The sequence below is a fragment of the Cucumis sativus genome, chromosome 5, assembly GCF_000004075.3.
Source record: "Cucumis sativus cultivar 9930 chromosome 5, Cucumber_9930_V3, whole genome shotgun sequence".
In the NCBI taxonomy this organism is placed as follows: Eukaryota; Viridiplantae; Streptophyta; class Magnoliopsida; order Cucurbitales; family Cucurbitaceae; genus Cucumis; species Cucumis sativus.
Window position 1 is genome coordinate 4,049,922 of NC_026659.2, and position 142,734 is coordinate 4,192,655.

The following is a 142,734-nucleotide window of genomic DNA, read 5'->3' on the forward strand; positions in this document are numbered from 1 at the left end:
TTTAATAAAAATCAATTTCGAATTACTAAACATAGAACTAAAATTGGACATCTGAGAGTATGGAAATGAAAATAAAACGTATCCCTAAAATATGGTGGCCGTTTGCATTGAAACTATACCCTATTTTATGACTTTCAATTGTAAACATGGAGCTCAGATTCAGCTTTGAAAGTCGATAAAAAAATAATAATGATATTATTTTATAAATTTGAGAATTTAATTATTATCATTTCAAGATTTGAAAGTTTAGTTTGTAGAAAACTAATTTAAATTTTATGGTTGATAATAATGGAATGGTAGTTTGTAGCCTTAATTGTAAAAAGACATAATTGGGAAGGGTATAGTTGTAAAAATAAGAGAAAAATAAAATAACTATCGTCATCGTCATCAACGTCCAAACAAGGACCGTGCAAGCTTTTCATTATGCAGATCATATTAATTTGTAAAGTTTTGTGAAAAATCTGATGAAATTTCTTCATTTTCACTTGAACAAGTCCGAAATGGAAGAATCTCATCGCTATAAATTCAACCCAACATTCTTCAAATTCCTACAACAATCAACCCACTTCAATCTCCGTTCATCCTCCCGACAAATCCAATGGCCCAAATTTTCTACTCCGACGAAGCGGCTTCAAGAAACCACGGAAGCAGAAACAAGTCTAACCAACCGATTTCTCACTCACCGGAGTTCATGTCGCTTCATTCAACCACCCGCTCCACTGTCTGTAAGTTCTCTGCATCTCAAACCGATCTTATTGCTCGAGAGTTCGCTCACTCTCTTATAGCTTGGGTCGTTGGAAAGGAAATCCGTCCATTGAAACTCGCCCGTCACCTTTACCGTCATCTTCGTCTTACTAAACTTCCCGATGTCTTCGAGCTAGGTCTTGGCTATTTCGTGCTTAAATTCTGTGAGACTGATTTTCTTGCAATTGAAGACAATCCGTGGCCAATCCCTAATCTCTGCATCTATGCCTTCCCGTGGACTCCCAATTTCAAACCCTCCGAGGCCATGGATTCTGCTATTGATTGCTGGATTCGACTCAAAGAGCTCCCCATCGAGTATTACAAGGAAGATATTTTACGAGATATTGGAAAGACCGTTGGTGAAGGTCTTGTGAAAATTGATCCGATAACCAAAGATCGTAAGAAATGTAAGTACGCTCGGATCTGTGTTAGAATCAATGTGTATGAGCCACTTCCTTCTTCGATTAGAATCGGTAAAATTCTCCAGGAAATTGAGTATGAGGGTTTTGATCTGTTGTGCCCTCGCTGTGAATGTGTTGTTCATCTCAAGCATGATTGTTTGAACTCTTCTGGTTCTTCTAGTAGTTTTGAATCCCATCATCCCAGGGATGGCTCTAATTCAAAGCAGCCATTGGTTTCTTCTGAATCTTCAGTGGCATGGGGTTCTAGATATGAAGTTCCTGGAACAGAATCGAAGTCCTCATTGCAGAATTTGAAAGCTTTGTCAACCCCTTCAATGGGAGGCTCTGAAAAAGCAGCTACAAGAATAAGCTCAAGCTCTCTTCTACCTCAATTATCTGGATTGTTAACTGAACCACTTGAAAAGCAGAAGGAGAAATGTGGAGGTTCATTTGAAACATTTCCCAACTTGCCTAAAGAAGACCTGCCTCGAGCCCTCTCCATTTCCTCAAACCTTGAAGAATCATCTTCATCAACCATTTCAGTTCCTGTGTTGGAACACAAGAATTTGAATCTGTCAATGGTTTTAGCCCCTCTACCTGCTGAAAATCCTTTCACACCAGCAGAAACCAGATGCTCCACCAAGCTTGAAGTTTACAACAACCAACCACAACCATCATCATCCCCATTGGCTGCAAGCGTTTCAACCCAACCACCATCTCCTTCTTCAAAGACCATCCCCACGTTCTGTTCAAGTGGGATCGCACGCTCAATTCTTAAGAAAAACATAACCAGCACGTCATCTCAGGGATTCGGTATCAATCGACGCCCAATTTTTTACACGATCCCTGAATCTATCAAGAGCTTTGAAGTTGGTCTTTCAGAAAATCCTGACTCTGCTCCGAAACAAAACCAGTTTTCTATCAGCTTTGTGTCGACTCCAAGAAGTGGAACGAAGGTCATATCAGCATTGGACTCTAAGAAAATGCTGGGCTGGAATTTTCGTGGGATGGACAATGTCAATCTAATAGAAGGATTAAACTACATGGTTCAAAAGTATGAGCCATCCATTGTAGTGATCTTTGGCACCAGAATCACTGATAATGTTGTGGAGGAGGTCGTGGACAAGCTCGCTTTCCCTGGTTCATATATTAAGAAGTTTGATAACTATCATGGCGGTGTTTGGCTGTTTATGTTCCGAGAAGATGTGCAAACTGAAGTCTTTGAAGTTAACTCATACAGCACAAAACAGGTTTCGGCATCAACATATTTTCAATTGGAAATCGATGAACCAATGGCTAGGCATTCATATCCAGATATGATCAAGACATCATTGCAAACATGGGGACTGGATTCATTCCACGACGCAACGTATTCGAGGGGCAATGCATTGGCATACTGATGAGGTAATGTTAAAGAAATATAAGAACCATCTACTTAGATCTTAACCACAAAGTTTTGTAACCTTTCTGTTGTATGATTTGCTGAGAATGGCTTCTGAAGTCTATGCATCTTGTTAGTGTGGAATGAAATGTTGGTGTGATCTGGAAACTTTGTTTATGCTATAATGGATTATGGAAAGTGGTATAGCCATTTACTGCTGAACCACTTGAAAATCATGTGCTCAATTGGTCTTCTCTTCTCTGAGCTCTCTTGTTCTAACTCTATTATATTGAGAGGGTGTGGTTTGATTGTGATTTTATAGGTGATTTCAACATATATCTATCACTTTGTAAATATGGGACATTATAAGGTTGAAAATTGGATTTCAAACTTCAATCACTTGATTTGTTACTCCAAAATAAGTAATGATGAAATAAACTAAATTATAACGCGCAGCCTCACCTCAAATGAAAATAACACGTAAAAAATGTATGAAATAAGTTGTTATTTAGCTAAATTAGAGTTGTCTCAATCAAGTTACGACCAAAACTATAATCTTCAAGAAAGAAAAAAAGATCACTTCTGACCATTTTCTTAATCATTTTATTAGGTGGAATACACTCTAAAAATTTAATTATATATTAAATATTTTTCTTCTCGCTTTTCTCATTTTTTTTTTCAATTCAATCATAAATATTGCAATCAATCAATTTACTTCCATCTTTGAACATAATTGATTTATTGTCTTTTATTGACAAAAAACGAAAAAGGAAAGGCATATTACATTAATTTCTTTTTCTTCAATCTAATACATTTTGGAGGAGAAAAAATTACAAAGACATCACAAACAGCCAGCATCTCGTAAGCTATTTAACTCAAATGTATATCTTTAATAATGGTTTGAGAGGAGAAACTAATTTTTATTGATAAATTAAAATCAACAATGGTGGCTATTTCACTTTCTACACTAATTACCGAAAATTAATAATGTAACCATTTTTAATGTTTATTTATCTTTCCTATTTTTAATCTTCAAACTTTGTTAAATTAATCAAAACTTTTAATTTTATCAAAATATAAAATATGAGTATGATAAAATCTGAAATTTTAGAAATATTAGGTTTCCAAATTTTGATATTTGATATTTTTTTAATAAAAAAAGTGTAGAAGTTTGAAAGATGGTTTAGAACAATGAAACAAAATAATTATTTGTTAAACAATGTGTTATTTATTTTGTTTATGATTAATATTATTTAGATTTATTTTTGTTTAATTCATTGGGTGTGGTGTGGAGTAGAGTAGTGTAAGTGGAAATTTCTTACAAATTTATCTTTTGAAAAGGTCAATAAATGGAAATTTTCCATTTCTTCATCTTCAAGTTTCGGTGTTTCACTTTCAATCCCCTTCCTCCAACGTTCATCGTCACTTCCTCATCCAACAATGGCGTTTCAATCCGGTCACCCACCCACCGGCGCCGGCGACGACGAAGCGGCTGCCAGAAACTATCTCAGCAGGAAGAAGCCCAAAGTACCACCCCCGATTCCTCCCTCATCGGACTTCCATTCTCGCCGTTCAACCACCATCGCTACTGTCTGTAACTGTAACCTCACTCCCTCTGAAACCACTCGTATTACTCAACAGTTCGTTCACTCTCTCATAGCTCGGGTTGTCGGAAAGGACACCCGTCCAGGTCAACTCGCCGCTCGCCTTCGCCATCATCTTCGTCTAACCCAAGATGTGAAGGTCTTCCAGCTAGGTCTCGGCTATTTCGTTCTTAAATTCTCTGAAACTGATTATTTAGCTCTAGAAGACCTTCCTTGGTCAATTCCTAATCTCTGTATCCACGCCTTTCCGTGGACTCCCGATTTCAAACCCTCTGAAGCCATCAATTCTTCCGTTAATGTTTGGATCCGTCTCCCTGAGCTTTCCATCGAGTATTACGACGTGGGAATTCTGAAACGGATTGCGGACGCCATTGGTGATCCTCTTGTTAAGATCGACCCTGTTACTAGAGATCGCTGGAAATGCAAGTTTGCTCGCTTTTGTATTTCGGTAAATTTGTGCGATCCTCTTCCATCGATGATCGAACTTGGTAGAGTTCGACAAAGGATTGAGTATGAGGGTTTTGAGTTGTGTGCTAAGTGTAATCGTGTTGGTGATTTGAGACATGATTGTTCGAGTTTGAATAATCCGAGTCTGAATAATCCGAGTTTGAACAATCCTTCTGGTTCTTATGGATTCAATCCCCATGGAGATGAACCCCATCACTCTGTAACTCGAGATTTTAAGGAAATTGGGTCAACTTCAAATTCAAAGCAGCCATTGATTCCTGAATCTTCACCAGTATCAGCTTGGGAATCTTCTAGATTCATTGAAAAGAACCCACCGCTAGATTTGAAGTTGATTGATTGGCCTAACCTTCCAAAGAGGGAATCTGGAAAAGCAGGTAGTGGTGTAAGAATAAGTTCTCCACGTGTCCATGTGAAGGATAAAGAAATTCCAAAGAAAAAGGAGAAATGTGAAATCTCTGTTCAACGGTTGCCCAACTTGCCAAAACAATGTTCAACGATAACCATTAAAGCTCCTGAGTTAAAACGTGTAGTCCCTTCTGTTGTTGAGGATCGGTTAAAGGATACAAAAACCATCAACTCCACCATGATTGCAGACCATAATAGCCAACCACCATCACCAACCGCAAGCATTCCGTTCCTACAACCATCTCCTGCTTCCGAGGCTACTCTCAAGTTCCTTTCGGATGCAATCCTATGCTTGACAAGAAAGGAAGAGATATGCAACTCGCCATCTAAAGTGATCAACGACAGCAGTTTCCCCACTGTTTACACGATCGACCCAAAGAAGATCACAAGCCTTAACATTGCTTTGTCTGAAGTGCAAACAATCGAGTTAGTTCCAACTATGAAAGGTGGAGATGAGGGTGGAGTTGGTTCGGAGGTGGAGTCAGGATCAGAACCATGTGCTAAGAAGATATTGGTCTGGAAGTTTCATGTGATGGACAATGCCAAGCTAATGCGAGCATTGAAGGATTTGATTCAGCTACATGAGCCATCCATTGTGCTGATCTTTGGCAACAAGATCAGTGGTGTTGATACGGATAAGGTCATGCGGGAACTTGCCTTCTGCGGCTCTTACAGCAGCAAGCCTGATGGCTACAATGGTGGTGTTTGGTTGTTATTGTCTAAGCAAGATGTGCAAACTAAAGTTAACTCATTTAGCTCACAGCAGGTTTCTGCATCAGTAACTTTTCATTCTGAAACCAATGTACAACCTTTTAGTCCTTCAAATGCAGATACCAAAACATCTTCCGGACCGTGGGGATCGACTTTCTTCTATACTTCAACGAACTGGATGACTTCATTGGCATATTGATGAAGTAAAGTAGGAAAGTAAATAAGTATTAGATATCATCTTCTTGGAGATCTATAATCTCAAGAACTGTATTGCTTGTTGATAATATGCTAAGAATGGCTGGAAAGACAGGCATCAATGTGTGAGGGGGTATATTATGTTGTGATCTTGTAACTTTGTTGTTGATATAATGGATTTATTTTGAGGTGGACGTAGGCATTTATTGCTGAACCACGGTAAATCTTGTGCCCATTTGTTCTTCTCTCTTCCTCCTTTATCTTTGCAGTTTGACTTGGTTTTTGATATTCAGAAGAGAAATTATTCCATTGCGATGGCCATTTTTGCATGATTGATGTAGCAGTAAAAGGGTAAAAGCACCTCAACTTTGTGGATGAAAAAGACCAATATGTCATTTTGACACAAAAATTATGTATGACGGTATGTAAGTTGCATTGCTCTAATCACTTCCTTAAATAATTTATTTTTAAAAGAAGATTAGGCAAGAAAAGAAAATTTTGACACAAAAATTCTATCATTAGTTAAAAAATATTTACTTTTTTATATACTTCAAGCCATTAATTTTGACTAACTCATCCACATAAAACGGTTGTGTTTGGTATCCAATTAAGCTTTCTGTTTTTTTCGATTAAATTCTAAAAGTGAACATCTTGTCAAAGTGTTTGCTAATTATCTTTTCAACTATCTATCCTTTCATCCATTATGTTAGTAAAGTCTATTACAGCTTTAAGAACCATTTCTTTGTTGTACCCCCTTGCTCTAGTGGTCACTATACCTATCTCAACTTCCAATCTCGTTTTATCCTTGGGCCTGCATTTTTTCTTTTAGCATTTTACGAGTTTCCAAATTTTTGTTCTCGTTTTTCACTTTATTAGCAATTTTTTTCTGTCTTCGATTCAAATTTTCTAGTATTCTTTTTTTATGTTTATTTCTCATTTCAAACAATGTAAATTATTGAGTTTAGGAGAAAAATAAAACATTAATTATAGAACTAACTTTTTTCCACCTATAATTTTCTCTTATAAAAAATGAAACTATTTTGTCAAAATATATATAAATTATTTAATAATTTAAATGAACATTTTCAAATTTATTATATTTTATAAATAGTTTCAATTTTTTTTGGACTTAAAATTCCTTAATTTTTACATGCAAAATTGTAACCTATAACCCTGCAATAAACGCAAGTGGCGAAACTAAATGTTTCTCTCCATATTGCCGCTAGATGGTGTGACACCGTTTGGATCATAATTCAAGATTTATTTTTAAAAACAAAGGAATTAAGAAACAAAAATTTTTTAAAAAAAATCTGATTTTCATTGTATTAAAAAACATGTTTGGTTTTAGTTTAAAATTTTGAATTGAATTTTTTTTGTTTTGGTGTGAATCTGAAAATGCAAAAATATCTCATGTTTGCAATTTCTAAAAATGAAATCTAAAAATAAGTAAAACGATAATTTATTATTTTTAAAATAGACTAGTTCGAGGGTTGTTTTTTAAAATCGTTTTTAAAAACAAGTGCATAAATGTTTTCTTTGTATTTTTTAAGAAAGAGGCAACGTTATTACATTTTATTTTCTTTCTAAATTTAGATTTTTTTTTTTAAAAAAAAAAGGAAGAGTAACGGATAGTGCAAAAAAATAACTAAAAACCCAAATTGAACCAAATGAATCAGTTTGGTTTGGTTTTCAAAATGAAAATAAACATCTTGGTTTTTTATTTGACAAGTCTTTTATTATTTTAATTATTTGGGGCATATATATATTTACCATTTAGAAAAATGTGAATTAAAAAATAAAAATGACCAATTTGGATGAATATAATTCAAAGCAAAAGGGAAAAGAAAGAGATCTCTTGATTTTATTTGTTTGTTTATTGATTATTGGAAATTGGTTTAGTTTTTCTTTTTTTTTCTTTTATAGATTAATGAATTGGTTCGGTTTGATTTTTGATCGGCTTCCAAAACTGATAAGAAAAACCAAAGCGAACCGTCGACCAATTTATTTCGCGGGTGGTTCGTAAAGATGGCGTCTACTACTTAAGCTCACGCCACTTTATAAGAAACCATCTTCTTCAAATCTCTCTGCAATTTCTGATCCAGAACTTCTACGAATTTCTTCTGTACTCAAATGGAAGAATTAGGGTTTCTTATCTTCTTAAATCTCCCCTTCCGTTGCTTCCATCGCTACCCTCTTCTCCTCCCAATTCCAATCCCCTGTTCATGGCGCCGGTTCAGTCCAAATCCTCCCTTTCCGTCCACCAATCCTTCTTCAACGACCAACCCACCTCCACTATCAGGAAGAAGTACAATATACCGGTCTCTTCCTCTCCAAACTCCAAAACCCATCATCCAACCATCAACCTTAACCTTACTCCCTCACAAACAGCTCGTAACAATGACGAATTCCGTCACTCTCTCATAGCCCGTGTCATCGGCAAGAACATCCATCATGAGAATCTCACCTTTCGCCTTCGTCGTCATCTTCCTCTCACTGGAGATTTGAACGTCGTCCCTCTAGGGCTTGGCTTTTTTGCTCTCAATTTCTCCAACCCTTTCGACTACTATGAAGCCCTCAAAGAGCGTCCATGGTTGATTCCTCACCTTTGCATCCATGCGTCTCCATGGATTCCCAATTTCAAACCATCGAAAGCCTTCATTTCTTTTGTTGATGTCTGGATTCGTCTCCCGGAGCTCGGTATGGAGCACTACAACAGGGAGATGTTCGAGAATATTGCGAAAGCCATCGGAGTCGATCTCGTGAAAATCGATCCGGTAACTGAAAGAAAACAGAAATGTATGTTTGCACGAATCTGCATTACGATTACTTTAAGCAATCCCCTTATTCATTATATCCACATAGAGGGAAGTCGACAGAACATTGTATATGAAGGTTTAGATTCTTTGTGCTCTGTTTGTGGATGTGTGGATAGTCTAAAGCATGATTGTTTGAATCAGAATATCCCTTCTGCTTCTTCTGGGTATGATCCCCATCAACAAAACCCATGTCCATTGCAGGCATTTGACCCGAGTGTTAGTTCAAGTTCAAGTTCAGGTTCAAGTTCAGGTTCAGGTTCAGGTTCAAGTTCAAGTTCGGGTTCCGGTTTAGATTCTTTGTGCTCCGTTTGTGGATGTGTTTATGATCTAAAACATGATTGTTTGAATAAGAATAACCCTTCTGGTTCTTCTGGGCATGAGCTCCATCAACAAAACCCATGTCCATGGCAGGCAATTGACTCGAGATATAGTTCGGGTTTGGGTTTAGATTCGAAGAAGCCATTGATTCATTCTCTACCTTCATTAGAATCATCATCGAGATCCAAATCCCAAGAAAAGGACCCATTTCCTGAGTTGAATTTGAAGAACTATGCAAAGCTTAAAATGGGTGAAGTAGTTGAAAATGAAAAGAAAACTTTGCCCAACCTTCCAAGAGAATCTGCAAAAGCCAGCTGCCCCACAAAGCTTGCACTTCATAACAATGGATCACGTTCACCGTCTGCTGTCGAGGCTGGGCTCACTCTCTTTTCGACTGCGATGCAACGATTAACAACAGTGAAAGAGATGATCAACACACCATTTGGAGAAGTCGATGTTGTTGATAGTTGGCCGACTGTTTATACGATTAATCCTACGACCATGAGCCTTGGAATTGAATTTTCAGAAGTCCCAACAATGACAGGATCAAACCAAACCCAGTATGCTATCAGCTTTGTGCTGAATTCAGGAAGGGAAAACGATAATGAAGTTGATTCTAAGGCTGCATCATCAGTGCCTCCATGGTGTTCTAAGACAATGTTATGCTGCAATTTTGATTGGAAGGACGCTGAACTGCAAATAAGAGCATTGAAAGATCTGATTGGACTACACAAGCCATCCATTGTGCTGATCTTTGGCTCCAAGATTAGCAGTTCTGATGCGGATGAGGTTGTGCGAGAGTTTGCTTTCAATGGTTTCTATTGTAGAAAGCCGGATGGCAACAATGGTGGTGTTTGGTTGATGTTGTCACGGAAAGATGTGCAAATTGAAGGGAATGCCGACAGCCCACAAAAGGTTTTTGCATCAGTGCATTTCCATTGTACACTCAACGAACCAGAGCTGTGGGGAGATACTTTCTTCTATGCTTCAACAAGGTTGATGGATATCATGATGGCATACTGTGGAGATAACGTAAACAAGCATTAGACACCATCTTCTTAGTGATTTAAAATACAATTAATTTAGAGCTTTTGTTTCATGTTTTGTTGATATTAAATTGCACAGGTGGTGGTGGTGGTGTGGGGGGTGGGGGGAGATTCTGTAAGATTAAAGATTATGATGTTGTGATTAAGTTTATGAGATAATGGTGCATTGTTGTAGTTGTTGCTCTTTGATTTAAGTGCTTAACTTTCACTTGAATGAAAGTCATCTTAAACAAAAGAAAAAGTTTGGTGATTAGCAATCATTTAAAACAGTTTTTGAACTTAGAAAAATTTGTTTTGAGTATTTAACCGTTGATCAAGTCTAGATCTCTTCCTCACTTTCACTATGTTGTCGCGGCTATCGCCACCTTTTAAAGTCCTTCCAACACTCATGATTGACAACCTATTCCAGTGAGACTTTTAAATAACCACCTTTCAACAAAACTCCACCAACCAACAAATAACCGTGATTACTTCTGTGGTGTTCATCAACAGCCAAATTTAACAACCATTATTTAAAATTATATGTACTAGTATTTTATAGAATTAATATAAACATGTTTTAATATACAATCAACTAAATAAATTTGTATTTAAACTCATATGTTAAGTAGTTTTTATCCAATATGCTTTAATGTTTGGAATTTTGGTTTTCAAAATATAAATATGCTTCCAAAGAATGGGAAAAATTGTAAGAAAAAGAACATAATGGTTCTCTTTTTATTAAAAAACAAACAAACAAGAAGACGTGAAATATATGAAATCTATGTTATTTATGAAATATATGATATAACAAAAGGAAGAGTGAAGAAAAAAAAAGAAGAATACAATTCTCAATTGCTATGTAGAGGGCCTTCCAATTTTGCTTAAGAAAAGAAAAGGCCCAATTCTGAAATGTAAGTTGGGCTTCGGCCCAATTTCATAAACCTCCTCACTCAAGCCCTATGCTGGACTCTTCTCTTTGCACTTCCAAAGTCACAAATATATTCCTAACAAAAGGAAGGAATAGAATATGATAACTATTTTCATAAGTTTTTTCATTTAGAAAAATTCTAAACTTTAAGGTATAATTTATTGGAATTAAAAAGTCAAAGTAAAAATTGAGAGAGAGATTGTATAAACTTAAGAGTTAGTATAAGAAAGAAAAAAAAAAAAAAAAAAAGGAAAGGACACATAGAGAGACATAAGGATACCCCATCCAAGATCCTATTTACAAAGGTAGCCATCATTATTTATTTGGTCCCCTCTTTGTGATACTCAACCATAGATACATACACATATATATAGATCATAATACACTATATCATTATCATAATGAACATTTTAAAAAAAAAATTGTCATTCCATCAAATTATACTTGAAAACAAAATGTATAAATGCTGTTTTTAAAAATAAAAATAAAAATGTTGTTTGTTGATAAAGTTATTGCATGATTCTAATATAGTGTCAAAGTTTGACTTGAATGAAACAATGAGTCTATGAAATTTTATGTTACAAAATATATTTGATATAATTAATGTATGATAGGTGAGAATTTGATTTTTTTTATTAAAAAAATCCAATAATAAAATATACCACAAATATAATATTAAAAACAACACACATTTTCATATTTAGAAACTTGATATAATTAATATATGATGTTTTCTTCCTATTGTTATTATTATTTTCCTTCTCTATTCAATCAAACCCACAAATGGGCAAAACTTTACCTTCAAATCTTTAACTTAATATTGCCAAACATAAGATCAATTCCTTTCTCATGAAAATGTCCAAATCTAGCTCAAAACAAACACTAAAAAAAAAAAAGAAAAACATATATCTATCACACAAACTCAATACTCACATCAAAATATCATATTCCCATTTAAAGAAATCTTCGTATTTAGTCACAAACCGAACTAGTAAACGTAATAATAATTTCATGCTAAACTTGCCGACATATATTACCTCTTTGGACGTTTTGAAGTTTAAATTATCGTATCCCCACTTATTACAATTTATAATAATTATTATAATTTTACGAGTTTATTCAAATAAAAAGTCCAACTCCACTGACTTCCTCTTCCTCTTTTGTTTTACACTCGTTTCATTACAAAAACCTATATTCCATCAACGCAATTGTCAAAAGAAAAACTATCCCAACTTTTATATTATAAATGAATTAGGAAAATTTATAAAATGCTATTTAGTATGAGTGAGTAAATGAGTATAAATCTCATTTATTGTGCTAAAACTACATCAACGTCAAGGTCTAGTTGTATTAAAGAATTATTTCCTTTTTATAGTATTCTATTCACAACTAGTCAAAAAGACGAGAAAAACGAAAAGTTGACATGCACAATATACATACGTAAGTAACCTTGTCTAAATCAAAACCATATTTTGTTATCGTAAAAACAGAGATCGAACCTTCTATTTTTTTCTTTTAGATCGTTCGCTGATTTATTTATTTTATACTATTAATTAATTTTGGAGAAAACAAAATGAAAAAGTGAGTTTGAATTTTAGTGGAAAAAAAAGAGAAATTTGTTTCCAAAGTTCATAATATTACAAAAAAGACCCTACTGTGATTGTTGTGTGCTTTCCACCCCCTGCTCCCTTGCATGCTATTTGCTTTATTACCCCTTTCATCATCATTACCTTCCCAATTTATTTTTAATTATTATCATTATTATTATTATTTTATAATTTATTTAAAAGAATAAAGAAGAAGAAAAAAAAAAAAAACTTTATAAAAGGGGTTAGTTGGTAATGTGGGGTCATCTCATAAAAGAGGTCATTTTTTTTAGATACTAATGAGTTGGCTTTGTTAAAAGTTAATGTGATGTGTCAATAATTTCTATAATTCTCATTACAAATTATATATATATATATAAGTCATCATTCCATTGGAAAAGCCTCGTTGTAGGGAAAAGATTACTAACATTTTCAAAAGGAAATTTACCCTTTTTCGTGAAATCTTTCACAACCATTTCAGTGTTTTAACTCTCTTTATATAGTACAGTAGATCATAATTTTAATAAATATGAAACTGTTTACTTACTAAATATACAACGACGATATCACAACGTGTAACATAATAATTAATGAAAACGTTAGAAAATCATCGTCTATCACGTGTTTTTGAGAAGTAAAGTAAAGAGGAGGCATGGTAAAATGAAATTTGAGGATGGGTGGATGGATGATTTGAGGGACACATTAATTAAATTATAATGTAATGATTGAATAAGAGAAATATATATTGGTGTAAAGCAAAGGGAAAAGGACATGTATATATATATGTGTGTGTGTGAGGATATGGGCCATGTTTGGAGTGCAAATAAAATAGAATTGAACTTCAATTATAGCTTTCTCAAATTCATTTCCTTCTCACTATTTCATTTTTCTCTATTCTTTTGTTACGAAATTTTGTTAGAAAAGTAATTATTAAGAAAGCAATTGCATGAGGGTAATGTTAAAATTTTGGTTAAGAACTAAAATGAATAAAAACAATGGAAAAGAACCTCTCCTGGAAGTCATGCAAAAGTAATTATTACAACTACAGATTTTTTTCACCTTCCATCCGTTATTTAGAAAAATTGAACAATAATTTTTGTCTTTTTCTTTCATTTTTTCAAATTTATTTTGCTTCTTTTTTCCACCCAATGCATGAGGTTGGTTTGTTATTTAATTAATTGAGTATAACTATACAATGTATCTCTCAAAATTAGTTTATCTTTTACCAACTTATTTATATATACTTGGTTAAATTTTTCAAATTTTCAAATTAATTTCTTGTCTTGGAAGATAATTGTGGCATTCAAAATGATGGTTTAGATATATAAAACCAATATTTATGGAATCGACCTAGTTTTCTGAGTTCAACATGTATCGCGGTAAAGTTTATCCTTTATATATCTAAAAGGATCTTTTGTTCTCCTTTAGTCAAGGGTTCAATTGCATTGGTTATCATCTCGTTTACGACAAAAATTTAAGACGTCATACCGATTACTATTAATCTTCACGTTTAATTTATCAAACATGGAAAGAAAGTTAAGGAGACACGATTTTTCATAAAAAAAAAAATATATTGTTTCTAAATTTATAGCTTCATCGAGATCTTAAATAACTTTTTTATTCTCAACATAACAAAATAAGTGTATTTCTTTAAATTTAAAAACTAGAGATTTACATTAAATTTGGAGAATTGTAGCTATTTTTATTTGAAAATAGAAAACTATTCAAAAAGACAAATCGTTAAAAATATTTACTAAAATACATCAAAATTTTATATTGAAAAATTATCAAAAATAAAACACTTTTCAAAATATTTACAATCTTTTTTTTTTTTTTGTAAAATTTGGTGTCTTTTATCAAAGTTTTCTATTTAAAAAAACACACAAATTCAAATTATATGGTGATTTGAAATTTTTGGCAAATATTTATTAAATATTGTTTTTTTCTTATGAAGATAGTAGAGAAAATAATTGGAGGAAAATTTACAAATTTATGCAATTAAAAGAATAAAACAATTATATCAAAAGGAGCTCTAAATATCAAACCTTACTTTATTTTTTTTTGCTTTTCCCAACTTTTCACTGTTTGTCACTTTTTTCAACACAAAAGAGCCTTTAAATATTACAAAAAAAATAAATTAAGAACATTTTTTTTCTTTTAACTCCAACAAAAGTAAAGAATGATTGTTTATATATATATAAAAAAATAGTATTAAGTAAATTGTAGTTAATTAAGGTTCGAACACTAAATTGTTATTTCTCTTCAATTTTGATGATCGAAAAGAACGGAAATTATAACTTTGCGCCATATTTTTTTCTTTTACTTTCTCTTTTCTATCTTTACTAAATTAAATGTAGGAATCTTTAGCTCTCTTTCCAATCCTCTCTCTCCATGATTACAAAAAAAAAACAATGTTTTTCTTCTTTAATCAAGAAAAATGTTTCACCTTCTTTAATCAATCAACCAAAAAGAAATACAAATCAAGTTTGAAAAAGATATAAAAATAATTTCAAATCTAGCATACATAGTAAGAGCTAAAAATCAATATTAGAGATAAGAAATATGTTGTTGCTTCGAATAGAAAAATGTGTGGAACAGTGTCTACAAGAAAATAAAAACATTAAGAGAAAGATATTATATATATATATATATATGGTGTGGATGATAGGTTTTGTGAAGAAGGGTAGGTGTGTTTAGTAATGGTGGTGGGAGACATTGTGAGTTAAGAATAGAAAGTAAATTGAAGGACACATTTGGTTTGTTTTGTAGGGTCAAATAGAGGAAATGATATTGAATAATCTATCAACTAGCCTTTGTCCATCTCATTTTCATAACTCTCTCTCCCTCACTCCCTACCCATTGCCCATAAACATATCTCAATTATACACAACATACATATTTCTCCCTATACTTTCCAACTTATAGGTGTCGGGATAACTGGCACACCTTCCGTATCTAACATGGTAAACTATTACCATTGTTTACAAATCAACATATTTTTTCAATCCCTTCAACTCATTTAAGTTTAGTAACAAGTTGGACCCATACCCCAACTAAATCACCAAACATTTGAGATTCATTACGTTAATTTTTTATTTTTATGAATTTTTAACTTCTCATTCAATATTTTGATAATGACTACTTTAACGTCTTTTGTCTATTTTTTTTTTTTTTTTTGAAAATATTATCTTTTTAGTTCATAAATTTAGTTTTGATGAATATGTGTGTTTGGTTTTTGAGTTTTAAAAATGTACATTTTTAATCCTGAATTTTCAAAACGTACTACTTTTAGTCTTTGAGTTTTTTAAAATAAGTTTAAAAGATTCTAGAAGTATTTTTTTATTTGATTTTTTAAAATAATTATATCATAGTTAATTTTATTTTTAAATATAGTTTTACATATAATCTAATTTTTAGAAATTATTTTTTAAATTTTTGATTACTTAAAATAAAAAAGTATAAAGTTAGAGAGACCTTTTAAACCTATTTTAAAAAAACACAAAAACAGAGAAAGTACATTTTTAATACTCTGAGACCAAATAGCTTATTATTCAAAATTTATAACTAAAAAGATAATTTTTCAAATCATTGTTTAACCACGAGACTATCTTTAATTAAACCAACATTTTTCTTTTCGTTTATTTATACGAACTTCTAATTTTCTTTTTTTTAAAAAAAATCTATTTGTCCATTCTTTTTACTTCTAAAGTTCTCACTCTAATGATTTACCCACATTTACATACACACAATACTTTTTAAGTATTATTCTCGAAAACATACCAATGTCAATTGAGTTAAGCTCGTATTGGCCTCATACATATATATATATATATATATATATATATTAATGTCTCATTAGATTCACAACCACAAAGTTATTGATTTTTCTATTTCTTTAAAGATGTCCCACTAGCTAGTTTAGTTGTCCTTTTCAAATGCAAGTATTTTATAAAGAATATTTCAATTTATACCCATTAGTTTATAGCAATCAAACTTTATATTATATTTGATTCCCAATGTATGCAGTGGTAAATTTTATGATTTATTTCATTTGAAATAAGGTAAATTAGTGGTTTTAAAAAAATGTAAATGAACTAACTAATGTCAACAGGGCTTCAATTAAAATGTAGTTTTGTTAATGTATAATTTTAAAATATTTGATAAAGTTAATCCCCTTTTATTTTAATACAATTTTAGTCTGTACTTCAAAATAGTGTTTTGTAAGTCTATGTTGTTTTTGTGTAAATCATTTATTCTACAAAACATTTATAGTAAAGTAATATGATAATTAGTTAAGCACCCATATTAACTGTTATTAAAGTTATAACTAAGAGTTGAGAAGAGAAATGGAAACTAAGAATACCGAAATGCTAACTAAGATTGTAAATGTAAATTCTAAACTACCTTTTGAAAAAGAAAAAGAGTGTATTCTTCTAGAACCACATAGTCAAGTGGAAGGATTAAAAAAGAAAAAGAATTTTCCTTTTTATTTTTTGTAATATATATATATATATATATATATATGAATATATGAATTGATAATAAAGTAAAAAAGAAAAGAGGGGAAAGAAATTGATGTGTTGAAAAAAACAGAAACTGCATATGAATGAAAAAAGAAATCCAAAAAAAAAAAAAAGAGATGGATTCAAATGAAGAATGAAGAAAAGGACGCGCTCCCAAAGCGGTGGGAAACAAGCGCCGGAAGGCAAGGAAAATGACGAAATTGCCACTCTCTCTCAGTCTTAACAAAAACAACCGGCCGACCGGATACAGTATCTTTGGGCGACGTATCACACTCACTTTCTTTCTTTCTTTCTTTCCTTTTCTTTCTTTTTTTTCTTTCACTAAACCAAATTCCATCCGCCACACAATGCCTTATCCTTCGCATCTATCATCCTATCAATTCTAATTTTTAATCTTTATAATCTTCCATCTCTAAACTAAATTCATACATTTTAACTTTATTCATTTATCAAACTTTAAACACTTCATTACTATAATTTGAGATATTTTTTCAAATAGAATTAAGAATAACTTCCATAATTTTGACTACCCAACTCATATTATATACTTGAGTTCGTTTGAAAATTTTGATTTTCTTTCGGGTTAGGTTAGGTTAGGGGTGAAAATTTTTGTCATCTCAACCTGACTCATAATTAATAAAAATATGTGTGGAATTTATATGAAAAATTGGAATCCTGGGCCATTTCAGTGGAAGTAAGACTTGATATATATAGAAGTCTTTCATCTGAGGGCAATGTATGTCGGAGGTCGAATAAAATAAAGGTAGAATTCTTTCATTCTGGACTATCTCAGTGCCACTAAGGTCCGAGATTCAATAACTAAGGAAATAAGTCTTTCGTTTTAGGGCAATGTATGCTCGAGATGAAATAAAATAAAAACAAAATTCTTTCATCTCGAGTCATCTCAATGCCACTAAGGCCTGAGGTTTCAATAACTAAAGGAAGAAGTCTTTCATTCTAAGGCATCTTGGTGGAACTAAGCCCCGAGATCGTGTATCATGATTTACAGGACTGTTTAAAATTGAAAGTTATCGTTTTAAGAAAAAACAATATAACTCGACAACCTAACCCGAAAAATATGGGATAAGTTGAGAATGTTTTCCAACCTATTCCTCGATTCAACCCAACCCGTTTACTCCCCTACCTAAGATATTGTATTTTTTAAGTTATGTCATTTTTTTAATTTGAATGATTTAGTTGTCATTTTTTGTGAAGATATCATTCAAGTTTTTAACTATTTGGTAGATAATGTATATTTTTAACTATTTAAAACTTTAAACTAAGTTTTGACGTTCTTTATGGTCTGCTACTATTTATTTTATTTACTAAAAGCGTAATCATAAGTTGTGTAAGACTTTGCCACATGTTACATATGTGATTTGTGCGGCTTCTTGTTGCAAATGTTCGTGTTCGTGCTGCTTCCTGGCTTGATGATGTTATCGATCTATTTTAGTGGTTTGTTATTCTTTTACTTTTACTTTCTCTATGTTTTCTCTTTGTATTAATTGTGTGCTCTATTTGTGTTTCCCTTTCTTTTCTTGGTTGGTTCTATACGGTGTTTTCTGTTTTGTGTCTTAACTCAGACTCTATAGTCCTTTCTTGTTCTTATCTAATATATATATACACAAACTCAAAAAAACTAAAACGAAACAAATTGTACTTTAACCACAAATATTTATGGTAAAAATTAAATACATGCTTATCATTGACACATATAAAGCTTTGTTACTATAATAAATTATGCATTATGTCTTTTTTTGTCCAACACATTACTCAACATTAACGTTATCATTATCATCATCATACTAATAATAATAACAATAATAATTTAGATGAAAGGGAGAAATGGTCCTATCAACCAAGTCAAAATTAAGTTAGGTTATCAATTTCATATTTAATTGGTATGTGACAATTAACAATATATACTTATTATTTAACCACTTTTATTAAAAAAAAATTGTTAAAAATAATTACCAAACCCAAAAGATATTTAAAATCAAGTGAAGTGAATGTTTTTTCAACCAAAATCTAAATAGTTTGTTTTTCCATACAAAGATTTTTTTTTAAAGAAAATAATATAAACCTAAAGAGATTTAAAATTTTATTATATAGGCCATTAATATATTTTAACGTATTTATTTCAATAGTATGTATTTAAGGTACTAATTTCAACAATATTACATTAGTTTTGTTATTTATAATTATTTCTAATCTTAAAACTATTTTAGATTTGTTTGGTATAGTGTCCTATATTTTGTCTTGAATAATTTTAGATGTTTGTATATTTCTTATAAAAGCAAAGTAAAAAGAAAAAAGGAAAAAGAAAAAGTAATTTCTAAATAGCTAAACACACTTTTAACTTAATTGATTATTATAAAAGTACTTATAGAACTTTCCTCGCTTGCTATTTCAACCACACTATAACTATTTTTCTTAGCATAAGAGAAAGCAGCCCAAAAAAAGAAAATCACAATATAGAATTATAATGTTAATATAATTGTAGAATATAACTATTTTTAGATAAACTTTATAAAAATGTTAATTTTATCTTCATACAACATTACAAATATGCCATTATGGCACAAAAATCTCATTGATGTGAGTGAATTAAGTTTGGTGTCCATCCTTAATCTCTTTAATTAATTAGTTTAAATGAACACTAATATTGTCAAATTAATGGTCACAAGTAATTATAATTATAAATTATATATCCACATTTGTAGTTATCTAATTAAGTGCTTATGTGGCTAGAACAGTGCACAAATCAATGCCATCAAATGAAGAGAAGTGATTGATCAACCTTCTTTATTGTCTTTCATACAATCATAATGCTCTAATAGTACTTCAAAATTAAATAAGATCATATTCATGATATTATTATATGATGTGACCCAAAGTATTTAATTTCCCCAAAAGTTTGTTTTCATATTCCACTTATTATTAATTATTAGTTTCATTTTAAAAAAAAAGTCCTCAATAGCGGTTGACTAATTATTAAACTAAGAATATTGTTACAAATTAACTCTACTTTCTAATCCCTAGCTTCAAATATTGACGTGGATGAATACAACTATCATCCATATCTTATTAAAATAAATTTATATACTTGTAATCAATTTTATGTTTTCTCACAAGCAGTAAATAATTTGTTTTTTTTTTCTCCTTAAAATAACCCTTTAATTTTATAGATAAATTGATAGAAATATCGAAAAATATTTTTTTATTTGAATTAGTAAATAAATATTTTAGATTTTCAAACAACTTAACATGTTTATTGTTTAGATAATACTATATTGGTAACATTTTATTGTTTATTTTATTATATTTCGTAAATTTTTCTACAATATAAATAAATTAATGTCGAAATCCATGAAAATCATTCGACGCGAATTTAATATTTTGTTACAAAAAATTATATAATCAATAAAAGGATATCGACAACAATTATTTAGTATTGTGCTTGTACCTCATTGAACTATAATCTTTTTAATACTATCATAATCCAATTATAATATTGGTCTCGTCTTTTAAAGGTATTAGATCTTTAGGTAAAATAAAAGACAATTTCAAATATATCAAAATAAACCAAAATAATAAATCTATTCAGTGACAAATATTTATAGACTATCAATGATTATTTTGATAGCAATCGATAAATGTCATTTGTTTTAAGAAAGAACAAGAACAAACACAACATTATTAAGTATAACCTATACTAACACTATCAAATGATAGGAAGTTGCACAAATGTACATTAAATATGGGTTAGCTACTAAACTATTTATATCATATCTTATAAAAATTTGAAGGTTGAACAATTATGTTATTCAATCAATTAGTTGGAATAATCTTGGGGGAAAAAAACTCCAATAAATTAAAAAAGAAGAAACATATTTAATTAAAAAGTAAATGCAATAATTGAAAAAAAAATGGGAAAGGGAATTTAGAGAAGATAATTATATGTATATATAGTTTGAAATTAGAATATAGTTGTCTTGTCACATGAAAATACATATAGAATTTCAACATGATGGGTACATGAGTAATAAGTCTAGGAGGATAGAGCAATGGGTAATTGACACGTGTAATTTCATATATATACACACATACATATTATTATTTAAGAGAAAAATGAAAAGAGAAAAGAATCTAAGAATCAACGATTGTCTTGATTGGCTTAAGTGAGTAATTAATTGATACTCAATTAAGAACATGGTATCTATAAATTCTCTCATTTGTATGTCCCAACTTGAACAAAAAAAGAAAAAAAATCAAACTTTATTCCCCCATATATCATGCTTTGTTGCTTTTCAAAAGTTTGTTTTTCTTTTCCTCCTTTATACCCATTTCTATTCTTTAAGTCGTTTTTCAAAAGTTAACATGCAATGAAGAGTCTTGATCGTGTTTTACTGTCTTCAGTTTTGTTAAGTTTGACGAGTGCTTTTAGGACCTTTTAGATTCACATCAATGTCACTTTTTAAACCAAGTGACGTGTTGAAGTATATCATATAAATGAAAGATCTTGTTACATAGTATAAAAAAGCACGTTATAAAATCGACGACATACTGTTTAATTGTTGTGAAAAATGTATATTGATATTTCTATTGGATTTTTGTTGACTGCATGGTTGTTTTATGTCATATCAAGACACGGTGAGTTAAATTTGTATCAATACCATGAAACTATAAAGACGACATATCTAATTTAACCGTTATTAAAAATGGACAATACGAAGATGTAATGATTTTGTCGATATTTTTGAATTTTGGAGCAAAATCTTATTGTAATTATATGGTGTGATTTGTATAATGGAGTTGTCACATTTGATCTAAACTTATTTGCTAGAATTTCTATTCAATCGCTATATGAAATCTTTTTGGTGATTTTGTCTTAGTAGATGAGAGGTTATCTATTTCAAACAAAGATAGCAACCTTTTGTCTCTTTAAATTACTTATTTATTTATTTATTTATTATTAAACAAATTTAAACAAAATTTAAAAGTAAAAAGAAAGAGAGAGAATTTGGTCATATGTGTTCACATCATTCACATGTGTGTGGCATTTGCATTATTAAAATTCACTAAAAAGCATATAACATTTTGTATGTATTTGTAAACAAAAAAATAATAATATGGAAAATATTGAAGATGGCCAATTGATATAGTATTTATATAGTCAACATTGTAAAAAAAAAAAACAGTGAAATTATACCGTCATCAATTTCCTTATATGATCTCTCGGTTTTAATAATTTTGAATGACATAGTAAGTCGTTCTTAATCGTTATTGCTATTAGTTCTTAAGTTTTCAATATGTATAATAACAAGAGGTCTAGATTAACACAATTTTGTATTAAATTGAAAAACGTGAACTTATATTTGATTTAAAAGCAATAAGGGTTGTTTTTTTTTTTTTTTTTTCTTGTTGGTGCAATCATAAATAATTAGATAAATTCATAGGAGAATAACAATAGCGAGTGAGGTTTTAATTAAACGATAGAGACAATAACGAAACAACTTCAACAAATTAAATTCAAACCAAAGTGAATGAATAAAAATAAAACGTAAAAAAAGAAATATAGTTTAGAAAGACATAAATGAAATTTATTAATGATTTGAATAAATATGGAAATCAATTTAAAAAGTTTAACATTTATGGAAAAATAATAAATTTGTTATAATTATTAGTATACTTACTAAAACTAAACATATAATTTAACAATAATTTTATTATTTGTTTTTAAAGAATAGAGATATTAATTAAATTAAATAAGTAAAAAAAAGGGTGTAGTATGAAAGAGAATGGCAAACAAATCATATAATCTCCAAGGAAGAAGAAATTATGTTATTTGTTATTATTGTAAAAAATACAATATGGATTTATAAGAATGGGAGAATAATGAGAGTGTTGAAAAAGCCAAACTCCATCTTACTTTCAAGCAAAAGTGAAATTCTTTTTGAAGGAAAAAAAAACAACTTTTTGCCAAATTCTAAATACTTAACCCCACATTCTCACTTATTTTACACTCGTAATTTCAACTCTTTTAAAAGAATATCAAACTTTACTAACGATGTTTAAAGAATTATAAGTTATTAATTCCAAACTCACGTATTTTAGACTATAATTTTATTTTGTAGTAGATGAAATTAGATTGGTAAGTATAAGTATAAAAAAGGAAAAGTAGTGGATGGAAATAAAAATAAGAAAAATAATAATAATGAATAAAGTTGATTGAACCATCTCTCTGTCTGTGAATCATTAGAGAGAGAAAGAAAGGAGAGAGAGAGAGGGTAATGATAAATTGAAAATTTAAATAATAATAGTGGTGGGGGCATCTTTTAATAACGACAACAAAGTAAATTAAATAAAACTATATATATATATATATTCAAATTAAAATTAAAATACCTTTTTAATTATTATTATTTATTTGAAAAAAATAATATTTTTCGAGTTGTGATTTTTGTCTCTTAAGAAACTAAATTCTAAAAAAGCAATATTCTTTCTATGAGGATTTCATTTTCATCACTAAATGTGAAGAACAAGTGTGTGTTTGTTTTCAGATATTTTGCATTTTGTTATTTGATTCAGTATTATTTTTTTCAATATTCAAGTCAACGATGATAACGAGTAAGGTATTTTAGTTGAGTAAATGAAAGATTCAACTTGAAGTTTTGTGTAATAAATTATTATAATTCTTTTTTATTGTTTTTATTTGCTAAATTGTTCCTCACGATTCTTTTTTTTTTGAATTAGCATTCTAACCAACGTCGTTTTTCTTAATTTCTTTTATGTTTTTCTCAAACTTAACAAGAAAGAAAACGTTTTCTTAATATTTTTATAATACACTTAAGTTTGATTATACATTATTTCCTCTTTACTATACTTGATTGAATGAAATTTATTTATAGTATTAAACCCATTCTATCAATTTATCTAACAAACATACCAAATTTATGCATTTTAAAGTGCAAATAAAAAACAGTAAGAAACTCAACAAACCAATGATGAAAAATGGTATTTTAATATTGTTTGGTAATTCTTGTTTTTTTTTTTTTTTACAAAATCCATGGAAATATATTTATACTATTTTAAATAAAAGACAGAATCTAGGGTAATAAAATGAAATAGAAAAAAAAAATCAAAAGAATACCATATATTTTTTTTTTAAATAGATGGGGGAAAATGTAATCATGGTACAAGAGAACCAATAAAAGAATTTCTCAAAGAAAAAGAAACACCAATGAATGAAGAATGGGACTATTTTAAAAATATGAATAGAAAAGAAATGCAAAAATATATTTATTAAATAGTACTTGAATGAAATTATTTTAATGAATTCAGTGAAGTAGTTGAGAGGGTTTGAACATAATTAATACCCCATGGAAATTCTTCAATTATAAACTTCTCTAGACCACCCAAAAAAAAATCCTACTAATTTAGTATGTATAGAGTAGTCCATTCTATATCGACGTTAACAAATGTTACCTCGTGCCAATCAAACGTATACTATTAATTTGCTTTCCATTATCTTCCCTCTCTCCATATATTACTAAACAAAAACTACTTGTCCTTATTTTACAAGCTTAAAATCCGTTTTCAATTGGTAATTTTGTCTCTCAAATTTAATTTGTAGCAACTTAGTATCTATGTTTAGAAGAGATAATTAATTTGAAATGCATAAACACAAAAAGAGAAGGGAATTGAAAGACAGGTTAGATTTTTTAAAAAAAGAAAAATAGAAAAGGCAGGTTAAGAATTAAGTTATTTAAAAAATAAATTGAATGATTTGTGAATATTAAGATTAAATAGTAATTTATAAATCTATAATTTCATATGCATAATAATAATAATGATAGGAAAATAATAAACTAGAAAACATGAACAACATCATTGTGGAGACAAAGCTAATATAAAAAAGAAAAGACATAAAATATATATGTTTTTTTTTTAAAAAAGGAAAAAAATCATATCATTATTATTAATATTATAATTTGAAGATGAGAGTATGGTGGGACATCATTTTTAAAAATACACATTGTTTATTTTTTTATAAAAAAAGTTAAATATAAAATATTTTTTAGAAAAATAAAAGGGAGATACGTAATCTTTAAAAATGAAAATAAAAAACCTTTGAGACCCTACACCATCGTGGTTGTCACTCTCATCACTCCCTCATTTGAATATGTGCCGCTGGGCCCGACGGCGCGTTTCCTCCACGCTCTTCACTACTTTCCTTTTTCTTTATTTCTCTTCTAACTCCTTTTGTTAATACTTCGTATTAATATAATTGATTCTATCAAGTTTTTGTTTAAGTTAATTGAGTCTCAAAACTTAATATAAATTTAAATTTATATACTTTATGTAATAACCTTTCATACATGAATATAATTTTAAAATATCATTATTGAAAAGCAAGTTTAAATTAATTTTAAAATATGGTGATTTATTTTAACTGAAATTCAAAGGAGAGAAAAGAAGTGGTTTGAACTAATAGCTTTCTTCTCTAATACTATGTTAAATAGACTAAACTTATGGCCGTCGGCGGTGGCGCGTTTACTCACGCGCTCTATTATACTCTCTTTTTTTTTAAATCTCTCTCTACTTTCAAGTCTGTCTGGTGTGGACTTGCATGAGCTCAAAAAAGTTTTAATTTTTTTTTGCTGTGTTATGGTTTTTATAAATTTTCTTTAGGGTAAAAAAGAAAAGAGTGTCAGAGGTTTGGGGCAAGTGAACGTGCGCTATTTGAACCACAGATCTGGATCCACTCCAAAGCATCAATCAAACAAACCCCTTCTTTCTCCCCTCTCTTTCTCTCTCTCTCTCTCTACTTGAGGGAATTTCTTTTTTTCTTTTTTTTTTTCTTTTTATTTTTTTGAATTCAAAGGAGAGAGAAACATAGAGAGAGAAAGATAGAGTGAAAGAGAAAGCTCAGCTTCAGAAAACAATGGCAGAATAGCAGTAGTAGCAGCAGCAGCAGCAGCAACAGAGTTGCAGCAGCAGGTTTTCTCTTTTGAACATACAAATCTTAGCTCTCTTCTTCTTCTTGATTTTCAAAAACACAAACCCCCATTTCATCTAATGGCGGTGCTTTGGCTTTTATGGTAAAAAAAAAAACTAAACGAAAAAGCATCAAACTTTGACTCATTACTCAGTTCTTCATCAACAAAGATTTTATCTTCTTCTTTCATGGGTAATTAAAAAGATTATTACATTTTGTTTCTTCTTCATCTTCTTTCTCATCTTTTTTTTTTTTTTTTTTTTTGGTGGGTTTTCCCTTTAATGAAAGGCAAACTCTTTTTTTTTCTTTTCTCTTTTCCCTTTCTTTTCATCTAACCCACACGAGAATACCTTCTCCTAACACCAAACTCTCTCTTTTAACCCTTCTTTTTTGGGTGTATTGTTTCAGGAACAAGCTTTTTGAGTGAAAAAGGAAACAAAAAAAAAGATAAGGAGAATATGAGCGAGTGAAGTGAAGCTACGCCAACTCTTAATCCCCATCTTCTCATCTCTTTGATCTCGACAACTTTGTGTTAGGTGAAACGTTGAGAAAAACAAGTTTTACTTGTAAAACATTTCACTTTTGTCTCCATAACCAGCAAAAAAAAGCAACAATCTTAGTTGGTGGGTGCCGAAACTTTTCATCTTTCTCTCCATGGATTCTTATGAAGCTTCAAGAATTGTGTTCTCTAGGATCCAAAATTTGGACCCTGAAAATGCTTCTAAAATCATGGGTCTTCTTCTTATTCAAGACCATGGAGAAAAAGAGATGATTAGATTGGCTTTTGGTCCCGAAGCTCTTCTTCATTCTGTAATTCTTAAAGCTAAGAAGGATTTGAGTCTTCCGGCCGTTAACTCACCGTCGACTCCTTCGACGCCGAGTTCTTCGCCTTCTCCGTTTGCTCTTTCGACGAATCCTATTTCTATTTCGAGGCAGAGTTCTTCTTCTTCTCGGTTGGGGATTAGTCTTCCTCTTTCACTTACTATTCCTAGCCCTTCTTCTTCCAGTTCAGTTTCTTGGGCTGCTGGTTTTTCCTCTGACCTTCAAACTTCTGATGACCATTTAATTAGTCCTGGGAATTTACCACTTGGCTCGTCTTGTTTTGCTGCTGGAGGAGCTCCGGCAAGTGATATGATCGATGAATTTCAGCTTCAGGACCAGCTTTCCTTCCTCAACGACGGCTCTCCGACAATCGGCGTTAAGAACGCCGACTTGTTTTTCCCGCCGGCGGATTTATCGTCAAGCCCCACCGGTGGAGGATTTGGGTCCTACGGTGGAGATGCCACTTGGGGTGGAGGGCCGGTTCATCGCCGGAGCTGCTCTGTGAACGACGCGTGCTTAGGAACAGAGGATTTGAATTGTGGGTTGGGTTGGAAGCCTTGTCTTTACTTCGCCAGAGGGTTTTGTAAGAATGGAACAAGTTGCCGGTTTCTCCACGGCGGACTTGGGGATTCCGACGTCAGCGCCGCCGCCGTTGGCTCGCCGAGTAAGATCGATGTGATGGAGCAGTGTCATGAACTTCTCAGATCCAAATCTTCTGCACAACAACGCCTCGCCGCTGCTTCTCAGCTTATGGCTTCAGCTAATTCCTTCCCTTACTCTCCAAAATCTATCAACTTCCTTCTCCAACAGCAACAAAACGATTCCCAAAGGTATAATCTTTTCATCTTTTGAAGAATGTCGTGATTTATAACCAAAATCTCGGATTTTCAACTCGTCTTTTTCCAGAGCTGCCGCCGCCGCCGCCGCCGCCGCCGCAGCGTTAATGATGGGGGAAGATCTACACAAATTCAGTCGGTCCAGTCGACTTGAACGAAACGAATTCTCGTTGAACGGCAGCGCCGGTATCATCAATCCGGCGTCAAGACAGATCTACTTGACTTTCCCAGCTGATAGCACCTTCAAAGAAGAAGATGTATCGAATTATTTCAGGTTTCTTCACAAACCCAATCCTTCATTTCCTTTCTTCTTCATCTTGTTCCATTTCTGAAACATGTTTTTTTTTTTTAAAGCATGTACGGTCCAGTTCAAGATGTGAGAATCCCATATCAACAGAAGAGAATGTTTGGATTTGTTACTTTTGTTTATCCTGAAACAGTGAAGCTCATTTTGGCTAAAGGGAATCCTCATTTTGTTTGTGATGCTCGTGTTCTTGTTAAACCTTACAAGGAGAAAGGCAAAGTCCCAGACAAGTACAGGCACTCTCTCTTTCACTCTGTTTTTATCTTTGTTTTCTTTATTTATTCTTTTAAAGTTTGTTTGTGAGAATTTTGGTTCTTTGTTGTTCTAACAGGAAACAGCAACAAATCGATAGAGATTTCTCCCCTTGTGGAACTCCAACTGGTTTAGATTCAAGAGAACTTTATGATCATCTTCAACTTGGGTCGAGAATGTTTTATAATTCTCACCAAGATCTGTTATGGCGAAGGAAATTGGAAGAACAACAAGCTGATCTTCAAACGCTTGATCTTCAAAGTCGACGCCTTTTGAATCTGCAGCTTCTTGATGTGAAGAAGAATCAGCTTCCCCATCACCACCACCGTGCTCTTTCCACCGGTAGCCCAATTCCTTCCCCGACGCATTCTCCGAACCCGTTGTTTGCTCAAAATCTCATCTTCCCCAGCATTCGAAGCAGTGGCAGTAATAGCACCTCGGATATCCTGAGAGGTGAGGTTCATTATCCATCACCAATGATGAATTTCAGCTCAACTTCAAAATCCTAACTTTTAGTTTGTTTTGGCTGCAGAGAATGGCGCTACGCCTGTGCGAACACCTCCGCCTGTTTCGGTCATGGCGTCATCGACTGATATGCCCCGACAGCCATCACCAGTCGATAATGGAGCCTCAGCAACAATTGGACTGAATGGGAACGACAAGGAGAGATCTCAGATCGATGACAGTGATTTACTTGAATGGTAAAAACACAGTGTGATAGTACTTTTCCTCATCTTAAGATTCTTCTTTTACGCCATTTTTACTAATCCATAATCAAAATTTGGTGTAATCGTATGATTGTTTTTTTATCGCATTTACTTAAAAACTTGTTTGATGTCTTCCTACGTCTAATAATTGACATTGCAGTTTTGAACACAATCTCCCTGATAGTCCTTTCGCATCTCCTGCAAAAGCCACGGGCGACTACACAACCAACTTCTCCGACATAGCAGCGGTGGGGGAAGCAGCAACCGACTCCGATGACGCATCATCCTCAATTCTCACATCAACTTCCTCTTTGGAAGTAGCAACATCCTTCAAATCCTTCAATTGCCAGATACCAAGGTGAGCACTATCAGTTACAAACTCGAAACAAACAAACAAACAAACGTACATACAACCAAACAGTGTTTGAACAATCAATCTGCTACAGGTTCCCATCCGGCCACAGCCCCATCGGAATGTATGCAGGAACGGGCGGGCCGACATGTCCAGTGGGAATTTAGCATCCAAAGCAACAGCAGCAGGTACTGTTTGTTGAAATGATTTCCCCATTGAAAAAAAAAAAAAAAAGCAAATGGGGGTGTTTTAACAATCATGTTTGGTCAATTCCAGGAAGGAAATAAATATTAAAAAAAAAAGAAAAGAAAAAAAAAAGTGATTTAACCAAAACAGAGAAGTACTATATGAAAAAAAAACAATATCTATAGAGAATCAGCAGAAGAAGCAGAAGCAGTAGCTCCACAAAGGCTCCATCATCAACAGTACAAAGAGGGAAAAAAAAAAAAGAGAAGCATATATATAAGAGGAAAGAAATGGGGTCACCCGTTTTTTTTATTATCATTGTTTTTAATTTTTCTTCTTTGATGTTAATTGTTGTTGTTGTAGTAGAAGAGAGCAGTAGGTCAAAACCCATCTTCTATCTCTTTTAGTGTTAAAAAAATTTGAATATATAGGTTTAAGTAAAAAAAAAAAGGGAACACACAGAAAGAAAGAAGTTTTTTTTTTCTTTTTTTTTTCACAGAGTACTTAAAATGTGTAGTAGTAAGGGAAAAAGTGGTAGGGGATGAAGAGAATGGAAGAAGATGATGATGATGATTGGAGTGTGGGGGGACTGTAATATTCAATTTTTAATTTGATTTTCTCTAATACTTTTCTTAATTATATTAATACTTCAACTTTCATGTTCATCTCGTTTATTTAGTGTTATTGATATCATCTCCAACTATCCATAAACCTCACACTTACATTCGCTATCTAAAAAAGATATGAACTTTTAAGTACGTTTCTTAACTCGCTTTGACCGTTAAAACTAAGTGGTTTTAAGTTTGAATATATTTGGTAACTTTAAATGGCATATTCATAATTTTTCCACACTTTATATTTGAAGTACAATAAATATGTTTTTAATTCATGACATAATAGTCAATGACCTTTCAAACCCAAAACCAATAGCCTTTTTAGGGTGTATATATATATATGTATATATTTATCAAAGACATTGATTAAAGTCCCAATACCAATTAAAGGTGTTTTGATATATATATCAAATTAAGCCCAATCTGTTTCTTTATTTTCAATGATTTTTAGGTGTGTTCTTTATAAAGTGAATTTTTGAAAAGTAAAAGAGAAATGTAGGTTTCTTTGTAAAGTAAATTCCATGGAATTCAATGGTTAAGAAAAAAGATGAAAAGAGTTGTGGTATGAGTATATGAGACATAAAAGGAAAAGAATTGTGTAAAACTTATTGAATGAAAAAATTGGATAATAAAATATAGATATTTGTTTTAAAAAAATGATTACCCAATAAAGTGAACATATTTATTTCTTATAATATTATGAATAATAATAATAATATGATTATTAATTTGGTTGCATGTGTGGGAGAAGAGTGATATAAAGATTTCAACTTTTGTTTTGTTTTGTATTTTGCTTTTTTATTAATAATAATATTATAATTTGAGTGGTTATTGATAGAATGATGAAGAGAGAGAGAGAGAGAGAGAGAGAGAGGGAATAACCACATGGGTTGATTGGAGCTGGAAAATATTTGCCAGCTTGTCAATTGGGACCCATTCCACCCATCTCCACATGGGATTCCAATTCCCCCTCTTCTTCTTCTTTGTCTATATACATTGCTATGCTATATAATAATATTCTAAAACAATTACAAAAATATATATATATATAAATTATGATAATAAAATTTAGAGTATGTTTTTAATAAATCTTAAAATATTTTAAAGAATATGGTGAACTTAGAATGCATGTTTATGCTCTAAAAACGATGATTTAAAATTTGGGTTTTGTGTGTGTTAAAAACAGGAAAGGACATGGACCCTTCCATTCATTCATTCCTTTCTCACACCGATACCTACAATCTAAAATTTTACTAATATTTTAAATTTAAAAATTCATTCTAATTTTATCAAAATTGATTCAACAATTATCATAATTTTCATGAAAAAGATCAAAATAAACTAGCAATTTAGATTAGAGCCATGAAAATTAAAAGAATATAAAGAAATGAATTTAGATTTAGAGATCTTGAATGGAAGGGACCAAACTAGAATACCTATAAAAACATAGTCCTTTTGGCCATGGTATTTTAGATATAAATTTAACTTTTGTGTAATAATATAACTCTAAACTTTATGTTCATATAAAAATGGATCCTAGAATTTTGTACACAGTTTTAGATTTAAACTAAAGTAGATAACATAACTGCATTTAAAATCATGTAGATTGAACAAATTGTGAGGTAAACTTATTTGTTTTTTTTTTATTTAAAAAAAATGGAGATTTAAAAATAGAAACATGTTGGCTAAAGTGGCTCAAATAGTGTTAAAAAAAGAAGAACAGATGCAAATAAGTGATAAAGTTTTAATTTTGTTGGCACTCAAAATATGAAGATGGTTCACTTTTTTTTAGTAGATATCACTTGTCTCTCATCATATATTTGCAACTGCCCCACAATATATGAAAGTCTTTTCTTTTTCTTTCTTCAAATCCATCATTATAAATTTTGGTATATCCAAAAGGACATTTGAATTACCGTTTTACATGCTAATGTGGGAAAGAAAACACTAAAATGATATTATTAAATGAGGAGGAGTTAAAAGAGATTTGTGAGGCATTTTTTAAAATCCAATGACCTAATCAAATTTGTTAATCAAGCCTATCAAAATGTAGTGTTGACTGAGAAACCATGGGTTATTAATCTAAATCAATGAGGGAAAATTTGGGATTAAGTAAGTTTGTGGAATCAAACTGTGCCATGTGATAATGATGAGTCGCTTTTATTTGATTCATTAGACAAAGATCCAAAATTTAGAATTCAAAGAATTCAAGAGAGTGATATTCTTCCTCAAATTGAGCAATTCTTCTCAAATGAGATCATCTCTTTTTCAACAAATTGAGAATTTCCTCTATCAAAATATTGTATGAAAACATAGTCTAACATTCTACCATGCTAATATGTTATTACGTCATTTTATTTTTCTAACTTCTCTAGTTCATCGTTGTTGCTTTAATATTACATCAATTGTTGTATAATTAAACTCAAGTAAACAACAATAATACAACTAAGAACAACATGCAAAAATTTGCCTAATTATTATATTGGAAAACGTTGATTATATTTTCACACATAACAAATAAAACAAAAGGTATACAAACTTAAAATGTCATAATACAATTCGATAAAGATTATTTTATACAAACAATAAAATTGCAACACCCTAATAATGTGAGTTATTAGATACGAGATATTTAAGGGATATAGTCATCATTGTAAGTCGACAAACAGATGTGAGAAGTGGAAACATAGAGATATAAAAGAATTCAAAATCAAACTTTAATGTATAAAAAGAAAATGAAATAATGACAAGGTAGAGATATAAACACAAAGTCCAAGCAAAGTTGAAGTAGGAGTTTGAATATTTTAGGCTACAAACTTGGTGGTTAAATTATGAGTAAAGTTGAATGATTTGATGGAAAACTTATCAATATTATTTGTATTTGATTACTTGGAAGTCTAGAATATAATTAATATTGTACCAAGCAAGAATCCATATGTTTAATTATTATGATAAGAGTTGAGATTAATTATGAGTGGAAAATGAAAATAATCTATGGAGAACATTAAATTGAATCAAATAATAACACACTCGTGCATATCAAGATTGTTTCTCTCTGGGTGTCATGTCTTCTTTAGTGGGGTTTTCGTTTTTCTAAAAATAACCAAAACTATTTTGTTGGAAAACAATTCCATTTTTTTAAAAGAATAAATAATTTTGAAAAAATTTGTTGTAGATCACAAATAAATGTTTACCAAATATTGCAAAATTTTGGTATTGTATGTATTTATATTTGTTATATGTTAACGTAGAGTTTGAACTTTATATATTGATTTATAATGTAGTTATTTGTTGGAATTGAGCTTAATCTCGTTCATTTATTGAATTTGAGTTTGAGCTAGTTATTTTCTTTAGTTCAAATTTTCTATTTGGGACCAAAATTGGGTTGGCTATTAGAAAATTTAATTACTCAAACCAAATTGAATTATAATGATTACAAGAGGCTTGATTTTTAATGTGATTAAATGACAATGTTTAATTGAATAAAATTTGAATTGATAGACATTAGTGGAAGTATTGATTCTTATCATTGATATAATATAAAGTTTTACTATATTTTATAAAAATTTTAGTTTATTTTCTTAAATGTCGCTAATTATAACACATTTAATTCTTAAATTTAACCTACCAATCTCACTTTCATCTATTGATTTTTAAATTTTGTTTCCTACGATTTACAAGTATTTTTAAAATAAGTCCAAAATTTCAAAACTAAAAAAAGAGTGGTTTTTTTATTAAATAAATTGTTATTTAATTTTTACCTAAAAACTCTATTCTTTCCACTTAAAAGGAGTATAGTCAAAAATAGAAAAATGAAATGTAATAAATTAGTTTTTTTATTTGTTTGCTTTTTATATATTTTTTTTGGAAAAACCCAAAAATTTATGTAAATGAGAAATTGAAAAAGAAAAGTGTTTGTTTTTTAAAAGAGTAAAAAAGAAAATGAAAATGAATGAAGGAGACTTATTTGTTGATAATTTATTTAACTTAACTCGAGTATGATTGAAACTTCTTCTATTTGTTGTTTGACAGATTTTTTTCATTTAGATTTATGTCAAATAAGTTGTGAAGTTTTTAAAAATATACCTAATAAATTTGTACTTTTAACAACGGTTTAAACAAAAATTTGGATTTAAAAATTACACTAAAAGAAACTATAAATTACATTGTTACAATGGGTTGGTATTTAATTCAAAGAATAAAAATAAAATAGTCTTCCAAATTAATATCATTCTTTAAGCATACTCTTTTGAAAGCTTGGTCATAATATAATTTATTTCATTAATATCCCCAATTCATTACAACCTTGAGTTATTGAACTACTCTTCCCTATGAATTGTAATATCATCGTTCCATGCATTTGAAATGATGATATACATATTAGTTGTCCATAATCTATTAATTGCATTCAAAATGTTGGACTTTTACATAGATCCTTATGTACCTCATACATATTAACACAATAAATCTATTATATACACGACGGTTTGTTTTAGATATAATACTAATGGAACATATTAAAAGAATAAGATAATATTTGAATGCATTATGAGGATATCAACTATTTTTTGCATCACTTCTCGTTATTTATATAAAAATATTAGAACATTGTGTCAATTATGATCAAACAATTTGTTAGTGGTGGTCTTACTTACGTTTCGAGGAATTAAATTTTAAATGGAAATGTGAGGAGGAGTAGGATGACAGGTGTCACCTAGTATTGGAATGTAGAGACGGAAAAAGTCTTTTCCCGCGAATTTCTACCGCCAGAAGTTGCAATGTCCAACCATCTTCGGAGCCCTTAGTCCGCAACGCCGAGTGTTCGCTGTTCAGGTCTTCTTCTCCGACTATGTTTCTTCTTATTCCTCTTGCTCTTTTGCTAATTGTTCAAAAGAATTTCCTTACATTTGCCTCGTTTCTCCTATTTAGTCCGGTCTGAATGAGATTCAGTCATCACCCTTTTATGATTTTATGTATATGCCAGTTCTCACCCTTTCTTCTTCCCGTCTATCTTGAGGTTTTGCATTCTAAACGGTTCATGTATCGTTTCCCCCTAATTTTCTGGTGCTTTTGTTACGCTAGTGAACTTCAACGTTTGAAATTTAAGAGATCTATGTTGGCTAGACGATGTTTGATTAACGAAAGTTTTGAAAATGTAGCCCACGTGTTTCTACTTGGGAGTTTCTGAGGGTGGTTAATTGAGTTTTCTGTGGCAGCGAAGTTGAATTTCCAAAAGTAGTATTCTCCTTGTGTTGCTTCTTAAAATTTTGATAGTGAAAATTGAGTGTTTGATGTATTGAGAATCTTTAAACAAATCTTGATTTTCAAATTTAAAATGTGGGTTTCATATGTAGTTAGGTTAATTCAAAATGCCTGACCTACCTCACTTGCAGTATCTAATTTTTCTGTTAAAGAAAGACGAGTAAAAAAAGAAGATAAACTTTTCTTATTTTTATGCATGGCATGTTTCTCTATAATTACCTTATTATTGTCGACTACGTTCTCAGTTGCAGTATGTAGTTTTTCTTACTTATTCTCGATTCATTATTATCATATGGATACATGTAAAAGTCTTCGTTGATATGCTAAATATGTCAGATATTGTAAGTAGGCTGTCGGGTAGACGTTAAATTAGGGGATTGGGCTGTCGGATCTGGATCAATATACCGCAGGAATTCAATTTCTCAAGTTCATTATTTTAGTGTCTCTCTGAAATTATCTATGGCTGAAGATCCTAATTCTTGAGGTCAAAATTTTAAGAACTAATGAAAGATGGCTGGAGGTAATATGTATTTTTCCCTTAAACAATGTTAATCTGCACCTGGATCAGAATATTAAATGGGTTTTGTATGCTTTCTCATCAGGCTCTTTTTTGTGGATCATAGTTCTTAGTACAAGGTTGATCAGGTTCTTTGAACTCACTGGAGTTTTATTTTGGATCAGAAACCGTTCAGACGATAAGATATTCTTGATGGTGTGTATTGTGCTTCTCTGAGAAAAGTCATAACTACACGGAGGTAATTGATGGAGATACGTAATTTGTACTTTCTACTATATTGAGTACATAAATTTTTTAAATGAAAAATTTTCTTTGTCAATGGACGCCAAAAGGTAGTGGTCGAAAATATTAGAGACAATAAAAGTTATTAATGCTCCTTTTTTACTTTTTGAACTGAGGGAAGACATCGGAATTGAAAGGAGCTGCTTGTCTGTGGTCTACATGACATCTTTTGTACAGACACACCGATATCTTTATGAACAATGATAATTTACACCTTGGCTTAATCCTTATTGCTTCTGGTCACAACTGGTGAGGTTAGAAGAGGCAGTGTCTTAAGAAATTTAGATGAAGGAAGATTGCTGCTACAGATACTATAGGGTAACTTTTAGAAGGTGAAAAAAAAAATCATCTGCCGTTAACTCCCTAGTTATTCGAACTGCAGTTTTACTAAGAAATGGAGAAGGATAGAAACAAGTGCATTGGAAGGAGCCAGGAAGGTTTGAATTATAAAGCTAGAACCTCAAAATTCTACTTGTCCCCAAACCACAGGGTGAACCAAGAAGGTTTGAATTATAATCAGGAAACTCATAACAAATACATAGTAAATTTAGTTTTAAGTTTGTTTGTTTTAGGCTGAAGAGAATTAAGTTACATAAATAAGCATACAAAGGATGCAAAAAAGGTGCAGGGGCATGTAGTGGGGAAAAGTTGCAAGAACACATAGGATGCTCTACCAAGATACAAAAGAACTTCAAAAGATCTAGAAATCCAAAGCAAAACATTTATATGATCAAAGCTCTTTTGTACTTTTGAATTTTTCACCAAAGATCCTTTCTTGGCATTCCATCCAAATATCACAATGGAACGCCACTAGGTTATCCAACCTTTACTGTGGAAAGTATGAAAAAACTATTCCATCCTTTAGGTTCTTACAAATGTTGGTTAAAGGGGATTCCTGCCAGAGCGTTGGATGTTTTTGAACCCCAAATATGATGAGAAGTGCATTGCAGAAATACATGGTTTTGATTCTTAGAAGTTTCGTTGCCAACAACACCCAGAAAGAGGGGAAGATTACATCCGGTAAATCAGAAAGGAAAAAGGAAACTGCCTGAATGGTTCCAGTATAATTGGATCTCCAAACCTTATTATCATTAACCTAAGGGTTAATGATCTAACTAAGAGCTCATGAGTTCAAGGCCATCTACCTAGAAATTAATTTCCTACGAATTTTCTTGACACCCAAATGTTGTGGAGTCAGGCAGGTTGTCCCGTGAGTTTAGTCGAGGTGTGCGTAAGTTGGTCCGGAAACTTACGAATATAAAAAAAAACGAAGGATTAATGTCACGATTAGAACAAAAGTTAGTTGGGATGGTAACTCTAACTCATTAAGGGTCCTCATTGTCTACTTCTGGTTTAAAACTGAAGGCATATAACATTTTTTAAATTAAGATAATTATTGTAGTATTACAATTTACTGGACAAAGAAATGTAAATAACAAAAATCAAAATTCATGGAGTTCGTTTCAGTTTCATATTCTGGGAAGAAGAAGAGAGTTAGAATGATTTTATACTAAAACCAAAAGTGTTTTATCATTATATTGTTGGTGCTGTGAAACTCTAACTAAATCTAACAATTTTTCACACACAATTTATTATTATTGTCATACTATGCATGTCTAATACATTTGTTGCACTAACAAGTATCCGACGACACGTGTCTAGCAAGTGTTGGAGTGCCCAATTGTTTGACAAGTGTTGCCTGTAGGACATGGACATCCTAGCCAAACTAAAGTGCCTATGCTTCTTAGGCTCTATCCCTGTATCTCGATGATAGATATTGGTCAATGGAGGCTTCAAGGATTTTCATGTGCAAGTCAAGAGTCTGATATGAATGGTATTAGAAATTAGTTAGAGTATTAAGGACATATTAACAACTAGTCAAGGAGTCTGTTAGGGAAGTTTGGTTATGAATACAATGAGAAGGGAAGAAAGAAGATTGACAATATTTTGTGGAATGAATTAGAGCTCGAGAATATCAAGATTGGGAGTGTTTAAGTACCTTGTACTCTTGGTTGATCTTGTAATTCCATTACTGTTGATCATATTTGGATTCTATCAATTTGGTATCAGAGACCGGTCAGTATTTTGATAGATATCTGGTCGTAAGAAGCAGCCCAAAATTAATGATCGAAGGAATTTTCCAAATTAATGATTGAATTCAGAAGAACTGTCCATGCTTGTATCTTAATCCGCTGAGTATAGTTTTTGAGAACTTGGAAGAAGAGGCGATCGATCATTAGCTTGTGTTTCTTGGACTTGTGCTATCTGCAGAACATGGTCAGAAATCTTTAAGTCTGTTAGGGTCTTTTGTTTCTGAGGAGAGTTAAAAGATACTTTGGTGCTATTGATTGGAAGGGAGGATTTTGAAACGAGACTAAAAGTTACATTCATTTTGATAGCTATTGATTTTGACTATTGGTAGTTGGTACTTTTAATATAGTACTTTTTCCTTTTACTAGAAAGGTTTACAATGAATAAATATTAGAAGATCAAACACAGTTCAAATTTGTGATTAAGTTTGTACAATCTGTTTAAAAGTCATTTTTTGCGAGCTCATGCTATCATTATTTCATCAGAGAGAAGTTTGTGGAAACCATTTGTAGGATGTATTGGCATCCTTGTCTGTTGTTGACCATCTAATTATGGTGAACCATATACGGTTGTCTTTGCTTATTGAAGAATTCTAATCATTCAATGCATCGAATAATTGTTTAACTGTATGGTGTTAGTCTCTGTCTGTTGGGTGCTCATCCTCGGCCGTAGTTTAATTGTGATTGCTGCTTCATTTTATCACAGCACTAGCAGGTTCATGGTTTCAACTATTGAAGGTATTTATTCTGATCCCTGAATCACTGTATGCTGGGACCATGGAAGGGATCTTGAAGATTGGGACGATGATTATGCACGTCCTGCCACAGTTCAAACTGGTTAAATCCCATATTTTCATCAGTTTCCATACAATTTTTTTTCGTAGTTGGCTGTCTTAAGGGTTCTTTCTTTTTATTGATGTTGATCGAATAAGTAGCCTCAGAAAATTGAAAGTATGTAATCGTGTAGCATTGTGAGAAAGATATTGAATTGGAAGCTCAGTTATAAATATAAGTACATTTTCCTCAACTTTGGAAGTTAGAAATGATCATCCTGTAACATCCCTTTCTGGATGTGGATTTTGGAGTCAACCCTCAGGTCCTCACGATTCTCGAGGTGGGTGGTTGGCGTATATTGTATCTAACATTTTAGAAAAATCCTTACATTATGAGATGTTAGCCATTGTGCAATTCCCTTGCGTGGGCTTTATAAGGGGATTAATCTCAGATCAATATGTAAAATGCTTCCTCAACGGTTTTAGAGATTTACTGGCTGGAGGAGCTTCTTTTTAGTTGATCAATCTAAACCTCCATTCCTTTTGAACTTTTCTGTAGTCAATAAGAGTGCCTTATACATACAAAGATTAACAACTTGTCAGGTTTCAAGAAGAAAATAAGTTTTTTTTTTTTTTTTTCTTTATATATATATATATATATATGTATGTGTGGAATTACTTATGAATAATGCACCTATCTGGTTGTTTATACTTCAAAGGCTAAAAGATAAATCTTTCACCCAGATAAGGAAGTATAGTTATAAGTCACAGTTGGCGACCCGGAAACTGCAGCTGGGGTGACCAACAAGATCAAGCTAAAAAAACAAAGGACGGCAACAAACTCTTTATATGAAAGATCCAAGAGATGTAGTGAAAAAACCCTTTTCAAAACTGTGTTTACATCCTTTTTCACTCCTTTATAAGTAGATCTATTTATCTTCGGGAAGAGTAAAGACTGCACTCGACCAGATGATCTTTGGCTTTTTCTTGGAAGAAGGAATAAGAGGCAAGCAACATAGCATAAGGAACTCTTCTAGACAAACTAAACACCTCTAAAGCTACTCTTCCAGTTTGTGGCAAACAAACAATGGATAATGTTATGACATATGGGTGAAGTCAGTCGTACTTGTCATGGGCCCATTGCCATGTGGGGCCTTCTGGGAGTGACACCTGGACTGACAAGCAGTGGATTTCCCTACAACGCCTTTTGAGGAGTAGACCAATCTCTAAAAAGGACAGCTTATCAAGCTTAGAAAGAACTGTGCTGAGGCATGTGACCTCCTCCCCTTCCTGTTGACTCCTTGTATGGCACTGAAGAATATGCGAGGGAAGAAAGATCTAAATAGAAAGGATTCATCCCACCTACCACTACTTGACACTAATAAAATCTAAGCAGACTTAAGCATCAAAGCATAATGGGCATAGCACCACACTGGTGTGAGCTTCTCTTTTGCAGGTTGGTCAGCCCTTTAACTACACGTGTCTGATCAAAATCTTGCGTCAACATATAGATTAATTGGCCTTGCCTCTGGCTGGCTAACACTCATCTTATGGAGCTGTTACAAAAAAGATGTCTCTTCAGTATATTGGTTATCCTGGGAGTAGTCCACACATAAAACTGAATTTTTGTATCTTGAGCCTCTAGACTAAGAAAAAACTGTGGCAGAAGATTCAGCTTCTAGTGTGAGTAATAGTGATCACATTTATGTTTTAATTAGTGAATATCACCATTGTGAGAATAGTAGTTGTGTTCTTCATGTCGCTTTGCTAAGGAGGGAAGAAGTCAGTTTTCAATTCATTGTAGCTTTCTACTCGTAGACATTTTTCTGCAGGGGGCAAGGTAAAGCAATTTCACAGCCGGGAGAGACACAAGAAAGTTCAAATTTCATAGAAATAATTGTAATTAGATTTCATAGAAAACTGAAAACGCTTATGAGTTTTATATTTGTACTGAAACTTCTGTAGTTAATTACTCATGTTGACCTGTTGATATGAACATGGAAAAATTGTCTTTTGATACCACGTGTGCTTAAAGCACTTTTTTCTATATACGAACAGCAAACGTCAGAAGTTAGAGAATGTCGCCACCTTGATTCATATTGCATTTTTTATATGAGTTCACTTGAAGCTATATTTTAAGCTCTTTATCAATATTACACTTGCCTATGGCTGTTTGCACAAGAATGTGAATGCAGAGATGCCATAGGTGGACAAAATTACTTGCTCCTCATTAATTTACATTGGTAAATTTTCCAATCAAGGTAGCTTTTATCCGTAACTTATAAAACAATGATAATTGACGGTGTCTTAATGGATTTATCATAGAAATGCTGTATGATACTACAAAATTGATATATACATGAGTACATCTATGATTCTTCCACTTGTCCTCGTCACTTTCCAAATTTAGTTAATAAATCCATATTTTATTTGACACCTTTAATAAAATTTGAATTATCCTGCAGTTACCTTGTTAACCTATACACTAGGGAAAGAAGGCGCAGAATATACTAGTAAATCTACAGCCAGCAGACGGCTCCTGCTTTTTATGGTGGCTTCTGCTGTTAAGTTCAAATGGGCGCCATCATGACAAGGATTTTGCCTTTTGGAATATTCTTTGACCTGGAGCAAGTATTGCCAAAGGGTCATAAGCTGCTTTTCTCTGTAAATATGTTTCCCACATTGGGCCAAAATGGGCCTGCCATTCTTTCCTTGTAGTGTAATGTGGCAAATATTGTTTCACTCCTAGATTGGCTGTTTGACAGAATTCCAGAATTCTCATGTTTTGAGTTAAGATGTATTCTAGGCTGTCGTTTCCTCGAGAAGAGGGAACTGCAGAGGTTAGAAATGCGACAAGGTAGAAAATTTCCTCCTCTGGAATAACTACAGAAGTTCTATTGTCCCACCTGAAAGTCAGAAATAATTGAATTAACATCAATACATATTGCAAGAATATTTTAGCCAATAACTTTCTTAGATAATCTCTTACTTTGATTTGTTAACCGGATAGATTAGGACAGGGCCGTTGCTTGTTTCCTTCAGGATATTGCCGAAAACCCCTTCTGCAAATTTTTTTATTTTGCTTTTTGGAATAAGGAGATTCAGCCATGGGTGTGGGACTTCCCACAAGCCCTTTGACTGTAATTTGACGGCTGATACTTGAACTCTATCGAGGAACTCCACATATGTAACTTCTGATATGAAAAGTGTTGATGGGATATAACTTAACTGAGACAACAAGCGCGTAACTTCCTGCATAGTAAAAGCAAGTGCCTATTAAATTCTCTGAATCAAATATATTTTTCCATATATTATCTGCCACTTATTTGATCATTTTACATAGATTAAGTGCGGTACTTTACCTGATTGATAATGTTACCCTCGGTGTGGTGAAAGTATTTCGCCAATTCTAGGCAGTAAAGAATTTTGCCATCAGACTTGAACTGGCTAGCTTGAACTGGGTCTTGTGGATTGAATGATGATCTCCAATTATTCAAAAGACCAGTTCTGTTTATGATAACAAATCCTTCAATGTAGTCGAATGTATTTTGTGCAGATATCAAGAGCTCCTGCTCTCTGGAAAAAGTAGTGAAGTCTAGATACAACACTCTTATCCATTTTACCTGTCAAAGACGGAAGACTTGTGTTAGAACATTCCCTCGTAGTTACTCTAGGGGAAATCTTCAAAGTCACCTTTACGAACAATAATCTTACCATTGTTGGTGCTGGTTCAAGCAGAATTTTCGCTCGTGTGATAATTCCAAACTGGCCTAATCCTCCAAGAACACTGTAAAAGAGGTCACTGTTCTGTTCTTTTGAACAGTTCACCACATCTCCTTTTCCTGAATTCAGTTTCACTCCATTTGTCAGTTAACATAATGAAATGCCGTTTAGCAATTAATTTTTTTATTATTAAGTTTCAACTGTTCTTAATGACTTTATGGTTGGGTGACGAAATAGTTGGAGAACTTGGCAAATTTAAAATACCACCTGTGGGAAAATTGCGTTAAGGGGAGTCAATAGTGTGCCATTTATCTTTTCAAGTTCTTCCCCAACTTTTTCATACCATTCATAATGCAATTAATAACTGCATGGATTTCCCTCTCCTTTACTCTCAACATTTTACATGCCCGCAGGCGCCAGAGACATGCTCTTGTATATGTATAGTATAATGTATATGGCAACGAACCTGTTACAATCTCCAACTGATGAACGTTGCTGATCTGAGGGCCATGCCGAAATGCCTGTCCGCTGATCCCTGCATTGGATAAAGTACCTCCAACTGTTAGATGTAGGTAGTCTGTCCATGATTTTGGTGTTAATCCATATTTCAAGCTCTCGTGCAGGATATTTATCCACAATTCTCCTCCCGAAACATCGATGTATGTGAAGTTTCTGGTGTGAACCTGCATTTGAGGGCCCTGAAGTGATTCCATGTTAATCACAACTCCTTGGTGGGCCTGTGCTTGGCCATGAAGTGAGTGGCCATGGCCTCTAGCTGCAACTGTGAGTTGTGAACGAGGTCCCATCTTCCAAATATGCTTTAAAGTCATGGCGATATCAGAAACTGATGATGGATGTAGTATTGCCGCAGGAAAGAATTGATATCTATTACCAAAATCTCTTGCGGCAACTTGCACTTGATCAAATTCAAAATGCCCGTCAATGGAAAGCATCTTCAGTGAAGAAGGGATGCCTGTGAAGCATAGATTCATCCTAAAAGCAATAAAACTCAGGAAGAAAAGCACGAAGCTTCGAAGGGAAAGCATGTTGTTTTGTCTGAGGAAGCTAACTGGTGCATATCTTGTTTTTCTTTGGGTACAAGTCTCGGAAGTTAAAGATGAAAGGAGCGGTAACATGCTCTTGTTATTTCTAAGGAGAAAAGGCAGAAGAGGTGTTGGAGGGCCTCTAGAAAACGCTGAAATGGATGGGAATTTAAAGGGAGATTAAGATTATAGTGGCTGAGTCAACTAGACTTCAGTTGGGAGAATACGTATGAAGACTGCCTACTTTGCGAAGAGTTTCGGGATTTCCTTTTTGTTTCAATCGTTAAGAAAAGAAGTCATCAGTAATATGCCAAGTTGAAGAGGAAAGTCACCGGAAAGAAAGATTTCATAAATCTTTGTACTTTTTTAAACAGTTAAAACACCCAACCTTTTTCACGAAAGACAAACAGTTTGAGAACCTTTCTCTCTCATTAACCTTGTTAAGGATACTTTCCCATTTTTAGAAATGAAAAGGGCAAGGCCTTGGCCGGAAAACGTATTCCTCTGCCTTCTATGACTACTGGTATGCATATGCTTGTGTCTCACTGACATTAATGATGAGGTTACTCTCTTCAATCCTATTATTGTCGGAATTTAACATTGCGTATCTAGTTTCAGATTCAGTCAGAGAGGATACTGGCCCATGTTGATTCATTGGAGACGAAGACAGAAGGATCAGTGGGTCATCAGAGGGTCCATTATACACGTGATATTTAACTGCCTGCATGCTTTTTAGGGAGAAGAGATATGATGGGGATTGTGTCGGCCCCGTTTTGGGGCCACTCTTTACAGGTCAAGGAGCAAGAAGAGCGAACATGGGGCTGACAGCTTCGTGGTGGCACTCAACGCCTACTGTTCATCTATCGATTTCCACAGGTTTGAAACCCAGGTTCCCAACAATTTGTCAAGTTTGAAAGATTCGATATGCTTATATTGTTATCTACCATTAAAATAAAATCTGAGTGCAATTATGGCTTTTTCCCTTTCTGTTGCAATTTGTATGTGAGAGCCAATGAAAGTATTACAAATTTCAGGGAAAAGCACCTTTCCCTTCTTTCATTTATGCTGCTACATATGGAAAATTCAAGACTTCAATTCTTTGGCCCTCAAGAAAATTAGTCAATATCTCCATTATGTGGCACCCGTGATTTAGTTTTTCTTTTATCATAAGTCTCAAGGACAAATTGGCATGTCTTCTTCAATCTTAGATTGGCCAAGCATTAGGATCCAATCAGAATTTGCCTAATGGTTTTCTTTACAGCCTTCCTCAATATCTAGAGTTTTCAGTGTGCTGACAACATCTATATCACGAATTCAACTTATTTGACTTGTTGTGTTACAAAAGCGAAGCTCTTTAAGGTTGTTGCAGGTTGTGGGCTTATTGGAATGAAAATGACCTGTTAGTTTTATATGCAAAGGCAATATAAACAAAATCATCTTGAAAACTGCATTTAAGATAGCTTTGTGAGACTTCCTTTTTTCCCCTGCTCTTCAGAGCGAAGTCATCCCCCTTTTGATATTATAAAATTAAGATTGTGATAATTTGGTGTGGATATTGCAATCCCTTGCTTTTATAGATATATATTAAGTTTGTAGTGTGAATTCCAGACTTTACTCCAACATAAAAGAGTAATCCCATTTATGGTGAAAAACCTAATTGATGATTACATGTTTTCTAGAAGGAGACCGACCATCAATAAATTAATCTATTCTGACTCTTTAGCTTTAGTGGACTCTTAATTGTGTTGGAGCTATACCTCTATGCTCCATTCCCACTTTAACACCGACGAATTAAATTACATCATGGGGCATCTCCTGTCTTTCAAATGCCTGCACTTGGGGACTGCAACAATCTCCTTTCATCTGTGTAAAGTTGTTCGATCCAATCACTCCCAACATTGCCATAGCATGAAATCTTATGTGGACCTCATAGGATTAATTTTTTTTTTTTTTTTCACTTGCTATTATAATTTCGATGGTATTCTTGTTAAATAATCCTCTACCATTTGATTAGAAACCATTGGTGTCAAGCCAGTCAGGATTGTATAGTCAGAGAAGGGAATGAAGAATGCTAAGGTAAGGAGTTAAGGAATTATGGGTAGCCTGTCAATTGTATAGTTAGAGAAGGAAATGAGGAATGCTAGTGTAAGAAGTTGAGAAATTATCAGTAGCCGATGGATTGATAAGCATATTGGCTTTAAGGGCAATGGTCACCGCTGTTGTTATAATGTGATTAAAACCGTAGAAATGGGATTAGAAGGATTGGTTTGACAAGCTTTATGAAATGTGAATTCTTATCATGTTCCCTATCTATCCCCACTTTTAATAATATTCCCCTTCAGTCATTGTTTGTTTGTTCTCTTTTTATCCTCTTTATAGCCGGAAATCTAAGGGCTATAAGAATCTTTTCCTAATCATTTTTGTCTAAACCCTCTTTTGATTATAAAATATTCGACAAATCTGGTGAGCAAAAACAAAATCTTTAATGGCAACAAAAGCAATGTAAAATGTATCATTATCGTAAAGGCCAAGAAACCACACGTAGCCATTCTGAAAAAATCATATTATGCATAGTTACAAAATGGACTTTATTTCATGTCACTTGCCAAATGTGCAATTAGAGCACTGTTCCTTTTGTTCTAATCATTCCCATTATTTTAGTGAGGCATCCAATCCTTGTCGTTTTGTTCATTATTTTATTGATTAATGATAATTACTTCCCGAAAGTTTGTGAAATATGCATTTTGAGGGGTCACTATTGAGGTGTGGATTGGGAGGCTGGGAAATGAACTGTCTCCCATTACCTGACTAATTTATTTATATATTCCTTTGTTAGTTGCCAAATTATCATTATGTCTTATTCCTAGCTTTAAACATTTGTTAAAGAACCTCTCTCTCTCTCTCTCTAAATGTGAACAAATTATTATCTTGTTTTTTTATGGTTTTTTTGTCCAAGTTCACGACCGACTGTTTTTTTCTTTCTGATCTTCAAGATCTCACTTTGCAGGGCATAGCTAGGCTAGCACTCAAGATTGCGATTTTTGGAGTTACCCCACCGCACCCAGGAATGTGAATCCGTTTTCAACAAAACTAGGTTCTTCAACTTCTTCACTTTGAGAATCATGCACATTTGTGGATACCATTTGCCATTTCACTACTTATCATTCATTTTCGACTACTTTGTCGTTTGCTTGTATTGTTTTTATTGGCAATTTAGAATCTTCAAGCCTGTGCACTATATTCCTTTTTGTACGCCCTTCCCAGGATTAAACTCAATCATATATTCCCAAGATTAGACATCTTCAACCAACTTTTGTATGTCAACTACAATGTATAGGGATCAAAATTAACGCGAAAATACTAAAATAAACATTTTCAAAGTACATGAACCAAAATAAATCTAAGAGAAAAATACATCGACCAAAATAATATCTAAACCTATTATTTAACAATGTGTCCAATAGATGATTTATCTATTTTAGTACTAGAAATGTGACATTATTCAGTCTGCTTAGACAACTATCAACCTCAAACTATTATGGCTCTCTCCCTTTATTAACCTTTTTTGGGACTCACCTATGTCATTAGTTAGGCAGTAGTCCTACGAGAATAGCCAATGTGTATGTAATAAGCTTGAATACTTGCGAAGTCAAAGTAAAAAGAGTTTAGTGTATTGGTTTTAATTCAGAGATTTAACACATGGGAGTGTTAAATTAATTATAAAAATTATTATTATTATTTTATATAAATTAATGAGAAAGCCCCAAAGAGCAGGCCTATAGGCTTTAGGACTTTACGCATAAGGTGCGTGCCTAATGTGCGGTGCTAGCGCCTGGGCGCACGTCTAAGAGGGCTTTTTAAAACACTGTAGAACAGCAAAGGTCAGCTTAGAGAAATTCAATCCTCTTAATTCGTTCTTTTAATAAGTCTATTGTGAGAAAACCTTCAAATATAATTATTTGAAAGTGACCCTTCAAACAATGACAACCCAGAATACACAAAAGTAGTGTGCAATTAGCATTAGCTTAAATGCATGCGTTTGTAATTAATCCATAATCTTTTTATTTCTCATATGTCTCTTTCCTTCCTGCACTAAAATTCTCATTTTCTTCTTTGAAACATCCATTTTGGATCTTGATTCAATCTTTCTGATAGCTATATTTTTGTTTTATTGCTTAAGGTGGCTACACCTTTTTTTTTTTTGTCACTCATGAAATATATGGTTTGATATATGAACAGTCATCAAACAAATGCATGCATCTAATTATGAGATTTTTTTCCCTTTCTTTTTGCTTTTTTCTATGTCTTTGTGTGTTTGATTATGAAATGTAAATGGTAGAAAACTTTTTAAGTTGGGATGAAACTGAGCTTTCACCATTGTGGTCCTTTTGTTTAAACAAGCTCAAATCTAGGACCAACTTAATGGTTGTACTAATCAAAGTGTTTCTTAATGACAAGAAAAAGAGACGTTCATACTCATTGAAAGGACTGCCCCTTTTGTTTTTTCAATTTGTACTTTAGAACTTGGAATAGGTTTGTTGTGCCTGTAGTTTTATGAGTGGTTTTTGATGTGAAAGTTTTTAAGTTCTCAAGTGAAGGAATTAAAAATGCATCTTTGTACAACTTCTCAACCAATTTTCAGTTTATGTTTCTACGTTAGAAATGTGACTAACTTTATGTTTAATATAGTCCTTGTACATACATTTATGCAATATTATCTGTCAACAAGAACTTAACTCAACTAACATTTGTATGTATTTGAGAATCAAGAAATCTAGACTTCAAACGTCCACCCCAAATTTGTACTAAAAAATATTTTTGTTTTGTATCATTTACACGAAAAGCTTTTTACTATCGTAATGTATTATTTACTTCAAAAATTAGAATATTTACTGTTGTATGTACTTGTTCAGTTAGTGAGACGGGGTCTAGGGGTGACACTCCCTAGGTAGGGGTTTGGGGGCAATTGACAATCAAATATGGATAGAGAACGTAAAACAAAAAAAAGTTAACACAGAAATTTACATGGTTTAAAGTTCACTAACAGTGGTGTTATCTATGTGTACAAGCATAGAATAATTAATAATTTATTATATTTTATCATATAGTTGGGAGAAGTGATATATATTACTCTCTTACCTCCAAAACTTACATTGTATTCTTATTTGTCATATTTTTGTTATTTACGGTTTTGATTTTGGATTTTGAGAATTGTGCGGTAAAAACAATCTAACTTTTAGAGGTGTTTTATTTGTAATATGATCTCAAGGTTTAGAGAATTGTTGTATATAAACAATCTAACCTTACAGGTATTCTTAATTTGTAATTTTAATTGTTCTCTCTAATATAACAAACATGTCTCCCTCTACCACACAAATTTGTGTGTCGATTCTCTTATGTTAAGTTTTATGTTCGTATTTAATTGTTGATTCTTGACCGTTGTAATAGGGAGCGTTGAGATAGAACTTTGTTCTTGCCCTCCTCTGGGCTCTATTGATTGGATGAGAATGTTATTCTATTCTCACTGTTCATGCCAACACTAAAGACTCTGGAAAAGCATTGTTTATACATTTTTTTTTTCTTTTTGAAAAAATTTGGGATGAGCAACAATGAAAGACCACTAAGGAATTACTTAATCTAAGCCATGTTCCATGTTCAATGCTTTTCTTAATGTAAAATGTACAACCTCTTGCTCATTACAACTTAAATATCATTAATCTCGTTGTTACTTGGATTTTTCATTTATCAATGAAATTGTTTACTAAAGAAAGGTTGTTTTTAGAAAGTTTTTCTTTATTTAGAGATGAATTTTCCTTTTTTGCCATGGATTTGGCTTAATGCCTTTATCATTGCATTGATAGTGTTGGTCTTACAATTTTAGAGTTAGATTCTTGTTGCACATTTGATGGGAACTAATTTATCATTATTGGAACCAAATCAAACACATGGCATTAATATTATTTATGTATACCTTACTTTAACTCAAATCCAATGGACTGACAACAACTTCCACAACGAAAATTAGTTTCTTCTTTTCCTTTGGGATATTTCTTTAATTTAGACATATTTTATATGGAGGTAAAAGATAATTGATTGGTGAGATGTCTTCATCTGCTCATCTCTCATGTCTTTGTCTTTGTAAGTCTTCGCAACTTTGGATGGGTAACTAAGTTGTAAGCAAATTACTTGTCCACATAGGAAAGTGATTGGGGAAAAAATGTCACTTACACAACTCCAATCCAAAAGGCTTTTCTTTTTATGGAGAATGTGTTTTTTTTCCTTTTAAACATCTTAATCTAAAGGTGATTTAACTCCTTTGAACTCTTTTTTTTCTTTCTCTTTTCAGGTCAAAAAGTCACTTCCTCTGTGCCTCCATCTAAATGGTGTATTCAAACCACAAAAGCTTGCTTGTTGAGGTAATGCCATGTGCTGCCTTTACAATGAATTGGGTTGGTGTGTATCCAATTGCAAGTTAGATTGTGAGTTTGAGATAGACTTGAATGTTACTTGCTCATATTGGAGTCTACGGAATCTTGTGTTTGAAAATGTTTGGTGTCACTTGGATTATTCATGGAACAGTATAAGTGAGTTGAAGATTCGTTTGATATCATTCTAATTTTTTGTTTCATGTTTACAAGAAACAAAAACGTTATTGAAAGGTTTGTAGAATCCTATCTTCAAAAATTTATATTATTTGGATTACGTATAAGACATAAGTGAACTTGATTTTCCTAATACAAAGTGATTTAATTTTCGCTACTTACCAATTTGACGTGTGAACTCGTTTTTTATTTTATTTTTTAATATATATTTTTAGAGAAAGGTTAATTTTGGTTTGTAAAGGTAAAAGAAAATAGTAATTTTATATTTGGCAAAAAAAAAAAGTGTAACTAAACTTTAATTTTTTGTTTTTAAAATTGTTATATATCGCCGTTGTTATCCATAACAACCTACGGGGAAAAAATAATATCATATAGATTTGTTTAGAAATATGATGATATTAAAAAATTGGATAAAAAAAGTGAATTTAAAACTATCGGAGAAACGAATTATTTTATGTCCCTCGTTTTTCAGGCTACATTTTTGTTATTATTAAATTGTATGGATGTGAGATAGAGGTCAAATAAAGTTTGATTGACACATTTTGACCAAAGAAATTGTTAGCTAATTTGGCAGATGCATTGCAATAAGAAATTGCTTCTATAGTTGAGAAGGAATCATTGAACTTTATGGTCAAAGTTCTATAGGTTCATCTCCCAAATGTAAAAAGAGGAATACAAAATAATTAGGCCATTCTAATTGGGTGAGATTGCAATTAGAATCAATAGCTCTAATTTTAAATCATGAATAGTTATAATAGAATACATTCCCAATAATAACAGCTAGAGTTATCAATTCTTTTAGATTAGATCCAAATCTATTTTTAATAATATGCGTGTTTTCGGCCCGAATTTAGAAAATGTATCCTTTTAGTCTTTAAATTTATAAAAGTAAGTTAGATTTTTTAAAAATAATGGTATGATATTAAAATCTGAAGAAAATGATTTTAGAGAGGATACAGTTTTTAAATTATTTTTTTAATTATTTAAAATAATAGTATAAAATTATTTTAGAGATTTTTTGAACTTTTCTTTTTTTTAAATATATACTTAAAACGTAATGGAAAGCATGTGGTGAAATAGAGTAGTGAGTGGTTGATATTGACTTCTTGTTTGATTAACATAAAATTTGGGTAAAGACTAAAGCACTTTTAGTTGCTTCAATGCTTTTTTTTTTTTTAATTCTTTTTTTGCATTTTAAGTAAAAACTAAAAAAAAAAAATGTGCTAAATTGCATTTTTAACCAAAACCCACAAATCTTCATTATTATTATTATTATTGTTATTAACATTTTAATTATGTCCCCTTTGAATCTATGGAAGAGCTCAACCAAGCTTTCATTGAGAGCCATTCAATATAATCTCATTTTGTCAAAAGAAATTTCATTGACCATTGGAAAATAGTTCACAATATTCCCATCTTTTCGCTTATTTATTTATTATTATTTTGCAAACTCTCAATTGTAGAATGATTTATAATATTGTGGGATATGAATGACAAAAATAATAGACTTACTCATCCATCCCCTTAACCTATGGTTTTCTAAAAAGACTAGCAAATTTGGCCACACTAAAAAATATAATAGTTGTTACCTACACTTTAATTACCATACATTTGTGAAAATTTAAGAAAGTCTAAAAGAAAATTTAACTTTCAACTTTCAACTTTTTGGTTTGCATTAATTTTGACCTTAAATTTTTGGGGCTTAGATCCATAGAAAAAGTTAAAGAAAGTGTTTTAATGGACAAAACCCAAAAGTCATTTTTAGGCCAATCTCTTCATCAAAATTAAACTTATAATTCAATTTTCCCTAACTCATCGACTAATGTATAGAAAAAATGTAAAGTTATTCATAAACTTGTTAATTTCAATAAAATAAGATTCGACACATAACTAGTTTGATTACTGCAATAAATCAATTTTGAATTAACTTTGTTAAAAATTACAGGTTTTGGACAAAATACAGCAGTAGTGTCCATTTGTGCTACATTTTTATAAATTTCATAATATATATTCTATATGATCCATTGAAGTCACAAGAGAAGTTATTTTTAACAACATTTGGAGAAAAAATTTACCACTATTTAAAACGCTTATCTATTGAAAATATAGGATCGAATTAGATAAATTGATTGTTCTTTTTTCTCTTAAACAAAGAGTTGTACAAATATATTTTTGTTGCTACATAATTCAAAGTTAAGTTGTGAGTTTAGTGTTTGAACTTCAAAATTTATGTGTTGTCGAAAATTAAGAACACTAAACAATCTTATTAGACATTTCTTAATAGACATTCCTCAAAGTTTCTAGCACTCCTATATTCTAAAATTAAACAAAATTGCTTTCAAAAAATGAAAATGATTTTACCGAAAAATAATAGTAGTGAACATTAAAAAAAAAAAAAACAATAGAAAGCCTCTAAAGTCCGATAGTTGTTTTTTTCCTTCCAAAAATAAAAATCGAAATGGTTATCTTGTAAAATGATAAGGAGAAATATATTAAACCTTTCAATCACATGGGAGCTCTTGCTCTTTTCCCTCCAAAATGAGAATCTCAAATAATGCAATCTTTAGTGATGCATGTTACCAAGATGTATTATTAGCTTGTAAATAAAATACCATTTTACAGGGGAAAAAATGGATTTTCTTCAAATTCACATTAGAATCAAGTAAGGAAGGTCAGTGACTCTTAGTATAAGCCGTAGGCCAATATGGAAATCAGTAAACTCAGCAAGTGTAAAGTTGAAGAAAGTATAAATACCATAACCAGGCTTTCACCAAAAATCTCCACATGAACAAACACCATCTTTGAAATGGTGAAAACGTTTGGCATCTCGAATAATTATTTCCCTATCGACAAGCTTCGATATTAGCTTTATCGCCGAATGACAGTTAATACAAGCTCGGAGATTCTTCGTTATTCTAAGTGTAGTTCCAGGAGCAGTACTGATTATACCATAAGCAACTGCTAGTCTCTCACTATGGTGACAAAGAGTTTCCTCAATCTCCTCATGGTTCAGGTCATGTAGAACAGATTCCATATGAGGAACATAACCAGCTGCTTTTAATCTTTTCTCTAATCTATCAAGCTCTTCGAAAATTTCCTTTGATTTGGGATGTGATCTATCTCCAACTTGAAACGTTTCGAGATTTCCATTGATCTCGATAGAACTATGTCCAAGGTCCTTGTTCAGTCCTTTTTGTGTCATCATTAAACGAACGTTAGCCACACGAGTCCATAAATGGGCAGAAGCATAGAGGTTTGAGAGTTGCACATAATGCCCTGTATTATATGGATCTAATATGAAAAGTTGTTCTGCAGCAATTTCTCCCAACCTTACTTTGCGGTGGATCTTGCACGCACTCAGAAGAGCCCCCCAAACACTAACTCCAGGTTTAATTGGCATGCTCATAATGAAATCGTAGGCTTGGTTCAAATAGCCTGCACGTCCTAGAAGATCGACCACACAAGAGTAATGCTGGTGATGTGGTTCAATTCCATGGTCTGGCATCAGGTGGAAAAGCTCCCATCCCTCTTTTACAAGACCTGAGTTTTTGCAAGCTGTGAGAAGACCAATAAAAGTACCATCGTTTGGACAAACTCCAGCTTGCTTCATTTCATTGTAAAGGCAGATGGCTTCTTGTCCATGACCATGCAATCCATATCCCATAATCATTACACTCCATAAGACAACGTCTTTATCGGCCACTCTATCGAATACGCAACGAGCCAAATATATGCTTCCGCATTTTGCATACATATCTATAAGGCCCGTGTTCACAAAAGTATCATCTCTGTATTCACTCTTAGAGATGTAACCATCCAACCATCTTGCTAGTTCAAGAGACCCGACTTGGGCACTGGCTAGAACAGCAGACCTCATAGTAATAGAATCAACCCTGATATTTTTCGTAATCATCTCACGGAATAGCTTGATTGCTTCTTCACCATATCCATTGTTTGCATAGCCAGAAATCATAGCATTCCACAATATCAAATTCGGTTTTTCCATCCGATTAAAGAAAAATCTAGCAACTTCCACCAATCCACGTTTTGCATACATAGTAGTGAGTGATATCACTATGTCAGGTTCAAATTCTAAACCCAATTTAGTCACTAAACCATGAATGGACTTTCCTTGTCCCAAATCCTCCACGTTTGTATATGCGGTCATCACACTAACAAGGGCAATCCAATCAGGCTTTACATTACATTGTCTCATTTCTTTGAAAACATTCAATGCTTCCATGGGATCACCGTTCTGAACATACCCAGAAATAATGGAAGTCCATGAAACAACAGTTCTATCGTGCAGCTTATCAAACACAATCCTAGCATATGAGATTTGACCAAATTTAGCATACATTGACACAAGACTATTCTGCACAAAAACATTTGATCCAAAGCCATATTTAAATGTCTGACCATGTATCTGTTTACCTATTCCTTCCACTGACGTTCCACCACATGCTTTAAGCACATACAAGAATGTGAAGCAATTTGGATGCACCTGTGATATTTGCATATCCATATACATTCTGATAGGGGCATCAACAATATTCTTCTGTGTGTAACCCTTTATGATGGCATTCCACAACAAAATATCCGGTTCTGAGACTTCGCGAAATGCCTTGTGTGCGTAGTTAACATCTCCAAAATGCAAACAAGCATTGATAAATTTGATCATCAAGAAACGGCACTTATGTAGTCCAGACACAATTAACTGAACGTATACTTGATCCAAATGCTTCCTACACGATGAATTACGACTTAGTTGTGCAAAGAAGACGTGAGAAGGAAATTGAAGTTGAAGTGAACATTGTCATTATCCATATGATGTTGGAGGCTTGATGACACAAAAAAAAAGTTCTGATACAAACTCTTAAATCACCAATTCAACCCAAAAACTTAAGTTGATGGGTGAAAGACAAATTTAATATAATATCTAATACTCTCCTCACTTGTGGGTTGGAAATATAAAGAAAGAACCAACAAGTGGAAATCAATGGAGAAGGAAACAATAATGTAGGGGCTTGAACACAAGACCTCCTGGACCGCATGCTTTGATACCATCTTAAATCACAAACTCAACCCAAAAGCTTAAGTTGATGAGTGAAAGCAAATTTAATATAATATCTAACACAAACAAGTTACACCACTATTGTTACTTGTAAGTTGGGAAGTAAAAGTTTTCTTGGGCCAGAAAAGGGGCGTAGAAATTACAACATGTATTCAATAGGAAACAAAAATTAATAGAAAAAAGTAACTCAAAGGCATTGGGTATAATCACCTCATGGAATACTAAGTCCATTTAAGGCCTATTAGATAGCCTCAACGGGTTATTAAACAGGAAACGAGCTTACCTCTCTACTTTGAACAGCTATAAACTCTAGTGAAAGCAATTGGGGACTAAAATCATAAATTTGAAATTTTGTTGTAATAATTAATAATCCCAGAGTACTAACAGTAACATGAACATCCAAGAACTGCCCCAAAAGGCTGGCCCCATTGGTAAATGCTTGAAGTCTCTTGGTCATACCAGCTTAGAGGCCCTAAATTCGAACCTTTGAATACCTTGTGGGGGCACAAGCCTCGGATGTAGTGAAGCATAGCACTGACTCCCAATTATAAAAAATAAAAAAGTAATAAAAACAGCATCCAAGAGCTACAGAAAAAGGGGTGGAGTACATTTAATCAAGAGTATCAAACCTAAAATTACCCACTCACCAAGACAAAGCATCAAATTATCAAATAAAAATGTGTTAGAAGCCACAAATCAAATCAGACGATGTTCACCTACTCACTAAATATACTACAGATTTCTAACATGAAATGGTACACAATCAGGTGATAATCTCAAGGGCTCAATCCAAACCACCCTATAAAACAACTATTATTCAATATATATGACTCTTTCACTACAATCAATATTGTAATTACATGTTCTACTCCATTACTGGCATTCAAACACGAGTAATACGACCAGTAACAATAATGACGAAATCAATCCAGCTGAGCGAATTCAAACCAAAAACACCGATTACTTCCAATCATAGAAAAATCCCAAGAAAATAGAAAGTGGAAGTGGAATACCTCCTCAATGAAGCCTCATGTAAGGTTATAGTCGACTTTGAGAGAGCTGATGAGAGTGACGACAACAAGAGAGAAAGCGAAAACGAATGCAAAGACATGGGTGGAAGTGCGAGGAGCTGCAAAGGCCAGCACCCTCAAATCCCTGTCTCTCCGGTGAGGCGATTCTCCGGGGAAGAAAATTCCGATGAAATTGTGCAATTGCAGCAGTTTGAGGGACGGTGGGGATATGGCGGCGGCCGGTGAAGTTGGACCCCATAACCGTTGGAACTGATGAAAATCGCCATTGCCTTTTCCAATCTGAAAAAAAAAATTGCTCCGTTAATCAAATAAAAAAAATGGTATTTTTAAAAATATAGATATATATATATATATATATATATATATAAAAAAGCAAATTTTTTAACTTACATTTAAAAAAACAAAAAGTTATTACACTTGTTTTTTATACAAAATAATTTCTTTATTTCATTTAATTACATCTTATAAAGGGAAATTTTTATAAAAGGTTTCATTCAATTAAAAAGATAACTTTTATTTAATTGTCATTGATTAAGAAAAAACACGTTAATCGTCAATCGCCACATTTGAAAAATAATTCCAAAAGGGTATATAACAAGAACAACCTTGAACCCACGCGTAATTGAGTTGGTGGTTAAAAAAAAAGTCCATTCATCGTTCAGATGCACTAACAATTGAATAAGTTTATTGTCTCGTTATTCATGTTATCTTACATTTTTCATCTTCTTATTTGTATTAGTTTATATTTTTCACTTTGTTATTCAAGTCCAACTCTCCTAATTACTCTCTCCTATAATAATTATCAATTCAATTCAAATTCTCATAATATCCTAAATGATTTATAGTTTTAAATTAACCTTAGTTTAACTAACGAAAAAATGGTGTGACATTATTGTCGTGATAGTTTTGAAGATAATTAATCTCAATTTTAATTTAGAGTGTGTTTGGATTGCATTTTCAAGTGATTAAACTAAAAAATTTGTTTTAGAAAAAAGGTAATGTGTTTGACAACCACCTAAAATGAATTTATAAAATAACGTGGTTTAAGATAAACACCTAAAACCAACTTTCAGGAAAATGAATTTTGTATGTTTAATGGCTAATCTTCGTGATGGATAAGTTTTTAGAAAAAAATGTTTAAAAGTTTAAAAGTTACCAAAGATACACGTGTTTTTCTTTCGAGAAACTTTTAGAAAAAATGTTTAAATAAAAATGTATTTTTTAAAAAACATTTTTTTCTTAAGCGATCCCAAACAAGTCTTTAGTTATTATAATTTCATACAAAATTCAAGTTTAAGTCGTGTTTGATATCAATTTTTACTTTATATATATATATATATATATATATATATATATATATATATATATATATATATATATATATATATAAACTTATAAACATTCATCTTAAAATTTTCTTTTTTTAAAAATCCAAACCGAGTTTTCAAAAATAAGAAATTAATTTTAAAAAATTTGCTGGTGTGAAATGTGAATTCAAATATTTGATTAAGATAAATAAAAATTATTGTAAAGAAAAATTAGAGAATTTATTTCAAATGACAAAACTGCTAAAAATATTTACGAAATATAACAAAATTTTAAAATCTATAAAAGACAGATATTGAAGACACTAATAGACTATCTGTAACGAATGTAGTGTTCAAACAAAACATCAAAATTTTATCAAACTAAATCATAATCTTTGTGAGTTAAAATACTTCAAAATACAAAATGGAAATATGAAGAAAAAAAAGTATTAAAATTAATATTAAATTAACATTTTTTTTTAACACAAGCAAGCCAAAAACTGAAAGAAAATTAGAACGAATAGCAAAGTCTGCCCAGAAGGATATTCCTCAAAGCAACATAAGAGAAAGTTGATATGTGCAGACATGAAATGTTCAAACGTAAGTTGTTGAGTTGCACCACCTGTTTGCCCATAAGAAATGAAGGGGATGGAAAGGAATTAAACTAACATCTTAATTACATTTGTTTGTACCCAATTTACTTTAGGTTTCTATAGCTTTTAAAGGTTTCAATTCAATTCCACCCCCTTTATTAAATCCCTAAGAAAATTAGTTCTGTTTTGAATAGAGAGACCAAAACATATAAAGAGTTTATTTTCTGATTAAAACACATAAAGATGCGAAGAGCTAGAGGTAGAAGAAAACGTGCACATGGAACAAATGGAAACTCTGAAAACTATATGAACAAATGAAATTGTTTAACCAAATAATATTAAGTAAAGCTGCAAAAAGAGGATTCTTGAGGCAGCCATGAGGATGAAATCATTGAGCAAAGAGGAGGAATAAGAAGTTAAAAAAAGCATTTATATATCCAGCTGTTATTACTTATTTGAATGGTTGTCTCTTTCTGAAAAAGTGTCCGTTGAAGCTTCAACGTTAAGCTGACCGTTGGATGGAATTTCGAGGATATATATATCAAACCTTACTTTTTCTCTTCTTCATAGAATCTCAAGGCTTCAAACACACAAAATTAGAAGAAAAAAATCCTTCAAGAATAAGCCTAGTTTGTTCCTTCTTCTTCGTCCCCTTTTTTTTGTATATATAATCTCATCTCACACACATTCTTCCTTCCATTCAACTCTCTTCTCTCTCTCTTTGCTTGTGATCAGAGATGGGTTTGGTGGTGGTGATCTCTCTGCCTTTGATTTTCTTCTGCTTGTTGCTTGGTTTCGGATGTTACTTTCTAGGCCGAGCAAAAGGGAGACAAGACATACGGACTAATGCACAGATATTCGGTGTGCCCACGCCGCCACCTGGTAGTGGTGCAGCTCATTCGCCATCATCACTGCAGCCGGTTTTCAAACCTGAAAATACCACCAATGTTTGATTAGTAATCAGATCTAAGTTCAATTCTTCACTGTACTGCTGTTTGTGACTTTGTGTATGTAAATTCTGTACTATGAGTTTAAACTTCAATACTCTATGGGTGAATCATTTTTCCAGTTATATTCTCTGTCCTACAAGTTTTTGTGCATTCGATCAAATAGACTGACCTTCAAAGTTCGCTGCCATGATGATTCCTCAACCCTTCTGCAGCTGCAATGCTTGATTAAGAACCCACAAAATATTTGGAAACGATATGAAAGGACAAACAACATACACCAAATCAATTGCATGATTTTATAACTGGCACAATGTATTATACAATGAAGAATAGTTTTTATCTGCTGTTCTTTTCACTCCTAACATCTCTTGGTAGCTAAGGTGTTGTAATGCATGAAGGAAAGTAAGAAGACAATCCACACCACAAACCAGAGACCAAGTAATGACGGTTGTTTTTCCACAAGAATCACGTGTATACCGCCAACCAGGTTTAGAGTTGTTTCGAAGTCTCTATTCCTGGAGGAGATTGCGGTGGGACAGCATATTCATTCCACTCATTGGCGTCAATTTTCAGGGCCTTCCTTGCAGTTGCTTGGTAGTTTTTACTTCCGCCTAGCTTCCTAGATGGAAGAGATTGAGAAGCAACGGCTTTGCTTGAGTTACTGGTAGTGATGGATGACAAAAATTTATCCTTTGATTGAGTTGCAGAAGCAGATGCAATAACAGAATCGAAGATGCCACTCTCCCTCAACCCCTGTATGATCACCTGAACCAAAAAGAGATTGGAAAATTATCTAACTGAGTGCAATAAGTTAGATACTAATCCAAAGTGAACTTCGTAACTGAATTGTTTTAAATGAACAGTTAAATGAGTTTTGAACTCTTTCTAATTTGTCACTACAGATATCAAATAAAAGTCTTACCATAGGAGCATTGATTCGTGTTAAAATACCCTTCTTCAACAACTTGACTTTTACGTCTTTGTCACCCCACACTACGTGTTCACGATACCTAGTAAAGAAGCAAATCTATCACAATCCAAAGACACAAATAGAGAAAATAAAAACTTCATAAAGAGAAATACCAGTTCCTCATTTCTTCCTGGGTTGCAGTAGAAGCAACTATGAATGCCTGCAATGCATATAATTGCTTAGACATTTAAATGATGGGATTCCTAACCCAAAGTAGAAGCAACTAAAAATGATGGGATGAGGTCATCAAAAAGAATAACTTAAAAGAAACTCCTAAGTTCTGGATGAATTCTTGTATCATGAAAAATTTATTCCTATATCTAGGAAATTTTAGACCAATGATTTAAGTGCACACAAAAAGAAAATATATAAATAAACAACTACCTCATGCAAAATGGCACTTAGAAAGAGGATAAAAGTTGTCCAATAATCTCATGTACATAACTTTTCGTTACTAACAATTGACATTTAAATATAACGCAGGCCCAGATCTCAAGAATAGTTTTACCAGCAATCCTTAAGTATAATCACTTCTTTAACGCAGCAGATTTAAGCAGTAACTACAGAAAATATCTCTTCATCCACATCAAATTGAAGTATTGGTTCAAAATGTATTATGACTGTTGCATAACCCTGTTCAAGAAGCTTTGAATGTGGACAGAAGATCACATGCTACAAGATCAGGAAAAACTGAACTCACAACTCTATCAAATTCCAACATGAAGCATCTTTTAACATCATCTTTGGTAGGTTTACAGCCACAGCGGTCACGTCTAGAAGTCAAATCAGAAAATTTTGCATATGTATAGTGTAATACGGCAGCTTCCTCCAATTTAATCTCACTGGCAGATATTTACACGAGCATAGTTAGCGCTGTAAAAATAGCTATCCTAAAACTTCAAGTTCACATTTACACAAGAGATGTTTTCAAATATAGCAAAATGAGTTAACTTATTTACAAATACAACAAAAATTTACTCTCTATTTGTGATGGCCACGATAGGCACAAATAGACATTCATCACTTGAGTGATAGACACTAATAGATGTTTATTGGAATATATTGCAGTCTATCATTGATAGAAAGTAAGAATTTGCTATTTCCAATGGTTTTATAATTTAAAACAATTTCTAGTAAACAACTTACTTGGGGGTTTTCATGTAATTATGCCATCTATGTGCACCATTCGGACGAAGATGATCTTGAACTCGAGCAGCCGATTTCCCATTTCCATAAGTCAAAAAGTAATTTGGGTTACCACGAGTTGATTCTTTGTACATGCCAAAATATGTATCCTTGGGCAGGTGGTCAAAATTTTTCTTGAACATCGAGACCTGAGTTCATAAAACGAGTGTGCAAAGAAAAACCGATGGCATAAAGAATGGCCATGGCAACAGAAAAAATATAAATATATATTATACAATAAAATAATTATGAGCATCCAATATAAGCAACAGAAACCATTTTGCCAAACTATAGTAGTTCCATGCAGATTTTAAATTTCAATGTTTGTATAGCCCTTTGCAAATGCACAAGTGCAAATGATGGTGGATAAGCAATTGAAATTTACAGCCAAACAGCTCAAATAAGTAAAAGAGAGGGAGGGTTAGTGAAAGAAACTACCTCGGTAAAAGGTTCCTTTATATCATCTCTTTCAACACTGCTTTCCTACGTACCCACATTACAATTAGATTGTGACTCACAACAAAGTCAAATTGTAGAAGAAAATTAGTGTTGACAAGTTCAAGTAGCTTCATCATTTCACAACAAAAACAACAAATTACAAAACAAAAAGATAGAATGAACACATACATAGTTAGGAAAAATAACCATATCAACATTTCCAGGCACGTCAAGCAACAATTGCCTCAGGGAGTACTCCTGAGCACCGGCTGGATGTATCAACTCATCAGTATCAAGATGAATTATCCAATCCATCCCAGCATCCTAATATTTTAAGGAGAGAGAAGAAACTAAACAGCACAAGTTAATAGCGATACATTAGAGAATAAGTTATCATCGACAGAGTAATGCCCATAAGAAGAACGCTTTCCATACCCTTGCCATATTGATGGCCATCTCCATATTGAGAGATTGCTTCACAAATAGTTCGTAATTGCAAGGTTTGTAAAAGAAACCAGAAAGCCATGTTTCATTCCAGATCCGACTGAGGATAGCAAAAAGAAACAAGACATCCACAATGAAAAATGAGTTGAGAAAGAACAGGATATAAAATGTTAATAACAGAACTCTTAAATAAATACGATAATCCTTTTCCCCACGAAAGAAAAAGACCCTCTGTCCACCCCAAAATTAGTGATATATATGTGGGTATTTCGGAAAAGCTGGATCATCTATTTGCTCTCTGCCGGCCCTAATATCCAAATTTGCTGGTGTAAGCTTCTTATTCTTAATATCCAGAATTGCATAAACTTACGCTTATGCAAAAAAAGTGAACATGAGTTGGATTAGACTGGGATTTTTCTTTGTAATTAATACCAGCATCAAATAAAAAAATGGAAATTGACTACTATAAAACCAAATCAAATTTTCAAGGACTGGTCAAAATTAACAGAGAAGTCTCAGCTTGATTGGTTTTGTCAATCCTACAATTGGTTCAGTTTTCATCTACACACCCTTACAAGAGAAAAAGATCATGAACCAATAGCACATCTTACATAACTGGGTTCTAGAACTTCCAATCAGACACTATGACATTTCTAAAGAAACTCAAAAAAATTAGCACTTCCTTAACCTTTCTATTCCCTTAAACGAAAGTTGTTTCTTATAATTTTTATGGTAAAAAAATGGCAGAAGTTCTACACCTTTTTGCCTGCTGCTCCTCTAACTCTTTTGTTCTGAATATCAACCTCACTCCCTGCAAGGCCATGTCAAATCCATGCTTAACAAGTGCAAAAAACTCGAATACAACAAAGAGTGGCTCCAACTAGGAGTAACTAGAGAGCAATTGAACTCACATTAATTGACTCCAAAACTCTAACCACATCAGGAGATGCAGCTTTTCCCTCCACAAAAAGTAGGAAGGTTGTAACCCCAATGACCTTGTGATAGAACATCCAAGGCAAGATTTGCTCTAATCCTGCTGATGTACTTGTTGTAATGCATATCTACACATCACGAGGGAAAATGAAAGAAACACAACAAAGAAAGAACAAAGTTTATGTACTAATTTCCATCAAAATCGGCACAAGGAAGTCTCAGAATTCCCATCAGAAAACAAAAATTGTTATCTCAAACAAACTCATTTCCCTTTCTTATCAGCCATCTAGGAAAAACAGAAAAAACCCACCTTCACCTTCACAAATCATAACCATTTCTCAAATCTTAGCTCCATTCCACATACCAATTAATCACCAACACAACTCATAAATCAACTTCATGACACCAAGTAAAACCCAAATTTCATAGAAGAAGAAGAAGAGCAATAGACCTTAGGCTTCAAATTTGATCCGCGATCGAACTTCGAGTCGTGATAGTACGGGAACGAGGGCGAAACACTCCGACCGAGATTGAGACAATCAGAGGCAGAAGGCGTGGAGTGGCGCGAAATCGGGGAGAGTGGGGAGGCTTCCATGCCGGGGAACTGGTAAGATCCCGGCGGGGACCAGCGAGTGGCAGGGTCAGTGATTCCGCCACGCCATTGGAGGACGAAAGCAAGAGATGCGAGAGTGAGAGGGAGGAAGGTTAAAAGAAGAAGGACTCTGGAAGTAGAGGATGAGGAAGAGGGCTGAGTATGGCGAAGTGGAGTCTGCAAGTGAGTGTCGTTTGGATTCGGCATGGCCGCGCGGGCGAGGATCCTTTGGAATTCCGGTAATGACTCTTCCGATAGCCGGGAAATTGATTATCGGTTAACTTATAAAACTATTATCAACCAAAAATAACTTTTGAAGAAAAGTTTTGAGGTCTTAATCTAAACACAATTTTAAAACAAATTATTACGAATGGGAAAAAATGGTAAAAATATTAAATGAGTAACCATCTGAACACTTCCTTTTACGTACTTTTATATATGTTTCTATAAGAATTGGAATACCGTTTAAAAGAGGAAAGATGAAATATCCGCATTTCCCTCATCAATTTCAATACTGTCTTTGTTAGTTTATAGACTATTGATTTCAATAATAAAAACAAATTACTACTTTAATTTTTCAGTTTGTTTCAAACTTCCAACTATATACATTTCTCTATACTCAAATTCTTAAATATATTAAAGAAATATTAATGATAAGTGAACAAACTTCCTAAAACAATTACAATAATTAATTTCGTTTTAAAAATGACAAAATTGAAAATAAAAAACTTTATTCACTCCCATCTTTTTATATTATATAGATTGTTTAGAAATATTTCATTAGAAAAAGGAAATTTCCAATTTCATTTTTTAAAAATAACCCTTTTTTAATAGTGAGAAGTACAAATTAAAAGAATACCAAAACACTAAGTTTCCCTAACACCTAAAATAAAAATTCAAAATGAAATAAGATCTTATTTAAATTTAGTTTCAATCACTCCTTCTTAAAATCAATTAGCTTGGTCCGAAAAGATTTCACATTCGTTAACTGAAAAGAGGATTTTTTTTCCCCCCGAATATTAACTATCAATACACTGATAACGTAAATATTTAAGAAATTATATAGGGTAGCATTTTAAAAATATGATATAGTAAATATAGCATATTATTTTATAATTTTGTAAATATGACAAAATTTTCACTTTCAATCTTAAATTTGTTATTATTTCTAAATTATCATTCAATAACTTATTTATCTTCATATTTTTAATGTTCTACTTATTATTTATTTATTTGTCCATTTTTTAAGGTCCTATTTATTCATTTTTATACTATAAATATTTTTTTTGTTCTTTTTGTCTTAATTTTGATTTTAGAATATCAATAGTATAATAATTGCAATATGAAATATAATGGTTCTTGATCAGAGTAATTTAACTTCATTTGTGATTTTTTTTTTACTTTTCTCGATGTGTATTTTGAGTTAAAATTTGATTTCAAATGATTTTGTTTTATTTTTTTTAGAATGATTTTGTTTTGGTTTTACTTTGTCTCATTTTTGTATACCACAGTTGTGATATACTTATATTATATGTATTGGTTGGTTGATATACTTGCTACGTGATTTTCATTTTCTTTAAATTTTATGCAGTTCATTGTAGTATTATTAAGTATATGAATGATATAACTCAGTGTATCATTATCAAGTATATCAACAATATATTATTAAAACATATCAGTAAAGTGAATCATTATCAAGTATATGAATCAAGTTTACAAGTGTAAATCAATAGTTATCAAGTGTATATGTAGGACTTCAAGCATATTAATTGTATTTAATCAATCAAATGCATAAGTGAAGAATACTAAGTGTATTTGCACAATGCATCAGGTATATCAAACATATCATGTACATCAAACGTATCAAATTTGTTGATTGTACCAATGAAGCATGACAAATTTATTAGCGGTGTATCAAGTTTATCAAATTTATAAGTGAAGTCTTTAAGTGTATCAAACTAATCAAGTGTATCAGGGTCTAAGGTTCATCGAATATATCAAGAAGAGTCAAGTTTAGTGAGAAGTATTATGTGTATTAAGATGTTTTAGGTGTGTATCAAAAGGTATCAAGTGTATCAAAGAGTATCAGGTGCATCAAGTGTATTTATCAAAAGTATCAAGAGGTATTAGGTTTATCGAACATGTATAAGGTGTATCAAATGTATATGAGGACATTCCTGACATTTTATCTATTGATGTGTGGGTTGGGTTTTGTTTTTGCCATTTTCAAAAATTATAAAGTATGTGTGCTATGGACTTGATTATTATAACTTGTTTTTGTCATTTTTGCAAATGTCAATAATTTTTCAAAATATTTGTTTTCGGTATGTACTTAAAAAAAACAGTGTTACATAATCAATTTTAAGTAATATTATCCATAGTATGTTTAAATCATATAAGTTGCATTTAAAAAAACTACATATTTGTTTTCCTATGAATAACACAAATAGATATGTGTGCATAAAACAAGCCTCAAGGATACATCTCCAAAATTGTAGGGCTTGAACACACTACAAGAAACCGGGGCTCTTTTGACGCAGAAAAAGGTATCGGTAAAAGCAACTTTGGAACAAAGGTCCATCCTCGATGCATAAAAATATACATTGGCTGAGACAAGTATTCCCGACGTGGTAGTTCAAGACATCGGGAGAAGATAAATAAATATTTAATTCTCATATATTTTTTGATGTCTCTTTGCACGACGTTGGAAAAAATTTAGTTATTATCAATGTCATAAGTAAAACATCAAGAGAGGTTAAAACTATTTTCGACGTTTTACTTATGACGTCAGAAATAGAGGTGTCTCTCGATGTTTTTGATTTGCGTCGGAAATTTTCCTATAAAAACCCACTTCAGTTTTGTAAGTCACAGAACTAAAAGGAGAAGGTCGAGAAAAGTTGAGAGAGAGACTGAGAAGGAGAGAGATCCACGTCGTTGCTTGCCACCGTCCTTGTTCGACCGTTTGTCGTCATATGTCGTCGTCACTCTTCATTCCAATATGTGGTTTAGTTTAATTATTGTTTTGTTTTAGTATTTAGATTTCAAATTAGTTTTAGTATTTAGATTTTGAATTAGTCATATGTTTTAGTATTGAATTCGAATTTGAAGTGTTGTTAGGATTTAAAATTGAAGTTGAGTTTGAATTCCAATTTGAATTTAGGAATAAATGTTTTATATTATTTGTATACAAGTTTAAGGGTGGATGCATATACCTTCCATTTAATAATGGAAAGTATTTTTTTTTTAAAAAAAAAGAGGAACTCCCGACGCACAACATTCAGTGTCGGAAATTCCTAGACATCTCTCGACGCTAGATTGACAGCATCTTTGACGTTCATACAACGTCGAGGGATGTCTAGGAACTTCCGACGTCAAATATTGTGGGTCGGGAGTTCTTTTTTTTTTAAAAAAAAAAACAAATACTTTTCATTATTAAATGGGAGGTATATACATCCACCCTTAGGCTTGTATACAAATAATACAAAACATTTATTAAACTCCATCAACATTACATCTTAAAAATAAATAAATTAACTAAATGATAATAAGAAAATAAAATAGCAAATACAACTAATAAATCTTTCATTATTAAAATCGAGTTCCCATCAATTGAGGGAAAAAGAATTACCTTATAGGAATCTTGTAGTAATTCATTGACGTTGTACGGACTTTCTCGCTCATCAACATCATTTTCTCCCAAAATCATGTCCACTACTCTCTAACATGAACTACCTCAATAGATTTTGCAACTGATACGGTATTGCAGAAGAAACTGAAAAAGTGTTGCAATAATGGAACTACGTAACACTGTATTATTTCTTCACCACTTTTAAGCTTGGAGATAGCGTTACTCTTTATTCACCGTTGATATTGAAGGTTTATGGTTATATTCCTTCACTACTTTACTATCACATACACCGCTATATTTACTATTATAGTTGCCTTTAGGGGTCAAACGGTGATAGCAACATTAGATGTGTTAAATTCTTAAATTGAAGTAAACGTGATAAAAAAAACAATTCAATTACGTTTGACGATGGATGACCATTATGAATAGATCGATTCATGCAACTTCATTACTAACTCTAGAAAATTTGGTTATATATTAGTTTACTAATGTAGGTGAAGTTTGAAATTTGGAGTCAATCAAAACTATTACTCTCCTCCTTGTTAAACGAAAGGAAGTAAAAAGTTTCAAATCATCTCTTGGTCTTGGTTGATTATAGAACAAAAGAAAAGGGTAAAAAAGAAAGGAAAAGTTAAGTAAAAAATATAAAGAAAAAAAGAAGAAGAATTACTAAAAATATGTATGAATTAAACCGTAAACAAATAATTAATATTTGTTAATGGAAACAAATTATGGCCCATCCGTAGTATCTCTCTATCTAGGGCTTCCATTTTCCAAATATAATTCAAAGCCCTAAAAACGGATTGGGGAACACAATTTCTTCTTCTTCTTCTTCCTCTTCTTCCTCTTCAATCTCGTCGGTACGCAGTCGATGCTCTGTGCTGTGGTTCTGGTCGGCGAGGAGGGCCATAGAGAGGGTTCAATTGTCAAACGCTCTCTCCCTTCACCCACTGCTCTGTTTCTTCTCCTTTCATGTCTTCAGTCGGTGGTTTGCCTTTACCTGCTCCTCATCCTTCAGGGTCTTCTAAAACCCTAGCCTTTCACTCCGCTTCTTCCCCTATATGCCTCCTTCCTTTTCTCCTTCTTTATTCTCAAAACCCCTGTTTTGATCTCAGGCCTTTTTCCTTGCAATTCCAATCCACTTTCAGACATGAGCGATTCTAAGGTATCCCCCCCTCCCCTCCTTTTTTTCTTTTTTTTTTTTCTTTTTCTCTTATTGGGTTTTTGAGTTTTGCTTTGTTATTTGGGTTTAGTTTTGGTTGAGTTTGACGGTATGGAGTTGTTGGTTTTATTTGACAACCAGCATGCAATCGCAACTGCAAGTATTGCATCAAGTTTACTCCTTTAGCTAAATGTTTATCTATTAAATATAATGTTGCATATGGGTCATCTTGTACAATTTTTAGTGGTGCGTCGAGAAAATCATTTTGGTGACTTTCTATTCATCGCGACCCACGTAAATGCATGGCTTAATTATGCATTATACAATCGAGAGGAAAACTTCTCAGTTTCATTTTAGGAAGCATCTCAGGCAATGCATGGTCTATCACGTTGATATATGAAAATTTTCTTTGAGTTTAGATGGAGGTTTTTATGTCTTTTGTCATTATTTTCTCAATTTATTATTAGACTTCAGTTTCGTTCTGTTACATGACTTAGTAGTAGTTAAGGGAAAATTCTATCGGTGGATTTTTACTGTTTGATAAAATGGATTTAAATAATGTCACTGTATTTGTTAATTGTTTGTACATTGGTGTGTTTGAGACCTCTGAACTTGTGGACTTTTTTTTTCTCTACCAGGTTCTATTGTTCGGGTCTTTCACTGAAGACGAAACCAATTCATGGATGCCACCTAAGTTGAATGTTAGTCCCGGAAGGCTGGTTAACAATGTAAACGTGCAATTTGGTTCTCTGAATTTTACAGACGGAAAATCATTGGGCAGTTCTGCTGACAGTGAACTGAAAGGACCTTCTGGTTCCTCAACAGGATCCATTACTTTTGGGTCCACTGATTTAGCGAGGGACGATACTGAACTGGAAATTGTCCAAAGAAGTGAAAGTCATTCTCCCCTGGAATCAGAAGTGCCAAAGGAGAATGGAAGTAATTACAATTCTAATAAAAGCTTCTCTTGTTCTAATGGGGTGTCAACAACAAAAATAGATGACATCGATGCTTCGTCATTATGTGTATCAAATGGTCATCATAACAATTCTTTGAATCAGTTTTCAAGACTGATAGCAGAAGATATTAAGGAAAATGGTAGTATTGATCATCTGCCAGAAAATGTTCTCAAAGAGAATTTCAGAAGGGCATCCAATGTCTCTGTTACTTCCTCCACTACGCTCCTACCTCGAGGTTTAATAAATTCAGGGAATCTATGCTTTCTGAACTCAACTCTGCAGGCTCTTTTATCCTGTCCTCCTTTTGTTGATCTTTTGAGAAACTTACAGAATCGTGAAATTCCCAAGGTTGGTCTTTGCTCTTCCCATTATATTCTTACAGTGAGAAGCAAGTAGATTTTGAGTCACATTATTTTTTGTAAAATATATGACAAACTCTTGAATGTTGACATTTTTTTTCAGGTTGGTTATTCCACACTAACTGCATTTGTAGAGTTCATATCTGCCTTGGAAGTACCTAGTTCAACTGTTCTGAATAGGGATGTGGCTGCTTCTGACGTTGGGAAGCCTTTTATCCCTCTCATGTTTGACGGTGTTCTTAAAAATTTTAGTCCAGATCTACCCAGCGGTATCTTAGGCCGTCCGAGGTTTGCAGACTTTTGCTAATATCTTTTTATTTCAATGCCTAACTCTCTTCCTTGGTTGTGGTTTTTTTTAACATTAAAATCTGCAGTTAAGCTGAATATCAACATTGATACAGTGGTTCTTTTCTTTTTCAGTGTTGTTGTGTAATAGTATTCAAAATTGACATATTGTAGAATTCTCTGCACCTGGTGCAGATATTCTTCCTATGAACTTTATCTCTCTTGAGATTATCTTGCAAATTATTTTTTGACTTCCTTTCACATGAGGTTCACATTAAGTTTCTAAATATATATTTTTTATTTTTTTATTTTTGATATTTGACAGTCAGATATAGGGTCGGATTTTTAGTGGATAACTACAGGTTTATGTTACTAATAATTTTTATTTTGAAACTCTTAATCCACTGTAATTTTCTGAATTTAAGTGCTTTATTGGACCTAATTCTCAATGCTGTTAAGAGGTTAACTATAGTTTTGAACTCAATACCTAGAACTTGTTCAAGAGGTTTTGAGTATGTGTAAAAGGAAAAATAAAAGAAAGAAAGATATGTAAATGGGTTCTAATGTTCGATTTAATGATACTTTATCATAAGTGAAAGAAAAGAAAGATCTATTGGAAAAAGTTGCATACTCATTTTATTTTTGTGCAGGCTTTTTGATAATTTTTCTACAATGATTCACTTGCACTTTTCGTTTTAAGAAAATTTTTTATTGGAAGTTCAATACGAAAGAGACCTCCATTGCATGCCATGATGTCTATCAAAATCTTAGATTCAATTCACCTCTAAAATGCTTGAATGGATTAAATCTTAAATTCCTGTCATAATGCTTATTCAGGCAAGAAGATGCTCAAGAGTTTTTAAGTTTTGTCATGGACCGGATGCATGCTGAATTGCTGAAGCTTGATGGAAAGTCTTCAAGTACCAATGGGGGTAAATCTTTTGTAGTTGCTTCTGCAGAAGATGATGAATGGGAGACAGTTGGGCGGAAGAATAGAACTGCTGTAATGAGGACACAGAGTTTTGTTCCTTCAGAGTTGAGTGAAATCTTTGGGGGGCAACTGACAAGCATGGTGAAAGCAAAAGGTAGCATATGCTTTTCCATATACAGGCATGAAAGTCATGGGTTTTTGGTCTGATTTTGTTTTGCTTTTGCATTTTAATGCAAATGGAATATTGCTGCAGATAATTATCATTTAGAAGTTAGTGTTTTTTGGAATTATTGTGCTGCTTACCAGTTAATTTGATATATTTGGAAGTTTTGGCAGCTACTTAACTTTTGAACTACTGCGATCTGGCTATCTCTCTGTATGATGCACGTGTGCAATCTCCCCTTTAGATTAATATTATCTGAGCCATCATGACTATAGGGGAGGGGGCTTAATCACTCCGGTGGCTTTAGGGATGACCATCTGCATGGATTATTATCTTCTAAAGCTGAATGTTTTATTGCTGTTGGGATATTAACATACTTCTTCTTGATATCATCACCTCTGATCCAATTTATGATATGGAATTGAGCAGGAAATAAGCCCTCTGCTACTCTCCAACCATTTCTTTCACTGCACCTTGATATTTGCCCTGATGCTGTTCGCACCATTGAGGATGCTCTACGTTTGTTTTCGGCACCAGAAACCCTCGAAGGGTACCGGCCATCATCTGCTGGGAAGGTATACTCTATCCTGTATATCACTGAACTCTCTTTCTTTGATCTTTTGCACGAATCTTCCATGCATTTTCTTTCATTATTCTATTTACTCTGCCTCTTGCATTTATAACTCTGGCCCAATGAGGATTTTGGGATATTGAAATTTTACTCCATTCTATCACTTTTTAGATTGAAATTTTGGTTCCAAATTAGAAAATGGATTTGTAAAGTTCTGGTTCTGATTTAGTTGAGTATAGACAAATTCTATCTATCTGTTTAGTTTTAGAAACTTATTGCTTAACAATCTGCTGGAGGTGTTCTTAACTAATAACAAATAATGGAATGGATATTTATACAAATTGGTTCGGTAATAGAGGTGGTTGGTTTAAGATTAATTATAGGTTGCAGGTGGTTGGCATACATAGGATTGTTGAAATCTGGTTTTCTTCATGGATTATGTTTTTGTATTGAAAGATTGTATGATTGTATCCAAAATCCTTGAGCACATTCTTCACTAAGCGTTCTTTTAGTTTCATATGTTTCTAAAATTGAGATACACTTTCTCTAGGCTGGTGTCGTTGCTGCTAGTAAATCTGTGAAGATACAGAAACAATCGAAGATAATGATCTTACACCTGAAGCGTTTTGGTTATGGAAGCCACGGAAGTACCAAACTGAATAAGCCTGTGCACTTCCCACTTGAGCTGGTTTTAAACCGCGATCTTCTTGTCTCATCATCCACAGAGGTATTTACAATCTATCGTTTTTTACATTATGGTATTTTACATTTGTCGGTTGAAATTGTTTGGTATTAGGGTTAGGGGTGCGAGATAGAGATGGGTGAACTTTTGTCTGGGGAGGTGTTTCTGGCGTGCTAGTTTAGTTTCTTTGTTGTATTGTGGGGTATTTGAAATTTGGGGAAAAATGAGATTTGTACTGCATCTTGACGGTGTTGATGTGAAATTCGGGTGAAATTACCAAAATAGAATTGCGGATTGGGGATTGCGTTTTCTTGCTCACTCGTTATTGATCTCTCTCTCAAAGAACGCCCTTCTTCTCCCTCTCTCTCACTTACTTTTGAGTCTTGCTCTTTGACACTCGATCTATCTCTCTGTAACACAAACTGAAACGAGAAAGAGCAGAAGTCGGCCGAAGCTGGTCCCGTGGTCTTGCTGGAGAAGAAAAGCAAAATTTGAAACGAAAAGGGGGATAGTAAGGAAAACTCTAAAGATGGAGAAAGAGAACGAGAAAGTGGGGGTAGTTTTGTGAAATTGCTTGAGGATGATGTAAGCAGTCAGAATCAAAATTTAAAAAGTGGGCCATAAATCATTTTTGGTCTTGAGAAGTTGGTCTTTGAATCAATTATCTTCGTTTTAGAGTAGTCGAGAAATCAAGGAGGAGGTGGTTAAGGTTTAATGCCTTATCTGTTTGTGTTGTTGTTACCTTCGTTTGTATCTTGGTCTTCTCTTGGATTGGAGTCTTCTTATAACTTTGTTTGGACTCCCATTTTTCTGAGACGCATTTTTCTTATTCTTGTAATGTAAGCTCAACGGTCAATTAGGAAGATAGTTTGCTAATTGTTTGCCTTTTGCAATTCTTTCAGGGTAGGAAATATGAACTTGTGGCTACCATAACCCATCATGGGAGAGAGTCCTCAAAGGGACATTACACTGCTGATGTTCGATACCATAACAACCAATGGCTTCGATTTGACGATGCATCTGTCACTGCAATCGGAAAGAATAATGTCTTACATGACAGGGCTTACGTCCTCTTCTACAAACAAGTTTAATGGACTCAGAGTCTCCTTTCTAGATCTAATATGATATCGGCCAACTTAGAGAATTCGTTGTGAAAGATAAGATGCTTGAGTTTGGTGATAATGTACGATCTGCTTTTATGGGAATGTTGGTTTTAACTCGTTATCTATTCTTTATACGAACCTGTTCTGTAGTTAATTATATTTTTAACTTTATAAGCAATGTGTAATACAGCTTGGTCGTTGCTTAAAAAAGTTATTTTCTTATATTTTGAAGGAATAGATTGCAAGACAAAAAGCATCTCATTGATGATGAGTTTTTTGAGTTTAATTTCAATCTTACTCATAAGGGCTTATTTGAATTTTTGAGATAAAATGAAATCATAATAATATTAATAGAGAATGATCTGAAATCTAAAATGATTGGATTTTACCAGATTTCATATGATTTGAAGGGAAATTACATGATTTTCTCATTTTGGTCGACTTTTGTTCAAATTTTAATCTTTTATTTCTTTCTTAGAAGCTTAGTAAACTTCACACCCTATTTTTCAAATTTAACCAAATAAAAGGAAAACTAATGAAAAATAATCTTTCACATCTAATTGCCTTGATTTACATAATAAAACCCATTTTCAATTTAGATGGTTAGGCATTATTCGGATAATATTTTATAAAATTATGTATATTTTTTGTATCCAATTTGATTTACATGGTTGAACCCTGTAAACGTGAGTTTTAGGAAGATGCCAAATGTGTACTTACTTTTTTGTTTTTGGCAAATGTATATTTACTTATTCAAAATGAATTTGATTAGCCTAATAAAAGAAAAATAAAGAAAGAATGATTTGATAGGAGTAACTTTCCTTATTTATCATCATATATTATATTTTCATAAACATAAAAAACTGAGGTGTGATGTTTAATATCCCTTTTAGACCAAATAAAGCAAACCGAACTTAGAAAGCACAAATAGAGACAATATGTATGCAATTTGCAGCCATTGATTTTTCTTCTTCTCTTTGTGGAGAGTTCATATTCAAACTTGAAAGCTTTTCATACTCTAAACACTAAACTCTCTCTATGTATATTCTCAAAAACTATGTTTTATAATAATAATAAAAAAGTAACTTCACATTCTCTAGTAGTACAAATATTAGCAATATGAAAGACTATGTCAAATTTTAAATTACTATGGTCTAGGCTCTAGAGACTAATGTATATGAAGGGTATATAAGACAAAATTTGTACTTTATATTCAATGAATTTGTTGAATATTCTATTTAGTTCTTAATGTTTGTGCCCTTTTTTCTTTCTAATCTATGTTAACAAATTTCAATTTTATCCTCTTATGGGTTTATTTTTTTTTTCTTTCAATATTCAGTTTTAATATTCTTCTCCTCTTGACTTTAAGATAATATTTTTAAAAAGGTTGTAATTGCTTGGTGTGTGTTCATTTAATGAGACTAAAGTTCTAACATTTATCCACTTTACTCACCTTTTATCCCAAACAATAGCAACAATTAAATAATCAATTTTAGTTCGCTCTTAACCTATAGTTTTTGTAGTAATAACAATCACGAAATTTTATTTTCATTCTTATTACTATGGTATTAAAAGAAGGTGTCGTGTTAGTTAACTCTCACTAAATTACTATAGTTAAAATTAATAAATCCATCAAGTTATAGATATCATTTAGTTTAAAAAACCTTAGACTAAAGAGGATAAAATGGAACAACGGACTTAATTATCTATTCAATATGAAAATTATTTGACTAGTTAAACTTAAAAAAAAAACGTTAAAAAGGTTAAGAAGATGAAAACTCAACTTAGCATTCATTGAAAGAAACATGAATACTATTATTGTTGACATAAATGAACGTAATTATGAAAAAGAAAGAATCAAATTTATTGTTGATCCCTATAATTAATGTGTGTGCTACAACCACAACAAAATCCCAAAACATAAGGTTGACCAACGAAAATTAATTAAAATGAAGGAGAAATATATACTATATAGTCATTTTATTTGACATTTTTTTACATTAATTATGTAGATCTAAGTTAGGAAAAAAGTTGATACATAAATGAAAGACTTAAATTCGCCCACCATATACCATATTTTTATAAATTATTACAACTTACTATGTTTCTCATTCACAAGCAGCTAACTCCTCATAAAGATAATGAACAAACACTCCATTTTCACACACCCTTTTTTTTCTTTTATATATGAAAACCACTTTCAAATTAAGACATCCATTGATTAATTATATTTCAAAGCTTTCACATTGCAATAAAGAAAAGGGAGAGATTGATAAGTTTGACATTAATTCAAGAAAACATGCAATGCAAGAAGAAGACCAATATTGACAAGGAAGTCAATGTTAGTGATAAAATAAGAAGAAACTGTTTTTATAATTTTTCTTCTTTATTATAAGGTTTAATGTGGAAAACCACATCTTCTTTCTTTCTTTCTTTCTTTCTTTCTTTCTTTAATATGGGATTTAAATTTTTGGAGTTGGTAGGTTAACTAATTTGATTAATTAGCCTCACAAATGTTTACTTAATTTAGTATGATATAGACTAGAAAATGAGAAGACCCATTATGGTCTTGGAGTTCAAACATCACACCTTCTTCATATATATATATATATAACAAGAACACATAAAAACACATAAGAGAATTTCACGTAAATCAAGTACATTGATTGCTCCAAGAAACAACAAAGGATAAAAACTTCCAAACGATTGAAATATCAAACCAAAGAATTTGACTTAACCACCTACAAACGTAGCAACCCTATCTTCAAATATGATAAATAATAGCATATCAAACTATTTTCTAGACCTTACTCCGTCAATTGATTGTTTTTACTCATACGACAAATTCAATTGAGGTCTAAATCCCAATGAGATATCATATATATGTGTGAACGCCTTGCTCGTAATAACATATCTCCCAAATAGCATAGCTAAAAGAACAACTAAAGAATAAATGATCTCGAGATTCAACTTTTTTGTGTGCAAAGAAATTAGACGATACTAAAGATATCAAGACACCACTTATTAATACGATCGTGCATTCATGGTCGATTTTAAACAAGTAGTGGGATACGTGGATACGTAGCTAAAACTAACTTGTAAGTACCTAAAGAAAAAAGGTTCAAATTGAGGACATGCAAAAATCTCATACTTACCAATTTCAACCTTGTTTAATACAAAAATTTATAACTTAGAACCAACTTCACAAAATTTAGGAAAAATTATCTTTAATATTGTTTTTCCTTTGCGTCCTATCAATTTTAGTTTGTACCAATGTTAATAATTATATGCTTTGGTTAATGAATATTCATATCAATGAATTAGTTAACTTTTTTTTTTTTTTTTTTTAATTTTAAATAATGGTATTTTGACTTGTTTCAGTGATGTTGTTTAAAATTAGTATTATATTTTTTGAAAAAAAAATAAATAATGTCACAAATAAGTATAAAGATAAGAAAAATCATTTGACATTTAACATTTTACCTAATTAACTTAGACCATCTATTTGTCTCATTTGGCCAAAGTTTGAGAGTTATTTGAGTTCTCAATATCTTCTTTCTATTTTAATATATAGTTTTATTTAGTATAATTAAGTGGCTGCAAAATCATCTATATATAGAACGAACTCTTATTATTATTAAGTATTCTTATCATTATTATTTTCTAAAAATAAATAATAAAAAAAAGTCTAATGTGGCTGCAAAACAACTTGCCCAAAGTCTCTCCATTTTTATCTCTTTAAGAAATAAACCACATTAATTTTGGTCCATTTGAATTTTTGAACTCAAAGAGTTGTTGAATAATCCATTCAAAATTCATCCACATATGGAACTTTCTAATATAATATATGGTCTCAACTTTAAAAAATAATTATCCAATTACCTTTTATCTTTTTGCCGACTTAGATCTACTTCCAAATATCAATATTAGGGACGAAGTTTCATTTTTTAACGTAAATTCTACGTTAAATAAAAAAAAAATCTTTAATATTATTGCACATTTTGACATGGTAGGAAAAATTAGTTGATATTTTGAAATTGTAAAATATAATAATAAACATGTTAAAATGTTGATTTATTATACATATAAAAGAAATTAACCATAATATATATACAGAGTTTGTAGATATTTTGATAGTATGTATGCATGTAAACATATTAGAGATGTCTAATTATAATTAGAATGTGCATTCACATTGATTTGATTGTTGACGAAGAGTTCATATATAAAATACTAACAACACAATCTCATGAGATTAGCTTTTCTTCCCAATCCATGCGTTCAAACCATTTCACACCTTAATACATTTTTTAAGAAAATGGATGTTTTAATATTTAACACTTTTCTACTTCTTAAGATCATAAATATTGTTTTAATATTTACAATATTTAAGTTAAAGGGTAATACACTATTTAAAATAGATATTCAAATCCTACTTAACTTCTAGAAACTACATGATTAATAGTTTAATTATATTTTTGCATATAAAATATTATTCTTTTTAATAGGATTTTTTTATAACTATTTTCTTTAAATAATAAAAAATGTATTGAAAATCATGATATAAGATTAAATAAAAAGAAACAAATACTTTTAAAAGTAAAGAAAAGTAAAATAAAAAGATAAGAAATATATTAGAAGGTAGGTGGAGCATTTTCTCGTTTATTCTAAAAAGACTATATAGAATAGTCAGCGTTATATTGTGATGATGGTTTTTCAAATGATTTTCTAAATTATACGATTGTTTTTTTTTTAAATTACTTTTTATTTTATTTTCAAATCTAAATAAGTTATTGTAAAACATCGTCATCAATCATAAAGATGATGAATAAAAACACATTAAAAGATTGACAAAATATCGAATGAAGTATTGATGTTTTTGTTTTTGGTGTACCTCCAGATTTCAAATCTAACAAATCTACGACAATATCTTTTATTTTCTATAATTATCTTATTCATTAAAGATGTATATTCTATATTTTGTACTTTACTTTTAAATTCTAATAAAAATAAATTACATTTACACTTTTAGATTTGAAAAACATAAAATCTTTTAAAATGAATAGTCAAGTAGATTTTAAATGAAAGAAATACTATTAGTATATATTCGGTCGACACAATTGGTGAAGTGTTAAATTATTTTTAAAAATATAAATCTTGATTTATGTAATTTAAAAAAATAGCTCATTCAATAAGAAGAATTTCATTGTATAAAATTTAATTTGATAAAATCATAAAAGCTAAATTTTAATTTTAAGATTATAAAACTAAGCTCTAATTTATTTCAAACTAAATTAACTAAATTTATAATTAAACCTACCAATTTTTTTTATTCTTTTTAAAAATTGACGTAGGAGATCTCTATCAATGTGTGGACGTGATTTAGTTACAAGGTTGGCCATTGGATGGGCCGACATGTCGGCCAAAAAAACTTTATATATCTATATATATTCCCATTTTTTTCAAAATATTTAAGAAATATGCCGACACATCAGTAATTTTGGTGCTTTGCTTAGTTACAAAACCTTGATTTTAACCTTTTTCAGAATAGGAAAAAGAGAAATAATAACGTTTGAAATGATTTTAACTTTACTTCCAAACATTATTAAGTTATTTATTTAGAGAAAAAACGCGTTAATTTGTTTGCTTTTCAGTAATTATTGTCACTTAGCTGGTATAGAGTAGTAAAATTATTTCTATATTTTCAACGTTTGAAAAGTATATCGGTAACTCCTAACATCACACATACGTACTAGTGATAATTGACATCATATATATTTTTATAATTTCATATTTTGAAAGTCAATAATCATAGGTCGGTTGACACAACGCTTGCACGCTATCGATTTTGAGATTAAAAGTTTACGCTTAAATATTTTTTTAAAAAAACAATTTTGTCATTTAAACATTAAAAATGGTTCAAAAATTTAAATTAAATACTAATGTTTTAATTAACCAATTGAATTATGTTAGTAGAGACTTAACCTATGGAGAAAAGTGGTGGATATTGTACTATATAGTAATGGAGAAAATCTTTCATGCACTTTTATAATGTATTACTCTAATTAACATCATCTTATGTCACTCTCAACCTAATAATAACTTTCACCCCACTAATATAATAAGATTACATATTCATTGAACCATATGTTTAATTTTTCACTCCCTCTTTTCTTCCACTTCACACATAGTTGTACAATAATTACTACTAAAAACCAATAATTATATATAACATTATATATAATTAATTAAGACATTGGGTATTGATAAATTTTAATTTGTAAAAAAGAAAGTAATTAGCCAGTTTGTAACATAGAGTAATCTTTATAACATTATATATAGTTAGTTCACACTTGACCTCAGAGTAGTACTTTGCTACAAATCTAGTACACAAGCTAAGTCAAACTTGAAACCTGCCAAGGGTTTTTATTTTATTTTATTCGATTTTATCTCTATGGTTATTTAAATAATTAACCTATTTCAATAATTGGAAGTTTTGGGATCATATACATCCAATTTAACAAACCTAATAGAAAACTATATATGTATATTTTATAGCAACTTTATATTTACCTTACCATACAAATATCAATTAAGCTCACCAGGTGTCACTTCTTAACAAAAAAAAACACTGCATTCTTTCTTAATTATCAATAGAATGAATGCATCAATTTTAAAGTTAGAGATTCAATTTTCTTATTAGATAATTAATTTATGAAAGATATATGTCTAAACAAGTTGAAACAATTTACCTTACTAATTAATTCATCTTAAATGATTTTTTACTTCAATCTTCAAATATTAAATTCTTATAAAACTTGTAGGATTAACTATATATTTAAATCTTAATTAGTTTGAATGGATCATAAATTAAATTTAAGACCATTTGACTATTGAAAGTAATGATGATTGATGTGCCTAATTACTTTTATTTTTTATCATTATAATATTGATAAACACTACACCCAATTATAAATGTGTATATATTAAATTATTAGTCCTACTTATGTATATAAATATACAGAAAATGACAATAAATTTTCAACACATCATTGGGGTTATTTTATATTTTCTTTCTTTCTTCTGGATGTTTGAAAAATGTGACCAAAAATAAGAGAAACACAGAGTCAGTTTGGAGAGAGGAATTCAAACAAAGAGAAAAAAAAGCTGCAAATTTAGTCAATTTATAGTGCCACTTTTTTATTTTCAAATTATTTTAAGTTGAAATAAATAAAGATAGAATTACAACTCTATGGGTCTGAAAAAACTACCAAAACTTAACATTGCCACTTGCTAGCTTTTATTTTGTTATATAATAGTATATTTATAATCTATTTAAAAAATAAACTCGTAAGTCATTCTTAACATTAAATTAAATTTACTAAGCGAGGTTATAAGCGCAACAAATAATTGATATCCACTCAATTCATTTAAGATTATAACTTTAAAATTTCATATATAAAAGAAAAGAAAATCCAACATGTTATATCTCTCAGTTTCATGCATAGGTAGATTGACTGAAAAATAAAAAATCTCTCTTTTTTCTTTTAGATGACAACTTGTTTCCTTTTTAGGAACTCTCTTTGTATTCTATATGAGAAAATAATCTAATTTGCAAAGGGATTAGTTATAAGTATTCATTTAATGTTCGATCATCTATCTCCATTACTTTTTATATATATAATATATATTTAATAAATATATGGGTCCAACTCCAATAATAGTAATAATAAATAAATAAAGCTTAACCTTTTTTTTCCTCATTATTACAAGTTTTTTTTCTATGCATTGAATAAAGGGAGCAAGAAAGGAAAGAGAGATCTAATAATGGGAAAATTTCATAGATATGCATGGAAGAAAAGAGAGGAAGAAATGTGGAAAAAAAAGAAAAGAAAAGAAAAAGAAAAGAAAAGAAAGGAAAGGAAATCATCACCACATAATAATTCCAATTTAGAAGGCAAAAATTAGGTTACCCAAAAGGAGTTTTCATTAAAAATTAAATCTTGTAAATGAAATTACAACCACCACCTTCTAAAAAGTCCAAATCAACATCTTTCAGTTTCTCTTCCTTTTCCACTTCTCTTTCTCTCCATTGAAACTAAGAATATCAGAATTTTAAAGGGAAAAAACTTGGATCCCTTTTCATATATTTAAGTTAAAATCATTAACATTATTATCATCATCGACATTACTAATTATATATTTAGAGAGTATATATTTTTCTATAACAATTTAACTAATTAACTTAAATCCTTTATCTAATCCAAATTAAATATGACTGCAAAAGAATGGGCAGATCACGTCCAGAGTGGCTCCCATGGTGAGCTGAGGGTGGCGTCATCGAGGAAGCATGTAGTGTCCACCAGTTGCGGCTGCCAAACAGGCTCCGGTGATTGCCTCATTTCCATGCAAATTAAGGCTAGTAAGTTGGCTTGTTGTTGCTGCATATTGGCCACCTCTGCCCTAGCCTTGGCTAGTTGAGCTTGTAGTTCGCTCACTTGCTTTTGCAGTTGGCAAATTGCGCCTGCACTACCGTAAACTGGATCTCTCAGACGAGCATTTGCTTCGTATACCATACTGCTCACTGCATCCGTTCTTTGGCACTCGGGAAGCTCCTACAAAATTTGTAAACTTTTCTCAATATCAAAATTCAACTAAATTTTAATCTAACCTAAATGAAAGTTTAATTAAACCAAAATTCCACCAATTACGGGAATTGATACATTAATTAAGTCCCATCAAAAGTAAAAAAAACCTAGTTAAGTCAAATCAAATCAATTCATTTTCTTTTCTAAGTTAAATCCAACTATACCCCTCTTATATATTTTTCTTACATTTAGAAATACCAAAGAAACTTGTTACCATTATTACTAATAGTAATTTTCTAACCTTAAACTCTAAACAAAAATAGATTTTCTTTTCTTCCTTTTTTAAAATCCCTCATCTAAAAGAATATAGAATATTATAGTAAGTATATATGAGAAGATATATTAGACCATTTCAAAGGGCATTGTAGGAAAGTTGGAGATTCTAATGATAAACTTTTGATTAAAAAAAAAAAAGGAAAAGAAATGGAGGGCATACTTGCAGGAACTTGATGATATTGCTAGCTCCAAAAACTCTATGGGCAATGGTGAACTTAAGAGGGTCAGTGGGAGGGAAATAAGGAGCCAAAACGCATTTCTCGACGCAGCGGCGACGGAGGATCTTACAGGCAGCGCAGGGGCTGAGAACCACCGCAGGGGGCGGAGGGGAGGATGGTTGAGAAGTGGGTGGGGAAGAAGACATTGGGGAGAAAGATAAAGGATTATTTGGATTATTATTAACACTGATGGGAGTTGGAGGAGAATTATTAGTACATTTGGCCACGTAAGCCATAAATTAAAAAAATATATATATATATATGTATTTAATTAAAATTTTCTAGAGAGAGAATGTGGGGGCGAGAGGAGAGAGAATATTTTCTCTCTCTTTTTTGGTGAGTTTTTGTGTGTTTGGGAAATGAAAGAGGGTGAGAAGGTGATATTTATAGAAGAGGAATTTAGTGGGGGAGAGGAAGACTTTTGTCTCCTACGTATTGCTTGCGTCATTTTTTTAGAAATTTGAAATAAAATTATTGAAGGATTTGTTTATGAATTACTTTTGTTTTTCTTAGTTAGAAAAGGGCCATTATTAAATGTCTTACTCTTTAATTTTTAATTTCATTCCTTTAATACAAACACAAATCAATCTTTCTTCATGTTTCTTCTTAAAAGTTAAATATATATATCAGTGAGTGATTAACCAAATACAAATTTTCAAGAATATATAAGAGTACTCTTTCCAAAAGAAATATATATATATTTAAAACAATAGTATGTGTATCATATTAAAATGAGAGGTTGTCAAAGTTTTCCAATTATATGTTTTTTTTTCTCATTTAAGTTCTTGTTGATTTTTTAAAAAATAAAAGAAATTTGTAATCTATTTTGTAATGAAATAAATATTACTATAATTTATCTAACTTCTAATAAATATTAATTTTAAAAAACTAAATTCAAGTTTTATGAAAAGTATTGATACAAAAATACATTAAAATTAATCCATCTCTAAAATACTAAAATCAAATTAGTATTTTAACCTAAAATATTTTTATCTTGACCCTCAAAAGGTTTAAAATTATTTAGAGGGAAGATAATTAAAATTATAATATATTTTTTTAATAGATGTAATGTCGGAGAGTAAATAAATTATTATTACATATTATTTTCCATGAAGTAAACTTAAATTTATAAATCCACTCGATTGCATTGGAATTAATATATTTGATTGATTTTTAGCTCTAAGAGCCTAATTCCCTATAGAGAGGGACAATTGACCTTTGAAAAGCACTTTTTTTAAAAAAATAAAACCCTTTTACTTTTAATAAAGACTTCATAATTTATTACCTTTCTTTGGAGAAAAAATAAAAGTAAAAATAAAAAAAAATAAAAAAGAAAGATATTGCTTCTAATTTACTTGACTTCTTACTTTATTTCATTAAAGTAGTAAGCTAAAGCAATAAACTTTAAGTTAACAAATTATTCTCTTTGGATGATTTGATGGACAAATCACATTTGTTTTTATAATTGCTCAAATTATATATATAAAAATTGATTTGGTTGAGTAATGTTTTTCATGTAATCATAAATATAATTATAATACTATTAAAATAAAATAAAATAATCGTTCCTAATTTATGATAATATATTACTTTTCATACCCACATATATGTATTTTCTAATAATAAATTTGAAAAAAAATAATTCAAAGATTTTCTAACTTGGTAGAATGGCTTTGGACTGGTTTCTTGGGCAGTAATAGTGTAATCTCCAATATACTTTATAAATTATATTATCATAATTGATCATTTTAATTCAGTCCACTTTGCTACATCATTTTCTTCAAAGTAGCTACAATTTAAGTATTGACTGGTTCTTCATATATAATTAATCAATTAGTGGATGGTTATAAATAGACATTAAAATTACTGTTCCTAATCCTAATTATTATATGCATGGTAAATTATCATTAGTCCCCCACGTTAAGAAGAAGAAAAAGTAACAATAATTAACATGGGTGAGTAAATCGTGTTGGGACGAAATTTCTCTAGTAATTACCAATTATGTTCTGCTTTTCGATTCACTATTCTAAATTAAATCATCATTTTTTCTAAAACTTAAAAACATTATTTAGAAAGTACAAATATACGTTAATTTTAAAAAATGTTTTCAAATATAAAAAAATTAATCAATTTATATTTCGAAATATAGTAAAATATTATTACAAACGTATTAATTTGATGTCATTTAAAATAATTACCGTTTGTTTTAACACTTATAGTTAAAGTTTGAGTGTTATTATTTCTTTAAAACTAAATAGAAAGAAATAATAATTAAAGAAAACAAAACAAAGCTTTTCTAACAACAATATTTTGCTTTATATTATTATGGAGTTTTTAAAAAAGAAATAAGTTGTAAACAAAAATTAGGTTCAACTACCACGTTTTAATATAAGATTATCTAATTTAAAATTTATCAAAATCGATTAAATAATAAAAACTCGGATGCATCTATTTTTATACACTTCATCAAATTGTTCAAAGATAAATGGTGTCCGACATTCAAATATTACTCATGAAAAATATATTAAATAAATATTTTTCATAGTCTACTTTCACTTAAAAACAAACAAACTAATAAAATATTAAGCAAACCTACGGATAATTTTTAAAAACAAATAAACAAAATCATCATCAAATTAAACATATTGAATATGTTGGTATACACGTTAGAAAAGAGAAACAAGTTTTGAAATGTGAAAATTACTTGATATATACACTTTACAATGATGACACATCATATATGTCGTTGTGTGTCGATCCAAAAACGTTATCGTTCGGCCAATTCGTTGCTATATAGTCACTAATGATCCAAACTTCAAGGAGAAAAAAAGAGTATTAATTTTTCAAAATTGGGTTTGGACTTGAGATGAATGAGACAACATAATAATATTAATTTCTTGCCCAAACAACAACCAAAGTGTGAAGTGTTAAACTTGACAATGACTTGGGACTAATTCAACAATTTTCTTCTAAAAAGGGCAAATTTTGGTGGGCAATGAGAAGATTTTGGTGTAGAAAAGCAAAAACAAAAACCCATTAGGCCTTGTGGGAAGCAAGAAAGTGATAGAATGAGAAAAAAAAGAAAGGCTTCATTTTAATACTATATCTTAAATTTTAATTATATGTACAAACAAATGAACTTTTGCAATAATAAAATGTATGAATAAGAAAATAATAATTGACTCAAAGGAGAAATATTTATTTATACATTTATTATTATTATTTCTGGAACATATAAGAATTATAGAATAATTATGATAAAGATATTTAATTTATTGGTGTGTGTAATAAATAGCATTTTAGAAAAGAAAGAAAGAAAGAAAGAAAGAAAGATTGATACACCTAACTCTCTACAAAGTATATTGAATAAAAGTTAAAAAGTATTCTAGTAGAATGTGACATTTTCAAGGTAGACTTTACTTACTTAAACACACCCTCTTTTTAAGTTTCTATACCCACTTGTCACTCTTTTCATCAATTTAGAAATTTTTGCTCATCACTTGGAAATTACTTCTCTTAATTTCTTTAAATAACAAAATTCTTCTTCTTATTATTATTATTATAATTAGTAGGGACTAGGGTCATGTCTCCCTCTTCACATCTACATAAAAATTCTATAAAAGAAACCCATTTTTGTATTATATTTAAATTAGTACAACCAATATAAATCTAATGTTGTAACAACGTTATGATAATAATGATCCATTTTTACACATATGTTTGAAAAATGTTGAGAACGTTTTAAAGTGTTGGGTGAGGAAGCACTTAAGAATCTATGCAATCCCAATACTTAGCTTGTATTTAAAAATGGAATTTAAAAGTATATAGATCAATTCAAAGTTCTCAGCTTTGTTATTCAACACTTGTAATTATATTAGTGTTTATACTTTAAAAGTATATATTTTTTTCTTCTAAAAGAGCTGTCATTTATAATCATATCCTAAATTCAAATATGGTTAAAAGTCCATATTTGGAAGATCCTTTCAAGTGGTTAGCATTAGAGTTTGTTCATATCTAATAATATTATTTCTATATGAAAGTATGAAAGTATGAGGATGTTAATGTGTGTATATATTATCATTAGTATTATTATATACGTGGATGTATCAAGTCCGTATTTGAAGTAGTAATGTAATCCAATATACTTTAAAAAGTATATTACATATGTTGACTATTTTAGAATATCGTTAACAAATTTATCGAGATTATTCTAGATCTTTTATAACAACTATCACATCTATATCAAAGTTGAAAAGAGGTTCAAATTACTCCAATCTAGACTTGTTACAATTGAAGAAGGAAAAAAAAGAAAGAAAACAACCTATATGGATTATGTCGAACATGAAATTCTAATTCATTTGACAATTAATTAAAGTACTAATTCACAAGAATTAATTAGTCCTTCTTAACCCAATTACTAATTAACTTAAATTATACATATATTTCCTCCAAACTTGTTCATCGATTGTGATGTAAGAAATTTACATGCATCACTAAACATTTGTTACATATAAGTTAAATTTAATTGAGGAAAATATATATATATATTTGGTATTCTAGATCAATTTATATTTGAAACGTTGTCAAATTAATATATTAAAACTTATTACACCCTAAACCCAAATAATAATAATAATAATAACAACAACTTAAGTACAAAAGCTCCAAATTCTAATTATTCATTTGAAAATTAATTCAAATACAAAGAAAATAGAATTAATTAATTAGTTCCTCTTAAACCAACGACGAATTATTAACTTTAAATTACTTTCATACATACTTCCAATATATATATATGGTTTATCTTAACTCCTACAAGCATCACGTGTGACTAAATCTATATCATATGCTATGATTTTAAAAAACTCTCATCACTAAAGAATAATAAACTTAATTTTAATTTACATAAAAACATAACTTTAACAATTTTTACTGATGTATCTAAAATTAACTATGAGTTAACCTTCTTTTTTTTTTTTTTTCCCATTTTGATAAAAATATATGTGTAACAAAAATAATTGATTGGTTAATTGTCTATTCTAATAAAAGGAAAAGAGGAATTGGCCATGTGGACATAATGAAGGGTTACATGGAAATATTGACTGGAAAGACTTTGTTAAATGAAAGAATATATATATATATATATATTGGTTCATACATGAAATGAAAGGGAAAAAGAGAAGAAAAGAAAAGAAAAGGGATTATTGATGAAATGATTGTGAAGTAAAATGGCATCAAATTAAAGAAAGGGGTTTTTATTTAGTTGTTTCAACTTTTTAGAATCTTCCCTTTCAAACATCTTTTCTCTTCAATCTTTTCAAATAAAAATAAAATGATGATGATGATAATAATAATAATAATAACTTTATTCCTAATTAATAAAAATTAAAGTACGAATAATAATTTGGATTAAAATGGGTGTGTCATTGTGTGAGACAACCAACCTAAATAATTAAATAAATTTGTTGGCATAAAATCAGGGTAGCTGTCAGCCTACCATCTTACCCAAACTCTTTTTCAACACAAATATCACAAACACAAGAACTTGGCTTTGAGACGATGGAGCCATTCAACCCTTCTTTTTAACACTAATTTGTCACACTATCTCCATAATTTCTCTACTTTAGGTTGCATCTAATCTTATGAAACAAGTATGTATGTTGTTTGGAACCTCCCTCATTCCACTTCTATTTTGAAGCTTATAATTCAAGTGTATGTTACTTAAATCATACTCATATTGTTAATAAATTTGATATTTGTATCTCATACTCCCATGCGTGATCTATAAATTAATTCTTTTAAGATGTCAAATATTTAAAATACAAAGGAAATGGTATAATAAGAATTCTCACACATCATCCTATTTTGATATCATATTATATCATCATTCGTGGTTGTGTGTATAGTAGGTCAATTTCAGCTTTCATCCATATACGTTTAGTCCTTAAATTTTGTGTCTATTTAATCTCTAAACTTTGAATTTATATTTGTAACTTCATTTGACTTATCGGATATGCTTTTTCTTCCAAATCCACAAACCTATTATATATAAAATTCACATCAGTTAATTTTTTAAATCCAAAACCAGAGTTAAGAATGGGTGGAAAAGTTGATTGAACTTAGAAATAGAAGTGGAAGGACGTGAAAAACAAATTCAAAATGTAAAAAACTAAAACTTGCAATAAATAAAAAAGAATAGAGATAAGAGTAAAAGACAAAATGTATGATGAGAGAGAAAGAGAGAAGCTGTAAAGACAAAACAAGAGAGAGAAATTAAACCCAACAAAATAACTTTGTGTGTACAATTTAGAGAGAGAGAGAGAGAAGAGTCTTTATAGCGTGTGGACCTTTCAAAAGACCTAAAACAATTTGTTTCAAAATAAAATGGAGGCAGCCACTTTTGCTTTACTGTAAACTAACGCAATGATGATAATAAATGTTTTGTAATTTCTTTATTCTTTTCAAACTTTCTTTTTCTTTTAAATGTTAACTACCAAAATTGGTCTTTTTCCATTTTATATGTTGCAGTTTTTACACAACAAGTAACCACTAATCAATATTATAAACATCTCATTAACCCACATTCTAAACATTATTATGCTTCTTAAACCAACACACTTACTAAATTTTCGATTTCAAATAAGTTACGAATAAATGAGCAAATAGTATAGAAAAAATACAATGAATAAAAACCATTTTCACACCAAGAGAGATTGTACGAATTAAAGGATCTCAATCTCTCTCGATAATATACAAAATCGATATTGATATTATCAAATACTCTTTTAGAGGAGAAAAAAAAAAAAGGCAAAGGAAAGAAATGTAAAGTTGATATTTAGATATATAGAATTGTCAAATGGATGTCAACATCACGTGCAACATCACTTGAGACTTGGAAAATAGAAGTTAGATAACCAAACATTCCAACCCTCTCTCACAAATACACACAACACATTTTTAAAATTAAACATTATTATCATAAATGATAATATTAAAATTAGAAAAATTGTAACTTATCTTATAAGTTTGAAGGTTAAATTTGTATTATTTAGAGGTCCAATTTCTAAAAACAATAATTTAAAAAAATTGCTTCATCGAAGTGGTTTTTTTTTTTAAATTATCAAAGAAAGAAATGAATGAATAAAAACTGGAATCCATTAAATGAAAATTGTAAAAGAAAAAGAAAAAAGTCCACGCGTCGTTGCTTATTTGGACTTAACGAAGGTCTCTGGGAACTCCAACCCACACGCTTTCTCTCTCTCTCTATCCCCAAACCAACTATTCTCTTATAAAACCATATTCTTTTGGTATTCATTAAAATTAAAAATTACATTTCATTTGGATATAGTATAGTATCCTATGCTATTTAACATCAATAGTGTGAAAATACCTACAGGATGATGACATTTCAACTAAAAACAAGTTTCAATAATTCTATACTTTTAAATCTTACTTTTACTCACCATTATTTTGGTGGCCACAACTTCATTTAAATCCCAACTCTGTCTCAAAAGTACAACAAGTACTTTACTTGACGTATCAATCAAAATGCGTTACTAAGCACGATAGGAGGATTTCTACAAACTCAAAAATTAGGGTATGTTTGGTAACGGTTTTGTCCATAACCATATCTTATTTTTCATTCTCTGACATCTTAAAACTCAACATTTTTATGTTACTTTTGTTATTGAATTATGAAATAAGGAAAAAAAACAATTTACAAAATTATTTAGAAACAAAAACGCTACCAAACCAACTCAATTATCCATTTGAACTATGACATTCGTTTCTTACTAGATTCCAATAGCAAGGAGGTTGTTAGGATTGTGAATGGAAGAAAGCCCACAAATAAAGTATAATCGCTTTCACACATTAGATATTACCAAATGAAGTTTCACAAGTGCTAGATCTGAGCTTCAAAAGCATAAACAAATGGCAACTATTAAAAAAAATTGTTACCTTTCGAAATCATGTCAGCTAAAAGTGAACAAAAGATAGTATAAAGATAAGATAATGGAATCATGTTTCTTGCCAAACAAATACAAGAAAAGGAATCAAAGAAAGGGGGGGAAAAGGGCATATAGTAAGATTAATTTAAAACAATCCCATCTCAATCTCAATCACATTGAACAAGATTAGAATGAAAGCACCCAACTTTGGGTGCAAGTTGAATGAAAGTTTATGAGTCAGAGGTATGAGTGCAGAGTACTGTAGAATGATATGTATTGATTATTATTCTACAAAAAGTTGGAAGGCACCAGAAGAGGGGGGCTCTTCTTTGTATGCTCCCAATTCTCAAAAAGTTGGGTCAAAATCCATCTTCTAAGGCCACACTCAAAACATCTAATTTTTCCAACAAATCAAGAACACCTTTCAAACTAGAAGAAGGGTTGCAGAGTGCATTCTGGTTTGTATTACAAGAAGCAAGACCAAATTAATCCTTACTATAATACATAAAGTCTATATTTAGTTAGGACTTCACTCAGTTCAAATCAAATCATTCAGTCAAATAATCACATTATTCTATTCTTTCATCCCCCCTAAATTGGGTTTAATGACTCCTCCCCCAACCCCTTCTTCCATAAGAATCTTCCATTTTTGGCTACGACTTCTTGCATCGGTTCAAATCAGTCAAACTAGAAGAAAGGTTTGCAGAGTGCATTCTGGTTTGCATTATATCAAACAAACCAAAGTAATTCCTATTATATTTACAAGTCTATGTTTAGTTAGGACTTCATTCTGTACAGTCAAAATTTCACATTATTCTATTCATTTCAACCCCCCCCCCCCCCCCCAAAAAAAAAAAAAAAAGGAAACCAAATTGTGTTTAATAATTCCTCCCACCACCCCTTCTTCTGTTTCACGCTACGGCATTCATACATCGTATTTATTTGGTTTGTTTTTGCTCACTTGAAGAATTAAGAAAGCAAATTAGGAGGGAAGTGTTGTGTTTCAATACAAAATTTGAAGGGAAAAAGTGGGGTGAAGGTGAATCAACTACCTACAGTTATAAGTTCAAATCTATCCATCTCGCCCGTTAAGATAAACCTCCCACGTGAAGACAGGTGTTGAGAATAAACCTAACAATTAAATCTGTCCTAATCTATCATTTCCATCAACAAATTAATCAGTACAATTGTTATCAAAATAATCAACAATCCAAATAAAACTCCAACCTAAACTATGCTCCCAACTTCCCTGATATGGATAAGTAGAAATAACAGTTACAATCAGACATTTTTTTCTGGCAGTTTGAAGACTTAAAAATTATATATAAATGAGAAAAGTATAAGGACATTAGTGGGAGAGGATAATGGAAAAACTAAGGTTATGAAGTGAAGAAAGGGAAAGAGGAGGGGGAGGCAGGTATCATGTTGGTTGATGGAGTGGGAGTTGGTCAGTCAGTGGATGTCTACTTCCCCTTTTGACTTCTTCTCAATCATTCTATAAACATAATCAAATTAATGCAAAATATCTATGCATTTTATGTCCTATCAATTCATAAAAAAGGTTTTGGATTCTTTTCATTTTCTACAGTTTGGGAGATTCAAGATTTACAGATTTAATATCATGGATCTCTGTTCATATTCTATTTTAGTTTTCTAAATTTTCTACATCCCAAACACCATATTAAATCTTTGCTATTAGTTTTTCACACCTCAGATAATGGGGCTAAAATAGACTTATTTAATGACTAAAAGTGGATATTAAAATACACGAGGGGCTAAATAAAACATCTAAAAAAAGTATAAGAACTATAACGAAACAAAACTTGAGAGTTCAAAACCAAAAAGCAGTTCAAACCTCAATCTTTTGGTTATCTAATCTTGAAGTTTAAATTCTCAATCTTTGTGTTTATTTCTCTGTGGTCCAAGAGCCTTCAAATGCTTTCTAAATACAACCATTTGAGTCTCATTACCATATATATGATTTAATAGAAATGATGCTGGATAAGTTCAATCAAATGTCTGTTCTCGAAAAGAATTCAAGTTTCTATTAAACAATTAATGGAAACTTAATCAATTGAGAGGGTTCTATTACCAAAATAGCATTTCACAGTTTAGGAACCAAATTCAAATCAAAATGAAAGTTAAGTTTATTGTTACTAAGTGCAAAGGTTTAAGACCTAATACCTAGATCTAGATAATAAAATATATGAATCATGAACAATAGGCATATGTACATAGTCAAATACGAAAAGTACGGAAGGAAAAGATAAAGAGAAATAGTAAAATCCCCTAGAAAGGCTAACCTTCTTTTGCTTGTTATGGAAAGTGACACCTTCAATCATATTCAAATGGATTCTTTGGGACTACAATAGTGTATGTACCAGAGTGTTTCTGAGAGTTTGGACCACGTTTTTATAAAATTGAAATGTTCAAATGCGCATTTTATGTGGACATCTTTTTGTAGACTTTCAATGTGGAGTTGGCTTGAAACAAATAGTATTATCCGATGATAGAGGATGTCCTTTTCTACCCTTTGTTTCAAGATAAGGGAGAGGTTTTCTAGTGTGCTACCTTTTCTGCTGCTGTTTAGCTCCGTAGAAGATAATTTTTCATGGAGTTAAGACTAGAAGGCCTAGATCCAAGAAGGAACCTTTGGTTTGTTTGCAAGAAGTTCTGTTACAATCTTTTATTTCTAACTATTAACAACATGAACACACGTACAACCCTGCCTTATGATTTTTGTGATTTTGAATTGCTTCATTCCAGCTTTCTTTGTTGTATTATAGACTATCTCCTCTCCTATATTGCTCCCTTGCATACTTTCATTCGCCGTAATGAAAGTTCGGTTTTCTATTATTAAATAACAATAAAGAAAATATATGGAAGTTCAAAATGTTAGGCCTCCTATTATTAATACTTGTGTTAGACGCAGTAAGAGGGGGATGGTAGTGGGCCTAGGCACTAGAGGGTTGTTCTTTGTTAGTTTATATTTTCGGTTGGGCTTGTCTGTAACTGTGATAGGAAATCACTAGAGTGTTGTAAGTAAGCATGGAAAGGAGGCTCAAACGCGGGTAAGGAAAATATTTAGTTAGTGTAGGACCCAAAGGAATATTATAAGTTAGAGGGTGCCAAAGTAGGGGTACGTATGCCGTTCGGGTGTGTCTTGAGGGGGATCTTTGGCTAATTATTGTAATTGTTCACTTGTGAGATTCTGGAGAGGAAGGGGAGCTCTTGAGTTCTCCCTCTGCTTGTTGATAAATAAATTGAGGCTCTGGCCTATCACTCTTTTGTGTTCCAGAGTCCTTTTAGTACGTTAGTGTGGGGGTTTGATCTTGAATTCTCCCTCTGCTTGTTGATAAATAAATTGAGGCTCTGGCCTATCACTCTGTTTTGTGTTCAGAGTCCTTTTAGTACGTTAGTGTGGGGGGTTTGATCTTGAATTCTCCCTCTGCTTGTTGATAAATAAATTGAGGCTCTGGCCTATCGCTCTGTTTTGTGTTCAGAGTCCTTTTAGTACGTTAGTGTGGGGGTTTGCTATTATCACGTTTTGTGAAATCTCTGGAAATAGAACAGTGTATGATGAGAGGTCTAGTGCTCTTAGAACAGCCGGTTAGCTTGCAGTCACTAACTACGATATCACAAGTGGGACTCAGTGTCCTTACACAAAACAAATAAGCCCATAGCAATTGGTATGTTAAAATGAGTTTCTGTTTCTAATACTCCCCCTCATGTCTAATGGAATTTTTTTTTTTTCTGAAGGTTGATATATATATACATATATATGGTGTGTTTCTGCATGTGAAATATGAAACACCAAAAGTCACAAAAAAAATTAAGAGCCAACATCAGATTTTTCTTTTCAAATTCATACAGAAATGTACAAGATGCTACTTCATCCAAAGTCATATGAAACTACTCTCCAAGCACATTGATATAATAAATAGGAAGCTAGGAATAAATTCAAAAGTAGAGCGCATGTAAAATGGGGTTTCCAGGGAAGGAAGAGTCAGAAGGAAAAGGTACAAACTTGAACCAATGTAAGGTTGCCATTTTCTAGATGAAGCCCTTTGGAACAACGCTGCTGCCACATGTTGAGACAGTAGGTATCAACGAGAATGAGACATGCAACTGGGACAGTCTTTGCTTAAAAAAAAACCGGTACCTGCAAGGTTTTATCAATTCTATGAAGACAAAGGTGTAAAATTAAATATCACTTGGTAGTAAAGAAGGAAGAGAACTACACAAGTGAAGACTCTGTAATGGGAAAAGAATGAAGTTATAGCTTTGATGTGACACTTGAGTAATATTACAGTCATTCAAAGTTTCTTACAGAATAATGGCTTAAAAAATGATAACGTATTTGCATAAGATTTCAAGGAGACAATATAATATCAAGGTCTAGAGTACCTTCTACTTCAAGATGCATACTGATTATGAGTTGGATACCGTCTTAATGATCCTGGGTCCTAGGAAGATGACTGCAGCACGAACGTTTTAAATGATAATTTGCAGGCCATTTTTCTGTATCCAGAATTACCCAGTACCTGCTAGTCCATTGGTGAAGAGTGGGTCCTGAATGTTTCCAAAACCAGAAAGTTTTTATATTCTTCTCTCCTGATGAAACCACTTCCATTTTCACTTGGCTATCAACCTAAGCTGCACCTTTTTATGGAATGAATCTGTGGCAAGAGAGACTATTTAGCAAAGAAGTTGTTGCACCTAATATCTTCTTCGAAGCATATCACTTAAAATTGAGAATGAACACCTGACCTTCATCACAGTTGCAAAATTTCATAACCCACTAAGCCAGGCAACAATCACTACTTGTATAGACCCTTTTGTCCATGAAAGAGAGAGACACCTGCAACCAATTTTCATATAGGGTTAAAAAAAAAAAAATTAAAAAAACATCTTGGACTAATTTCACCCCCATTAAATTTCTTAGTAAAACTATTTGTTAATTTTAAGAAAGGGATTTTTTTTAAATAAAGAAAAATGGGTCAAACCTATTTACAACTTATAGAAAAAAAATTATACATTCTTTGCAGCCTAGATAGACTCTGATAGAAGTCTATTAGTGTCTATTAGTGATAGAAAATGATAGAAGTCTTTCATTGACAAAGACAGATAGATGTTGATCAGTGTCTATTGCTGATAGAAATTGATAAAAGTTTATCATTAATACTATCGATGATATAGACTGATACAAGTCTACCATTACTAGGAGTTTATAGAAGTCTATCGGTGTTAGTCAATATTCTTTTGCTATTTTCATTAAATAGTTTGACATTTTTCTATCCGTAAAAATTTCTCTTTAAGAAACCGCATGTGGATAATTTCTTTCCTTGATTATTCTTTGCTTTAGCTCTTGGTATCAGGTAAATATTGTTTTACTTAGGTTAAAGATAAATGCTTTAAATCATTGTGGTAATGCTTTATTAGTTTGGTTGTTCTTTTACCTCTTTTGGGCTACTGTCCAGCCTACATAAGGTCATCTAATGGCCATTTGAGCTATCTTTTGAAGTTTTGACTTACATTAACTACTCTAGTTAACATCACACCACATGATCATCAAAGTACACAGTAAACCCATGTCTAGTAAAGTAACCTTGTTCCAACATTCCTACATCCTAGAGCGAAAAAACCCTTTGGATTTGAGTAGAACCTGAAGAGAGGCTGGTCCTATTTGACATTGATGAAGTTGTAAAGATTTAATAATCACCGGCTGGCCTTTGATGTGCTTTTACGCCTCTTAATCAGCCCCTCCATCAAATTTAGATAAGTGTATTTGTTTAAAGCAACACCTTCCTTTGTAACTTCGACAAATAGGTGCATTGCATCCTTATACTTATGTTGATTACATAGTTCATTGATCTGATCCGAGTAAGCTATAGACTTGAAATCAAAATGTTCCGAAACTTCAGAGGTTAGCACATTCTGCCCTTTGCCCAATTTCAAATTCTGATCATGCACTATTCCCGATTCAACCATTTTCAATGTAAATTCCTCCGCCTCCTTAATCCTTCCCGCATCTGTTAGAGCAGCAATAATCACTTTGTAAGTATATTGATCAGGACCTAACTTTTTCGCTTCCATTTCAGTAAGAAGATCATAAGCATTCTCGAATTTCCCTTCTTTGCACAGACTAGATATTATGGTATTATACGTAACTACATCAATGTCTTTGCCTTTAGAAACCAAAGTATTGAACAGCTTAAGAGCCTTCTCTAGCATACCCTCTCTGCATAACCCACGAAGAAGAATATTACAAGTATAGACATCTGGCTTGAATAAATTCTCAATCATTTCGTTGTGGAATTGGAATGCTTTTTCCACATTCCCTTCCAAACAAAAGCCATGGATAATTATGTTGTAAGTAGTTTCATCAGGAACTAATCCATTCTCAAGCATCTCATTCAGCTTATCTATAGCTTGATCAACTTTCCTAGACTGACATAGTCCTCCAATCACAGAATTATAGGTGATGGTGCTTGGCATAATCTGTCTTTCCTTCATTTCATCCCAAAGATTCAAGGCTCTGTCTCCCTTTTCATCTTTGAAGTAACCCAAAATCAGAATACCATAGCTAACCTCATCAAGAATATAGCCCCGCTTACTAGCACTGCATAATAAGTTGTATGCCTCATCAAGTTTTTTCTCCACACAGAGACAATGGAGAATCGTATTCAAGGTCCAAGTATCAATTTTCAAACCTTTACTAGTCATTTCATCCATCATTCTAAACGCTTTTCCCATTTTTCCAGCCTTACAATAAGCACCTATTAGAGTATTGTACGTCACACAATCAGGGGAGAGTCCATTTTCTTCCATCTTATCAAGAGTAGTGGTTGCTTCAGTCATATTCCCTTTCTTACACATCCATTTCAGTATTATATTGTAAGTAACTGCATTACACTTCACTCCTTTCTTATCCATTTCTTCAATCAAACTATATACCTCAGAACTATCCCGCCACTGGGAACACCCATCAATCAATGTGTTATAGGTAACCACGTCAGGCAAGACATTCATTTTCTCCATCTCATCTCTTATCCTAAAAGCCTCATCAATCTTACCATCATTACAAAACCCATTAACCAACATATTATAAGTCCAAACAGTAGGCAACAAATTATTACGCGTCATTATTTCGATCACCTTGGTAGCCTCCTTCAGTAACCCCAGTCTGCAATATCCACAAACCAACATATTATACGTATGCTTATTTGGCGACAGCCCTTTACTTTTCATGTCCAACAGCAAGTCCCGGGCCTCTTGTAACAGTCTCCTCTTTAACAATGCATCCAATATCGTATTATAACTCACAGTATCCGGTACACAACCAAACTCACTCATTTTATTCACCCAATCCAGTGCATCCTTAACTTTACTCTCTAAGCAATACCCATATATCAAAATATTGAAGCTATTAGTATTCGGTACCACGCCGAGTTTAATCGAATCCTTTAATACTTGTCTAGCCAATAGAATAGAACTCGAAGACGGGTATCTTACCAAGGAATTCATCAATGTGTTGCAGGTAAGCAAATTCGGCCGGTAGTTAAGCCGCTTCATCTTGTTGAAGATCTGAGTAGCAAGATGGGGCTGGTCCATTTGCACGTAGGCGCCAATGGAGGTATCCAGTAGCTCTTTGGACGGCTCGGGAAGATCACGAGTGGGATGGAGAATCAATTTATGGAGTTCGTGTTGGCGATCGGAAGAAATGAAGGAAATAAGGAGGGATTTGGCATCGGAGAACATGTAATGGCGAAACAGAGAAGGTAAGAGGGTAAGAAGAGAAGAGAGAGAATTATTGGGTGGGGAAGAGAAAGAGGGGACATGTTTCTGAGCCCATTTGAAGACATTTAAAAGAACGGAGGGATGAGAACTTAGAGCTTTGGAGGCGAAAATGGAGGATATCAAGGAAGGAGAAAGATGTGCGGCATATGGGGCAAGTGCACTGAGAGATGGTTTGGTGGCATTGAGGATCGTTGTTATGGTTTGAATCAGTTGCTGTTCTAGATTCTCTTCCTGGATTGGTCCCTGGTGTGAAGTTGAAGGAGTTTCCATGACCACCCAATAATGGCAACTAGGGTTTTGCCATCAAGAACCTCAGAGAGAGAGAGAGGAGAAGAAGAAGAAGAACTAAAAGGGCTACTTTTCAAAATGGCTACAAATATAAATTCGGGGTTTTAAGGAAAATAGTCCAATTTGAGAGGGTAAATTGCTAAATTTTTAATTTGGTGGTATAATTTAGTAAAAACTACAATCTTTTTTAGCATAGTTGGAGCCACGAGGTGGATTGTTCGAATCAATGTGTTTGTGATCAGTTTTAAACGTTTACAAAGAAACTTCATCTTTTCATATTTTATCAGTTCAAAGTTTTTGAGCATTAAGTGCACCATCGTAAGTAATTTGTACAAATGAACCCTCAGAATAACATAATAGCAAAGGTGGCACACGTGTTAATCCATCTCCCACGTTTCACTCCCAAGAGCTTAAACAACTGCCACCTCCCCACTACCTTTGGTTCTCCTCACTCTCTTCAAACATCCCATCTTTGGTTTCCCCCAAAATTCTTCAGTTTTGGCACTGAGAAAGAAAAAGAAGAAATGGGTTCAGAAACTTTTGTAGAAATCATTTTGGCAATTCTTCTTCCACCTCTTGGAGTTTTCCTTCGCTATGGCTGTGGGGTCTGATACCTTCAAACTCTGTTTCCTTTTTTCATTCATTTTACAAGAACAACCTTGTGTTTGATCTTCTCTCTCAATTTCGTGTTTGTTGATCAGTGTTTTTTCTTTTTTCTTTTTGTGGTCTTTTGATTTGCAAGTGCAGGTGGAGTTTTGGATTTGTTTGTTGCTGACCATTTTGGGATATATACCTGGAATTATATATGCAATTTATGTTCTTGTTGGATAAAAAAAAAAAAGAAGAAGAAGAAGAAGGTTTTGAATGTGTCATTTTATAAATGTCTGTTTTTTATTTTGCTTTGTTCATGTAAAGTTGTGGTAAATCAAGGAAGAATGGACATTTTGTGATTAAAATTGATGAAGTTTTGGTTTTTGTTTCCCTTTTCTCTTTGTTCTCTCCCTCCCTAAACAGAAAGTAATGGTATGAAAATTGTCCTAAATTCATTTAGGAGTGCTCTGTTTTGTTTTGTTTTTTCAAGAAGAGATGGAAAAACAGAGCTCTCTTTCTATTTTGTAGCAAATAAAATTCATAAATAGTTGCAGTAGACTATATTGCAGTTATCTTTATTGAATATTTTCTGCATCCTTTTACATGGAAAGCTAAAATATGGGTAGATGTATAAGAAAATAATATATTTGGTAACGTTCTCTCCAAGGTAGTGAAGTAAAGATCAATCTGACTTTGTTAAGTAACTAAGTGAAGCGAGTAGTGGATAATGCTTTTGTGAAGATGGGTAGTATGGTTGGGGAAATGATGTCATGAACAAAGTGAGTCATTTTTAACGTGTGTTCGTGAGTTCTTGGTGGACATTATTGCGAGAGATTTAAATTTGAATAGGATTGCACACAACCATTATATCATTATAATGCATTTACTACTATGTATAATTAACTATTATTTATATTTTATATTTAAAATACGAAAACTTGCCTCCCATAAAAACCAACAATTTGAGGGGCATGTGTCCCAGACTCCCAATGCATGTAATGCTAGTTAATACCAAAGATGAGTAAGAAGAAAAGTGGAGTCCAGTCACAAAGAGTGCCTTGATATAAGGAAGAATGTGAAACACGATAGAAAAGTGTATAGTTCGAGCTATGAATATTGGCAACATTCGAATCAACAGTATCAAATCAAACCAGAAGATCAGATACATTTTGTTTGAGATAATTAACACAGCAAGAAGAAACATTGAGATCAAGGAAATAACTAAGAGTGTTCTCAAGTTGTTTATCACAGTAACATTGCATATCAGATACCGGTGTGAAGATCATCAGCATAGAAGTAAATAATGTTAATGTTGTAGTATATGGATTGGACGTAAATCCCGAACATGGGAGGCCCATGGTGCCGATTCATACCATACAAGGCCTGTCAAGGGGTGGAGTTGCTTCATATAAACTTCTAACGTCCACCGTCTGAATAAGGGGAGGCAGCTGCAACACCTAATAATATATATATATATATATTGGTACCAAATCAGGTTATAACAATTCAGTTGAAATTTTCAATAACTTAGTACCTACATACATTTATGCAAGTTTTGAACAAATCCCGATAGAACTCTTCTAAATCATTACTAGTCATTAAAAACCAAGAAAGCCCCAAGTTTGGAAAGATATCGCTGAAGTATTATTTATTTTAGAATATCCTTACTCCACTCCATGTCACCGACTATTTACATTTTTAAACAAATAGCAAAGTCGATTTTCTTTTTCTTTTTTAAGCCAATAGAAGAAAAAACTAAGTGTAGAATCAAATAATTGTTGTCAGTGTCAAAATTCTTCAAAAAGAAAAAAACAAGCATTCACTCTCTGGAGTACAAAAGAATGTCCAAGCTAAACTAATTTGAATAGAGCAAAATTCGATCTAAAACACTTCCATTTTATATTCATATTCATTCTAGAGCTATATCATCATTCAAACAAGAAATTTCCGGGTAGTAAAATCTCAATCATCGAATCAAAATGAGAGCTCAAATTCTAAGAACCCCCCAAGATTGCTATACAATGGAGCTACGACTATCCAAAGCTGTTGCATAAAGTTTCAACACCATTTGGCTTCCAAATAAGCCCCCTTCATCCTTCACTTCAATGGCTGTGATTGGAAAATGTCATGTACAATGCCCGATGTATCACATTCAAAAGCCGGCCTCCGCCAAAAAAAAAAATCAACAGAAAGTGGGTGGGTAAACTTCAGCTAACATAAATTTACATCCAACTAATACTACTAGGGTGGGGAGGATCTAAGTTACAATATTTTAAACCTTGATTTGAGAATGAAACGAAGGGACCAAGCCTCGAGCAAACTCTGAATGGAACTGACAACCAGATGCATCCTCAAATGATGGTCTGGTCCGGTTACCTCTTCTGGCACCTGTCGTGTTATTCTCTTGTCAGCAGTGATGTATTCTTCAGTTGACTATTCCATTTGTGTATTACCTGAAATTGTGAAATGATCAATATTATACCCAAATATAGTACTGGTAAGATCACGCAGATAAGAAATACAAGGATATAAAATTGAGTGTATACTGAGTGAAATGGTGAGTTTGTTCTCTCTTTAATGTTTAAACCACTCCATCCCATTCCCTAAATATAGATATGAAAGTGCATGTGTGAAGCGCTTGGAAGACCATAACCGTCGTCAAAGAAACCAACATTCAAATGTGTTATACACATGCGCAATTGTGAGCATCCAGATCAACTTATACATACCTTGACTAGTCTCACGAAATAACTTATTTAACCCTACAACATTTGGATGTCAAGAAAACCCGTAGAATATTTATTTCTAGGTAGGTAGTTAACATGTATTAAATTCATGATCTCTTAGACCTTTATTGAGACGACTCATGTTTTATCACTAAACCAACCCATCTAAATGCATTTAAATTTTTTAGTGAGGCTTGACATTTCAAGAAACCTTTTTATCCTAGTACGTCAAAGCAAACTTTTAAAGTATGCATACCTGAAAATTAATCTGTTTTCTTCCCCAAAGATGAAATACCAAGTTGCATCTTCTGATCCTTTGTGGTGACAGAATCAGTATGTGTGTCTGAGCCTGGAACTACTGCACAATCAGGTTCCATCACCTGAACCTGAGCAGGATGTTTTTCTACATCGGATTCTATATCCTGCTCTTGTGTGTCAAAATTGGGTATTTTCTCCTGCTCCTGGTTAGTGGAATCGTGATTAGCTTGCAATTCTTGCTCGTGATCAGATTGTGCATCCTGCTCATGGGATACAGCCTCGCCAGATTGCACTACATGCTCCTTATCTGCCTCACTATCACATTCCATCTCCTGCTCCAGACTTGTGGCATTACCAAGTTGCTTCTCCTGCTCCTGACTTGTGGAATTGTCACATTGCATCTCCTGATCCTGACTCATTGCATTATCACATTTCATCTCTTGATCCTGACTTGTGGGGTTGTCACATTGCATGTCCTGCTCCTGACTCGTAACATCGTCACATTGCATGTCCTGCACCTGATCTACTGCATTGTCCACTTGCTTCTCCTCCTTATCTGCTGCATTATCACACTGCTTTTCCTGCTCCTGATCTGTGGGAATATAATGTTGCATCTCCTGCTCCTGATTTGTGGGAACATCATGTTGCATCTCCAGCTCCAGATTTTTGTTATTACCAGGTTGTTCCTCCTGCTCCTGATTCGCGTTATTACTATTTTGTACCACCTGCACCTGATTCTTGTCATTATCACATTGCACCCTTGGCACCTCATTTGTAATATCAGGAAGTAGATCCTGTTCAAGTTCTGTAGCATGCTTAGACTCATCCCGCACCTGGGATGTAAGAGAGTCTGGCACCTCATGCTCCTCCTCAGTTGTCACTTGATCAGGTTGCAACTCCTGCCCCTGCATAGCTTCCTCATCATGTTCCAACTCCTGGGTTGAGGCGTGAATGGGCTGAGTTTCTTCCTGAGCCTCCTCGCCAGCAGAAACAAGTGGCTGTGCATCATCTTGTTCATCAGCTACAACAACAGACAGACTGGCCTGCTCATTTGCACCAAGATCATGCTCAGACTCATGCCCCTCCATAGAGTCAATAACTTGGGTTTCCTGCCCCTCCGCAGAGTCAAGAACTTGTGTTTCCTGCCCCTCCGTAGTGTCAAGAACTTGTGTTTCCTGCCCCTCCGTAGTGTCAAGAACTTGTGTTTCCTGCCCCTCCGTACTGTCAAGAACTTGTGTTTCCTGCCCCTCTGTAAAGCCGGGAGCCACCTGAGTTTCTTCTTGAGCCTCCTCCCCCGTTAAAACAACTTGCTGTGTGTCCTCTTCTTCATGAGTTGCAGGGGTAACAGATTGAGCTTCCTGCTCTTTTGTTCCAAGAGCATCATCTTCCTCATGCCCATTCATCGTGCCAAGAAAACGTTGTGTTTCTTGCCCTTCTTTTATGGCAGGAACAGGTTCCCCCAATAACTCCTCTGATGCTGTCTCAGGTTCCCTCTCATGATCCTGCGTAGAGGTAACCGGCACCATCTCATTCTCCTGAACTGTGGCAACAACAGGTTGCATATCCTGCTCCTGGGGTATCGAAGGAACAGGCTGCTGATGATGAACCGTGGTGGTGCCAGTATTAGCTACGTCCTCTTGCTCCTGACTTGTAACTGGCTGCATTTCATGCTCCAGACTTGTGGCAGGGACAGTTTGTCTCTCATGATGAGTTGGATTAAGATCGGCTTGCATCCTACCCAATTGGGCAGTGTCTAGAATAGTGTGCGTCTCTTGCTCCTGGATGATTCCAAGCACTGACTGTGACTCCTCTTGGAATGTAGTAATAGCTGGCTGTGTCTTCTCCTCCTTGATTGTGGCAAAAACTGGTGGCATATTCTGCTCCGGGTCTGAGGCAGAAACTGGTGGCTCATCATGATGAGGAGGAGTTAGAGTGTGATCTGCTTGCATCTCCCCAAGCTGATCGGAGGTGAAATTATGATGCAGCTCCTGGTCTTGAGAAGTAACCTGACCTGATTGCGTTTCCTGGTTTGAAGCAAAAACAGGATGCAGTTCCTGGTTATGCATAGCTGAAAGATCAGATTGCCTATCATATTGAATAGTTGAAAAATCAGCCTGCATCTCCCCAAGATGAGCAGTGTAATGAGGTTTACTCTCCTGGTCATGGTGTGAACCAAGAACAGATTCCATTTCCTGATATCCAATCGTGGAAAGATCAAGCTGCATGTCCTGATCATGAATTGAAGATAAATCAAGCTGCATTTCATGGTCATGGAAAGAGGACAAATCTAGTTGCATTTCTTGGAACTGAGCCGTGCTAAGATCAAGATGCATTTCCTGATCCTGAAGTCTGGGAATAGGCGAAGCTTTAAACAAGGTAGAAGGAGTATAGCTAAGCTGATAATTTACAAGTCTTGGTCCAAAGATGCTGAACCTTCCAGCACTGCTATAAGCAATTTCCGCATCAGAAGATTTCTTAAAAACTACCCTTGCACGACCACCCTCCCTATCAACTTCCGTCTCAGATTCTCGCAAGGGTCCAAACCTCCTAAACATATTATTCAGGGTTTTTTCTGATGGCACAGAATCCACCTCGGAAAAGTTCATTACAAGTTCAGCAGGGGATGGCTGATATACAGAGCTGGTAACCTTCTCAGCTGTCATAGCATGATTTCCAGCAGGATGACGCTTCTTGTATGGCCTGCGACTTCCTTGGAGAGCTTTTTCTGGCTCTGCAACAAGTTGGTAATCTCTTTTTCTGTTTTTACGAGGTAGCTGAACTTCAGTCCCATTTTGGATTACCCTGTCTGTCCAGTAAGTGTCACTCATATCCTCAAATTCAAATGTCTGTGGTGAAGCAACAATAGAAGTAAATTGTGCTTTCCTCTTACCACCGTTTCTTTCCAAGGCCTCCTCAATCCCAGGGTGCTGCCTCAAAATCAATGAATCTCGAAAATCAGTGAAAAAACTGACAATTACGTTCAAGAAGCTATATTCCTTCATTGGATCGCTTGCCACTAGTTGAAGTTGATCTAACAATTCATCCAAGGAGGAGTACTCGGGAGGAAAATTTACCTTTCCTCTTTGGGCATCATCAAAGTTCTGGAGGAAAACATCAGATTCATGGAGTGCATTCCCATCAAAGCTTCCATCTGGCTTTTGGAACCTCTCACAAGTAGACTTGATTGGAGGCGTACCAGTCAACTGACTTGCAACCCGACGAATACAATCGCCAATTTTGAAGGACTGTTTAAGAGATGCAGTTCCAGAAACCTTTGCAACGGATATAGTTTTCCTTCCATCTGGTGCACCAGAACCATCAATAGGATGTTCGACAGTCTTTCGTCTTTTACAAGAAGGTGACACCAGTGTGGAAGTCCTTGCATCAGACCAATTTTCTCCATCAATATTGTCAAAATTTTCACCCATTAGTTCATACAAACTTTTTTCTTTTTTCTTAGGATACAGACCATCCTTCAAATTATGTTTGCGTTTATGATAAGAACTACTCCGAACTTCTACATTCTCCTTAGAAGGGGACGCCTGTGCATCATCCTGACATGGAGCTGCATGGTGATCAAAATCACTTGACTGCATTTCAATGCCTAAACTGTCTAACTCATTGTCTGCAAGTCCCCCACAAAACTGGAACTGAGGCAAGCCACCAAATTGGAATTGAGGCAGGCCACAATACCCCTTTAGACGATAAAAAGCAGTCAGCTGGGCCTTGGCTATGACCAGTTCCAAACGGTCACTGCCATCAGATGGAAACTTCGCCAAGTCCCTGATGTATTCTATTAACTTAGCAGGTTCAAACGATGTGGCACTGGCAGATTTGTCTACACCGTATCTTCTAGATGATTCTTCTCGAATACCAGCATTTTCAATAATCTGACATTTAACCATGTCATATGCTTCTTTGGGTGTGCAAGCACACGCTAGCCCCAACTCTGCTCGTCTAGAGACTTCTTCCAGAGCACACTCAACAGAATTTTGGAAAGCTTCTGAATGGCTTTGCATCTCTTCTTGGGAGAAATGTGTCCGAAATGGCTTTAAATGAGACACTTCATTCCAAGCAAATGTACGATCCCCAAAATAAGCAACCAAATAGAAGTCCTTTTTATAATACTTCATCGCCTGATCAGAAGAATCAGACGGATCAAATATCTGACCTGGCCACCAAGGATGGCTCCTCACTTTACCCCACACTAAATCAGAAACAGAAAAATCACCTTCATTCTCCGATGGCAGGTGATAACAAGCTTGGTGCAATTGTACAGAACTTTCAAGTTGATCATCATCATCTTCAATACCTGTCACATCTCCATCTTCTTCCTCGCCATGTAAACCCATCTGGTTAGCATTGAATTTGTGATCAACTTCCATTTCCTCCACAGTTTCAAAATTAGCTAGATTATGATCCATAACAGCATTTTCCTCAAGTTCTATGCAAGTACCCCCTTCTTGTCCATTCGATTGAGAAGCAGGCTCCATATTCCTGCCTTCTATCTGCACCATCAAATTTTGCTCATTTTCAGCAGAAACTTCAATACTCGGAGCCAAAACTTCACCATGATTTTCTGTTGCAACATCTTCCTCAGCATCATGGTTTGGTTGACTCAATGATATTGAATCCGTACTCCTCATATGTTCAGTAACAACCACAGATGGATCCGAATTCACCACATCTCCAGGAGAAGCTATACTTCGATCCAAATTCTCACTATCAAGTGTCTGTGCTGCTATCTCTGGGACTTCAACTCCCACACACAAGCCAAGCTTTTCATCGCCAGAAATCTTCTTCCCATGAGTCAAACTGCTATTGGGAAGTTCCCCTCCTCCAGAAACTTGGTTCTGACCATCCATATGATCATTTTTTCCCATATCACCATGCTCTGTCTCAACTATACAACTCTCATCCCTTTCCAGATTAGAAAGGTCTTTGTCTGAACCTTCACTCTGAGAAATAACTTCAGGATTCCAACTTTTATCAGGCAACATGTTGGGATCCATTTCAGTAGCATCTTGGCCCTGTGAATTTGAATTCTCAGTACTATCTGCAGAAGAAGTCTTAATTCCAGAATTCCGTGCATCAACATCTGAAACTCCAAGCCCTGTACCCTGCAGGTCAACTGGTGCATCAAAAATCTGCTCTTCCTCCACACTCCTCTGACCTTTTCCTTTTTCCAAACTTTCATCCCCGTCACTTATTGAAGCTTCCTGGCTTCCCCCATCAGTATGCACTAAGTCTTCTCCGAACCCATTTTCTGTGGGAGAATTCTTTGATTGCTCAGAAAGAACCTCCACTTTCTGAGGTTCTTCATCGTTCAAAGCTTCATCATCTGAACTATTATGGACTAGATTATCAGTATCTACAACCATAGCCTCCTTGCTTCCAGTGTTTTCCTCTTCCACATGAGCAGCTTCGGTCTGTCTATCAACTGCTGAAGAATCATCCACCCGAGCATCATTATCGAGAATCATTACATCAACGCCTCTTTCATCGCCCTCCACACCTTCTTGAGAAGTTCCTTTTATTGATTCCCCAACCACAGATACTCCCTCACTTTCCAGATGCCCATCTCTGACCACACTGGGCGGCTCCTCCCCACCAGTTGAAACAACATCCAAATTCCCAGCAGTTCTATGAGTACATACACCATCAAAATAAACATCAGAACCCAAAACTTCGACCATAATATCCTCACCACCACCATTACAAGCCCCATCAGCCCCATCCCCTCTCCCCACATCCTCAGACAAAGAACTCTGAACCCGGTCCTTACTAACACTAACACCGGAATCATCCACTAAATGCTCCCTAACAGTAACAGTTGACTCCGAAACACTGCCAGAAGCATCTCTCTCATCCGGCTCTTCCATGAAAAACAGAATCTGGGTAATCTATCGCAAAAAGGGGGTGCAAAAAATCAAGAAAAAAATCAAAAAGAAAAAAAAGAAAAAAGGTGGGATAACAGCATAAGCCCTAATTAAGAAAAGAAAACGGGATCTAAGAAGTGAAGAAAGAGTGGAAGATAAAAATTGAAGAAGAAGAAGAAGAAGAAGAGAAATATGTATGAATTAAATAGATAAAGAGAGAATTGGAAGTAGTGAAAGAAAGAAAAGAAGTGTACCTGAGTGGGTGGATCTTTGTAAGGAAGAAAAACAAAAATGAAGTTTTTGGTTTGGGAAGAGAGAGGGTTTGGGTTTTAGAGAGAGAGATCCTGAATTTTAATTTTGGAAGAAAGCTTCGGAAACTCGAAAGAGTTGGGAATTAATAACTACAAATATACAAGGATAAAAAAATAAAAGCATCCATTCTTTTTTATGGCACTTTCTGTTTTCTAACATTTCAACCACTTCGGTACGCCCTCACCTTATTCCCCACTATTCTCTTCAAAATTGCTTTTAACCCCTTTTTTAAAAAACAAAATTAAATTCCAATTTAACTACTAAATATGGATCTCCTTTTTTTCTTTTTCCTAATATTTAAAAAATAAACACTTTTTTTTATTTTTTAAAAAATATAGGCCAAATATTTTGCATACCCACCAAATATATTTGATATACTCATATTGATTTGGATACGATCCTGTACCAATATCAGACTTTCTTTTAAGATCTTAGATTTGGTTGTAGTCAAATCTAAGTATCAATATCCCAACAATTCTTATTCAATATCTTATAACAATGTCTTTTATAGTTGGTAACACAATTTTGAATCAAATAATACTTTAAAAATATATTACAATTTCTCATTGATTGAAAATAAATATCATAATTTCAAAAAAAGATAAAGAAAAAAAAGATAAGGAATAAGAGAATAATGAATAAATATCTTTTTAAAAAATGTTCAACTTCATACATTTTTTTATTTTGTTACCATAAATAGTTTGATATTTTATTATATTTATGATAATTAATCTTTTTTTAGTTTAGCCGTGACTTTATATTTTTAGTTTATTTATAATTTTAACATGAACTTTTACTAAATATTTATTTTTTAGTTTTTTTTTTTTTTTGCAATAATGTTTATTATAAATCAAAATCATAATTAAATATATTGATGGCAAAATTGGACAAAAGCATTCATATGATCTTAACCGTAAATTTATACTTTTGGAGAAGAAAAATGTTTACGTGAAATAGAATTCCCAATGCTTTAGTTAATATTTGGTCAAAGAGGTAAAACAAAGCTAAAGATGGAGGAGAAGTTTATTTTAAATCTAAGTTTGGTTATAATTATGTTGGGCAAAATGAGAAAGAGTTCACGTTTCTCTAAAATTTTAGTTTTTCTTTCGTTGTTAACTAAAAATAATCCAACCCCCTAAAGAAGTAATTGAACATATATCAATCTACTAGGTATTCTTTAAATATCTTATCACTGAGAGACATTTTGTTGACTTTGAACATGTTAAACAATCTTCATAAAATATATAAGAACGTATTAATTTACCTTCGTAAAGATTCTTCACGAAACAATAGTTTGAAAGTCTCTTGAAAGAAAATGTGTCAAAGAGCAAATATTTTTCCTTTTTATAATAAGGAAGAACTTTGAAACGGACAGGGAAAATATATTTTAAAGACAATTGAGTTGAAAGATTTTACCCGTTGTGGAAAGTATCTTCTAAAAATATCCTTTAATGAAAGAAAGAGATATCAACTAAAGGATTAATAATATCCCTAAAGTTAAGGAAGATATTTTTTTCCTTTTTAAAATAAAAAAGAACCTAAATAAATATTTGTAAAGAACGTAACATAGACCACTGACCTTTTTTTTTTTATATTCGTGAGTGTCGGACCAATTTACGCACACCTCGGCTAAAAATCTCTTGTTGATATTTAATGATTGTTTCAACATATCAATTTCCAACTCACACGTTTGAACTTTTTTTCTTATGTTAGGAATGCAACAAAAATCTCGTACTTAGTATAAAAAAGGGGTTTTCTTTCGATCTATATGAGGTCTTTTAAATATGGAATAGTTATAAAAGTACGTAGTGAGTTTGGGGTTGAAGTTGATATCATCATAGAACATATGACTTGAAATAGTATCAAACATTTTACGTCAAATCAAAGAATCTTTTTTGTCTAAGTTGAAGATTTGCGAATTTGTACTTTGCCTTATTCCTTAACATGTAACTATATATTATATTTGTAATATTGATATTAGGTTACATCTGAATGTCATATAAACAATGTCAACTAATCTTTTAAGGAGATTTTGAAAATTCTAAACTAAAGATTTTAAATTTTGAGAAACGAGAAGAAAAAAAGTCGTTTGAGACTAAATTGTAACGAAGGAAGTAATTAGAGTCGTTTGAGTCCATAGTCTAATCCAATTTATAACTCGTTGTGAAATTAGGCTCAACCCAATTTTAGTTCAAGCCCAAGTCTAATTGTTGAACCCACAAGGTTATTGGACCTATGTCCATATAAAGTCCATAAACTCAGTAAACAGTTCATTTACTCCTCGTTTTAGGGAGATTTTGGAAAATTTAACACTGAAACTCTCGAGTTTTGAAGAACCAAAAAATTGAAACTATCAAAATCTGAAGAAATCTGACAACGCTTCAAAAATCAGAAGACTAAAAACTTTTGTTGCTCTCTTTGCCTACTAAAATTTCATGACACAAAACTCCTCTTTTAGTTTCTTGAAGACTTCAAACTTGAAGATTCAAAAAGACTAGAAAGTGTTGTAACAAAAAAAAAAGAGTAATATGAAAGTGTCGTAACTATAGATTTGTCGTAACTAAAACAAGGAGTTGCACAATGCAATCAGAAATCACTTTCCTTAGAAACCTCACACGATCTAAAAAGAACATTAGATCACAAATCAACATGTCATGGTATGTGAATGATAATCCCTTCATCAAACTCAATACTTCATCCCATGTGTTGGTGGCATTAACAGCTTAATTCACCTATCATGTTAGCAGTCAAATAAAGTATATTCAACCAAAACTGCATACTTTCTTAATCCAATGAGACCATGTCATTACTTCAAACTTCATTTTCTTAAAATTTGAATACATTTGTTGCTTCTGATTATTCTAAAAAAAGGGGTTGATTGAGCAAAGAGAAATGAAGAAGCTTTATGCAAAAAGAGAAACATTAAAGTTGGAGGGGTTAAGCTGGCCATTCATTAAAAGCAGCATTCTGGACACAACACACCATACATATAATTCATACCCCTCACCCCTGTTTTGTTTCTGCCCCCCTCTTTCTTTTCTTTAATTACTACTTTACTCTCCATATTTTGATGTTTCATTCATTTGACTCGTTCTACTTTTTCTTATATATATATTTCCAACAAATTGCAAGAATGGTTGTAATCATAACTTCAAACTTTTCATTCTAAAACTTTAGCCATCAAATTAAACGTAATTGGAAGTTTGAGAGTTCATTGCAACTTTAACCATATTTTGAGGTGGGTGTGGATTTTTGCTACTTGCACTTATATTTTACAAAATATCTACTTTGGTTCTACTACTTGTAAAAGAAATAGCCATTTTAATTCCTTTCTTCAAAACGAATCATTGTATGATTATGAAAATAAAAACTTTTAGCAGTGAAAAAATATAAACCACAAGCAGTGTTTTGCACATATAAATGCCATTATGGCTGAAAATGAACATTTTTAGGGTGGTCGAAAGTACCGAGATAGAAAGTAATATAGAGAGGTGTTGGTTTGTGGAAATGATAGGGAAGGAGAGAAGAATGGAGAGGGAAAAAAACAATAAAATTAGTTTTTTATAATTAAAAGAAGAAAGAAATAAATAAAGAGCTACAACAGATCAGCCTAAAAATAATGTAGTTCTGAGCAGCCCCCCCAACCAGCTTCACATTGTCTCTGTTATTTTTCTTTTCTTTTTTTTTTGTTCTTCTTTCTTTCTTGCCTGCCATGTACTAAGAGAATGAGATGTTCTGATTAAAAATTTAAAAAAGAAAAAAATAAATTAAAAAAAATAGTCCCTCTTAGCCTGCCCTCTCCCCATTTTTATACTTAAAATTCTTCTATCTGCTCTTCTTTTACCATGCATCATCAGCATCTTCTTCATCCCCTGCCTCCAACTGTACCTATTTATTCCACAACCAAGCAAACTGTTTCTTTGTAATATCAGTTTAATGATCAACATTATTTCTTACTCCAGAATTATACACTTCATTTAAAACAAAAACTGATAATACAACCAATAATATGCTGATCAACAAGAAATATAAAGGCTCTTGTATACAAAATTTACAAACACTTCACCTCATCATCTAAACAGTTGTACGCACCAATATTACTATGGGTGGTTTAGTTTTTGAAAAAAAATGGTCTAGAAAAGTAGTTGATATTGCAAAAGAGTCCTTCAAGTTAAGGATTATTAAGAGGAATTGGAGTAGGGACAGCTAGACCAACGCACGACCGGCGAATCAAGCTGGCCACGTGGGACCCAGCCACGCCAGTTGGCACTGACGGAGAAGACGCTTTTACTAAATCACCCTTTCACGTGAACAACGACCACACTCTGATCTGTTGTTTTTTGCCTCCCTCCCGGCCTCATCTTTTTTTTTTCTTTCGTTCTTTCTTTCTCTTCTTCTTGTTAATAACGTTTGACTATTGACCATTTTTCGAGTTTTTTTTTTTGTTTTTGTTTTCGTTTTTACCACATGCAGTAACCAAAAACAATGTGCAAACAAACGCCAACCGTCGTCAAAATAACACAATAATCTACAAACTTGAGTTAAGATAATGGAGAAGGGTTAAGTAAAAACGGACCTGGGTTGGGACCAACGGTAGTTGGTTTGGACATAATGGAAGTGGGTGGGACAGCGGCAAATGGGCCCGCCGTCGTGGGACTAGGAGGGAAGATGTGGGCCGGCATCCCCATGGCGTGTGATTGATGGTAATGATACAGCGGGTACATTGGCATCAATGTGTTCGCTCCTACCATAGCCTGCCCTGGATACATTTGTGTGTAGTGCCCGTTCATATACCCCAATTTCTGTTCCATTTACAAAGAAAAAACGTCGCCGTTTAACTAACTTACGTCTTATTAATTTAATTAACCTAAGATAAAAATAAAAGGAATAAAGGGGGTGGTGGCTTACGTGGTTGTAACTGATATCGGTTGCGATGTATGTGGGGCTTGGGGAATATCTAAAAGAAAATGAAGCTTACATTTAATTTGATTTAAATAAATGAGGGAAAATTAAATACGGAAGAGAACATGGGATCTTAAGGTATACCCATAAAAAGGGACGGGTTGATGAGGCTGATGATGAAACGGCGTTGGATGAGTCCCCGCCGGGTAATACCACTGCACATGATTTCCCGGTGCGGTTGCTGCTGATGTCGTTCTCGGTCCTCCAGCGTTGGATCCTTCAAAATATCACAAACCAAGTTCAGATCTCCACTCAACAAAAAATAATCAAAAATGTCATTGATGATCGGAAGAACTCGAAAGTTTTTTTTGTTGTTTTTTTTTTTATTAACCTGGTTGAGGAGCTTGAGGAGGAGTAGCGGAAGCCGACCTAGAACCGCCGCGCCGAGCTCCAAGTGAAGCGAGATTACAGTTAGCTCGACGGCCATTGATGATCGGAGCCGAATCCTCACAAGCTTTCTTCGCGGATTCCGCGTCTTTGAATGTAACCTAATTAAAAATCCCAAATCCGTATAAATCATTAAATAATCAAAGAAACAAAACAGAGATCAATGAATCAATCAATACCGCTAACTATTGCATCACTTACGAATCCATATCCCTTGGATCTGCCGGTGAGTTTATCAGAGATGATAACCGCTTCGAGAATTTCACCGAACTTGTGGAAGTGATCTCTCATGGCTTCCTTTGGTGTTTCCCAAGCTAACCCACCAACGAAGACTTTCGTCAAAGTGGTATCGCCGAACAAACCTGCATTGGTACTACTGTTGTTGTTGTTGGTGGTGGTGGTCATCATCGTCATGGAACAAAACAGCTAATGAGGAAGTAATTAGAAGTAGTTAAGTTAAAATGGGAGGAAAAATGGTGGTGATGAAGAGAAGAAGAAGGTTAAATAAAGAGAAGTGTTGTGAAGAAACAGAGTGGTATGGAAATAAAGAAATGGAAGAAGACAGAGAGACAGAGAGGCTGACAGATAGGCAATTGCTCAAGGCTATCTATCATCAACGTGAACACACACACACAACCATTTTTTTCTTTTCTAATCCTTTTTTTTTATTTTAAAAATATATATAATATGTTTTTTAATTAAATGAAATTCTTGAGCAAAATCCGATAATTAATGTACTTACCTACAAATTACAATTATTAAAGAGTAATAATTTTAGTTTATCGAAACCATAAGTATATAACTCTAATTAAATACCATATATTGAGTTTTTCCCTATACATAACCCCTAATTAAATCCTCCATCCACCCACCAACTCCTACTCTTACTAATTTCTTTATAGTTGGTTTGGATTAAATTTTCATATTTTCATCGAGATTCAGTCGAAGTTGTGTTATATATTTTAATGAGATGGTTATAATAAGTAACTTGTTTGCGAAGTCATAGTTGTGGATGGGTATGATTGAATTGTAAGACTATTGTAATTAACTAACAAATCACTCCTAATTTATTAATCCTAAACTAACATGGGTGGTTTTAGTAATCAAATTCAATATAAGTAAGGCAGGAATAATATATAGAAGATGAAATTGTAACAAGAGTATGAGGAAGGAAAAGGAATAAAATTTTGTATTTTAAAAATGGGTGGTTTATTTAAAAAGTATTTTATTGAAAGAAAGAAGTATTATCATAGGTAGGAGTAAGCATAGGGGTAGTAATGTGGTGTGTGTGTATGTGTGTGTGGTAGGATGACCGTTTTGTGAAGGACGTTATGATCTGTTTGTGAAGGGAATCATAGACCCACGCGCTTCATCATTAAGCTTCACTCCACGCCCACTTGAATTGATGTCCACCAAAACTTCAGCCTTTTAACGAACAAGCGCGTCTACCATAACCCCTCACCTCACCCATTCTTTATTCACTCTTTGACTCATAATCCATTCCGCGTCTCTGCAAATTCCATATTTCTCCTCCGTCATATTATTTCTTTTTTTTTTTCTTTCTAAATTAATATTCTTCCTCAAGCTTAACTATTAATATTTTTTTATTATTAATTATTAGAAAATGTTAATTATAATTTTTTATAAATATAATAAATCTTCCAAATATTTAAAACGCTAATTATTTATTTCATTAAATTGATTCTTTCTTTTAAATATTATAAGTTTATCCTTCCTTATCATCCTCATCTTCTTTCTGTGTAAATTTTAAAATATTTTTATTTATTATTCTTTTTCATTTTTTGCGTGTAATTTTTCTTTTCATTTCTACCATTTTTTTCTTTTTTTCTGCAGTTAATGTAAGATCGTGTACTAAATATAAAATATCTATTTTTAAAAAATAAATCGTTGGAATATTGAATTGTCAAATATCGTGTTCTAAATATAAACGATCGTGTCCAAATATATTAGAACGTCAATTAATCATGAGAAATTTTTGGTATCTTTCATTGTGGGTATGTCGGTTTTTTCTGTTTTCAAAATTGTTCGGATAAATATTATAAATAAATTTTTTATTAAAATATTTTTTTAAAAATTACAGAATTAATATTCTAAATTATATAATCTTAATTTAAAAACGCCTCATAGTTAAATTATATATATATATATATATATATATATATATATATATATATATATTTACAAAAAAAGAAATAATTGAATTTAAGGGGTATTTGAAATCATGGTTAAAAAAGATAGGTTAAAAATCTTTGTTTAATTTGGCTAAAGTTTTTTTTAACTTTAGAGGTATATAAATAGGTTCAAAATCTAATGCTTAATGAAACCTAAATTTCGAATTTTGTGTTAATATGTTTGTAGATTTTAAAAATATATATGGTAAGTTAAAGATTTATTGAGAATAATATTAAATTTTGTATACAAATTTAAAAATGTAATTACCTACAAAAAATATTAAAATTTTACGGAGCATTAAGTATTTTTTAATCTAAATATTTTTGCAAAGTTTCGTTATTTATAACATTTTTTTAATATTACATGAGAAACAAAAATATAGAGAAGAACAAAAAATGTTTTCGTATGTTTTCTAAAAATAATAAAAATTTATTGTTTTTTTAAAACGAATTATTTGTCAATATTTTTTGGATTAAAAATAGTGAGAAAATTATTAAAAATTCTATAGAAAGTGCAAATTGCAAAAATCATACTTAAAAAAATTTTAAAAATAAAAAGTGGTCTTCAAACTTATGACAACAATAAAATTGAATAATGAAAATTACATAATCTTATAAAAGTAACAATGTATAAGTTTGAAAAAATTTAATTTTTTTAAATTTGGATTTCAATTTTATAATGTAAAATAGATGTGAATAAATGTCTACAAATTCCAACATTTAGTAAAAAATTCTATAGGTTGATGATTAACAATTGATGCATAATTGTTAATCAAAATGATATAGGTAAAATCCACTGTATATTTGTATTTAGAACCTAAAAGACCGGAAGAATTAAAACGAAACATACAAAAGTTGATAACAACATATCGTAAACATGAAGTTGTAGAAACAACAAAATTGTACAACCACTTTTGGACAAAACTTAAAAAAAAAAAGAAGATATTATAACGTTTGTCGTTCATGCTCAAACTTCTATAAAAACACAATTCATGAGTTGCACTTAATTTAAATATAGAACGTAACCGATTGAACATTATCATGCGGTGTGAACTACAATATAGAAAAAATCGTTTTTTCTTTCAAGTGTAAATGCTTTTTGTATAAATAAATACTTTTAGAAAAATTAGTAGTGTGTGTTTGAGAGAAATATTCAAATTGCTAAATACGTTTTTAGTCACTCGAAACTTATTTTAATATTTACTTTTGTATAATGATTTTGAATTATTAGAAACATGTTTGATATTGAGATCGATTATAAAAGAGTTTTACCTAATCACGGTTGATTAAAATTACATTTTTAATAATCAAATTAGTAGTAATGTCTTAAATTTACGAAATATCTTGCAAGTTTCCTATTTTGAATTAAAACCTTTTCAGTGGTCTATTTTTGTTACCTTTGAGGGGTCTCTTTCATTAGTGAGAATCCAAGATTTTGTTTGATGAATGACAACTTTAAATGACATCCTTCTCCTTCACAATTCTCTTTTATATTTTTGGCATTCCATAAATTTTCACATTTACATTTTTTATTTTGAAAGAAATAATCTTTTACGTGTATTCTTCACCTTACTCAAAACAATTCGTAATTATAACGAATATCCGACATGATCTTTATATTACTACCATGTTTGATTTTGTGTAAAAATATTTTTATAGGTATTTGGAAGAAAATTTTCAAAAAATTTCCACTAAAATGTCTAAAATTTACATCGTGTTTCAAGAATGCTCTTCCAAGTAGTTATTAATTTATAGTTCATATGTTGTTTTTTAAAAATAATACCATTTATATTACTTTTCTCAACAAAATAGTATACCATAATTTAAAATTTTTTATAAAATAAATATTAAGTTAAATTTGAATTTGAAAATCTTGTTAAAAATAATAAAAATTATGATATAACAATATATATATACACACACAATATATTTATATTTTTGGTTGAAAAACTTTATTTAGGCGGTAGCACAAAATTTTATTTTTTTGCAATTATTATTATAATTTACAATTCATGTGATTTAAATATTATATATATTCAATTATTGTGCGTTGGAAGTTTAATATTTAATTATTATATTTCAAAGAGATATATATATATATTCACATATATTTCAACCCATCTAAATAATTGTTCCTAGATTGAAAGAAAAACAATATATTTGAAATAAAATAAAATAAAACAACTCTAAATTTTGTATTCATTAAATTGAAATTGTTTTTTTAACTTTATTAAACGTATTTTAAACATTTGTTTTATGTTTCTCATTATAAACACTCAAAATTTATTATATATAAAATATAAGAGACTTTATTAGAATTCAATTGAATTAATATTAAGTAGGCTATCACTGGATCCAAAATTTTTAATTTTTAATTTTATTTTAGAACCCTCATTTTAATTTTAATTTTAATTTTAAATTAATATGAAATTAAAAATAATAATTCAGGTTAAAAAATAAGTTTGACTCAGTGATATTAATATGATCCTCATATTTGAAAGTTAGAGGTTCATTTTTTCGTCCCTACAAAAATCATCATCTCAAAAGTCGATAATTCAATACTTCATCAATCAACGTAGAAGGTCCGCAAATTAAAATACAAAATAAGATTGGAGTAGCTATCTAGTCCTTTGGAATTAAGTGAGTGAGAGCAAATGAAGGCGTGATGGAAGGTTGATTAACCTCAACCCATTTGTAGAACTTTTGTTTTTCTTTGACCATTTTTTTTGCCACATTTTTGTAATGGATTATTTATGTGTCTATTTATCCATCTATTTCTTTTTATATTATCTTTCTACAAAAAAAATAATTCATCTATTTCTCAAGAAAATCGATAATCTCTCTCATATTTTAACCATCCTTGAACATTTTAGCATTGAAAATGTAGATATACACCACACATACTATTGTTTGCTTGTGCCCCTTGTTTATGAATATAATGAAAAATGTAAAATGTAAATATATATATGTTGTTCGGTGTGTAAGATGATGTGCAAATAATCTTATTAATGTACTTGCAAACATCTCTATCATCTTTAGATTTACTTTGCTGTTATCTACATTCAACCTAACCAAAATTTGAAAACTAAAATTCAATTGTAGTAACCATTTACATTTTTGTTTTTGAAAATTCACTTACTTTTATTTTTTAAGAAAACAAAAACACATCTATTTGGAGAATCATCAAATAAAAATTTAAAAAAACCAAAGCATGTTTCAGTGGAAAAAGAAAAGCTTGTTTTATGATAGAAGAAGAATCCGTAAAAAAAAGAAGTGTATTAAATTTGTGTACTTTAATAGTTTTTTTGTTAGGGTAAAGTTTAAATAATTTGTTTTTTTAATTATTATTCTTTAAAAACCCATTTATTATAGAAATAAAATCAAACTATATTTTCATATATAAGTCGCATCGTTATCATAATAAACTATAATGTGGGAGTTGTTATATATATGCATTAAGAAAATTAAGAGAACAATTCTTAATTAACAAAAAATGAGGTGAAAATGAACTGAAATTAAAAAGAAAGGACATTAGAAAAACCAACTATTATATTTAACTCGATCTAAGTATGGGTTTATATAAAACTAAAGATGCACACTTTGTTAATACGAAGATTGAGGTTTTTAATTATTTTTTTTAAAAAAAAGAAGAAGAAGAAAAATTAAGTAAGGAAGAAAAAAAGAATAAAAAGAGAAGAGGAGACCCTACAAAGATACGAAGGGGAGGGTGGCGTGGATGTGTTAATACTCATTTCATTCAAATCAATTCAATTATAACAACGCACGTGACCCAACGCCACGTGACATGCACACTCATCTCTCTCTCTCTCTACGACTATCCCACACTAACGTGGCCAGCTGTAAAACTAGACTACGAAGCCTATTTTCGTCAATTCACGATTTAAATTAAAAAAACAATAGAAATTGAAGATAATTTACTTTTTGAGTTTTTGAGACTAAAAAAAGAAAAGGAAAGGAAGAGAGGGAATGTGATCCCAATGCATGAGGACACCCAATGGGCAGTGCCCTACACGTTCTCTCTTCTCTCTCAATTCATTTTTCAATTTAGGGCCACCCCCCTCTCTTCTTCTTCTTCTTCTTCTTCTTCTAATTCGTTTTAATTCCTTCCTTTATTTCTTTCTAACTTTATCATTTTATAAAAAAATAATCTCAATTTTCAAACCTAGTTCTTCAACTAAAATCAAAATGATAATGTTTAGTAGTCTAGACGAATATCGAGAAGAAAAAATAATACATTTATTAGAATCTAAACGTGAATATCAAAACCTACATTTCTATATTTCAAGGCTTGCAATAGTTTGATTAATAAATTAATTTCATTATAGCGTACCTTTCATGTTTGGAGTTTGAGAAAAAAAATTAATTGTTTTGTTTTATTGTCTACTATAAGTATTTATAATTTACCTCGTTATCAAATTTTATATTAATCTATTGGAAAATTTGTCTTTTTAATCATTCAATTTTGAAAATGTACATTTTTAGTCCTCAAATTTATATGAACACATTTATTTAGTTCTCGAGTTTTCAAAATGTGCATTTTAGTCATGGGTTTTTTAAACCCCAAGTAATCACATAATTAACAATTTCTATAAACCCCATCATTTCTAAAAGTGGGCTAATTTTAAACAATATATAATTATTTAGAAAAAAATATATATATTTTGAGACTTTTTAAACAAAAGAATAAAAGGATACGTTTTAAAAACCTAGAGACTAGGTGAATCTATTTTTATAAAATTATAGACTAAAATGTACATTTTTAAAATTCACACATACTCATCAAAACCGTGAAAATAAAAAGATAAATCTCTCTAACTTATTTTACTTCCTCCTTTTATTTTTAATAGTATGTTATGTCATGAGAAGTGAAGTGTAAGAAATTTCTCCCTATGGCTAAAAGTAATAGATGAATGAGTAAAAGTTTTGGAAGATGGTCGTATGTTGAAGGTCCATGCCGTTAAACATAACTTCTAAACAACAAATTTAAGACAAAAGAAGCATAAAAGACCTTATAATAGTTACCATATACGTCATAAATTTTGAAAATTTGTTATTAAACACACAAAGTAAATGGAAGACTTAATTGATTGAAATAAAAGTAAAAAGTGAATCAAGGTGATGGGTTGTCTCAATTGAGGACCCAAATAGACATTTAGTTAAAAGTGAGAATAATGGAAGAATGAAATAATATACAAATTGATTATTTAAAGAAAAGTAAAAAAGAAATAATAATAATAATAAAAAAAAAGGTTAGAATGAGGCCTTAGGAAGGGGTCATGTTGTTGTGTGAGCTGTCTCTCTATTCTTTTCTCTTTCTTTGCTAATTTGCTAACTTACAAACATTAATACCATATAACTATACAACAACTTGGGGCCTCTCTCTTAATTATTTTATCCTTTTATATATATATATATATATATTAAAAAACATTTCCTTATAAAATAATTAAACTTTAATAAACAACCATTAACTTCTATTATTACTACAAAGACTAATTAAATTCATCATATAATAAAAGTTTGAGATTTAATTTTGAGGAAGAATTTCACACGATTAATGTGTAAACATTAACATGAATTAAATCATATCATACAGTTGTTTTTACGAAAAGTTGAGGTTAGGAAGAAAGTATATATATATATATATATATATATTGAAGAATGAAAAACTATTTGCTAATTGTGAAATTGGCATGCTTGGTGTTAAAAAATATATAAAAATATTAAAAGTATCTTTTGGGAGTCATTGTTTATTAGAATAAAAATAAATAAAGAGACAAGTGTATGTGTGTGTGTGTGTCATAGATTAGAAATGTTGAAGGCTTTAAGTACTTTGATTTATAATAATATATGCATAGTGGGCCACATGAATATAAATCCTTTGTTATGCATTTTGGATTCTATGTTTATGTATATGCAAAGTTTGACTTATAACTAATAGTGAAACTTGAGATTCTTTTTACTTTAATTTACACATACAGATTCATATATATAGTGTGTGTGGATTTAATTTCAAACGATAAAACCTAATCTTCATATATATATATATAACTACGAGAAATTGGAGTTCTTTCGACGTACACCAAGGTGTCGGAGAAAGAAACGTCGAAATACTGGACTTCTTCTGACATAGGAATTTCTACGTCGGTAAATTGCCTCTATCTCGACATTGTCCATCTGACGTCGAGTAAATGTGGCTCATCCCCGATGTGTACAACAAACACGTCGAGTGTGTCGTTACCTTAATTGATGTTACTACCGCGTCAGGATAGGTGAAAGAATTAAATATATATTTACTTTCATCCAACGTGACATGCACATCATAGGCAAAAGTGGCACATCCCTGACATGGACAACATACATGTTGGGCGTGCCATTACCACCACCGATGTGAAAACCATGGTGTCAGGATAGGATAGAAGAATCTTAAATATATATTTACTTTCTTCTTATGTCTCATGCATGACGTCGGGAAACAGGTTCGAATCCCCGACGTCATTGGTTATTCGTTGGTATATTGAGAATTTACCATCAACATATAACTAATGGCGTCGAGAATGTGAGAGTTCTCTCAACATTTTTGATATGTGTCGGGAATTTTCCTTTTAGTTATGTAAATCACGTAACTGAATGAGGAAAAGGAAAATGAGAGAAGAAGGAAAACAAGAGAGAGACTGAGAAGAATCGCTTGTCGTCAGTCGCTATCGTTTTTGTCATCGTCGTCTGCCGCCAATCCTACTAATTTCGAAGTAGTTTAGTTTTAGTTTAGGGTTAGTTTGATTTTGAAATTTTTTAAATTTAGATTATAAATCTTTTTTAGGAATGAAATTTTGAATTTGAATTTGGTTTTTAATTAGTTTTTTTTTGTATTAATTTTAAGTGTTCGTGGGATTTATGAATGAATTTAAAATTTGATGCAGAGGGGGTTGAATTGAAATTTTGAGGGAGGGAGGGTTGAAATTTTGAGGGGTGAATTGAAATTTGAAGGGAGTTGAATTGAAAACTAGGGAAAGGTTGTATTGAATTGAAATTTTGCTTTGATTAATTATCTTGCTGTATGATAGTCTTTAGTTCAAACTTGATTATTGTTTATTTTTTAATAGTTTCGTCTCTTATAACTATTAGGAATTTGTTGTTGATTTCTTATGGCTATCCTGCAGTTACGATAGTCTCTTCTCTTTAGTGCATACTTAGTTTTGAATGTGTTTAACTAGTAGTTTGCATGGTCAGTTTATTCTGACTATCCTACCGTTATGGTAACCTTTATAGGTTAAACTTAGCTTCAGGGAAAATTTTGAAAGGATTGGACATAGCTTATTCATGGAGTAATTAAGTTTAGGGTTTGATAGGAAAAATATATGACTAATGATCAAACATATTTATGTTTTAGGTCTTTAACGACGAACAAGGGTTGAGATGAAAATTAGGAGTTGAGTATAGAGAGGGTGTGTCTCAATTTTTAGAGATTGTCAAGTTCCACATCAATGCTTACGAATGAATAAGATGTCCATGTAAGAGATGTATGAACTTAAATTGGGACTCATTAGAGGGTGTAGAGCGACATAGATTAACCATTGTAATATCCCTCTCCTATACAGAATGAGTGTATCATGGAGCGCCAATAAACTTGCATAGAGGTATCAAAATGTTTGATGAAGGAACTAGTGGTAAACTTTTTTCATGAAGAAACTAGTTGTAACCCTTTTGGTGAAGAAGATGAAATGTTTGGTATGCTTAATGATTTACAAGCTCTGATTGATCACAAACATGAAATGGAGGAAGGTTTGGAGAATGAGATGCAAATGAATATTGTGGTAGATATAGAAAAAGAGACAATAAACATATTTCAAGACTTGTTGAATGAAGCTCGTAGTGAATTATACCCCAATTGTTCTGAATATTCTTCCTTGAATTTTTTGGTTAAGACGATGCATTTAAAGGTTCTAAAGGGTTGGAGTAACAAGTCATTCTACAAAGTCAAACAAAAATCGTGTGACTTGAGAACTTTACTGTTGTTTATTTGCATTATCATTTATATATATATATCATTTTGTGTCATGGTAGGTGTGGACTTGTAGAATTATGGCATTCGCAGCCATATTATGTTAATTTTTTTTTATGTAACTTTTTTTCAAACATTTGAAATTGTTACACAATGTAACGTTTAATTATAATATATTTAATTTTGATTAGATATTTTATATAATTATTTAGTAATTTGGTTCTTCAGTTTTTATAAATTTTATTCAATTTAAATCGAATTGGAATTGAACAAAATAGTGCATGATTGAAACAAGAAATAATAATAATAACAATAATAAAAAGTCCAAAACAACTCGCGACGCAATAATGTGTCGAGAAATAGTGATGTTCACTAACGTATTCATTGGCACATTGGGGATATGTTTCACGACATAATGTCAGAAGAACCCATGTCTCGACGCATGTTGTTCCATCGAGGGAAACAATACTCCCGACGTCACATGATGACGTTGGAAGTGATGTTTCCGCCAACGCGGTTCTGTAGTTGACAAACTAGGCGTTGAGGGGTGGAAATTTGCGACGCTGTGATTTTCCTTCGATTGGAATGGGTATTCTGACATGGTTCTCCCAACAATCATTCCAGCATGTAGGATGTACATTTGGTGAACGTTTGTCGACGCCATGGTGAGTCCGAAAAACCCCGACTTGTTGTAGTATATATATATATATTAGATTGTAGCATAGGTTGATTCTACGGAGGAGATGAGATTTTTTTCTTCATTTAGTGACTCGTGTGGACTAAGATTCAGATTTTTAAATCTCTTTTGATCAATATAGCATATGTTGTCTTCATCATCTGATTCGTCTTCGGATTGGTTAGAACTTAAAAGATTCACTTTGTCAAGATGGATGAATTTGATGTGTATATCAATTTTGCATAGATAAGAATTCTTGTGGAATTTGCACTATATAAAAACATTATTCTTTTTCATTTTGAAAGAGATATAATGTGTTATTTATTATAAAAGTGAGGAAGAACAATTTAAAAAGGTTCATTAGAGGTGAAGTCTATGACGAGTCAGTTGAGATATATGTTTCCTTCCTCATGTGAAACCCTTACTACAATTTTCTGATCCATTCGTTTGAATAGAGTATTTGATTTAAGGGCGAGTCTCTTCCTTTCTTCTAATTTCTTCTTATATAGAGTGTGGTAGGAGGGTCCAGGAGGGAACTTCAGAAGTTAATTACTTTTGATAATTGGATAGTGTTCGATTAATAATGATTTTGGTATTTTGTTTGTTGCTTATCAAATTTGTGTGATTGTTTCTTCCCTATCTTTCTTTTATGGCTCTCATCTATCTTAAATAAGGATATCTTATTATTCAACTCTTAACAAATTCAATTCTAAAAGAAAAAGAAAAATAGACAAAACTCATTTTTTGTTTTTATAATTTGATTAAGAAATTAGGTGTGTGTTTTAAGATTTGTGGAGAAAAAGATGCATAAATTATCTTAAGAAATTAGAAAACTAAGAACAAAATCTTCACAGAACAGACCTATAACTAAACTTTTGTAGAAAGACAAAATCCCCTCTTCAACAACTTATTTGAATTTCTTCCACATTCCTTTTACATACATATATATATATATATATATTTCATCTCTCATACATACAAGTAGCCTAGAATAGTAATACAAATTAATAACTCTACTATATGATTCTCCTAAATTGTGACATTTTTAGATGAAAATAACTCAACTCATCACAAGGGTACAGTTTAATTCAATAAAGAAACATGTGTGTATGTATGTATTGATTCAATAAAACACAAACATTTAAAACTACCATTCTCAAATTAATTTTTGAAATGAATAATTTTTATGACATAAAATCTCACGATTTTAATCATAGATGGAATATTTATTAAAACAACGAGATTGATTGAATCTTAAATTGTCTATTATATGTGTGTGTGTGTGTGCATGTGGTAAGTGGAACCTGATTCATTTAGTCACAAATAGCCTAATTGTACTTTTCTCAAAATTATATAATAAATGATAATAATAATAAAAAAAAAAACAAGATTCAAAAACCAAGACAAAATTTCCAAATTCCTTTTCTGTTTAGTTTTTCTTATAAATCTAATAAGATCACTGTAGTAATTTGCAAATAGTACAAAACATTCTTATCAACAAATGTATATCATTGAAAGCTTTTCTCTAATTTTATCTTTTTCTATTCAATCGAAATTGTCTTAGAGCACAATGCTTATATCATCAATTTCGAAGTCCATAGTTCTAATTCCCCGTCGTATGGTAAAACCAATAAAATTTCTTCTCAAATAAGATTGAAGAATAAGGCAGAGAGGGTGAAAGTAATGTAATATTTAGGAGATGAAATAAAATATTTGCAACTATTTGTAAGACTTAGAATAATTTTTTTGTCTACATATACATATATATATAGAATTGTGTTTTCAAGATACAAATTTACGTAAGTTGAAATTTCATCTAATCTTTCTCATGAGAATTGCAAATGGAAATTGTCTTTTGGAAATACAATTTCACCACAGAACTTTCTTTTTCAACTTTAAGGGCAATATAGATTGTTATGCCACAAAAACCACCATATTCTCCTAAATACTATAAATTAAGAGCACCAATTAGTTTCTTAAAAAAGAAATTAATTAAAAGAAACCCTTAATCATGTGGTTAATTGATAACAAAAATAAAAACAAATTATACAATTATGAACTTTCAATCTAATGTCTAATAGACTCTTTACTTTATAAATGTATAATAGATTTGAATTGTTTAATAGATCATTAAAATGTCAATTCCAATAAATTTCTAGATTTTTAAATTTTGCCCACAATCAACCTCGTCATTCTTTTAAAAGTAAATCCACAAATAAACCACATAAAAACAATGAACTTTTAGGGTTCTATAGCCAAATTTCAAATTTATATCCACTAAAGAATTATCAATTAATTTGTATAATAAGAAAAATATAAAAAACCTATTAAATACAAAATTGAAAGTTGATTCTAAACACAGATTATAAAGATCAAAGACTACATTTACAAATGTGTTTATATCACACCAAGGCAAGAAAAGTGATGGGTGTGAGATGAGAGAGAGAGAGAAAAAAAAGGTTTAAAGAAATGAAATCAAAGAGTGATAAAGTGTTACTTAGTAATAAAAAAAAATTGTTAATTAGGATTAATGAAATTATCCGTACGAAAGAGAGAAGAAGAGCAAGTGGGAATGAGTTGTTAAGTGGATTGACAGATGGAAGAGATTTCCATTTGCTTTTTAATGGAAAATTCATTGAAACCAAAACTACGTTTTATTTCAACAAACAAATTGTAATTATAAATCACAGAATAATTTAAAATGTTTATAAAATTTTAGATTCATTATGCTATATTTTTTTAAATGTTTCGATCAAAATTCTATGTTTAATTTGTTTCTCTCACTTATCTCATGATCTCACATCACGTGCTACTCATGTGACTTCTACTACTACCACCACCTTCATGACTCCTCATGTCCACCACGTGCTCCTGCTTCTTCTACTACTACACCACACTACATTACTATTAATGATAACCCTTGCCTTCCACTTACTACTACACCTCACTTTTCTTCATCATTCTCTATCTAACATATACCAACTCTAATCCTCATCAACATTCTGGGTAATTTTGGACTCCTAAGAATAAGTTAAATCTCATCTAAAACTAAGAATCTTGTCTCATTCTTTGGACAGATTTGAAGGAATTCATAGGTTTAGTCTTACTATATATAGCACAACATAGTTTCACATCAAGTAAGTTCACTTTCTTCTCTAAATTGTTTGCTGTGACCCTTACACTGAATACTAACTTAACAACACCCTAGTATGTTATTCTGATTGCTTTGTCATCAGTTATACTGAAGATTAAGTGAGTCTTGTCAGAAATTTTGCTATCAGCACATGTTATTTCAAATCAATCTATAAGATACCATTTCAATTCAAATATAAAAAGCGGAGCAGAGTATGATATCTCACCAAAATGCTGCTTTGATTGGTTGGTTTGTTTTGGCATGCATTGAGATTAGTTGGGTTGGGTTTGGGGGAGCCGAGCAAAGATGCTTTGTTAAGAAAATGGCGGAGTCCACAATGCCCTGTCGCTCCCACCAGGTCAAAGTAGCTTACAGTTGGCCTACACTCAGATTCTGGTCAAACAATTCTGATCAAATATCAGTGAACAGAATAAATAGGCCATTATGGAATCTATGCTTTAAGATATGTATGTAGAGAGAGAGAGAGAGAAAGAGAAAGATAGAAGACAAATTCATGGTAAAAGGGAAGGGGAGAAGGATATTATGTATCACTTTCTTAATAATTCGAAACAAAAGAAACATAAGTGGGGGAAAGAGGATAATATTTTTCCAGTTTCCAAATTACCAAAGCAACTATACTAAATTGAAGCTCCCAAATTTACAAGAATTTTAGCTGACGAGAGCATCAATAAAATCGAAGCCTAAATCAAAATCAAATCCAGAACCAAAACAGGAACCCCAGAAAATATGTATTATAATATCATTGTTTTCATAATAAATTAGCCAAATCGATTGTAAAGAAGCTATTTAGGTGTTGAACGCTTCTACCAGCCTCAGATTTCAAGCAATCCGAGTGGAAATGCAGGAGATTCCTAATCATTATTCTGCATTGAAGGAATGATCATGTGCTGTCCCTGTTGAATGCAGAAACAATAAATCACCAAGTCAGCAAAATCATTCATTAGACAACTAACCTCTATAAAAAAAACAAGAAAAAATAAGTAAATAAATTTCTCTTTAAGTCATGCATGTTTATAGATAGGTAAATATCAATGCTGTACGTATTGTGAATGTATATATATGCAAAATCTCATGCATGTCTCCATTGCATTGAGGCTTATTCCACAAAGAAATCTTAAAAGAAACCAATTGCGTAATCTTGTACAAATCATATTCTAAAAACCAGAATGAGGTACTCATTTTCCCATAATGATGTCAGAAATCTATCGCTTCTCCTCAAATGGAACAAGAATTTTTCAAGAATTAAACGATAGTAAAAATACTATACAAAGGTGCAGAACACACGGCAATTTCTTCTGCACATTTTTTAAAGGGAAAATTTGTGTTGACACAGTAAGCATAGGAGGATGGGGGGATCTGTTTATTTCTCAAATATGACGTACCAATAAGCATAAAGACTCGAACAGCCAAATTAAAATAAATGCTTGAGTCACCCTCACGCAGACACCTCAGCTGCATGAAAAATTCACCAAACTAGCCACCAGACCTCATAATCTTAAACTTTATTAGTGTAAAGAACCTTTTGATCCAAAGCAAGAAGTTGGAAAGGGTTTAGATATCAATCAAATAAAAGATAAAATTACAATCTACTATATGGTCCTCAATTCGAAGATCTCGTCGAAGTTTAAATAAGCATAAAAATGCTAAAAATCAAAAGCCCGCTAAATTTTCATATTTCAACACTGCTTTTCATTCTAACCCATTTCAACACTGACGATCTACAGACTTCCACCTATTTTTTTTAACAGAAGGCTACCGTGCAAACCCCACAATTTTTAATACCCAAAAAAGGGAGCTCATAAGACATTTATTCACGCACGCCGCCATGAGGATTTGTACTCATAACCTTTTTAGGATACCCTGGTTCTTTAAACCATCAAGCTCAAAGTTAGCAAAGGCGGATCATCATAAATTAATAGTCACTGCATCAATGAGACATAAAATCAAAAATTGATTAGCCAAGCAAGTTCTTTGACTCCCTGGTAAAAAGTAATTAAAAGTGGGTAAGGGAAGAAAAATTCCATGAGGCTAGTTTCAGAGGCAGAACGCGGTTTAGAAAACTGGCCTGGCACAAACTAATTGATACAAAGGTAAGCCTTCTTCACTTAGCCTGGCATATATCATTGCCAGTCCTCTACAGTCTTGTGCCCAAATATAGCCTGTTGAAACGGAAGTTTGGAAGACTTATAGAAGATCGCTAGCCTTAATGGGGAAAGGATGAACTCTAGGTTGGTAGGAGTTTAAGTTATCATTAACATGATAATTAGATGCATGATTGAAAGATTAACACAAAGGTCTTTTCACTGTGAATTTGATATTCATGTGAGTAACAACCTCAACGTGGTAGCTGCTCCTAATAATTTGTCCTCCTTGCGGAGGTCTATATTTAAGTCTTGCAACATTCAACTATCGGTGATTGCCAATGATTGGTGGGGTTACTTATAATTAGAGCACTTCTGTATAGTTCTATAATTCTATTAATATATTGGGAAGGAATTTAAGGAGTTAATCCTTCCAACTGGTTTAACCTATATTATGTTTGTATTTTCATTTGGCTACATTAAAAGTTAAATATTATAACAAAATAATCTTTAAAAAAAAGTTGAAAAACACGAATACCAGGTTGTTCAAAACTAAACATTTCATCATCATCATCATAGCATCAAATTTACGCCACCACCATAACATAAAAGCCTCCATGGCCTTAAATGATTTAATATCATTCCATAAAGAAAAAATTATGATATCACCAACTACATAGCTATTTTATAGCAACTACAAATCTATGAGACAGGTATACAGGATATCCTTCTACACTAGGACAAATAGCAAGAAGATTACTACAATTCAAATTATTTTGAGCAGTGAATTGATGGTAAACACGCATATCCTCCTCACAAGAAACCCTCTTATGACAGGTAGCAACAAGCTAATGCAATTCATTTTCTTTTCATCCTATAAAACCAAGAAGGAAGAACTATGAAAGAATGATAGAACATAGTATTTAAGCATTATTTCAAATTACAGATATTTTTTTAGACAATGAAATCTTCTTTTTTCTGAACAATAAAGTGTTCCACACTGTGGAGAGGGGAGGGACCCTATGAAAGTTTGATCTCTGGTGAGGTTTCATGTTTCTATTTGAGCTTCCACTTCGAAAAGTTTTTGTAATTAAGCTTAGGCAACATCATTCTTATGTCTAAAAATTCCTCAGAGAGAAATAAAAGGTATGTATAGTTTTTTTTCTCGACCATTTGAGACAGTTAGAATAGTCAAGTTCTTTTCTTTAATAATATTATCTTCTAATAATCATTACATGTATATCAGAAATACCAATAATTGGTTTTGTCCTGGCGACATTAGGCATTTTGGAAGAAGAAAAATGCACTTTGGGGCAATGGATTCGGCCTCCATGTTGGCCACTTAACACCTAGAATAAATCCTACAAGTTTCTTGACAAGCTAACTTCACATTACAAGCAAGAATAGTACTAAAAGAATAGATAAGATCATCTATATATGAGGACTACATTCAACAATTAAAGACGAGACTGTTAATAACAAGAGGAGAATAATAAACATAAATTTCCTGAACAGAATGCATGTTGAGAAATTTAGAGAAAATAGATTATTACTTGAGTGTTAATGTAGGTCAATGATCCCGGCTGCATGTATTGCTGCACATATTCAAACCAAAAGTCCAGGAATGATAACATAATAAAGGAAAAAAAAGAAAAATTGATTTGTCAATGGAAAAGAACATAATTTCTCTGTAAACAAAGAATCTACAAGAACTCAACAAACCTGGGAATTTTGACCAGGCAAGACTCCAACTGCATCTCTTTTAGCAGACTCATCACCACCCCTAGAAGATCCTTTAGCATCACACTGGAAAAGTTTACATTCAAGCAGAAAAGCTCAGCCGATTCTTTTCTCACAAAAAAAAGCTCAAGTTAGAAGGGGGGGTGGTAGTGGGGGGGTACAATAAACCAGTAGAATACTAGGTTTAAGAGCCGGTTTCAATTACCTCCAACTGAAGCAAACACCAATGCCCCCACCAATAAAAAAGGGAAAGGAAAAAAAAAACAGAAAACAAATGTGAGCACATCATACAGATGAGATCAAACAAATTACATAACCTCACAAAATAATAATAATAATAAAAAATTCAACCATATCGTGATCAGAAAGAGCAATACCGCAACAGTGATATTCATGTACAATAACGAATTAACTCTACATAAAACCAAAATAAATAAATAAACAAAGTTACCTCTCTGTATCTATTAAGGTAGGATTTAAGGGGATCAATATATTCCTCAAATCCCAACGTGGCCATAGCCCAAAGCAAATCATCACCATTAATAGTCTTCCTCTTCTCTTTCTGACACTTATCACTCGCCCTAAACACATCGAATCCAATCAACATCAACATCAACATCATACAAATCACAAAAAGAAAAAAAGAAAAAAAGAAAAAAGAAAAAAGAACCCAGATCAAAACCATACTCGCTGGTAACGAAGCTAATGAATTCAGAAACACATTCCTGGACGGTATCTTTAGCGTCTTTAGCGATCTTGCCATTAGCAGGTAAAGCTTTCTTCATGATCCGACTAATATTAGCGATGGGAAGGAAACGATCTTGTTCACGAACGGCAGCAGCAGTGTTAGGGCTTTGTTCACCGCCGCTTTCATGGCTGCAGCCGGGAGGACTGGTGGGAGGGTCGGCCATAGGAGAGGAGAGAAGAAAAACAACGTGAAGGGAAGGAAGAGGAAAAGAATGGGATGGAAACCCTAAGAAGGGGAATTGAAAGTGATTATGGAAGAGAAAGTAGCGAAGAAGAAGGAGGAGGAAGAGGAAGAGGAAGAGGAAGAAGAAGAGGGAAATTTTTGTATTTGGCGCGCTTGTTGTTGTTGATGCTGAGATTGGAGAGATTGGGGATTGGTTGAATTCTTTTTTTCTTTTGTATTTTTTGTTTTTTCTTTTATGAGGGGATTTGATCTGACGCTGGAGAAATGAGAGAAAGTGAAAAGGGGAATTCTTTAGTTTGAAGAGGAAGAGGAAGAGAAAGAAGAAGGTTTTTATTTATTTATTATTGCCTTTTTTCGTTTCATATTTATCATGCTATTGCTTTCCTATTTTTGGAAACTCTTTCTTTTTTACCTTTCTATAAATAAAATGGATAATTAAATATTATTTTTCCAATCTTCAACCAACTTTTTTTTTTTATATCCCGAGTGTTCAGGTCAGTTCACGCACACTTCTCACATAACTATTGTAATCTTCAACTAACTATAATCAACATTGTTTCAATTGGTAAAATATTTTTATTCTTCACTCCAATATTTGTTGTTTTTTTAATCAAACAAAAATAGTTTCCATATCAAACGCATGGTATCATAACATAAACTAAAATACGGAAAATTGCAAAATGGACAAACTATTTATACTTTATGCAAAATCAATTTTTGTCCTTTACTTGTTTTTTTACCACAAATTATAAATAGTTTGTATTTATTTATTAAATTAATTTTTTTGTAAATTTAATAATATACTAAAATATTTACGACTTATGTAACAAAAACAAAAAGTCAATTAAATTGGTAAAATATTTTCATAAATTTAAAGTTGCTTCTAATATTGTAGACTTGTCACATCTCATTGTTCTTGTTTTTTGCGATTTATTCATCTTCTCTTCTGGATTTTATTTCTTTTATTTTAATTATCTTTTTTTTTCTTTCTTCCAGACTGTCAAGATCGTTTAAATATCACTTTGATTTAAACGATTGTTTACCATAATCAACACGATCATTTAGATTTGAATAATTTTTTTCATAGTTAAAAAAAATTACACATTATGTATAATTTCCTACATGATCGTGTATCATGATCATCTATAAGAAGAATTACACAAGCATGTGTGACCGATATTTTTTTGTATTTTTCATTATCGACCTATAGCCTTTTTTTTATTTTCAAGATCGTTATATATATAGTGTAAATATGTTGTCTGTTTGTTATATATATTTTTTTAAAAAAAATCATTTTTATTATTTTTGAAAAATAATAAATAGTTCTGATTAGATATATATTTTGTGTTACTTTTAAAATTGCGATTTTTTAAACATGGGCATGTTCTTATGTTAGAAAAAGAAAAAGAAGTGTGAAAGGGTATTTTCCTTTCAACTCTTACAAGAAATATTACAATGCTCACAACATTGAGTTAGAAGTCAAAAGTTTTTTTTCAAGTGTTCTCGTGCACAAGCTTGTTTGATTTGTTATAAGATAGAAGTATTTTGTTTGATTTGTTTTATAGTAAAAGTGTTTTTATTAATTACAAATCACTGTGAAAGAATTCACTAGTGACCGTAGCAGTTGAAGTTAGCCGAAGGGGGTGATTGGAGTTGACCGAAGGCAATCGTTGAAGGTGGTGGGCAATGATAATCGTTGGAGGCAACGACTTGCATTAATAGCTAGAAGTAGTAGTAGATGTTTCTCATACAAATTAAACACTAAAAATTCATATTTTCTAAAAGTTTATTTCAAATGTTTATTCTATGACACGTTATTTTATAAACTCATTTTATATGTTTTGACAATATCCGTTTTAGGGGATGATTTGTTGAAATATTGTATTTTCAAAAACTTAATAGTAAGATAAGATTGTTTTAAAACTTGTTAGAAATTTGTTGTTGTTCAGAAAAACGAGTGTAACACTCGTCCTATGGGAGAGAAAATGAGTTATTCTTGCTATTGTCTATTCGATTCAAAATTTTTGTGTTATCAACCGAATTTTTCTATGTTATGTTTTTTTATTTATTTCATTTTATTTGTTATTTTAAGCTTGTTTGTTGTTTTTAAAGTTTATTTTTAACTTTTTATCTTATTTTTAAATTTTATCTTATTTTCATTTAAGATGAGAAATGAAAAAAAAATGAAATATGAAAAGGTATTTTGTTAGAAATTTAAATAAAAAAATAAAGAACAATAATATTTAGATACACAAAGTTTAAAACAAAAACCAAAAGAAAAAAAAAACAAGTCAAAATATGATTCATAACAATATTTCAATATTAAAAAAATTAGCATTAAAGAAATTCATAATACACTAAAGTTTTACTTCTTTTATAGATATATACATTGAAACCAATATAAAACAAGATAACAAAAGATAAGTTTTTAAATGAAGAATTTAAAGAAATTCTTAATACACTAAAGTTTTACTTTATTTATTTATATATATATATATATATATATATATATATATATATATATATATTGAAATCAATATTAAACTAAAAGAAAACAAAAGATAAGATTTTAAACAAAGAATTTAAATTTTAGAAGTGTTTGTAAAAATATCAAATTTAAAAGAAAAATAACTCGCACTTTAATAATCCTATGATACACCTAATTATTTATCATATTTGTAATATGTAAAAGAATGTTGTCTACAAATATGTAAAAGAATGTGTTATGGACTGCTTTTTTTTCTATAAAAAAATTGTCATTTGATAACAATTTTTTAAAATTTGACATGTAATTGAAATTTTAAAAAATATTATTTGAATAGAATAGAAGAATTAAAATATAAATAAGTAATGAAAAAAAAAAAAAAGAAGAAATGATTGAGCCTTGAAAACTCAACCAAAGAGAGAAAAAAAAACGCGGGAGAAGAGAGCAACACTATTTTGCCAAAAAGTTTTCAAACTACACTATTTTCATAAATATTTTTCAAACTACACTATACTGATAAATACATTTTGAAAATGTTATATTAATATAATTTTTAGGTAGTTATCAAACACAACACTTTATATTTTTTCCTTTTTTTTAGTTTAATCACTAAATCTCAAACACATTTATGGCCATGCTGCCAATCTCTTCTTTTTAGGAAATTTTCTCTATCAGTTCAAGCCCTAAATTCCCAGAGGCCATACGTACACAATTTGAGAAATTTGGTGGAAATGCCCAACTCGCAAACTATGTACACGAGTTCTGGAAACACTTCATTTTTCACACCAATTTTGAGTTTTTAATCTTTTATTTTTCACATTACTGAAATTTGTGTTTTCAAATCTACCCCAAACCAGATTTTTGTTTTCTTTTCTCCAAAAAGTCCATTATTCTTGGGGTTACACCAAATCAAATAATACATATTGTATTCTAAAGGGTAAATTATAAGAAATGGTCCTAAGCAACAATTAGAATCAGGTAAATAATAGATGGTCCTATATGCAATAACTATAATCTTTTAGTCATTCTTCAAACTAAAAGAATAACATTGGTATAGTAGTTAAAGAAATAATTCTTCGATGCCATTATGGTCTCTAGACTTTTCCTTGTTTCATTACAATCTTAACTCATAAACTTTGTACAAAAAGTACGTCTTTGCACTCATTTTTTCATAAATAATTATATTGCAGAAACATAATATATCTACCGTTGTTATTATTATTATTATTATTTTGGTTTATTTACCTAATTGAATAAGTAACTATCTGAAGTCAAATCTAGTATGTTGTGGTTAAATTTATAGTGGATTTGGGTTCTTGAACAAAAAGAGTTAATAAATTTAAACATGAGAAACAATAATCAAGCATTACCTATTTAGTTTGCCTGTGTTTGTGTCCAACATATGTCAAACTCTCGAACACTCTCACACTTGTTTGACACATATCGAACACTTGTTCGTGCAACAAACGTGTTAGATGTTAGAACACTTGTTGAGTAGTAGAATAAGAGAACACATTTATTACCATACCTATAAATCTTAAGTATAAAATATATCAAGCTAATATTTTTAAGCTAATAAATGCATCAACCTATTTACTCTCAATTTTCTTTAGGTATTTTTAAATGGTATATTTTAATAAATATGTCATTATATCATGTCCTAAAGTTTTAAAAGATGATATGGCAGTGTGTTTGTGTCGTATCGGTATCTGTACTTCTTAGGCATTGCCATTATGTAGGTTTCTTTTTCCCAAGTCCTAATTTCAGCTTTAGGTTGTTAATTTTATGCGCAATTTACTGACATACATCTATATTCAAATGCAAATAATTCACCCTATTCTAGTCTACAAGAGTTGTTTGTAGCACCTTTTACACGAAGTAACCAATCGGGAATGCTTCTGAGACGGCTCTCTCCATTATCTCTTTCTGTTCCAAATGCAATCAGAAAAATGTCTTTATTAGTCATTTCATAGTTCCAAGGAGAATGCTTGGCAAGCAAGTTAACGTAATCCAACTATGGTAGTATGTTTGGAAATGATCGTGGGATTGTTAAAATCACTTTTCTCACGTTCAAAATCAATTCAAAATTCAAATTCAAAATCAATTTAATGTTTGATATTATGATTCTAAATGTGAGTTTAATCATTAAAAACATGTTTAAGATAAATTTTGAAAATTAGAGATTTTGAAGATTAAAAAGCGATTTAAGCCCAATCAAAATCACTCGCAAACATGCGTAAGGGTTAAATATTAGAAGCTGACATCTAAAATAGGCAATTCACATTTATAACTAGCAAGAAAATTGTTTTACCTGGATTGTACTTGAGATCATTCCAGGAGCATCCTGTATCAATCAGAGGAGAATTTCGAGAAAGTAAAAAGAAAGCATATTAATTAAAGCCAGAGAGAGAGAAAAAAGTTTGTTTTTAAGGAATTCAAACTTTTATGAACCTTAAATGACTTCTTGTTCCATGATGTCTCACTCCACGTTTTCGAATCGAGCAAGTCCCATACGCTAGGGATGCAAATAGTATTCACGTGCTCCAAGATTCTCAAGCTACCTGTCAAACACGTAAACTTCAAACTCCTTCCAGTATATGAAGTAAAATGGTACATACTTTATAACGGTATCAGAGCTTCTACCATTCAAAACAAACGTGGAATGCTGATGATGGAGTTGTTGCAAGAGAAAAAGTGGATGGATTTTTAGGGGGAAATGCGAAACGAATAGAAAGAATGTACTACCAGAACCAGTAATAAGAAGCAAAAGGCAGTTATGAATTTTGTCCCGAAAATGGACAAGATTCACTAAAATAACAATTCCATTTGTATTATCCAAAAAAAAACCCTTTGAAGCAAAACAGTCCAACATTTAATATAAAATACTCATCATCATTTCTCCATTGTTTTTTTGAAAATTCTCCATTTGCTATCTTAATTCTTAACGTATTTACTTTATTTCCCTCCATCTCTCCAAAGATCTGCCTCAATCTCGTAGAGGTGTGTTCATGTCAAAAGGATAAACACACATCCGTAATATAATTAAAGGTTATGCAAGGGTAAAAAATAGTTCAAATTTATTTCGCTTATTAAAAAAAGTGCAAGCCTATTCTAGTATAAAGCAACCATTGAAATCCACCTGATTTGGGGGCAAATTGGTTTGATCTGGAAGGTACTGAATTGATGCAGTATAATAGGAAATAATTGGACTAGCAAACTAATAGTTAGCTAAATTCTAGTATACAGTGTTATAAACTTGCCAATGTAAAAAATAATTGGACTAGCAAACTAATAGTTAGCTAAATTCTAGTATACAGTGTTATAAACTTGCCAATGTATAAGAAAAGCTGACCCTGTATAGACGATGTTTACAACTTACAATTTATAAAACGAAGAGAAAAGCAGGTAAAGCCATACGGGAGAGGAAAACTAGGAAGTTACTTGTAATAAATGCTTCTTCCCATATTTCATTACTTGACCAAGTAGGTGCAACTTCACGAAATGAAATGCCCTTGCTCGAACAAGCCCTACAAAGAACCAGTTAACCTTATGAATTGTTTGAGCGAATAAGGAAATTATGCACTGTAATCACCAAACAAAAGAGGGAAAAAAGAAAATAAACAGGAAAACAGAAAGAAAGAGAGAGAGAGAAAGATAAGCATGTGACCCATATTCTTCAATGAAATAAGTTGCACCACATCCTTGTTTAATACCAATAATGTCATACAAGTAAAATTTTCCTCAATGTACATTTGACATATAAAATTGTCTAAGAAAAATTAAGCTAAGATGTTTCAACCATGAAATTCAAGGATTCGTATGTGTAATTGAAAAAAAGAAAACGAGAAGGAAAAAAGGTACTGGATAAGCAAAGGGCTATAGCCAATTACATGTAATGTGATAAGAGTTTTGGAGGTTAAAGTTTTCACTTCAGATCTGTAATACAACTCAACAAGAAATTCCTGCAGTGCTAATCTTTTGCATTATTGTAAACTGGCTTTATTGTTTCATGAGCTTTTGCTTCTAAAAATTTATCTTCAATTCCTTGATGTGTCTGGTTTAACCATAGTAAATTCTATAGTATTCTCCAAATAGAAATTATTTTAGAGAATCCTGGGAAGTTTGCCCACTGATTCAAAAGGCTTGTCTAGGTGCTCTTCATCAGAGATGCAGGGCAAAGCCAATCTTTGTAAAGGATACTTACCTGGTACTAAGCACGTGCTTGAAACCTAAGGTGCGTGAATTTCTTGTTCTTTTTCAAGAAAATGTTGGATACCTATTTCTACAAAAAAAAAAAATCTCTTGGATAGAAACCTCTTTTTTCTGATGGCAGGAAAAATTACAAGTTGAACACTTGTTTCCATTATAAAAGAGCTGGTTAAACTCTCAATCATCCAAATGATGGTTAGATAAATTAGAACTGCCATTGGTAGACAACCAAACATATTCAACTAATTGGCAGCCGGTGCATAAAATCATGAAGTCCAAAACAGATTCTATATCTGACACTTTCTTTAAAGAACCACGTCTTAGAAACTAAAAATGAAAATCCAAGATAAGGCAGAAACAATAATATAAAGATCCGAAACAGGAAGGACCTACTCGATGACTAATTGACGAATAACTCCAGTCAAAACACCATCACTAACGGGAGCTGTCTGCAGTTCAAAGGAATATTTACTTTTGGAATCAAGAGCACTTGTTTCCTTAGATTCACTATTATCCTGCAAAGATTTTCCATGGAACACTACGAATATAAATTTTAAGGGAACAAGAAAAACCGCCAATGTACACAAAAAAGAGGCAAAAAGTTTGTTTAAAGAAGCCAGTTGATCAGCTTCGAATGTTATGCTTACTGACCTTGCGGCAAACAACAAAAAAGTTTGTCACGCTGCCTTCAAGTATCTGGTCACCATCATTTGACAATAAAAGCTCGGACACGGACGGAGGCCTCAATTTTTCCAGAGACTTCCTACGCCTAGTAAATTTCACAAAGAACAAAACAAAAAGATAGAGTGATGACCCAAAAATGTGGTTAAACCATTTACATTGAAAATGAGAGTGATTTCAAATGGTTAAAATCACTTTCGTTGGGTTCAAAAGTAATTCTATGTTTAATTTTGCAGGTTCAAATGCATTTTTCATTATATTAAAATTGATTTTGAAGGAATAGAACCATTTTTAAAGAGAATTCGATCAATTTAGAATCACTCCCAAACATCCCATTATACCATAATACTCTCCGTTGCAACCACTCGTTTTGATTTTCCTGACTGTTTGAATCAAAACATAACCTGTTTCTTGTTTCTTGCCTTCCCATTAATTCCAAGATAACTGTGAACAACATTCAATCCAAACAATCAAAGTTGCGCACTCACAAGTCTCACCTAACCCAATCTGAATACTTAGCCGCAGCAACATCCCTCCCTCGACCCACCACAGCCAGATTCGCACCATTTTCTGGGACACCAAATTCACGAGGAACGTAACTACCAACATATACATGCACATCAAGAGCCTCTTTAACTCTTTCTACATCCACAAGACTTTCATTCTCACCCAAAATTTCCAAGTTCACACTCACAACCACTGTAATTGTCAATTCTTCTCCCTCAATTCTCTCATTCAATGCAGTTGACATCACTTTTCTCATTGAATCATCAACAAGCGTCCGGATAGCCGGTTCCCAAGGAACAGAATCGATCCACGACGGTTTTACAAGTTCATTGATCGTTTTGTTCGATTCAGACAAAAGTAACGGGCTTGAATTCGACAGAATTTTCACCGATTGAGTCAATCTTTTCATGTGCCTATCCCAAAACAGAATGCTCGACGCATTGTTAAGTGACCGAGTAGTAGTATAAGCACCTAGAATAATTGAAATCGACAGTCAAAACAGCAGCGAAACAATATCCCTAAGATTTTTCAAATAATCAAATCGCTTAGCCAAACGAGTTCACATACATTTGTTTTCCTACAGTTATCTGTAGTACATCTTATTAGAGACAACAAACACTAAAGTTTTGAATAACGCAAAATTTCCTCAAAATAAAAAACGCTTGTTTTGAGCTTCACCGATGAGATACAACCGAACATTTCTGAAGAAGGCAAAATACAAGTTTACATTACCACGATGAGTTTCGAGGAAGGTGGCGACGGGAGGAGCTTCGGAGCCTTGCAATAAGGCGCCATTGCTGAACAAGAATCGGAAGCTCGTCATGTTGTTCGATTGATTCGATCACTCCCAAACGAAATTATGGCAAATTTGTTAGAAGCTTTGAATCGTCGACTCTTTTATTTCTTTTGTTTTTGGTGTCCCGCGAATTGGCCATTTGTGTTTCGTTTGGAAAACTAAGTTAGGTTGTAAATTTAAGGGATAGCTCCAAATTTAAGTACAATTTTTAAAAATTTACAAATATAATAAAAATTGTCAAATATTATCGATATATAAGTCTATCATTGATAGACCATGTTGCAAATATTGATTTATCACCAATATATCATATGAAATCTATTAACGATACAAGTCTATCCGTGATAGTTTACTATATTTACAATTTTTTTAAAATGTTGCTATATCATTGATTATTAGTTCTAAAATAGTCCTCCATTCCAATTTTCCTAAATTTAATATCTCAAACACCTAACTTTCATACCAAATTTTGAGTTTTTATATTCTATTACATATAAAATTAATATATATGTTTATTAGAAGTATTAATTTGAAGGCATAAAAAATCTATTAATTTATGGTAGTTTTGAAAATAATTATTTTAATATCGGTTTAATTACTAGTTATTATTTTAATTAATTGTTAGTTAGTTTTTGTTTAATTAATTTTTAGATTATTATCTACAGTATTTCAATAATTATTTTTTAAAATTACATTATTTATTCAAATTTACCATATTGGAAGTATATAATCACTTTTGGATACAAATCTCAGAGTTAATATAGTACTAAGAGTGAAATTTCTTAGCCAATTAAACTAAGTAACTAATATTTGTTTGTTTTTTGAAAAAAAAAACATAGTTTGGCATTGCCCGATTTCGATTTCAATTTCATCCCCAGTTTTCAAGGTGTCACGTTTTTAGCTTAGTTTTAAGTTTACTTTTTATTTGATCTATATAAATTTATTTATGTTATAGTTTTACCATTGAGTTTCGCATCTAGTTTTTGTTTCACCTTGGATTTTTACTTTATACACTTCGGTCATGAGCTTTCACGGTTATAGTATGAGTTATTATAGTTTGTGTTATATCATGTTTTTTTTCACTATTATTTTCTGGTCTAAGTATATTAGGTACATAAAATACCACTTTTT

General features: G+C 32.0%; 13 protein-coding genes and 2 long non-coding RNA genes across 31 annotated transcripts; 6 read left to right on the plus strand and 9 right to left on the minus strand.

The window, feature by feature from the left end:
• The first annotated feature begins 25,900 nt into the window (after positions 1–25,900).
• Positions 25,901–30,062, plus strand: LOC101204060 (zinc finger CCCH domain-containing protein 53). 3 transcript variants are annotated; one of them, XM_011656605.2, is made up of 8 exons: positions 25,901–26,111; positions 26,518–27,761; positions 27,838–28,041; positions 28,122–28,307; positions 28,403–28,776; positions 28,856–29,024; positions 29,191–29,388; positions 29,477–30,062. In XM_011656605.2, exons 2-8 carry the CDS (start codon positions 26,764–26,766, stop codon positions 29,547–29,549), a joined length of 2,202 nt encoding a protein of 733 aa, XP_011654907.1. In that variant the 5' UTR covers positions 25,901–26,111; positions 26,518–26,763; the 3' UTR covers positions 29,550–30,062. The 3 variants fall into 3 exon arrangements, with proteins under 3 accessions (XP_011654907.1, XP_011654910.1, XP_011654908.1); XM_011656608.2 differs by having other exon boundaries at positions 28,122–28,301; XM_011656606.2 differs by having other exon boundaries at positions 26,102–26,301.
• A 4,799-nt stretch (positions 30,063–34,861) lies between these two features.
• Positions 34,862–39,557, plus strand: LOC101204299. Of its 2 annotated transcripts, none has more exons than XR_180814.3 (3): positions 34,862–35,015; positions 36,126–36,199; positions 39,040–39,557. It is a non-coding gene; the product is annotated as an uncharacterized LOC101204299 (long non-coding RNA). The 2 variants fall into 2 exon arrangements; XR_969482.2 differs by having other exon boundaries at positions 34,879–35,015; positions 36,047–36,199.
• A 1,769-nt stretch (positions 39,558–41,326) lies between these two features.
• LOC101205347 (cytokinin dehydrogenase 6) lies at positions 41,327–43,998 on the minus strand. The gene is made up of 5 exons (XM_004143647.3): positions 43,296–43,998; positions 42,821–42,948; positions 42,469–42,729; positions 42,096–42,358; positions 41,327–42,012 (listed from the first exon to the last, which is right to left on the minus strand). The coding sequence occupies exons 1-5, from the start codon at positions 43,963–43,965 to the stop codon at positions 41,691–41,693; spliced, it is 1,644 nt and encodes a 547-aa protein (XP_004143695.1). The 5' UTR covers positions 43,966–43,998; the 3' UTR covers positions 41,327–41,690.
• A 254-nt stretch (positions 43,999–44,252) lies between these two features.
• LOC116403975 lies at positions 44,253–50,607 on the plus strand. 3 transcript variants are annotated; one of them, XR_004216907.1, is made up of 4 exons: positions 44,261–44,395; positions 44,485–44,748; positions 46,880–46,966; positions 50,219–50,607. It is a non-coding gene; the product is annotated as an uncharacterized LOC116403975 (long non-coding RNA). The 3 variants fall into 3 exon arrangements; XR_004216906.1 differs by lacking the exon at positions 50,219–50,607 and having other exon boundaries at positions 44,253–44,395; positions 44,491–44,748; positions 46,880–47,182; XR_004216905.1 differs by lacking the exon at positions 50,219–50,607 and having other exon boundaries at positions 46,880–47,182.
• A 2,419-nt stretch (positions 50,608–53,026) lies between these two features.
• Positions 53,027–56,891, minus strand: LOC101205104 (pentatricopeptide repeat-containing protein At3g12770). The gene is made up of 2 exons (XM_011656609.2): positions 56,562–56,891; positions 53,027–55,219 (listed from the first exon to the last, which is right to left on the minus strand). The coding sequence occupies exons 1-2, from the start codon at positions 56,657–56,659 to the stop codon at positions 53,242–53,244; spliced, it is 2,076 nt and encodes a 691-aa protein (XP_011654911.1). The 5' UTR covers positions 56,660–56,891; the 3' UTR covers positions 53,027–53,241.
• Positions 56,892–59,181: 2,290 nt separating this feature from the next.
• LOC101203814 lies at positions 59,182–59,551 on the plus strand. The gene has a single exon (XM_004143564.2). The coding sequence runs from the start codon at positions 59,217–59,219 to the stop codon at positions 59,430–59,432; it is 216 nt and encodes a 71-aa protein (XP_004143612.1). The 5' UTR covers positions 59,182–59,216; the 3' UTR covers positions 59,433–59,551.
• Positions 59,552–59,702: 151 nt separating this feature from the next.
• LOC101203570 (glycosyltransferase-like KOBITO 1) lies at positions 59,703–64,334 on the minus strand. Its single transcript, XM_031885733.1, has 11 exons — positions 63,851–64,334; positions 63,378–63,527; positions 63,225–63,277; positions 62,458–62,566; positions 62,212–62,346; positions 62,023–62,067; positions 61,546–61,733; positions 61,100–61,241; positions 60,513–60,559; positions 60,352–60,439; positions 59,703–60,194 (listed from the first exon to the last, which is right to left on the minus strand). The coding sequence occupies exons 1-11, from the start codon at positions 64,196–64,198 to the stop codon at positions 59,919–59,921; spliced, it is 1,581 nt and encodes a 526-aa protein (XP_031741593.1). The 5' UTR covers positions 64,199–64,334; the 3' UTR covers positions 59,703–59,918.
• A 4,026-nt stretch (positions 64,335–68,360) lies between these two features.
• Positions 68,361–74,120, plus strand: LOC101203324 (ubiquitin carboxyl-terminal hydrolase 24). Its single transcript, XM_011656610.2, has 7 exons — positions 68,361–68,784; positions 69,420–70,088; positions 70,203–70,387; positions 71,222–71,469; positions 71,908–72,053; positions 72,600–72,776; positions 73,634–74,120. Exons 1-7 carry the CDS (start codon positions 68,770–68,772, stop codon positions 73,820–73,822), a joined length of 1,629 nt encoding a protein of 542 aa, XP_011654912.1. The 5' UTR covers positions 68,361–68,769; the 3' UTR covers positions 73,823–74,120.
• Positions 74,121–81,798: 7,678 nt separating this feature from the next.
• On the minus strand, positions 81,799–83,317 carry LOC101204854 (LOB domain-containing protein 1). Its single transcript, XM_004143645.3, has 2 exons — positions 82,919–83,317; positions 81,799–82,449 (listed from the first exon to the last, which is right to left on the minus strand). Exons 1-2 carry the CDS (start codon positions 83,210–83,212, stop codon positions 82,132–82,134), a joined length of 612 nt encoding a protein of 203 aa, XP_004143693.1. The 5' UTR covers positions 83,213–83,317; the 3' UTR covers positions 81,799–82,131.
• Positions 83,318–94,745: 11,428 nt separating this feature from the next.
• LOC101204615 (pentatricopeptide repeat-containing protein At2g16880) lies at positions 94,746–99,027 on the minus strand. Of its 2 annotated transcripts, none has more exons than XM_004143644.3 (4): positions 96,591–99,027; positions 95,696–95,786; positions 95,333–95,604; positions 94,746–95,087 (listed from the first exon to the last, which is right to left on the minus strand). In XM_004143644.3, exon 1 carries the CDS (start codon positions 98,993–98,995, stop codon positions 96,644–96,646), a length of 2,352 nt encoding a protein of 783 aa, XP_004143692.1. In that variant the 5' UTR covers positions 98,996–99,027; the 3' UTR covers positions 94,746–95,087; positions 95,333–95,604; positions 95,696–95,786; positions 96,591–96,643. The 2 variants fall into 2 exon arrangements, with proteins under 2 accessions (XP_004143692.1, XP_031741814.1); XM_031885954.1 differs by having other exon boundaries at positions 96,534–99,027.
• Positions 99,028–99,271: 244 nt separating this feature from the next.
• Positions 99,272–99,997, plus strand: LOC101203086. Its single transcript, XM_004143561.3, has 2 exons — positions 99,272–99,618; positions 99,761–99,997. The coding sequence occupies exons 1-2, from the start codon at positions 99,349–99,351 to the stop codon at positions 99,842–99,844; spliced, it is 354 nt and encodes a 117-aa protein (XP_004143609.2). The 5' UTR covers positions 99,272–99,348; the 3' UTR covers positions 99,845–99,997.
• A 1,482-nt stretch (positions 99,998–101,479) lies between these two features.
• On the minus strand, positions 101,480–108,869 carry LOC101204371. Of its 2 annotated transcripts, XM_031885615.1 has the most exons (4): positions 108,722–108,869; positions 103,797–108,491; positions 102,587–103,763; positions 101,480–102,057 (listed from the first exon to the last, which is right to left on the minus strand). In XM_031885615.1, exons 2-3 carry the CDS (start codon positions 108,468–108,470, stop codon positions 102,594–102,596), a joined length of 5,844 nt encoding a protein of 1,947 aa, XP_031741475.1. In that variant the 5' UTR covers positions 108,471–108,491; positions 108,722–108,869; the 3' UTR covers positions 101,480–102,057; positions 102,587–102,593. The 2 variants fall into 2 exon arrangements, with proteins under 2 accessions (XP_031741475.1, XP_031741474.1); XM_031885614.1 differs by having other exon boundaries at positions 102,587–108,491.
• A 3,441-nt stretch (positions 108,870–112,310) lies between these two features.
• LOC101202850 (probable RNA-binding protein ARP1) lies at positions 112,311–114,764 on the minus strand. 2 transcript variants are annotated; one of them, XM_004143560.3, is made up of 6 exons: positions 114,330–114,764; positions 114,073–114,229; positions 113,826–113,958; positions 113,688–113,736; positions 113,356–113,581; positions 112,311–112,667 (listed from the first exon to the last, which is right to left on the minus strand). In XM_004143560.3, the coding sequence occupies exons 1-6, from the start codon at positions 114,540–114,542 to the stop codon at positions 112,645–112,647; spliced, it is 801 nt and encodes a 266-aa protein (XP_004143608.1). In that variant the 5' UTR covers positions 114,543–114,764; the 3' UTR covers positions 112,311–112,644. The 2 variants fall into 2 exon arrangements, with proteins under 2 accessions (XP_004143608.1, XP_011654915.1); XM_011656613.2 differs by having other exon boundaries at positions 112,311–112,691.
• A 13,899-nt stretch (positions 114,765–128,663) lies between these two features.
• Positions 128,664–133,249, minus strand: LOC101223123 (nuclear transcription factor Y subunit B-1). 7 transcript variants are annotated; one of them, XR_004216826.1, is made up of 7 exons: positions 132,682–133,104; positions 132,446–132,575; positions 132,200–132,205; positions 131,977–132,060; positions 131,808–131,849; positions 129,556–130,095; positions 128,664–129,066 (listed from the first exon to the last, which is right to left on the minus strand). XR_004216826.1 is itself a non-coding variant. In XM_004143559.3 (6 exons), the coding sequence occupies exons 1-6, from the start codon at positions 132,903–132,905 to the stop codon at positions 129,025–129,027; spliced, it is 528 nt and encodes a 175-aa protein (XP_004143607.1). In that variant the 5' UTR covers positions 132,906–133,249; the 3' UTR covers positions 128,664–129,024. The 7 variants fall into 7 exon arrangements, 5 of the variants coding, with proteins under 5 accessions (XP_004143607.1, XP_031741694.1, XP_031741693.1 ...); XR_004216827.1 differs by lacking the exon at positions 129,556–130,095 and having other exon boundaries at positions 131,977–132,100; XM_004143559.3 differs by lacking the exon at positions 129,556–130,095 and having other exon boundaries at positions 132,682–133,249.
• On the minus strand, positions 133,056–141,747 carry LOC101222891. Of its 3 annotated transcripts, XM_031885829.1 has the most exons (9): positions 141,540–141,747; positions 140,798–141,278; positions 140,271–140,388; positions 140,013–140,134; positions 138,852–138,937; positions 137,862–137,971; positions 137,722–137,754; positions 137,277–137,336; positions 133,056–133,181 (listed from the first exon to the last, which is right to left on the minus strand). In XM_031885829.1, the coding sequence occupies exons 1-8, from the start codon at positions 141,628–141,630 to the stop codon at positions 137,280–137,282; spliced, it is 1,098 nt and encodes a 365-aa protein (XP_031741689.1). In that variant the 5' UTR covers positions 141,631–141,747; the 3' UTR covers positions 133,056–133,181; positions 137,277–137,279. The 3 variants fall into 3 exon arrangements, with proteins under 3 accessions (XP_031741689.1, XP_004143606.1, XP_031741690.1); XM_004143558.3 differs by lacking the exon at positions 133,056–133,181 and having other exon boundaries at positions 137,025–137,336; XM_031885830.1 differs by lacking the exons at positions 133,056–133,181; positions 137,277–137,336; positions 137,722–137,754 and having other exon boundaries at positions 138,790–138,937.
• Between the last annotated feature and the right edge of the window lie 987 nt (positions 141,748–142,734).

Coding starts and splice junctions, on each gene's coding strand:
- LOC101203814 (XM_004143564.2), top strand. CDS start 59,217: ATGGGTTTGGTGGTGGTGATCTCTCTGCCTTTGATTTTCTTCTGCTTG.
- LOC101204060 (XM_011656605.2), top strand. CDS start 26,764: ATGGATTCTTATGAAGCTTCAAGAATTGTGTTCTCTAGGATCCAAAAT. Junction 28,777..28,855: donor CACCTCGGATATCCTGAGAG/GTGAGGTTCATT, acceptor TTTTGGCTGCAG/AGAATGGCGCTACGCCTGTG. Junction 29,389..29,476: donor TTCAATTGCCAGATACCAAG/GTGAGCACTATC, acceptor AATCTGCTACAG/GTTCCCATCCGGCCACAGCC.
- LOC101203570 (XM_031885733.1), bottom strand. CDS start 64,198: ATGCCGAATCCAAACGACACTCACTTGCAGACTCCACTTCGCCATACT. Junction 63,278..63,377: donor GAGTTTTGGAGTCAATTAAT/GTGAGTTCAATT, acceptor ATGGCCTTGCAG/GGAGTGAGGTTGATATTCAG. Junction 61,242..61,545: donor AATTACATGAAAACCCCCAA/GTAAGTTGTTTA, acceptor AATATCTGCCAG/TGAGATTAAATTGGAGGAAG.
- LOC101205104 (XM_011656609.2), bottom strand. CDS start 56,659: ATGTCTTTGCATTCGTTTTCGCTTTCTCTCTTGTTGTCGTCACTCTCA. Junction 55,220..56,561: donor CATGAGGCTTCATTGAGGAG/GTATTCCACTTC, acceptor TTCATCGTGTAG/GAAGCATTTGGATCAAGTAT.
- LOC101204615 (XM_004143644.3), bottom strand. CDS start 98,995: ATGGAAACTCCTTCAACTTCACACCAGGGACCAATCCAGGAAGAGAAT.
- LOC101202850 (XM_004143560.3), bottom strand. CDS start 114,542: ATGACGATGATGACCACCACCACCAACAACAACAACAGTAGTACCAAT. Junction 114,230..114,329: donor GATCCAAGGGATATGGATTC/GTAAGTGATGCA, acceptor ATTTTTAATTAG/GTTACATTCAAAGACGCGGA. Junction 113,959..114,072: donor TCCTCAAGCTCCTCAACCAG/GTTAATAAAAAA, acceptor GATATTTTGAAG/GATCCAACGCTGGAGGACCG.
- LOC101204371 (XM_031885614.1), bottom strand. CDS start 108,470: ATGGAAGAGCCGGATGAGAGAGATGCTTCTGGCAGTGTTTCGGAGTCA.
- LOC101203086 (XM_004143561.3), top strand. CDS start 99,349: ATGAACCCTCAGAATAACATAATAGCAAAGGTGGCACACGTGTTAATC. Junction 99,619..99,760: donor TCCTTCGCTATGGCTGTGGG/GTCTGATACCTT, acceptor TTGCAAGTGCAG/GTGGAGTTTTGGATTTGTTT.
- LOC101222891 (XM_031885829.1), bottom strand. CDS start 141,630: ATGACGAGCTTCCGATTCTTGTTCAGCAATGGCGCCTTATTGCAAGGC. Junction 140,135..140,270: donor TTTTTGTTGTTTGCCGCAAG/GTCAGTAAGCAT, acceptor AAATCTTTGCAG/GATAATAGTGAATCTAAGGA. Junction 137,337..137,721: donor TGATCTCAAGTACAATCCAG/GTAAAACAATTT, acceptor CATTTGGAACAG/AAAGAGATAATGGAGAGAGC.
- LOC101223123 (XM_031885831.1), bottom strand. CDS start 132,905: ATGGCCGACCCTCCCACCAGTCCTCCCGGCTGCAGCCATGAAAGCGGC. Junction 131,850..131,976: donor TGCCTGGTCAAAATTCCCAG/GTTTGTTGAGTT, acceptor GAATATGTGCAG/CAATACATGCAGCCGGGATC. Junction 131,129..131,807: donor TGACCTACATTAACACTCAA/GTAATAATCTAT, acceptor TTGGTTTTATAG/GATGAAAAGAAAATGAATTG.
- LOC101205347 (XM_004143647.3), bottom strand. CDS start 43,965: ATGTTACCGCTCCTTTCATCTTTAACTTCCGAGACTTGTACCCAAAGA. Junction 42,730..42,820: donor TTGAACCAGCACCAACAATG/GTAAGATTATTG, acceptor CGTCTTTGACAG/GTAAAATGGATAAGAGTGTT. Junction 42,359..42,468: donor AGGGTAACATTATCAATCAG/GTAAAGTACCGC, acceptor TTTACTATGCAG/GAAGTTACGCGCTTGTTGTC.
- LOC101204854 (XM_004143645.3), bottom strand. CDS start 83,212: ATGGCTTACGTGGCCAAATGTACTAATAATTCTCCTCCAACTCCCATC. Junction 82,450..82,918: donor ATATCATCAAGTTCCTGCAA/GTATGCCCTCCA, acceptor CAAATTTTGTAG/GAGCTTCCCGAGTGCCAAAG.
- LOC101203324 (XM_011656610.2), top strand. Junction 70,089..70,202: donor AGAATCGTGAAATTCCCAAG/GTTGGTCTTTGC, acceptor ATTTTTTTTCAG/GTTGGTTATTCCACACTAAC. Junction 71,470..71,907: donor AAGCATGGTGAAAGCAAAAG/GTAGCATATGCT, acceptor GGAATTGAGCAG/GAAATAAGCCCTCTGCTACT.